Here is a 122147-nt window from a genome sequence, read left to right on the forward strand (position 1 = left end):
GCAAGCCTGAAAGAATGAGTTTTTGGTCTTTAGAACACAAAACGAGCACCGTTTGCATCGATATTGAAAAAGTTGTTTCGCAAGCCTGAAAGAATGAGTTTTTGGTCTTTAGAACACAAAACGAGCACCGTTTGCATCGATATTGAAAAAGTTGTTTCGCAAGCCTGAAAGAATGAGTTTTTGGTCTGTAGAACACAAAACGAGCACCGTTTGCATCGATATTGAAAAAGTTGTTTCGCAAGCCTGAAAGAATGAGTTTTTGGTCTTTAGAACACAAAACGAGCACCGTTTGCATCGATATTGAAAAAGTTGTTTCGCAAGCCTGAAAGAATGAGTTTTTGGTCTGTAGAACACAAAACGAGCACCGTTTGCATCGATATTGAAAAAGTTGTTTCGCAAGCCTGAAAGAATGAGTTTTTGGTCTGTAGAACACAAAACGAGCACCGTTTGCATCGATATTGAAAAAGTTGTTTCGCAAGCCTGAAAGAATGAGTTTTTGGTCCTGCGAACACAAAACGAGCACCGTTTGCATCGATATTGAAAAAGTTGTTTCGCAAGCCTGAAAGAATGAGTTTTTGGTCTTTAGAACACAAAACGAGCACCGTTTGCATCGATATTGAAAAAGTTGTTTCGCAAGCCTGAAAGAATGAGTTTTTGGTCCTGAGAACACAAAACGAGCACCGTTTGCATCGATATTGAAAAAGTTGTTTCGCAAGCCTGAAAGAATGAGTTTTTGGTCTGTAGAACACAAAACGAGCACCGTTTGCATCGATATTGAAAAAGCTGTTTCGCAAGCCAGAAAGAATGAGTTTTTGGTCTTTAGAACACAAAACGAGCACCGTTTGCATCGATATTGAAAAAGTTGTTTCGCAAGCCTGAAAGAATGAGTTTTTGGTCTGTAGAACACAAAACGAGCACCGTTTGCATCGATATTGAAAAAGTTGTTTCGCAAGCCTGAAAGAATGAGTTTTTGGTCTGTAGAACACAAAACGAGCACCGTTTGCATCGATATTGAAAAAGTTGTTTCGCAAGCCTGAAAGAATGAGTTTTTGGTCTGTAGAACACAAAACGAGCACCGTTTGCATCGATATTGAAAAAGTTGTTTCGCAAGCCTGAAAGAATGAGTTTTTGGTCTGTAGAACACAAAACGAGCACCGTTTGCATCGATATTGAAAAAGTTGTTTCGCAAGCCTGAAAGAATGAGTTTTTGGTCTGTAGAACACAAAACGAGCACCGTTTGCATCGATATTGAAAAAGTTGTTTCGCAAGCCTGAAAGAATGAGTTTTTGGTCTTTAGAACACAAAACGAGCACCGTTTGCATCGATATTGAAAAAGTTGTTTCGCAAGCCTGAAAGAATGAGTTTTTGGTCTTTAGAACACAAAACGAGCACCGTTTGCATCGATATTGAAAAAGTTGTTTCGCAAGCCTGAAAGAATGAGTTTTTGGTCTTTGGAACACAAAACGAGCACCGTTTGCATCGATATTGAAAAAGTTGTTTCGCAAGCCTGAAAGAATGAGTTTTTGGTCTTTAGAACACAAAACGAGCACCGTTTGCATCGATATTGAAAAAGTTGTTTCGCAAGCCTGAAAGAATGAGTTTTGGTCTTTAGAACACAAAACGAGCACCGTTTGCATCGATATTGAAAAAGTTGTTTCGCAAGCCTGAAAGAATGAGTTTTTGGTCTTTAGAACACAAAACGAGCACCGTTTGCATCGATATTGAAAAAGTTGTTTCGCAAGCCTGAAAGAATGAGTTTTTGGTCTTTAGAACACAAAACGAGCACCGTTTGCATCGATATTGAAAAAGTTGTTTCGCAAGCCTGAAAGAATGAGTTTTTGGTCTTTAGAACACAAAACGAGCACCGTTTGCATCGATATTGAAAAAGTTGTTTCGCAAGCCTGAAAGAATGAGTTTTTGGTCTTTAGAACACAAAACGAGCACCGTTTGCATCGATATTGAAAAAGTTGTTTCGCAAGCCTGAAAGAATGAGTTTTTGGTCCTGCGAACACAAAACGAGCACCGTTTGCATCGATATTGAAAAAGTTGTTTCGCAAGCCTGAAAGAATGAGTTTTTGGTCTTTAGAACACAAAACGAGCACCGTTTGCATCGATATTGAAAAAGTTGTTTCGCAAGCCTGAAAGAATGAGTTTTTGGTCCGTAGAACACAAAACGAGCACCGTTTGCATCGATATTGAAAAAGTTGTTTCGCAAGCCTGAAAGAATGAGTTTTTGGTCTGTAGAACACAAAACGAGCACCGTTTGCATCGATATTGAAAAAGTTGTTTCGCAAGCCTGAAAGAATGAGTTTTTGGTCTGTAGAACACAAAACGAGCACCGTTTGCATCGATATTGAAAAAGTTGTTTCGCAAGCCTGAAAGAATGAGTTTTTGGTCCCGCGAACACAAAACGAGCACCGTTTGCATCGATATTGAAAAAGTTGTTTCGCAAGCCTGAAAGAATGAGTTTTTGGTCTTTAGAACACAAAACGAGCACCGTTTGCATCGATATTGAAAAAGTTGTTTCGCAAGCCTGAAAGAATGAGTTTTTGGTCTTTGGAACACAAAACGAGCACCGTTTGCATCGATATTGAAAAAGTTGTTTCGCAAGCCTGAAAGAATGAGTTTTTGGTCTGTAGAACACAAAACGAGCACCGTTTGCATCGATATTGAAAAAGCTGTTTCGCAAGCCTGAAAGAATGAGTTTTTGGTCTTTAGAACACAAAACGAGCACCGTTTGCATCGATATTGAAAAAGTTGTTTCGCAAGCCTGAAAGAATGAGTTTTTGGTCTGTAGAACACAAAACGAGCACCGTTTGCATCGATATTGAAAAAGTTGTTTCGCAAGCCTGAAAGAATGAGTTTTTGGTCTGTAGAACACAAAACGAGCACCGTTTGCATCGATATTGAAAAAGTTGTTTCGCAAGCCTGAAAGAATGAGTTTTTGGTCCCTCGAACACAAAACGAGCACCGTTTGCATCGATATTGAAAAAGTTGTTTCGCAAGCCTGAAAGAATGAGTTTTTGGTCTTTAGAACACAAAACGAGCACCGTTTGCATCGATATTGAAAAAGTTGTTTCGCAAGCCTGAAAGAATGAGTTTTTGGTCCCTCGAACACAAAACGAGCACCGTTTGCATCGATATTGAAAAAGTTGTTTCGCAAGCCTGAAAGAATGAGTTTTTGGTCTGTAGAACACAAAACGAGCACCGTTTGCATCGATATTGAAAAAGTTGTTTCGCAAGCCTGAAAGAATGAGTTTTTGGTCCTGTAGAACACAAAACGAGCACCGTTTGCATCGATATTGAAAAAGTTGTTTCGCAAGCCTGAAAGAATGAGTTTTTGGTCTGTAGAACACAAAACGAGCACCGTTTGCATCGATATTGAAAAAGTTGTTTCGCAAGCCTGAAAGAATGAGTTTTTGGTCTGTAGAACACAAAACGAGCACCGTTTGCATCGATATTGAAAAAGTTGTTTCGCAAGCCTGAAAGAATGAGTTTTTGGTCCTGTAGAACACAAACGAGCACCGTTTGCATCGATATTGAAAAAGTTGTTTCGCAAGCCTGAAAGAATGAGTTTTTGGTCTTTAGAACACAAAACGAGCACCGTTTGCATCGATATTGAAAAAGTTGTTTCGCAAGCCTGAAAGAATGAGTTTTTGGTCCCGCGAACACAAAACGAGCACCGTTTGCATCGATATTGAAAAAGTTGTTTCGCAAGCCTGAAAGAATGAGTTTTTGGTCTGTAGAACACAAAACGAGCACTGTTTGCATCGATATTGAAAAAGCTGTTTCGCAAGCCTGAAAGAATGAGTTTTTGGTCTTTAGAACACAAAACGAGCACCGTTTGCATCGATATTGAAAAAGTTGTTTCGCAAGCCTGAAAGAATGAGTTTTTGGTCTGTAGAACACAAAACGAGCACCGTTTGCATCGATATTGAAAAAGTTGTTTCGCAAGCCTGAAAGAATGAGTTTTTGGTCTGTAGAACACAAAACGAGCACCGTTTGCATCGATATTGAAAAAGTTGTTTCGCAAGCCTGAAAGAATGAGTTTTTGGTCCTGTAGAACACAAAACGAGCACCGTTTGCATCGATATTGAAAAAGTTGTTTCGCAAGCCTGAAAGAATGAGTTTTTGGTCTTTAGAACACAAAACGAGCACCGTTTGCATCGATATTGAAAAAGTTGTTTCGCAAGCCTGAAAGAATGAGTTTTTGGTCCGTAGAACACAAAACGAGCACCGTTTGCATCGATATTGAAAAAGTTGTTTCGCAAGCCTGAAAGAATGAGTTTTTGGTCTTTAGAACACAAAACGAGCACCGTTTGCATCGATATTGAAAAAGCTGTTTCGCAAGCCTGAAAGAATGAGTTTTTGGTCTTTAGAACACAAAACGAGCACCGTTTGCATCGATATTGAAAAAGTTGTTTCGCAAGCCTGAAAGAATGAGTTTTTGGTCTGTAGAACACAAAACGAGCACCGTTTGCATCGATATTGAAAAAGTTGTTTCGCAAGCCTGAAAGAATGAGTTTTTGGTCCCGCGAACACAAAACGAGCACCGTTTGCATCGATATTGAAAAAGTTGTTTCGCAAGCCTGAAAGAATGAGTTTTTGGTCTTTAGAACACAAAACGAGCACCGTTTGCATCGATATTGAAAAAGTTGTTTCGCAAGCCTGAAAGAATGAGTTTTTGGTCCGTAGAACACAAAACGAGCACCGTTTGCATCGATATTGAAAAAGTTGTTTCGCAAGCCTGAAAGAATGAGTTTTTGGTCTTTAGAACACAAAACGAGCACCGTTTGCATCGATATTGAAAAAGTTGTTTCGCAAGCCTGAAAGAATGAGTTTTTGGTCTTTAGAACACAAAACGAGCACCGTTTGCATCGATATTGAAAAAGTTGTTTCGCAAGCCTGAAAGAATGAGTTTTTGGTCCCGCGAACACAAAACGAGCACCGTTTGCATCGATATTGAAAAAGTTGTTTCGCAAGCCTGAAAGAATGAGTTTTTGGTCTGTAGAACACAAAACGAGCACCGTTTGCATCGATATTGAAAAAGTTGTTTCGCAAGCCTGAAAGAATGAGTTTTTGGTCCCGCGAACACAAAACGAGCACCGTTTGCATCGATATTGAAAAAGTTGTTTCGCAAGCCTGAAAGAATGAGTTTTTGGTCTGTAGAACACAAAACGAGCACCGTTTGCATCGATATTGAAAAAGTTGTTTCGCAAGCCTGAAAGAATGAGTTTTTGGTCTGTAGAACACAAAACGAGCACCGTTTGCATCGATATTGAAAAAGTTGTTTCGCAAGCCTGAAAGAATGAGTTTTTGGTCCTGCGAACACAAACGAGCACCGTTTGCATCGATATTGAAAAAGTTGTTTCGCAAGCCTGAAAGAATGAGTTTTTGGTCTTTAGAACACAAAACGAGCACCGTTTGCATCGATATTGAAAAAGTTGTTTCGCAAGCCTGAAAGAATGAGTTTTTGGTCGTGGAACACAAAACGAGCACCGTTTGCATCGATATTGAAAAAGTTGTTTCGCAAGCCTGAAAGAATGAGTTTTTGGTCTGTAGAACACAAAACGAGCACCGTTTGCATCGATATTGAAAAAGTTGTTTCGCAAGCCTGAAAGAATGAGTTTTTGGTCTTTAGAACACAAAACGAGCACCGTTTGCATCGATATTGAAAAAGTTGTTTCGCAAGCCTGAAAGAATGAGTTTTTGGTCTGTAGAACACAAAACGAGCACCGTTTGCATCGATATTGAAAAAGTTGTTTCGCAAGCCTGAAAGAATGAGTTTTTGGTCTGTAGAACACAAAACGAGCACCGTTTGCATCGATATTGAAAAAGTTGTTTCGCAAGCCTGAAAGAATGAGTTTTTGGTCCCGCGAACACAAAACGAGCACCGTTTGCATCGATATTGAAAAAGCTGTTTCGCAAGCCTGAAAGAATGAGTTTTTGGTCTTTAGAACACAAAACGAGCACCGTTTGCATCGATATTGAAAAAGTTGTTTCGCAAGCCTGAAAGAATGAGTTTTTGGTCCCGCGAACACAAAACGAGCACCGTTTGCATCGATATTGAAAAAGTTGTTTCGCAAGCCTGAAAGAATGAGTTTTTGGTCTTTAGAACACAAAACGAGCACCGTTTGCATCGATATTGAAAAAGCTGTTTCGCAAGCCTGAAAGAATGAGTTTTTGGTCTTTAGAACACAAAACGAGCACCGTTTGCATCGATATTGAAAAAGTTGTTTCGCAAGCCTGAAAGAATGAGTTTTTGGTCTGTAGAACACAAAACGAGCACCGTTTGCATCGATATTGAAAAAGCTGTTTCGCAAGCCTGAAAGAATGAGTTTTTGGTCCTGTAGAACACAAAACGAGCACCGTTTGCATCGATATTGAAAAAGTTGTTTCGCAAGCCTGAAAGAATGAGTTTTTGGTCTTTAGAACACAAAACGAGCACCGTTTGCATCGATATTGAAAAAGTTGTTTCGCAAGCCTGAAAGAATGAGTTTTTGGTCTTTAGAACACAAAACGAGCACCGTTTGCATCGATATTGAAAAAGTTGTTTCGCAAGCCTGAAAGAATGAGTTTTTGGTCTGTAGAACACAAAACGAGCACCGTTTGCATCGATATTGAAAAAGTTGTTTCGCAAGCCTGAAAGAATGAGTTTTTGGTCTGTAGAACACAAAACGAGCACCGTTTGCATCGATATTGAAAAAGTTGTTTCGCAAGCCTGAAAGAATGAGTTTTTGGTCTGTAGAACACAAAACGAGCACCGTTTGCATCGATATTGAAAAAGTTGTTTCGCAAGCCTGAAAGAATGAGTTTTTGGTCTTTAGAACACAAAACGAGCACCGTTTGCATCGATATTGAAAAAGTTGTTTCGCAAGCCTGAAAGAATGAGTTTTTGGTCTTTAGAACACAAAACGAGCACCGTTTGCATCGATATTGAAAAAGTTGTTTCGCAAGCCTGAAAGAATGAGTTTTTGGTCTTTGGAACACAAAACGAGCACCGTTTGCATCGATATTGAAAAAGTTGTTTCGCAAGCCTGAAAGAATGAGTTTTTGGTCTTTAGAACACAAAACGAGCACCGTTTGCATCGATATTGAAAAAGTTGTTTCGCAAGCCTGAAAGAATGAGTTTTTGGTCTTTAGAACACAAAACGAGCACCGTTTGCATCGATATTGAAAAAGTTGTTTCGCAAGCCTGAAAGAATGAGTTTTTGGTCTTTAGAACACAAAACGAGCACCGTTTGCATCGATATTGAAAAAGTTGTTTCGCAAGCCTGAAAGAATGAGTTTTTGGTCTTTAGAACACAAAACGAGCACCGTTTGCATCGATATTGAAAAAGTTGTTTCGCAAGCCTGAAAGAATGAGTTTTTGGTCTTTAGAACACAAAACGAGCACCGTTTGCATCGATATTGAAAAAGTTGTTTCGCAAGCCTGAAAGAATGAGTTTTTGGTCTTTAGAACACAAAACGAGCACCGTTTGCATCGATATTGAAAAAGTTGTTTCGCAAGCCTGAAAGAATGAGTTTTTGGTCTGTAGAACACAAAACGAGCACCGTTTGCATTGATATTGAAAAAGTTGTTTCGCAAGCCTGAAAGAATGAGTTTTTGGTCTTTAGAACACAAAACGAGCACCGTTTGCATCGATATTGAAAAAGTTGTTTCGCAAGCCTGAAAGAATGAGTTTTTGGTCCCGCGAACACAAAACGAGCACCGTTTGCATTGATATTGAAAAAGTTGTTTCGCAAGCCTGAAAGAATGAGTTTTTGGTCTGTAGAACACAAAACGAGCACCGTTTGCATCGATATTGAAAAAGTTGTTTCGCAAGCCTGAAAGAATGAGTTTTTGGTCTGTAGAACACAAAACGAGCACCGTTTGCATCGATATTGAAAAAGTTGTTTCGCAAGCCTGAAAGAATGAGTTTTTGGTCCCGCGAACACAAACGAGCACCGTTTGCATCGATATTGAAAAAGTTGTTTCGCAAGCCTGAAAGAATGAGTTTTTGGTCTTTAGAACACAAAACGAGCACCGTTTGCATCGATATTGAAAAAGTTGTTTCGCAAGCCTGAAAGAATGAGTTTTTGGTCTTTGGAACACAAAAGGAGCACCGTTTGCATCGATATTGAAAAAGTTGTTTCGCAAGCCTGAAAGAATGAGTTTTTGGTCTGTAGAACACAAAACGAGCACCGTTTGCATCGATATTGAAAAAGCCGTTTCGCAAGCCTGAAAGAATGAGTTTTTGGTCTTTAGAACACAAAACGAGCACCGTTTGCATCGATATTGAAAAAGTTGTTTCGCAAGCCTGAAAGAATGAGTTTTTGGTCTGTAGAACACAAAACGAGCACCGTTTGCATCGATATTGAAAAAGTTGTTTCGCAAGCCTGAAAGAATGAGTTTTTGGTCTGTAGAACACAAAACGAGCACCGTTTGCATCGATATTGAAAAAGTTGTTTCGCAAGCCTGAAAGAATGAGTTTTTGGTCCCGCGAACACAAAACGAGCACCGTTTGCATCGATATTGAAAAAGTTGTTTCACAAGCCTGAAAGAATGAGTTTTTGGTCTGTAGAACACAAAACGAGCACCGTTTGCATCGATATTGAAAAAGTTGTTTCGCAAGCCTGAAAGAATGAGTTTTTGGTCCCGCGAACACAAAACGAGCACCGTTTGCATCGATATTGAAAAAGTTGTTTCGCAAGCCTGAAAGAATGAGTTTTTGGTCTTTAGAACACAAAACGAGCACCGTTTGCATCGATATTGAAAAAGTTGTTTCGCAAGCCTGAAAGAATGAGTTTTTGGTCTTTGGAACACAAAACGAGCACCGTTTGCATCGATATTGAAAAAGTTGTTTCGCAAGCCTGAAAGAATGAGTTTTTGGTCTGTAGAACACAAAACGAGCACCGTTTGCATCAATATTGAAAAGTTGTTTCGCAAGCCTGAAAGAATGAGTTTTTGGTCTGTAGAACACAAAACGAGCACCGTTTGCATCGATATTGAAAAAGTTGTTTCGCAAGCCTGAAAGAATGAGTTTTTGGTCCCGCGAACACAAAACGAGCACCGTTTGCATTGATATTGAAAAAGTTGTTTTGCAAGCCTGAAAGAATGAGTTTTTGGTCTGTAGAACACAAAACGAGCACCGTTTGCATCGATATTGAAAACGTTGTTTCGCAAGCCTGAAAGAATGAGTTTTTGGTCCCGCGAACACAAAACGAGCACCGTTTGCATCGATATTGAAAAAGTTGTTTCGCAAGCCTGAAAGAATGAGTTTTTGGTCCCGCGAACACAAACGAGCACCGTTTGCATCGATATTGAAAAAGTTGTTTCGCAAGCCTGAAAGAATGAGTTTTTGGTCTTTAGAACACAAAACGAGCACCGTTTGCATCGATATTGAAAAAGTTGTTTCGCAAGCCTGAAAGAATGAGTTTTTGGTCTTTGGAACACAAAAGGAGCACCGTTTGCATCGATATTGAAAAAGTTGTTTCGCAAGCCTGAAAGAATGAGTTTTTGGTCTGTAGAACACAAAACGAGCACTGTTTGCATCGATATTGAAAAAGCCGTTTCGCAAGCCTGAAAGAATGAGTTTTTGGTCTTTAGAACACAAAACGAGCACCGTTTGCATCGATATTGAAAAAGTTGTTTCGCAAGCCTGAAAGAATGAGTTTTTGGTCTGTAGAACACAAAACGAGCACCGTTTGCATCGATATTGAAAAAGTTGTTTCGCAAGCCTGAAAGAATGAGTTTTTGGTCTGTAGAACACAAAACGAGCACCGTTTGCATCGATATTGAAAAAGTTGTTTCGCAAGCCTGAAAGAATGAGTTTTTGGTCCCGCGAACACAAAACGAGCACCGTTTGCATCGATATTGAAAAAGTTGTTTCGCAAGCCTGAAAGAATGAGTTTTTGGTCTTTAGAACACAAAACGAGCACCGTTTGCATCGATATTGAAAAAGTTGTTTCGCAAGCCTGAAAGAATGAGTTTTTGGTCCCGCGAACACAAAACGAGCACCGTTTGCATCGATATTGAAAAAGTTGTTTCGCAAGCCTGAAAGAATGAGTTTTTGGTCTTTAGAACACAAAACGAGCACCGTTTGCATCGATATTGAAAAAGTTGTTTCGCAAGCCTGAAAGAATGAGTTTTTGGTCTTTGGAACACAAAACGAGCACCGTTTGCATCGATATTGAAAAAGTTGTTTCGCAAGCCTGAAAGAATGAATTTTTGGTCTGTAGAACACAAAACGAGCACCGTTTGCATCGATATTGAAAAAGTTGTTTCGCAAGCCTGAAAGAATGAGTTTTTGGTCCCGCGAACACAAAACGAGCACCGTTTGCATCGATATTGAAAAAGTTGTTTTGCAAGCCTGAAAGAATGAGTTTTTGGTCTGTAGAACACAAAACGAGCACCGTTTGCATCGATATTGAAAAAGTTGTTTCGCAAGCCTGAAAGAATGAGTTTTTGGTCCCGCGAACACAAAACGAGCACCGTTTGCATCGATATTGAAAAAGTTGTTTCGCAAGCCTGAAAGAATGAGTTTTTGGTCTTTAGAACACAAAACGAGCACCGTTTGCATCGATATTGAAAAAGTTGTTTCGCAAGCCTGAAAGAATGAGTTTTTGGTCTTTGGAACACAAAACGAGCACCGTTTGCATCGATATTGAAAAAGTTGTTTCGCAAGCCTGAAAGAATGAGTTTTTGGTCTGTGGAACACAAAACGAGCACCGTTTGCATCGATATTGAAAAAGTTGTTTCGCAAGCCTGAAAGAATGAGTTTTTGGTCCCGCGAACACAAAACGAGCACCGTTTGCGTCGATATTGAAAGAGCTGTTTCGCAATCCTGAGAGAATTAGTTTTTGGTCCCGCGAACACAAAACGAGCACCGTTTGCGTCGATATTGAAAAACCTGTTTCGCAAGACTGAAAGAGTGAGTTCTTGCTCTGTAGAACACAAAACGAGCACCGTTTGCGTCGATATTGAAAAACCTGTTTCGCAAGCTTGAAAGAGTGAGTTCTTGCTCTGTAGAACACAAAACGAGCACCGTTCGCGTCGATATTGAAAAACCTGTTTTGCACGCCTGAAAGAGTGAGTTTTTGGTCTTTAGAACACAAAATGAGTACCGTTTGCGTCGATATTGAAAAAGTTGTTTCGCAAGCCTGAAAGAATGAGTTTTTGGTCTTTAGAACACAAAACGAGTACCGTTTGCGTCGATATTGAAAAAGCTGTTTCGCAAGCCTGAAAGAATGAGTTTTTGGTCTGTAGAACACAAAACGAGCACCGTTTGCGTTGATATTGAAAAACCTGTTTCGCAAGCTTGAAAGATTGAGTTCTTGCTCTGTAGAACACAAAACGAGCACCGTTCGCGTCGATATTGAAAAAGCTGTTTCGCAAGCCTAAGAGAATGAGTTTTTGGTCCCGCGAACACAAAACGAGCACCGTTTGCGTCGATATTGAAAAAGCTGTTTCGCAAGCCTGAAAGAGTGAGTTTTTGGTCGCACGAACACAAAACGAGCACCGTTTGCGTCGATATTGAAAAAGCTGTTTCGTAATCCTGAGAGAATTAGTTTTTGGTCCCGCGAACACAAAACGAGCACCGTTTGCGTCGATATTGAAAAACCTGTTTCGCAAGCTTGAAAGAGTGAGTTCTTGCTCTGTAGAACACAAAACGAGCACCATTTGCGTCGATATTGAAAAAGCTGTTTCGCAAGCCTGAAAGAGTGAGTTTTTGGTCGCACGAACACAAAACGAGCACCGTTTGCGTCAATATTGAAAAAGCTGTTTCGCAATCTTGAAAGAATTAGTTTTTGGTCCCGCGAACACAAAACGAGCACCGTTTGCGTCGATATTGAAAAAGTTGTTTCGCAAGCCTGAAAGAATGAGTTTTTGGTCCCGCGAACACAAAACGAGCACCGTTTGCGTCGATATTGAAAAAGCTGTTTCGCAAGCCTGAAAGAATGAGTTTTTGGTCCCGCGAACACAAAACGAGCACCGTTTGCGTCGATATTGAAAAAGCTGTTTCGCAAGCCTGAAAGAATGAGTTTTTGGTCGCACGAACACAAAACGAGCACCGTTTGCGTCGATATTGAAAAAGCTGTTTCGCAATCTTGAAAGAATTAGTTTTTGGTCCCGCGAACACAAAACGAGCACCGTTTGCGTCGATATTGAAAAAGCTGTTTCGCAAGCCTGAGAGAATGAGTTTTTGGTCCCGCGAACACAAAACGAGCACCGTTTGCGTCGATATTGAAAAAGCTGTTTCGCAAGCCTGAAAGAATGAGTTTTTGGTCCCGCGAACACAAAACGAGCACCGTTTGCGTCGATATTGAAAAAGCTGTTTCGCAAGCCTGAAAGAGTGAGTTTTTGGTCGCACGAACACAAAACGAGCACTGTTTGCGTCGATATTGAAAAAGCTGTTTCGCAATCTTGAAAGAATTAGTTTTTGGTCCCGCGAACACAAAACGAGCACCGTTTGCGTCGATATTGAAAAACCTGTTTCGCAAGCTTGAAAGAGTGAGTTCTTGCTCTGTAGAACTCAAAACGAGCACCGTTTGCGTCGATATTGAAAAACCTGTTTTGCAAGCCTGAAAGAGGGAGTTCTTGCTCTGTAGAACACAAAACGAGCACCGTTCGCATTGATATTTAAAAAGCTGTTTTTCAAGCCTCTAAAACTGACAATTTGCTCCCGCAAACACAAAACGAGCACCGTTTGCATCGATATTGAAAAACCTGTTTCGCAAGCCTGAAAGAGTGACTTTTTGCTCTGTAGAACACAAAATGAGCACCGTAATGAAAATGCTGTATCGCAAGACTGAAAGATAGAGGATTTGCTCCCGCAAACACAGAACGAGCACTTTTAGCTTAGATATTGAAAATGCTGTATCGCAAGACGGAATAAGTGAGGATATGCTCCCACGAATACAGAATGCATTGTTAGCTTCGATATTGAAAAACCTGTAGCGCAAGACTGAAAGAGTGAGGATTTATTGAAAAAGCTGTATCAGCAAGATTGAAAGATAGAGGATTTGCTCCCGCAAACACAGAACGAGCAATCTCAGCATCAGTACTGAAAATGCTGTATCGCAAGATTGAAAGAATAGGGATTTGCTCCTACGAACATAGAACGAGCAATGTTGGCATCAGTATTGAAAAAGCTGTATCGCAAGACTGACAGAGAGAGGATTTGCAGCCACGAACACAGAACGAGGACTGATAGCTTCGATATTGAAAAAGCTATATCGCAAGACTGAAAGAACAAGAATTTGCTCCTAGAACAGAGACCGAGAAATGTTAGCATCAGTATTGAAAATGCTGTATTGCAAGACTGAAAGAGAGAGGATTTGCTCGTAAGAACACAGAACGAGCCCTGTTAGCATCGATAATAAAAAAGCTGTATTGCAAGACTGTAAGAATGAGGATTTTGTCACGCGAACACAGAACGAGCATTGTTAGAATCAGTATTGAAAAAGCTGTATCGCAAGACTGGAAGAGTGAGGTTTTGCTCCTGCGAATGATGAAACAAGCACAGTTAGCTTCGATATTGAAAAAGCTGTATCGCAAGACTGAAAGAGTGAGGATTTGCTTGCTCCCTCAAACTCAGAACGAACACTGTTAGCACCGCTACTGAAAAAGCTGTATTGCAAGACTGAAAGAGCAAGGATTTGCTCCGAAGAACACAGAATGAGCAATGTTATCATCAGTATTGAAAAAGCTGTATCGCAAGACTGGAAGAGTGAGGTTTTGCTCCTGCGAATGATGAAACAAGCACAGTTAGCTTCGATATTGAAAAAGCTGTATCGCATGACTGAAAAATAGAGGATTTGCTCGCGCAAACACAGAACGAGCAATGTTAGCATCAGTATTGAAATAGATGTTTTGCAAGACTGAAAGAGAGAGGATTTGGTCACGCGAACACAGAACGATCAATGTTAGCATCAGTATTGAAATAGATGTTTTGCAAGACTGAATGAAAGAGAATTTGGTCACGCGAACACAGAACAAGCACTGTTAGCGTCGATATTGACAAAGCTATATCGCAAGACTGAAAGAGTGAGGATTTGCTCCCACGAACACAGAACGAGCACTGTTAGCTTCGATATTGAAAAAGCTGTATCACAAGACTGAAAGAGAGAGGATTTGTTCCCGCGAACACAGAACGAGCACTGTTAGCATCGATATTAAAAAAGCTGTATCGCAAGACTGAAAGAGTGAGAATTTGCTCCCGCAAACTCAGAACGAGCACTGTTAGCTTCGATATTGAAAAAGATGTATCACAAGACTGAAAGAGAGAGGATTTGTTCACGCGAACACAGAACGAGCACTGTTAGAACAGCTACTGAAAAAGCTGTATTGCAAGACTGAAAGAGCAAGGATTTGCTCCTAAGAACACAGAATGAGCAATGTTAACATCAGTATTGAAAAAGCTGTATCGCAAGACTGAAAGAGTGAGGATTTGCTCCTGCGAACGATGAAACGAGCACAGTTTGCTTTGATATTGAAAAAGAAGTATCGCAAGACTGAAAGATAGAGGATTTGCTCCTTCAAACACAGAACAAGCAAAGTTAGCATCAGTATTGAAAAAGATGTATCGCAAGACTGAAAGAGAGATTACTGTGAAGCCAGGAAAAATCTGCCGTACACAAGACACATTTTTCACACGTGCACAAGACCCATCAGAAACAATAGCAACAGATCTAAAAACAAAGGATGTGAATTTGTAGACCTCTGTGCTTCACTAATATGTAATATAATTGTCTGTGGAATATGTAATGATCAGGTAAGAGCAAGACTGCTCAGAGAGGCAGGTCTCACGCTGACAAAAGAGAACACAAAAGCTGCATATTTTTGAACAAAGTGATGAAGATGATGAAGACATGCTTATTGGAACAAACAAATGATAGATTATTGAGTAGAGAGAAAGACAATGACAGGTGGTCTGAAGAACTGACAAGAAAGTTCACTGCAAATTACTAGCATACTTAGGCCACAAGATGGAGCCATTGGGTAAAACATCAATGACATGCCAGTACAAGGACCAATACACAAGATTGACTTTGAAGTAATACAGAAGGATGCTCCAGCTGTTTTAGGAAGAGAGATGTGTACAAAGTTAAAGATGGTGAAAATAATCTACAGATTTGAAGAAAGTCAGGTCATTCCAAAAGAATATGAACATCTCTTCAACGGACTCTGATGTTTTCCAGGGGAATACACCATGAAACTTGACTTGGGTGTTAAACCAGAGATTAATGCACCAAGAAGGATCCCAGTTGCTATCAGGGACAGAGTCATAGAGCAGTTTCACAAGATGGTACAAGCAAACGTTATCACAAAGCAATCAGAGCCAACACAGCAGGTAAACAGAATGGTGACTAATCACACCAACAACAACGAGGATTTGTATGGATGCCAGAGATCTGAACGCAGCGATAAAAAGAGCATTATCTGTATCTCACTGTAGAGGAAGTGGTGACACAAATGCCTAGAGCCAAGTATTTCTCTGTGTTGGATGCAAACCAAGGATTTTATCAAATAAAACTAGATGAAGATGGCTTCAAAATATCCACCATCAACACCTATTGGCAGGTAATTCCTTAAGCACCTTCCCTTTGGCACCTCATCTGCAACTGATGTGTTTCAGAGAGCTGTGGCCCAGATGAATGAGGGGTTTGACGGTGCGGTCAGCATCATTGATGATCCGCTAGTTTAGAGTGACCCATTCGAGCAACATGATCAGAGACTACTAAACCTACTACAAAGATCTGATGAAAACGACCCAAGATTAATCAAAAGCAAGTGAAATTCAGAGTAACAGAGGTCAAATACATAGGCCATACACTCAGTGTAGACAGACTGAGGCCCAATAAGTTTCAAGCCATTGTACAAATTCTGTCACCAGAAGACAGACCAGCATTAATATGGTTCATGGGAATGGTTCAGTATCTGGCTAAATTCATTCCGAACCTCTCTGAAGTTTCTGCACCACTACTGAAACTGCTGCAAGGAAAAACCGAATATCATTGAGAGGAACCACAGCAACGAAGCTTTGAAATGTTAAAAAAGCTTGTCACCGGACCTCCTACTCTGAAATATTATGAAGTCACTGAAGCTGTGACACTGTCAGTTGATGCCAGCTCTGAGGGCATCGAAGCTTTGGTGTTACAAGATGGGCAACCCGTGGCATACTGCTCTAGAGCTGTATCCCAACATCGGTGTGCACAGTTAATGAAGGAGCTGCAGGCCATTGTGTATGGATGCAAACAAATCCACTAGTAGGCATATGGAGACATCTAGGTTGAAAGTGACCACAAATCATTGGAAAGCTTCTTCAAGAAGCCACTACATCAAGAATCTATGTGGCTGCAAATAATGCTGCTGTGCCTCCAAACATACAGTGTGTGTGTCATTGACAAGCTTCACATAGCAGATGTTCTGAGCCATGCTTTTCTTCATGCACACAAAGAGCATTTCATTAAGAAAGAACTGCAGGCCAATTAGGTCACACCACAGTTACCTATTTATGATGAAAAGCTCAAACTCTTCAAGGATGCCACTGCACTAGACCCTACTATGATCATCATGCTAAGCATCTGCCTGAGTTCCATGCTGTGGAAAATGTTGGTGTGTAGGCTGGAAATACAGTGCCTTGCGAAAGTACTCGGCCCCTTGAACTGGTCAATCTCTTGCCACATTTCAGGCACTGTAAATATTTAGTTTGGAAACTTAATATTTAGATGCTAAATAAATATTTACTTTGGAACTGTGACATTTATAAATGTATGAATGACAATGTAAAAATATGACTGAAAAATGAATCCCCACTTTTTTCTCGTATAACCCAAAATATTGCTGTTAAATTTTAACTGTGTAACTTTACAAATGGCAACCCATAAGAAGTAGCCTTATATGTACAGGTTCTTCTCAAAATATTAGCATATTGTGATAAAGTTCATTATTTTCCATAATGTCATAATGAAAATTTAACATTAATATATTTTAGATTCATTGCACACTAACTGAAATATTTCAGGTCTTTTATTGTCTTAATACGGATGATTTTGGCATACAGCTCATGAAAACCCAAAATTCCTATCTCACAAAATTAGCATATCATTAAAAGGGTCTCTAAACGAGCTATGAACCCAATCATCTGAATCAGCGAGTTAACTCTAAACACCTGCAAAAGATTCCTGAGGCCTTTAAAACTCCCAGCCTGGTTCATCACTCAAAACCCCAATCATGGGTAAGACTGCCGACCGGACTGCTGTCAAGAAGGCCACTATTGACACCCTCAAGCAAGAGGGTAAGACACAGAAAGAAATTTCTGAACAAATAGGCTGTTCCGAGTGTGCTGTATCAAGGCACCTCAGTGGGAAGTCTGTGGGAAGGAAAAATGTGGCAGAAAACGCTGCACAACGAGAAGAGGTGACCGGACCCTGAGAAAGATTGTGGAGAAGGGCCGATTCCAGACCTTGACGGACCTGCGGAAGCAGTGGACTGAGTCTGGAGTAGAAACATCCAGAGCCACCGTGCACAGGCGTGTGCAGGAAATGGGTTACAGGTGCCGCATTCCCCAGGTCAAGCCACTTTTGAACCAGAAACATCAGCTGAAGCGCCTGACCTGGGCTACAGAGAAGCAGCACTGGACTGTTGCTCAGTGGTCCAAAGTACTTTTTTCGGATGAAAGCAAATTCTGCATGTCATTCGGAAATCAAGGTGCCAGAGTCTGGAGGAAGACTGGGGAGAAGGAAATGCCAAAATGCTTGAAGTCCAGTGTCAAGTACCCACAGTCAGTGATGGTCTGGGGTGCCGTGTCAGCTGCTGGTGTTGGTCCACTGTGTTTTATCAAGGGCAGGGTCAATGCAGCTAGCTATCAGGAGATTTTGGAGCACGTCATGCTTCCATCTGCTGAAAAGCTTTATGGAGATGAAGATTTCATTTTTCAGCACGACCTGGCACCTGCTCACAGTGCCAAAACCACTGGTAAATGGTTTACTGACCATGGTATCACTGTGCTCAATTGGCCTGCCAACTCTCCTGACCTGAACCCCATAGAGAATCTGTGGGATATTGAGAAGAGAACGTTGAGAGACTCAAGACTCTGGATGAGCTAAAGGCCGCTATCGAAGCATCCCGGGCCTCCATAAGACCTCAGCAGTGCCACAGGCTGATTGCCTCCATGCCACGCCGCATTGAAGCAGTCATTTCTGCAAAAGGATTCCCGACCAAGTATTGAGTGCATAACTGTACATGATTATTTGAAGGTTGACGTTTTTTGTATTAAAAACACTTTTCTTTTATTGGTCGGATGAAATATGCTAATTTTGTGAGATAGGAATTTTGGGTTTTCATGAGCTGTATGCCAAAATCATCCATATTAAGACAATAAAAGACCTGAAATATTTCAGTTAGTGTGCAATGAATCTAAAATATATGAATGTTAAATTTTCATCATGACATTATGGAAAATAATGAACTTTATCACAATATGCTAATATTTTGAGAAGGACCTGCATTCTTTTGAATCCTTTTTAGATGTTTTATTTAACATTTTTTCCTTCATTTTTATGGTTAAATGATGTGAAATAAATGCATTTAAGAGAACTATTTGAATTTATTTTTAGTTTGTTTGACTAATAGGAGTGACCACTACATGAACATACTGACAAAATAAAGTTTTATATACATAATATATATCAGACATTTAGTGGATAGATTCTGGATTAATGTACTGAAAAAGCTTTTTTTCTTTTTCGTCCTATGCATGTTGGCATTTCAGTTTGAATGTTTGTGGCTATTATATTTTGTTTTTTACATTTTGTCTCTTTTGGAGTCTTCCTGCAAACATTCCATATTTGTCACATTTGGCCTGTTCCAGTTTCTATTCGTTTGAAAACTCAGATATGATATGAAAACTCAATAAAACAAGCTGCCTCTCAGTCCGATCAGTCCAGGTTCTTCCAGGCCCCATAGCAATGCTTTAAATTGGTTGCTGGTTATTTTGGCCTGATAATGAAGCAGGTCATTAATTTCAGCCTCGCTTCCATTTTTTAATTAAAACTCACCTCCAAACTCTGGCTGAGCTCCCCTACATTATGTCAAAGTTAACGCCTGACCCACATACACCATTCTGAACCAAGTAGGGGTCTCTACCGACGAAGTGGGCGTTTCTCAATCAGGGCATTCTCAACAACCAATCCTGATTGGACGAATGAAATCAAGTGCAGCACATGATTTGATGAACATGTGACTATGGGCGTAACACAAACGCAACATATGATTGGACAAGCCTTTGTGTGCCTAACTCAACTGCAACATATGATTGGGCGATAACACGAAGTGATTTGTTTTTAATTGACATTTGCCATTGGAGTTTATTTTCTACTTATAATCTTCGATAACCCCCTTTTTTATATCGAATCTGTTTGAATGACATAAAATAAGAATATGAACAAAAAGGTCTCTCTACGGACTTGTTCTATTTTTTTCCTAATTTCAGTAGTTTATTCCCTGGCATCGGACTTTTATTTATTTGTTTATTTTCATAAAGTTGATCTTTTAACAATCAACGGTATTTATTTTTCTGAGATATTGTGAGGGCTAAAAGTACATATTGGGACAAAATGATTGATACCCTGCTATTATTTTATAAAAGAATATCCGTTTTGGGTATGAAAATAATGTGAAACTCACAAAAGTAGTTTGAAACAAATCATAATGAAGACATAAAAATGTATAATTTAAAAAATAATAATTGAGAGTAGCTTGGAGACAAAGGATGGTACCCATGACTTCATATTTTCTCATTCAACCTTTTGAAGCAGTCACCTCTGATAAGTGATTATTGTCATTTTCAACTCAAATTCAAAAATACTTTATTAATCACTAAGGGTAATTAAATGTTCTTGTAGCTTATATAATGCAGGTTTCTTCAAGAGCTGCTGTAGATGCTGATTGCTGTGGGCAGGGAGGATCTCCTGTAGGTCTCTCTTACAGCAGATCTGAAGAAGCCTGACTGAAGAGGATGCTCAGGGTTCTTCATAATGTTCTTCATTTTATGAAGAATCCTTCTTTGCACAATGATCTCCAGAGGTTCTAGAGGAGTCCCCAGAACAGAGCCAGCCTTCTTTATTAGCTTGTTGAGCTTTTTTAAGTCCCTGGCTCTGATGCTGCAGATGATGAAAGAAGAGATCACACTCTCCACAACAGACTTATAGAAGATATGCAGCATCTTGCTGCAAACATTAGATTTCAGCAACTGGAGCAGGTATTTTGGCACACATCTTATTAATAAACAGCTCCGGCTTTCTCAGGTTTGACAGATCACTTCTTCCCACTCCATGTTTCAGTTAAAACACGAATAAGTTTAGTTTTAGCTTTTGGTTCTGGAAGTGAATCTTCTCATGTTCAACAACATATCAGTTCTTTATTGGAAAGCTTCATTTGAACAAAGAGCCGGTGTAACTTGCCAGAAGATCCAGTGTTGTCTCACTTGTCCATATGATGATGTCTCAGCTCAGGAACCGCACCGTCAGCATGAATATGAATGAAAAAGCCTCCCCACCTAACTACACACACACACACACACACACCTCTGATTTTAACAGTCTATGATCTAATGTAAACAGGATGTGAATCGGTCTACATTTCTAGATTAGTGTGTAGTTGTCAAATATAAATATATTTACAAACAATCTGCATTTTCTTTAAAAGCTGTAAATCTATGTAAAACTATTTACTGCAGAAAAATGCATTCCTATGAACCTCTTGTAAATTTTGATAATTGCATAAACTATGTAAAAAACTTGAATCTGTTTTAAAAAAAATGTTTTTCACACATATGTACTTAGCTTTATGTCAAGGTAAAGGCAGATTATCTTTCAAATATATCTTCTAAGAGTAATAATGACCATGCAGAACTGCCTCTTAATGTGCCAAGAATAAACATAGTGATAAAGCTATTTGCTCTACACAGAAAAATAGTATATTATTCACAAACTCTAGAAATCACCACATTTCAACTCACTGACAGCCCACATCAAAGGCAGCAATAAGAGACAACATGAGGATAAAGATGTTCTTTATTTTACATTAAAAAAAAATGTGCAGGCATCACTTGGTGGTGGTATAGTTCTTAAGTATTGAACTTTTGGGATTCTGTCCCACATATCTTAAGTCTTCATAGTATCCATTATAAAATAAAAATCCAGCCTCAGCAATTAAAAGATCAAATAAAAACAGGAAAAACCTAAACCAAACTCGAAACATTCCAAAACAAAGGGACTTAAAAAAAAAAGGGATGCCAAACACAGGCTGCTAGGTTGAACTATTAGGAACAAACCTGGGGTCAGGTGCACAAAGCATCTTTCAAAGCTGCCCCACTGGAAGAATGACTCCAGGAGCCTTTTATATGGTGCAGGTGGGCCTCATCATCCACTGATTGGCTTGGTCAACTCCTGCTTGGTCCAATGGAGTTCCCTCTCTGCAGCCACCGGTCAGCCAATCAGCCAAGTGTGTTCCCACATCTGAATCTGCATAAAAACAGACTGCAAAACCTCTAAAGGCCAGGGCTGTAACAAAATTACAGTAGGAATCTGGAAAACTAACCATGCATCCATGGCGCAGAAGTGGCTGCAGTACCCCGGAGTACTGGGTTCCGAATAAAAGCCTCTCAGCTGTCCTCATTTCCCATTGCCCCAGTAAACAACACCACAATCTTTAAATGTGGTTCCACAACTTAAGCAGTTATATATGAGGTATGGTTTCCAGTACTCAGCTTGAAATTCTTTAGAGAATTTCTTCCAGTCAACGACACCTTCAATTGAAAAAAGAAATTAAAATCACCAAACGCAACATTTTACAAAGTAGCACTTGGATATGGACGAGGCTTTTCCCTTTCCTAATGTATTCAACATGCAGTGCAAAAGACCTTTGTGACAGAAATTTTCAATTAACGCCTGATGTTTAAAATGTAACTATAAATGAAGTAATTTGTGGATCCATGTAAAACAGTTTAACTTTTTAATGTTGTGCAGCTAAGGCCAACGACTCATTTATTGTTTTATTATGTCTACAAAACCTCTCAAGTTATTAAAATTAAAATCAATTAAAATTAAAATCAACACATCTCCAAAATATATGACTAAATTTACAAAACTATGTTTAGTTAATACAAGAAATATATATATTCAGTATTAATCCATCTGCAAAACGCAACACATCAGCCAAATTCATGTAGCTACAAACTTTCTACATATAGGTGTATTTTTGCTATGGTGACATGATAGTAATATGCCTCAACACAATACATTAAGACGTTTATGGTCCATGTCTCCCCAATGTGTCCCTGTACATTTGACCTACAAATTTGTACATGTAGGCTTCATTATACAAATTGACAACATTAAAAATATAATTTTGAAAATGAACTTAATGACTGATAATTGCGTTAACTTCATTCTGCGCTTCTCCGTTCAACTTCATACAGGTTAGTTCTGGTTAGGTTTGTATATACTGTATACCTCCGTGAAAAACAGAGGACATAAAGCCAACCAATCACTGTTCGTGATCACGATACAGGTTGAGAAACCCCCACTTCGGTGGAGAAACGCCCACTTTTAGTCTGCAGAGAGTCTCTTCTGAACCGCCGGCTTCTATCTGCACTCTGAATGGATGGCGAGATTCACCCGGGAGCGCGCACACGTGGACACGCTTTTTCCGTGCTTCTGCTCGGAAGGTGCTCGCGCACATGGAACCCGCGCGCTTCGACGCGCGCTCCTGACAGAGAACAAAGTGGTGAGTGCCCGTCACTGGAATGCGTGGTCCCGCTGCAGTCAGGCACAGGTTGGAGTGGAAGAGGTTCTGCGGCTTTGAGTCTGATCCGCAGAAGAGATGCGCCGGATTCTGCTGCAAATTGCGCCTCTGCGCATTTTTTCTCTTCCTCAGAAGGAAGACCCCGAATAGGTTCATGACCTAAACCATTTTAATTAGTGGGGGAAGAAGTTCCACTGTTTCTGCGCGGTTTGGCCCCTCCTCAGAGACCGGACTCTGCTGCGTCACTTTACAGTCCAATTCATTCCTTGACTGCCTTGGATTTTTTATTATCACCCAGGATGTGTACAGGCGGAACATTATAGCGGAACGTTGGCCGTTGGTTTCTTTGTGCTTAAAGAAAAGAGGCAGTGATGTATACAGGACGCAAGAGGAGAAAACCTGTCCAGAGAGCGTGAGTTATTCTGTGATTCTGGTCTTTAGGCTAAATATGCGCAGAACAGTTGAAATGCACCTGCTGAGCAGAAATGTGTTTCAGAAAGCACCCAGATATAAGCAGTGATTGTTCTCCATTATAACCAAAGTTTGTGATTTTGTTTTTTGTCAATAGCCTTATTTTAAAGCCCACGACAGATGCTTAATACAGTATGTGGTTTTAATAGGAGTAAAAACGCTCTCCATATTTTCGTTGTAAAGTGAGATGAATCAGATCTCTCCAGGCCTGCAGCGGAGGCCTCAGCTTGCAATCAGATCTTCGTAAAGAGGAATAATAAATAAATTAATAAAAACATGGGCCTAAGATACCTAAACGTTTTCCTCGTTTTATTAATATTGTACTGGCTAGTTTGCAACGTTTGGCTTTGACAGCAGGACCTGCACGGCGCCATTTTCTTTCTGAACGACCTTCAGAGGATCAGCAACAGCGCTCCGCCAGCTCCCATCCACCAGGGCTCATTGGGAGCTTCTTTAATCTGAACCTATTTGACACAAATTTTGACGACATTTAATTTGCAAAAATGATTCAATAAAAACATAAATAACGGTACTGTGAAGTCTGAAATAATACACTTCTTTAATTCTTCTTTTTTAGTTTTAAGAATGTTGTTTATTATCGACTGCTGCTTTTTGGTTAAATCCAAATCCAAAATATTATGAAGTGAAATTGCATAAAGGCAGCTTAACTGTGCGAGACTCAGCTGATTTAAAATATATTACGATTTTGTCACAATCATATAATTTAATAGAAAAAGTAATGAAAATCAAACTTCATTATTTCTAACTGTGACAATGACATTTTGGTTTGTGTTTTGTACTGAAATCAACGTATTTGCTGCAGGATTTATAGCACTGCTGTTATCTAACAAACAGCAGCTTTATTTCTTTTACAGGACATGTTAATTCAACTCCCATTTTTAAGATGTGTATGAAAATCTATTCACAAATACCGATAATGCTAATAACAAAATACTGGTTCATATAGTCTTATTTAAAATCTGATTTAAACATTGCCATGTCTGTCCTTTATACTTAAAATAAGATCAATAATTTTCAACCATGTTTTACAGAATGTGATGATTTTACTTAGAATACAAATAAATGTTAGAGAAGAAAACGGGAGGACATTGACACACACAGCTATGCTCAGTTATTGAATTACAAATGCTTCATTAATATATAAAAATAACACTAACAACAACAATAATAATAGTAATAAAATTAGTAATGGCAGTCAATAAAACGTTTATGTCAGAGATCCTCTTATAAATGGACATTCTGTAATCTTTACATTATAGGACCTACAGTGATGTAAAAAAATGTTTTTATAGATATCTTCTGTTTTAGATTTTTTGTGTGCCACTTAAATGTTTTAGGCCATCACAAAAAAAATACTACTGACTCAAGATAACCTGGGTAAAGACAAAAATCTGTTTCATTCTTTTTATTTTTTAAGGAAAAGATCTATCCAAACCAACCTATGTGAAAAATTCCTAAACCTAATAAGTAGTTTTTCCACCCTTAGCAGCAACAACTAAAATCATAAGTTTACAATAACTGGCAATGAGTTTTTAACGTCACCACTGAGAAATGTTTTAATTCAGCCATGTTGCAGGGTTTTCGAGTGTGAACGACATCCTTAAGGTCATACTACAGTATCTGCATTGGAGTCCAGACAACGGTCATTTTTGGTGTTAAGTGAAGCAATTCTTCTCTCTTTTACTACGTTGGTAAATGGTAGAGAGCAAACGTAATGAAAATCATTACACTACCACCACCATGCTTGACTGTCATTATGATGGTCTGTTTCTGAAATGCTGTGTTAGTTTCAGCACTAATGTAACATGATACACATCTTATACGTTTGTTTCATCAGTCCACACAATATTTTCCCAAAAGTAATTTTTCCCAAAATGTTCATTGGTAAATGTGAGACACAAAATAGTCTAAGTTGGTAAAGTGAACTGATATATATATATATATATATATATATATATATATATATATATATATAAATAATTAAAATAGAGAAAAACCTGAAAATCATATGCATATGCATATGTAGCCACCCTGTTTGCTGTGAAGCCCCTTTAAAAATTCTAGTTCAGCCAGTTACCTTTAAAAGTCGCATATCAGTGAAATGAAGTCCAACTGTGTGCATTCTAGGTGTCACATGTTCTTTCAGTATAAACACACCTTTTCTGAAAGGCCCAAGAGGCTGAAACACCACTTAGCATGAGGCATCACACCATAAAGTCCATGGAACTCTCTAAACCAGTGGTGGAGCCAGAAAAGTGTCATGGCTGGGGCCAGACTGAGACCACTGCTCACCGAGGGATGGCTGAAAACTGACTGACGCTGGAGCCAGTTCGGAGTCAATCTACACAGAAAACACAACACCAATAGAAACCTGATCGAGCACAACATCCCCTTAGGGATGTGGCCAACAAAGTTGTTGAGAAGTACAGGTCCTTCTCAAAAAATTAGCATATTGTGATAAAGTTCATTATTTTCTATGATGTAATGATGAAAATTTAATATTCATATATTTTAGATTTATTGCACACTAACTGAAATATTTCAGGTCTTTTATTGTTTTAATACGGATGATTTTGGCATACAGCTCATGAAAACCCAAAATTCCTATCTCACAAAATTAGCATATCATTAAAAGGGTCTCTAAACGAGCTATGAACCTAATCATCTGAATCAACGAGTTAACTCTAAACACCTGCAAAAGATTCCTGAGGCCTTTAAAACTCCCAGCTTGGTTCATCACTCAAAACCCCAATCATGGGTAAGACTGCCGACCTGACTGCTGTCCAGAAGGCCACTATTGACACCCTCAAGCAAGAGGGTAAGACACAGAAAGAAATTTCTGAACGAATAGGCTGTTCCCAGAGTGCTGTATCAAGGCACCTCAGTGGGAAGGAAAAGGTGTGGCAGAAAACGCTGCACAACGAGAAGAGGTGACCGGACCCTGAGGAAGATTGTGGAGAAGGGCCGATTCCAGACCTTGGGGGACCTGCAGAAGCAGTGGACTGACTCTGGAGTAGAAACATCCAGAGCCACCGTGTACAGGCGTGTGCAGGAAATGGGCCACAGGTGCCGCATTCCCCAGACCTGGGCTACAGAGAAGCAGCACTGGACTGTTGCTCAGTGGTTCAAAGTACTTTTTTCGGATGAAAGCAAATTCTGCATGTCATTCAGAAATCAAGGTGCCAGAGTCTGGAGGAAGACTGGGGAGAAGGAAATGCCAAAATGCCAGAAGTCCAGTGTCAAGTACCCACAGTCAGTGATGGTCTGGGGTGCCGTGTCAGCTGCTGGTGTTGGTCCACTGTGTTTTATCAAGGGCAGGGTCAATGCAGCTAGCTATCAGGAGATTTTGGAGCACTTCATGCTTCCATCTGCTGAAAAGCTTTATGGAGATGAAGATTTCATTTTTCAGCACGACCTGGCACCTGCTCACAGTGCCAAAACCACTGGTAAATGGTTTACTGGCCATGGTATCACTGTGCTCAATTGGCCTGCCAACTCTCCTGACCTGAACCCCATAGAGAATCTGTGAGATATTGTGAAGAGAACGTTGAGAGACTCAAGACCCAACACTCTGGATGAGCTAAAGTCCGCTATCGAAGCATCCAGGGCCTCCATAAGACCTCAGCAGTGCCACAGGCTGATTTCCTCCATGCCACGCCGCATTGAAGCAGTCATTTCTGCAAAAGGATTTCCAACCAAGTATTGAGTGCATAACTGTACATGATTATTTGAAGGTTGACATTTTTTGTATTAAAAACACTTTTCTTTTATTGGTCGGATGAAATATGCTAATTTTGTGAAATAGGAATTTTGGGTTTTCATGAGCTGTATGCCAAAATCATCCGTATTAAGACAATAAAAGACCTGAAATATTTCAGTTAGTGTGCAATGAATCTAAAATATATGAATGTTAAATTTTAATCATTACATTATAGAAAATAATGAACTTTATCACAATATGCTAATTTTTTGAGAAGGACCTGTACAAGTCAGGGTTAGGGTTATAGAAAAATATTAAAATTATTAATGTTCTCCTGGAGCACCATCAAATCTTTCATCTTTAAATGGAGGGCAGATAGTCCACACCAAACCTGCCAAGGGAGGGCTCCTCACCAGAACTCACAGAGCGGGCAAGGAGGGCATTAATCAGAGAGGCAGCACAGAGACCAAAGGTAACCCTAACGGAGTTGCAGAGTTCCAAAGCAGAGACTAGAGTATCTGTCAATAGGACCAAAATAGGCTGTACACTCCATGGAGCTGGGCTTTGTGGATCGGAGCCTAAAAAAAAGCCATTACTTAGTGTTAAAAAAAAGAAGACACAGTTTGAGTTTGCCAAAAGCCATGTGGGCGACTCCACAAATGTGTGGAGGAAGGTGCTCTGGTCAGATCAGACAAAAATTTTACTTTTCAGCCACCAAGGAAAACACTATGTCTGGTGCAAACCCAACACCATCATACTGTGGGGACGTTTTTCAGCAGCATTGGCTGGGAAACCGGTCCAAGTCGAGGGAGAGATGGATGGTGCTAAATACAGGGATAGTCTGGAGCAAAACCTGTGAGTCTGCCTGTGATCTGACACTGGAACAGAGGTTCACCTTACAGCAGGATAATGAACCGAAGCATACTGCTAAAGCAACACTCGACTGGTTAAAGGGGACACATTTAAATGTGTTGGAATGGCCTATTCAAAGCCCATACCTCAATCCAATTGAGAATCTGTGATTAGACTTGAGGATGGATGTTGACAGGCCAAAAACCATCCAGCATGAAGGAGCCAGAGCAGTTTTGCATTGAGGAATGGGCAAAAATCCCAGTGGCAAGATCTGGCAAGTTCATAGAGACTTATCCAGAGAGACATACAACTGTAATTGACACAAAATGTGGCTCTACAAAGTATTGACTTTAGGGCGGGGGTGAACAGTTATGCACTCTGACGTTTTCTGTTATTTTGTCCTATTTGTTGTTTGCTTCAAAATAAAAAAATAATACATCTTCAAAGTTGTAAGCATGTTCTATAAATTAAATGGTGCAAACCCTCAAACAATCAATTTTAAATTCAGGTATTAGGCAAAAAAAACATGACAAATGCAAAGACGGGGTGAATACGTTTGTAAGTCAGTGTAGCTGCAGCAGAGATACTACTCAATGTGTTCAATTTAAGAAATTATTTATTTGAGATTATAGATTTCTAAAATAATAGAGATTGCACCACACTTAGTTACACAGCAGCTACAGTTACATTATTTGGCTACTTTGCTTTATTTCAATGAAGCTAGTCCAAGATAATCAACATAAAACAAGAGCAGAGATGTAGCATGTTCTACATCCAACTAGCACAAATAACCTGACAAAGAGGGAGATGTTCCTTCCAAATAGCATTAAGATCAGCTTTGTTCCTTATCAGCACAATAGACAAGGTACGATTAAATCTGCAGGTATTTTGATGAAATATCTAAATTGGGTCAAAATAATGTTCTTTACTAGTTTATTCAAATTTCAGTTATTCTATTCTGTTAACAGTTAGATCTGATTATTGTGTGAAATAATCCTATTGTTTATCAGTAAAAAGAGAAGGTGAACAGCTTCATCTAATCATTTCCTTTGAAACTGGGAAACAATGTTGCCATTTTATCCAGTGGCAAATATATTTCTATGTAAAAGGAGGAAAGTTAAGAGAAATTATCTCAGAGAAAAACTAAGCAAAGACATTTTGTTCACATTTAAATCCACATGAATTAAAAGTTGAAAACTTTGGCTGTTTCGTCCTCAAAGGGAGCATCAGTTGGAAGACACTACAAAACGCCAAAATAATAACGTTAAAAAATACTGTTATTTTAACAATTGGATTGGTCTTAGGATTGTTTTGAGACAAAATCGGAATAAACTTAGTTAAGTCTTTAGTTGTCACCCTAGTGGTGACAATTAAAAATGTCAAAGTTGTAAAAATATTATGGCTTACATAAAAATTGCATGGAAAGATCCTTTAGCAGGATTTTAATGTGTCAAGACCTGACCTCTTAACAAACCCTACAGAGCAAGAAGAAGACAACATCTGAACCACATGGGCTGCAGAGATGTATTGCTTTGAACTTCAATGGTTTCACAAAAAAAAAACGTTTCATTTATCTGCACAGAAATAATTTGTTAGTTTCATGAGTGGTTTACATGTTTTTCTGTAAACCTGGGTGGTTAGAAAAGGTTTTGAGTATATGTACCGAGAATGAGAAGGCTCACACAGTGTTCAAAGCCTGTGTTTACAGACATAGAAGAACAAAGAAATACGTTTTCTCTCCAGGGCCTGCAACAACAACATGGGATCTGGACAGAACTTTGTTCCTGTGTGGTGTCCGACAACTAATGTGTGAGAAATGTAAAGCAGGCGCGGTTACTACACTGTTGTATGCTTTTTTTCGAAGGGCCCAAAGAGGACTTCCCAGGAGTTCTGCTTTTGACTTTCTGGTAAACTATGAAATGTTCTGGCCAGAGAGAACTTTGTTCTTGTTCTTGCCATCTCAAGTAAAATACCTAATTTCTCTGTTTTTCTGAAGTGTGAATGCCCCCAAAATTTCGTTTTGCCGTAAAACTGATAAGACATAACTTCATGTTAATTTTAAGAAGAAGGTTCAGAAGAACCTAAGTTAATCATTGACATATGATCAGTTAGTATCTTTCTGATTTCAAATTTCCATATGAGGATTTTAAAAAATGACACAAAGTTTTTGAATGTATTCATCTTGACCTCTGTGGAAACATACAGGAGATTCAACAAACTGATCACTAAATATAACATAGCTTGTTAGCAGAATTGTAAGTTTACTTTTGTAAGGATGTTTATTATTGATTAATTAATATTTATCAATAATTATAATTAGAAATCATAATTCAGGAAAATAATTTCTTAACCAAAAATCATTACTTACAAATAGAAATCAGAGATGTTCTCTGGTGTGGTGGTTATGGGCTCAAAGTTCTTAATAATTACAATTAATTATTCATCACTAATAATTGATCAATTATTAACCATAACCACTAAATGTCATCGTTTATTCAACCGCTTATCACGTTCTTGGTTTGGATCGGACCAAAGTGCAGATAAGAGTTTGGCAGCCGCATGATGAGAGGGAGACTTTTCTTTAATTAAAGGTCTCCAAAACGTAACATAATCCAACAAGTACAAACATCAGTCGAGCCAAAAACTTACATGTGTACATAGTTCTGTAACGTAGCAAAACTGAGCATAAACAAGGGTAGTGAACGAGGAATAGTGACAGAGGAACCAGCGGGAAACAAAAAACACAGACCAACTAATATACAGGGAGAAAACAAAGGGAGGTAATCACAGGAACTAAGAAAAGGCGTGGCAAGGAGACATGGAGGTAAAAGGGACAGGTGGAACTAATTAACAATAAAGGAAACCATAGACCTAAGAACGGTTAATACAAAAACACAAACCAAGTCCAAGGATGTCATACCATGACATAACCCCCCCCCCCCCCCCCTCAAGGTCGGATCCCAGATGACCACTAGAAAACACAATGTCCAAAACACAAAAATACTCCAATCAGGGTGGGCGGAGGGGGGCCTCGGAAGGAGGGCCAGAAACAAAAAACAGAGTTCAGGCGGGCCACCAGGAGGTCGTCCCCAACAGGCACAGAATTCAGGCGGGCGACCAGGAGGTCGTCCCCAGCAGGCACAGAGTACAGGCGGGCGACCAGGAGGTCATCCCCAGCAGGCACAGAGTTCAGGCGGGCGACCGGACCGGCACCACAGAGTTCTGAGCGGTCGGTGGTGAAGCCGTGGAGACCTGCGGCGATGTACCCAGCGAAGAGGTGGTCGGTGGCGAAGCCGTGGAGACCTGCGGCGATGTAGCCAGTGAACAGGCCGACGATCCGGAGGCCGGCGGCGACAGAGATGCAGGCGTCTAGGAGACCGGCGGCGACAGAGATGTAGGCATCTAGGAGGCCCACAAAGCGAGGAGTAAGGCGGTCTGCGACGAGGAAGCAGGTGCCTCGGAGGTCTGCGGCAAAGCCAGAACCGCAGCGAAGACTTGGGCCCAGGCAGGGCCCGTAGAGGCCTGGGCCTGGCGTCAGTCTGGCCAGGAGCACAGTAGGTCAGCTCGGGAGCACAGTCAATGGGTCCTGGAGCCCAGATCTGAGGCGGTCCGTCCTCGGACCCCTCAGGAAACTCAGGAACTAGGATGAGAGGCGGTCCGTCCTTGGACCCTTCAGGAAACTCAAGAACTAGGATGAGAGGCGGTCCGTCCTCGGACCCCTCAGGAAACTCAGGAACTAGGATGAGAGGCGGTCCATCCTCGGACCCCTCAGGAAACTCAGGAACTAGGATGAGAGGCGGTCCGTCCTCGGACCCCTCAGGAAACTCAAGAACTAGGATGAGAGGCGGTCCGTCCTCGGACCCCTCAGGAAACTCAGGAACTAGGATGAGAGGCGGTCCGTCCTTGGACCCTTCAGGAAACTCAAGAACTAGGATGAGAGGCGGTCCGTCCTTGGACCCTTCAGGAAACTCAAGAACTAGGATGAGAGGCGGTCCGTCCTCGGACCCCTCAGGAAACTCAGGAACTAGGATGAGAGGCGGTCCGTCCTTGGACCCTTCAGGAAACTCAAGAACTAGGATGAGAGGCGGTCCGTCCTCGGACCCCTCAGGAAACTCAAGAACTAGGATGAGAGGCGGTCCATCCTCGGACCCCTCAGGAAACTCAGGAACTAGGATGAGAGGCGGCTCTCCATTGAACCCCTCTCTGGACTCAGGGTCCTGTAGCTTGGCAGCAGGCTGTGAGTCCAGAGGCCTGGCAGCAGGCTTTGAGACCAGAGGCCTGGCAGCAGGCTGTGAGTCCAGAGGCCTGGCAGCAGGCTGTGAGTCCAGAGGTTTGGCTGCATGCTTTGACTAACGAAGCTTGACAGTCGACGGCTGTGGCTCATAATCCTTGGAGCTAGCTCTGTGCTGCTCTAACGGCCACAAGAAGAGGGTTGAAAGGACCTCCAGCAGAAAGAGGAGCTGGAGCGTCGAGCCATCCCTCCGCAATGAATTAGGCCTGTAGAACAGAGTGCACCAGATTCAGATCCTCTGGATGATCCATTAGATGAAGCACAAAATCACAGCAACGTCCCTTCATGAAATCCTCTTTCATTTTCTCCTGCCTGGCTTGAACCCAATTCAGGGCTGGAGGCTGCACCGGCGACTGGTGACTTGCAGAGGGCGCTGGGTGACCACCCACCAACTCCGGGGAAAGCAGCTGCGAGGAGGCCATGGCGGATGGACCCTCCGTAGAAGGGTTGGAGGCGCCCATCCGAACCTCCCCAATGGCGACTATTCCGCGGCGACGATGTCGTCCAGGGCGGGAGCCGAACCAGCGGGGAATTCGGCCGCAGCAGGTGTCATCGTTTATTCAACCGCTTATCACGTTCTTGGTTTGGATCGGACCAAAGTGCAGGTAAGAGCTTGGCAGCCGCATGATGAGAAGAAGACTTTTCTTTAATTAAAGGTCTCCAAAACGTAGCATAATCCAACAAGTACAAACATGAGTCGAGCCAAAAACTTACATGTGTACATAGTTCTGTAGCGTAGCAAAACTGAGCATAAACAAGGGTAGTGAACGAGGAATAGTGACGGAGGAACCAGCGGGGAACAAAGAACACAGACCAACTAATATACAGGGGCAAAACAAAGGCAAGTAATCACAGGAACTAAGAACAGGTGTGGCAAGGAGACATGGAGGCAAAAGGGACAGGTGGAACTAATTAACAATAAAGGAAACCATAGACCTAAGAACGGTTAATACAAAAACACAAACCAAGTCCAAGGATGTCATACCATGACACCGCTTCACCGAAGGTGGAGGAACTTTGACCTTATTTTGACGGATAAATCACTCTTGCACAAAATAAACACAAACGCTTCTCTTTATTATATATGAAGATTTATTGAAGCCAAATAATTCTGATATACCATTAGTCTGGTCCAAAAACCTTCACCTAACTAACTAGCACTATTCTACACAAAGGGGAAAAAAATGACTACCTAACAATAATGATAAAATAAAATATATGTGCATTGTGTGTCTATGGAGATCAAACCAGCAGTTTTATGGACAAAATGTGCAATTTGGATTAAATGGAGAGAGAAGCCCTCCTGGTGTGTTGATGTCTTGATAGCAGCGATCAGCAGCTAGATGGTGGGGCCACGCCCCTTTAGCCGCTAGCAAATCTCGAACTAAGAGTTATAAAACTCTGAGGGGGAGTGATCACCTCAAGAAAAAAAACGGTAAACTTCTCATCCGTCCAGGAGGGGAAAATATGAAGAACTGTAAATATGAATATGAACTGTTTAGTCGACTGAATCAACAAGGAGGAAACGCATCTCCTTGGAAATAAAACCTCTGTGGGTTTTCCACCGGTGCCGGGTGTCGGCGTGGTCTTCGATCGGCAAATGAATCTTCTGACCTTCTTGCATCAGACAGATTTCCAGCTTTCAAGCTCTTCCGGGAATGACCGTGTGGAGAAAAAGTTCACCTGCGAGCTTTTGTCTCTCCAGAAATGCGCCTCCGATGCATGTGAGACACGCTGGAAATGGCAACGAAAGTTTGTTTTCCGTGGGTTTTATAATCCCGGGTGACATCAGACCTGTGATGTCTGTTGAGCTGTGCATGTTCAATGGTGCGACCAAAATGGATGACTCCAACACTTTTCATTGGGAACTAGTTCAGAGTTGAGTTTGCACAGATTAGAACACAATAGATTCATGTTCATGGTTCAAATCAATGAACGGATTTGGACTGATTTAGATTCTATATTAAGGCTGATGACTGTTCATACAGGTCCTTCTCAAAATATTAGCATATTGTGATAAAGTTCATTATTTTCTATAATGTAATGATGAAAATTTTACATTCATATATTTTAGATTCATTGCACACTAACTGAAATATTTCAGGTCTTTTATTGTCTTAATACAGATGATTTTGGCATACAGCTCATGAAAACCCAAAATTCCTATCTCACAAAATTAGCATATTTCATCCGACCAATAAAAGAAAAGTGTTTTTAATACAAAAAATGTCAACCTTCAAATAATCATGTACAGTTATGCACTCAATACTTCATTTCTGCAAAAGGATTCCCGACCGACTGCTTCAATGCGGCGTGGCATGGAGGCAATCAACCTGTGGCACTGCTGAGGTCTTATGGAGGCCCAGGATGCTTCGATAGTGGCCTTTAGCTCATCCAGAGTGTTGGGTCTTGAGTCTCTCAACGTTCTCTTCACAATATCCCACAGATTCTCTATGGGGTTCAGGTCAGGAGAGTTGGCAGGCCAATTGAGCACAGTGATACCATGGTCAGTAAACCATTTACCAGTGGTTTTGGCACTGTGAGCAGGTGCCAGGTCGTGCTGAAAAATGAAATCTTAATTTCCATAAAGCTTTTCAGCAGATGGAAGCATGAAGTGCTCCAAAATCTCCTGATAGCTAGCTGCATTGACCCTGCCCTTGATAAAACACAGTGGACCAACACCAGCAGCTGACACGGCACCCCAGACCATCACTGACTGTGGGTACTTGACACTGGACTTCTGGCATTTTGGCATTTCCTTCTCCCCAGTCTTCCTCCAGACTCTGGCACCTTGATTTCCGAATGACATGCAGAATTTTCTTTCATCCGAAAAAAGTACTTTGGACCACTGAGCAACAGTCCAGTGCTGCTTCTCTGTAGCCCAGGTCTGGGGAATGCGGCACCTGTAGCCCATTTCCTGCACACGCCTGTGCACGGTGGCTCTGGATGTTTCTACTCCAGACTCAGTCCACTGCTTCCGCAGGTCCCCCAAGGTCTGGAATCGACCCTTCTCCACAATCTTCCTCAGGGTATGGTCACCTCTTCTCGTTGTGCAGCGTTTTCTGCCACACTTTTTCCTTCCAACAGACTTCCCACTGAGGTGCCTTGATACAGCACTCTGGGAACAGCCTATTCGTTCAGAAATTTCTTTCTGTGTCTTACCCTCTTGCTTGAGGGTGTCAATAGTGGCCTTCTGGACAGCAGTCAGGTCGGCAGTCTTACCCATGATTGGGGTTTTGAGTGATGAACCAGGCTGGGAGTTTTAAAGGCCTCAGGAATCTTTTGCAGGTGTTTAGAGTTAACTCGTTGATTCAGATGATTAGGTTCATAGCTCGTTTAGAGACCCTTTTAATGATATGCTAATTTTGTGAAATAGGAATTTTGGGTTTTCATGAGCTGTATGCCAAAATCATCTGTATTAAGACAATAAAAGACCTGAAATATTTCAGTTAGTGTGCAATGAATCTAAAATATATGAATGTTAAATTTTCATCATGACATTATGGAAAATAATTAACTTTATCACAATATGCTAATTTTTTGAGAAGGACCTGTATTTGTCTTGTTTTCTTTGAAAGGACATTTGCTGTGGTTTATGAATAAACTAATTTGAATCACTCAACATATTACATTTGTCATCGCATCATCCTGTTTGCTGTCTGGTTCCCGTTAGCTTTTGCCTTATTTATTTCTCCCCTGCAGTGCTGGAAACAGTCTCTTATTTATGGCAAAACCTACCTTCTCTGTGGGTCAGTGGGTAGAGTGATTGTCTTGCTATGAGAAAGTTGTGGGTTTGATTCCAGCTCCCCCTGCCAAATGGGAAGCCTTTGGGCAAGGCTGTTTACCTCAGGGTGAGTGTGTGAACATTGTGAGTGTGGCTGGGTGAACGTGGCTCGCAGTGTTAAAGGAAATTAAGTGTTAGGTATGGCATGAAAAGTTCAGTCCATTTCGGTCACAAAGCAGAAACATTTGTGTCTGGACTGAGAAAAGGTCCGTCTGGACAAATTTTTAAAACACTTATCTTTAAGTAATGATTTAATATCCAGATTAGGAATGAGCTACATCGACTTTATATTTCTTTATGATAATTAGTTTTATTAATTGCGATAATGCTAAGTGACAATAAGCGAAAGTATTTAATAATTCATCTCTCCTTTTCACAATACATCTGGCAACACATACAGTCTGAGCAATAAAAACATATAGCAATAAAAAACTTACTCATCAAATATGGCGCTTCAGTATACATTTAGCAGTGAAGTTATTCTGCTAATCAATGATTGCATTTAATCATATTTTGAAATTTGATTAAATATTATGTTGATAATGTTCCTGGAACCAGATGGAAAAAACCGTTTTGATACAGCAAAAGTAAAAATCCCTATCATCCTGTCAGGTTTGCAAGGATCAGTTAGATTTTATCACCAGCACAATAAATCCCAGTTCATATTACAATACATTTATTCTGCAGACAATCAAAAAACATATGACAATTGCCCATCCCTGATGCAGATTTATTTAAGCTTTTCTCACTAAACACCTACTGAAGGTAGTTCCCTGCCTACTCCACCAGGCCTATGTGTGTAATGGCCAAAGAGGAAATGTTTTCTGCTTTTTAACTTGTACCGCACAATCACTCCATGTATAAAATGATTGTGTCTTCAAGAGGAAATCCTTCCTAAACTGCTCCAAACAGAACTGGTTTAGTATTGTTCCATAAGGATAAAACGTAAGTTGAAATGAGAGCAGAAAAACACAGTCTTGTCAAGTTCAAAGTTCACAAAAATTGTGAACAGCACAGATGAACGAGCTCATTTGAACACTTCCATGCATTACATAAAAAAACCCTCACTGAGCCTGGGAGGCTGTAAGCTGCGACTGAAACATGTAAACAGACTTTCGCCTGTCCTCTCTCCTTGCAGGGATGGTGACTCATGCATGTAACCATGAATGAACATTGAGTCATCATGGCAGCTGCACCAAATGTCCTCCCATCTTGTCATTGCCTGTATGAACCTCCATTATTCATGCAGTCAGATCTCTGATCCAAGCAGCAGAAAGTCCTGCTTTCTGCAGAACTCAGAGCACATGATAATCAGCTAATAAAACCATTCTTGTCTTTTCTGAATCGGCTACAGGAGCCTTTATCTTGGATCATTACTAAACAGGTTAAAAAAGACTAAAACCCCATTAAACATCAGTTTCTGAAATACATCCTCCTTGTGACTACAACAAATAGAACTCTTAATTATGCTACAATATAACAGTGCTGCACATCACAAAATGCACATGCTGCATTTTACAAATTGATCATTATTACAGGTTCACTGTATTAAAATCACAAGAAACTGCCTGGACTGCAATGAGTGAAGACCGCTAGAACCACAAAATATAAAATAAGGAAATACAGCACATTTTATAAAATGTCAATGTCTTTATGACCGAATGGTGTGGAACACTAACCATATTTTGACAGACAAATCATTCTTGTACAAAATAAACACAAATACTGTCTCTTTATCTTTATGTGAAAACTTATTAAACCAATATACACTCTTACAATCAAACTATTCTGGTCCAACAAGTTTCACCTAATTAAGCATGCACTATTCTACAAAAGGGTTAAATTAATATCCAAAAATAAAATGCTTACTGAGAATAGATGACAATAACATGCAGGTTCATGTTATTTTTGTTCGCAATGAACTAAACAGAAAGAAATTAATGAGTATTTCAATATTTATTGCAAGTCATGAATATTATGACATTCACCAACAATGTCAATTGTTATACCTGAAGAAATAAAGCAGGCACTACCTGGCTTAATGATAGAGCAGGCAAGTCATATACACTATAGAGGCTGTAGTCCTGTGCAACTGCTCTGGTTTTGTTTGCTGCATGGCTTTCCCTTCGTCCTGAAACGCTGCTGATGAATGAAGACCGCTAGAACCACAAAATATATAAAAAAAAAGGAAATACAGCATATTTTATAAAATGCCAACCTCTGCAAAATCTATGAAATGTCAGCATCACTTACTGTATGATGCACAGTGTGTGGGTCTTGGGATGAAGGTTGTAAAATATGCAGTCTGCTACTGCGTCAGGAGGAAAAAATAACATCTTGATTTGTTCCTGTACTTTTAATGAGGGGCAGACCATCAAGTGAAGTTTAACATTTAAGAAGTTTCATTTAACAAGTTTCACATTCTGTGAAGGCAACAAGTACTACAAGTATTAGCTGAATTAGTTTACAAATGAGTCACACCACCCTCCTTTTGGACTACAAGTGTGCGGCAGGCTGAGTTGACTGAGTCTTCATCGGTGCAGACAGAGTGTCTGCATTAAGTAACACTTTTATTGAGTCATTACTACAACTGGTGGATCTTTGGTGTATTTGTGGCATTTTCGATTGCCACCAGATACCTTCACAGTTCATGGCAGTACTGGTTTAGCTAGTAATCACATTATGCATTCTATAGTATCAGATGTGTAAAACGGGAGTGCTGGAGTATTATTCACTTGAATTGGTGTATGTGTAACACAAGGCAGATACTCAATAGTGAGATGGAAGTATGCACTTTTTAAAAACTGCAGTTTTACCAGATGATGGACACATCCATAACCATGTTGCCTGACACTGTTTTCATTTCTGTTGTTTAGGGTGAAGCAGCCCCCTGCTGAGGGGACCAAGTCAAATCCATCCAAACGGCACCGGGACCGGCTGAACGGTGAACTGGAGCGACTGGCCAGCCTGCTGCCATTTTCTGAGGAGGTTACTGCTAGTCTAGACAAACTCTCCATCCTACGTCTGAGCGTCAGCTACCTACGAGCCAAGAACTTCTTCTCTGGTGATCTTACATAGCAGATTGGGGTTCTTCTGTCCTGCAACAATGTCTTTAGTAGGAAACAGAACTGCACTTTGGTGTAGACTTTGTTGATTAAGCAATTTTGTGTTATATCTTGTGTCTGAGCAGGTAAAGGTCCTTCTCAAAATATTAGCATATTGTGATAAAGTTCATTATTTTCCATAATGTCATGATGAAAATTTAACATTCATATATTTTAGATTCATTGCACACTAACTGAAATATTTCAGGTCTTTTATTGTCTTAATACGGATGATTTTGACATACAGCTCATGAAAACCCCAAATTCCTATCTCACAAAATTAGCATATCATTAAAAGGGTCTCTAAACGAGCTATGAACCTAATCATCTGAATCAACGAGTTAACTCTAAACACCTGCAAAAGATTCCTGAGGCCTTTAAAACTCCCAGCCTGGTTCATCACTCAAAACCCCAATCATGGGTAAGACTGCCGACCTGACTGCTGTCCAGAAGGCCCTTATTGACACCCTCAAGCAAGAGGGTAAGACACAGAAAGAAACCTCTGAACGAATAGGCTGTTCCCAGAGTGCTGTATCAAGGCACCTCAGTGGGAAGTCTGTGGGATGGAAAAAGTCTGGCAGAAAACGCTGCACATCGAGAAGAGGTGACCGGACCCTGAGGAAGATTGTGGAGAAGGGCCGATTCCAGACCTTGGGGGACCTCCGGAAGCAGTGGACTGAGTCTGGAGTAGAAACATCCAGAGCCACCGTGCACAGGCGTGTGCAGGAAATGGGCTACAGGTGCCGCATTCCCCAGGTCAAGCCACTTTTGAACCAGAAACAGCAGCAGAAGCGCCGGACCTGGGCTACAGAGAAGCAGTACAGGACTGTTGCTCAGTGGTCCAAAGTACTTTTTTCGAATGAAAGCAAATTCTGCATGTCATTCGGAAATCAAGGTGCCAGAGTCTGGAGGAAGACTGGGGAGAAGGAAATGCCAAAATGCCAGAAGTCCAGTGTCAAGTACCCACAGTCAGTGATGGTGTGGGGTGCCGTGTCAGCTGCTGGTGTTGGTCCACTGTGTTTTATCAAGGGCAGGGTCAATGCAGCTAGCTATCAGGAGATTTTGGAGCACTTCATGCTTCCATCTGCTGAAAAGCTTTATGGAGGTGAATATTTCATTTTTCAGCACGACCTGGCACCTGCTCACAGTGCCAAAACCACTGGTAAATGGTTTACTGACCATGGTATCACTGTCTCAATTGGCCTGCCAACACTCCTGACCTGAACCCCATAGAGAATCTGTGGGATATTGTGAAGAGAACGTTGAGAGACTCAAGACCCAACACTCTGGATGAGCTAAAGGCCGCTATCGAAGCATCCTGGGCCTCCATAAGACCTCAGCAGTGCCAAAGGCTGATTGCCTCCATGCCACGCCGCATGGAAGCAGTCATTTCTGCCAAAGGATTCCCGACCAAGTATTGAGTGCATAACTGTACATGATTATTTGAAGGTTGACGTTTTTTGTATTAAAAACACTTTTCTTTTATTGGTCGGATGAAATATGCTAATTTTGTGAGATAGGAATTTTGGGTTTTCATGAGCTGTATGCCACAATCATCCGTATTAAGACAATAAAAGACCTGAAATATTTCAGTTAGTGTGCAATGAACCTAAAATATATGAATGTTAAATTTTCATCATTACATTATGGAAAATAATGAACTTTATCACAATATGCTAATATTTTGAGAAGGACCTGTATTATGAAAATATACCTCATACCAGAGCTTTATGGAGGCTACAATGTCAATGTTCAAATGGGTTTAAAAACACTTTGAATCTGTGAGTGGTGGTTTGCTTTACCATCACCCACCACCTTATTGAAATGGTGTCTTCCATCAACATCTCATTTATTGAGATGAGGAGTTTTAGGTAGGCTTCTTGTCCGTCAGAATACAACAGTGAAGCACCAGGATGAGCTGCTTTCGAACGGATGGATGGTTTTCTCCACTTTACTGTGACAAGTGAAGACATTGTAATTTTATGTGGTGATCCCTCACTGAAAATACTGCAATGCGGCCACTGGATGCCCCGGGAGCTTGAATAATTCAGAGAGACCCTAGAGTTTAAAGAACTTATGAAATGAAGGCAGAGTCATGTTTATTAAAGGAAACTGCTTTTTGAAATGGCTGTTTGGACTGAGGCAGACAGGATGCAGCTGCACTAATGGGAGTGGGGTTTCTTCTTTGCTGTATGGCTGCTACCTCTATGCCCTGAAAACATACAGCAATGTTAGCACTTGTGTCTGCAGGGTTTTCATCCTTTGACAGATTAATGTTAAATCATTTTACAGCTATTTTACTTTGTAATGTGCCAACTACTCTGATGTCACATAGAATCATTGACACTAGAATCTAGAACTAATTGGTCAAAGCATAGCCTTTAGAAAAAAGCTCTTTCCAACTACATTAGTCTACTTCCTGCAGTCTCTAAGTAATTAACAAGTTCAGGGCATTTAGATTAGGACAGTAGATCTGCAGTGCAGAGCCAAGGACCATGTGTCCAATGCTCCAGGCTTTCTGACTGACCTACTGTAATTTGTTGTATGTAAACAGCACTAGTGCTGCATTTCAGCTGTGTCCAGAAGTGGACAGTCTGATCAGCAAAGGCTTAGCAGGAATGCACTGTTGGAATGGTGCCAGTGCTTTCATGCATGGTTCTGTTTGAATGTTTACAGAAGCTGTTAAACAACAATAGAAGTCAACATTTGTTAAGTTTTTTAACATAGCCAAACCAAAGGTTTATGATGTTTGTTGTGTTTGCATTCAAATGTGTTGCCAGAGGTGAACAGAGCTTTGGCAGTTAATCTGGCAGATATAATTAACCCGCCAAGCGGCCATGTTTGGTAGAGTCCGGAGCTACAGAGGCAGAAAAGATCTCCCCAGGCCAGCTGTGAGGCTGCCCCCTCCCGACTCCCCCGACATACGAAATTACCATCGCTCTATTGCAGTACAGTTAGAGAGGACTAAGGCAGGAAAGTGATTGAAGTAGGGATCCAGCAATTACCAGTTTTATTGATTACTATGAAATCATTTCTGACTGTTAAAATGAAATTACCATTAAAACCATAAGTGATAACCTGGATAATAAGAATGTTATTTTATTGTCTACGAAACAGCATCACAGAGACTCAGTAAAGCTGACTGTCAACTACCGAAGAGCACATAGTGTTAATATAGCCTAGTGCCTAATGCTGAGTAAGGTAACCTTTAGGCGAATCTTAATGATCTTATTGTCTGATTTATCTGTTTTCACTGGTACTGATTTCATGGACTACAAATACTGTATCCAAGGGCCTATATGATAAAAGCATCAATGATGCAGATTAATTTTGTGCTCCTGCTAACCTTCACAATAAGATCCTAAATCAGGGATCCCCATTTAAAGTAGCAGGAGGTTCACTACCTCCCTCTTCCAAACACTTAGGGGTCCAAACATTTTAAATCAAGAGACAAAAATATTTTCTTTCATCTTTTTTTCTTAACATTTAATTAACACTAGAGTTTACTATTTATATGCCCATGAAATCATATGAAAAACAGAAAAGAGCAATCCAATTTAAGTACCAATAATAAACACACTTCACAGTCTAGCTGGGTCAGTACATGTTAGTAGAACAGTTCTGCTCTCCTTGTTGTGCTTGTGGGAGGCATGACAATCTGCTTAACCTTTTCCTCAAGTTGTTGTCCTTCTTTTCCATCTTAAATTGTTTCTACCACAGCTTCCATGCACTCTGTGATCATTTCCCAGTCATTGAAAGGCTGTTTGTGTTTTCCCAAAATCCACTAAATTCACAGTAAACACTCGTATGCTCACTGTTGTGCTGTAAAACACCGAATGTTTCTGTCCATTCATCTTTAAATGTGTGATTTTCATAGTCCACGTTACGTATTTTTGATGAAGCCATTTTCTTTTACTCACTCATCTGTGCACCACCAAGTCATTGTAGTATCAGCAAGCTGAGCTCCCAAGCTAGTAACTTAGCAACCCGCGTTGAAGGACCCGCAGCTTCTTCTTTGTCATATTCTGGCAATAGGCATACAACAATGTGGTGCATTACTGCCACCAGATGGCTTGGAGTGTGGACCAGAATGTCGCTGACCTACATAGCTGTCCATTGCGCCTGTCAGAGGCGGCAGTCGGTAGGAATAAAATGTTTTATATCTACATAGTAAATTTGAAAATGCGTTGCGGTTAGGATAGCAGAAGCTGCCCTGATTGAAGCAGCTCATTGCCTGACTTGCATTACGGGCAGCCTAGGGTCAGATGCTCCACAGGGCCATACCATATTAACACGAGATGCGGCGCAAGTGAAGTTAGACCCTGTTGGACAACATGCAGTAATGTATAAATGTTTAAAATCAAGTTGGGTCTGGATTGGACGGTACTTAGGTCCGGATCCGGACCCTGGACGCTTATCCGTGATCTCTGGCCCAAAGCATATGAGCTCCGTGACTAATCTCCAGATTTATGTGAATGTGAAGAAGCCCATGGCTGTGGTCTGCGGCAGGACATGTACATGTCGGTGCCTCTGTGGAAGCTGCATATGCCAGCTGGTCTTGGAGACAGTTGTTGGTTGGCACAGTCTGGGCTTCGGTTTAAAAGAAAAACATCATGTAAGTGTGATGACAAATGGAATGTAAGGTTTTGATTAATATCACAACATCACATGCACCATATGTGATGAGCGGATGAAGCGACGACACTCTGTTACCACTGATAAGATGGAAGTGGAAAAAGAAACCCACTGTGAGCTGCTGCATGCAGTCTAAAGTTAGACCTAAAGTGAGAGCATGTGGTGTATATTATTCTATTTAAACAACTCAAAGGACATGCAGTCACCAGTTTAAAAAAAAAAACTGACGAAAGATTTGGCTTATAAAACGCTTAAGAAAGAAATTTAGCTGCAGAGGGGATGTTTGTTGCTTAATAAAGTTGGGTCACCACCATTTTGATCAGGTAAGTGACTGGTACTACGCAGCTGCACAGGCGTCACAACATTGACATAACCAGAGTTTATAAAAACCCACTGAAGCAAACACTTTGCTGCCAATACCAGCCGTAATATCTTGCCGGTACTGCGCTCAGAGGCAATCTCGCGATTGAATTCATTTTTTCTCCACACTGGTCATTCCTGGAAGAGTTGACAAAGCTGAAAATCGGTCTGATATAAGAAGATCAGAAGGTTCATATCCCTATCGAAATTGCAAACTAGGCGAAGGTGAAAATCCACAGAGGTTTCCCAACGAGACGGATATCCTCCTTGTTGTTTCAGTCGACTGAAACAGTTCATCATATTTTCCCTATTTTGGACCAATGAGGAGAGGGTGACCGTGTAGAGTGTTTGCAGATGTGCGACACCTACCACTCACAACTTCATCCATTCATAAAAGGAAGCCCACTCGCCTGCACCCCTTCTCCCAGAGGATTCACCACCAAGTAAACCAATTTTGTTTTCTATTTTGGGGCATTTTTGGTCTGTAGTCTGGGGAGGGTGAGGTATATAGGTTAAGGTGACCTAGGATCACCACTAGTTAATCCAATGTATCAACTGGTTGCATGTGATATACAGGTCCTTCTCAAGAAATTAGCATATTGTGATAAAGTTCATTATTTTCTATAATGTAATGATGAAAATTTTAGATTCATATATTTTAGATTCATTGCACACTAACTGAAATATTTCAGGTCTTTCATTGTCTTAAAACGCAAAATTCCTATCTCACAAAATTAGCATATTTCATCCGACCAATAAAAGAAAAGTGTTTTTAATACAAAAAACGTCAACCTTCAAATAATCATGTACAGTTATGCACTCAATACTTGGTCGGGAATCCTTTTGCAGAAATGACTGCTTCAATGCGGCGTGGCATGGAGGCAATCAGCCTGTGGCACTGCTGAGGTCTTATGGAGGCCCAAGATGTTTCCATAGCGGCCTTTAGCTCATCCAGAGTGTTGGGTCTTGAGTCTCTCAACGTTCTCTTCACAATATCCCACAGATTCTCTATGGGGTTCAGGTCAGGAGAGTTGGCAGGCCAATTGAGCACAGTGATACCATGGTCAGTACACCATTTACCAGTGGTTTTGGCACTGTGAGCAGGTGCCAGGTCGTGCTGAAAAATGAAATCTTCATCTCCATAAAGCTTTTCAGCAGATGGAAGCATGAAGTGCTCCAAAATCTCCTGATAGCTAGCTGCATTGACCCTGCCCTTGATAAAACACAGTGGACCAACACCAGCAGCTGACACGGCACCCCAGACCATCACTGACTGTGGGTACTTGACACTGGACTTCTGGCATTTTGGCATTTCCTTCTCCCCAGTCTTCCTCCAGACTCTGGCACCTTGATTTCCGAATGACATGCAGAATTTTCTTTCATCCGAAAAAAGTACTTTGGACCACTGAGCAACAGTCCAGTGCTGCTTCTCTGTAGCCCAGGTCTGGGGAATGCGGCACCTGTAGCCCATTTCCTGCACACGCCTGTGCACGGTGGTTCTGGATGTTTCTTCTCCAGACTCAGTCCACTGCTTCCGCAGGTCCCCCAAGGTCTGGAATCGGCCCTTCTCCACAATCTTCCTCAGGGTCCGGTCACCTCTTCTCATTGTGCAGCGTTTTCTGCCAGACTTTTTCCTTCCCACAGACTTCCCACTGAGGTGCCTTGATACAGCACTCTGGGAACAACCTATTCGTTCAGAAATTTCTTTCTGTGTCTTACCCTCTTGCTTGAGGGTGTCAATAGTGACCTTCTGGACAGCAGTCAGGTCGGCAGTCTTACCCATGATTGGGGTTTTGAGTGATGAACCAGGCTGGGAATTTTAAAGGCCTCAGGAATCTTTTGCGGGTGTTTAGAGTTAACTCGTTGATTCAGATGATTAGGTTCATAGCTCATTTAGAGACCCTTTTAATGATATGCTAATTTTGTGAGATAGGAATTTGGGGTTTTCATGAGCTGTATGCCAAAATCATCCGTATTAAGACAATAAAAGACCTGAAATATTTCAGTTAGTGTGCAATGAATCTAAAATATATGAATGTTAAATTTTCATCATGACATTATGGAAAATAATGAACTTTATCACAATATGCAAATTTTTTGAGAAGGACCTGTATATGCTTGAATTTTATGCTGAACTGGTCAGCACTGGACTGAGTGCTGTTTAATACTGTTGAACTCTGTAGCGTTGCAAAGTTTTGAATGTTGGGGTATTCACTGTGTTTTGATCAACTGCGTGCTGACTCAGTTGGAGTTAAAGTGGACTTTAAAGTAGACTGAGGCTGTGAACTGAGCCTCGTGTTCATCTCCATTGTTACACCCTTTGTAGCCCTTTGAATTTTTCCACTGGGTTCCCACCTCAGAGTTTTATGACCCTTTGTTTTGAGATTAGCTGACTATCAGCTGGTAGTGGCTAAGTGGCCGGATGCTAGGTACTTCATTACGTCTGAGGTGGCCTGGCTCTGCTATAACAGCTGACAGCCGCTATCGAGAGACATCAATGGACCCAAGAAAGCTTCCATGTTTATTAATTCTGCTCCACTTTCCGAGTCAATCCAAATTGTTGTTTTAATCCCATTTTGTCCATAAACTGCTGGTTTGATCTTCATCTACTCTCAGTAAGCATTTTATTTGTGGTTATTCAATAACCACTTTCGTAAAATAGTGCATACTTAATTAGGTGAAACTTCTTGGACCAGAATAGTGGATTGTAAAACAGTTTATAACACAGTGACATTTAGCATGGTTTTGGTTAATAAATATCAATTATTAATGACAATTAACTAAATGGCACTAGTGGCCTTTATTTTTGACAGTAGGTAGACAGGAAAGAGGGGTAGAGAGCGGGGGAGACACTCGGCAAATGTCGCGCCTGACTTATTATTTTGAATGATCATTTTTGAGAAATATTTATAAGCAATAATTATAAACTCTTTCTATTATATGTTGTTACTATGAATCTGAATATATTATTTAATATTAATACTTTAATATTTTATCAAATAATATTTCGGTCTGTTAAGGGTTGTCCTGTGAATACCAGCCCAGTAAGGCGGTGGTATCAGGACAAGATCAAAAAGAGTGAGCCAAGCTCTGACATTATTGAACAGCAAAACTCTGCACACACATGGAATGAATTCACACAATTTCTTAAAATACAAGAATTTATTAACAAAAATAAGTCAACTCAAGACAAACATATGCTAAAACAATCCAACTAAACTACCAAGCAGAAATAAGGAATAAGGAAGATTAATGTACTAGGTACAATATAAACAAGTTGATTAAAAATGGTTGAAACCATGACCGAAAAATGATGCAACATTACCATGCAATGTTTATTTTTGAGAACCAAGGATTATCTTGAAGGACCTGGAAGTGAAGTTAAGTTAGTCTTAGAACTAACTTAGGCAATAATCAGCATACCTTTATACAGCCATTCACAATGCAAGATCATATAAAATATTTTAATAAAATAATGTTTTAAAGAATGATCTGCTGAAGAAAACCAACCTTCTGGATGACTAATTCTCAACAGTGTCTCATTAGCTGCCTTTATTTATTGAAATAATATTTAAAAAAATATTATTAAGGAAATAGTAAAATATTTAGGGAGGTATTTTGGAAAAGAACCAAATCTTTCTGGAGAAATGGGCTTAAGTATGCAAGCACGTGTTCTTAGCTGTCAGCAGTTAAAGCTAACAAAAGAAGCTGATAGCTTAGCACCAGAATCAAACACACACCTTTAAAATACTGTTGATAAAAGGGTTAAAATGCATAAGCGCGCGGACAGCGTGTTATGATCAATCTTCTGTGTTTAAAATCACCCTTTAAATAAAGTTTGTCTTAACTTTAAAAACACACACACAGAACACAAAACTGAGCACGTGTGCTGCAGATAGCCTGCTAGCAATAAGATAGATGAAAAACGTTTAGATCATTTCATCCTAAATCTCTCTGCCCAAACCCCTAACCTCGTTTGAATCGTGTTGAGGAGGAGTTGTCCGGGCGACGACGACGTTTGAAGGAAGCTCTGTGAACAAAGGTTTAGCTTCAGCTAACCTCTGTAGCTGTGATTGAAAGACGGCTCGCTCTGTCCGCCAATCAACTGCACAGTTACTGTAACCACGGTGATGCGGTGCCGGTATCCTTCCTTCAGACTGGAAAAACCGCTCCACTCGGCTTCGTAGAGACATCATCTCTGCCGGGAATTCTCTGGAACACAGTTTGCTTCTGCAGGCCTCAGAGAGAAAGTCAAGCAACGCTTGTACCTCAATTCCCATTTATGAATGAATCTACCGGATACACAGACAGTATTTCATTTGTACTTAACTTTGATCGATGATCGTATGACACCCTTGGATCCAGTTGAAGAGTTATGTCTGTTTGCCAGCAAAGAGACATTAGCACGCTGGGTCTCTCTGTCCAGATCTGATGGTCAGACCATTGGAAAGGTGGGGGTTTTATACGGCCAGTGGCATCATGGGTTAAAAGCAATTTATTTTGAAAGTTCCAGAAAAGTTTCATGTTGTCCCAACAAACATTTATTGTCAATGTTATGCTTCAAAGTTGTTTCTTCTGTAAGGTAGAACAATCCAGTTTAGATCCGCAAAGATCAGAATATTTAACTTTAAGTATCAAATGCTGGTTCAGTGCATTTAATACACTGAATATTTGAATAATATTTTGATGATCAAACTAGAAAAAAAGTAATCACAAAATAATTTGTGAGTTAAAAAGATTTAGATCTAGGCAAAGAGAACAAAAGAGATTGGAAACTTGTACAATTTTTTTGTTTACATTATGGCAATAAAAAGTGTGCAAATTGGTGTCTCTTGGCAAATTTTATAATCCCATGTGCTATTTGGGACGATGGGATGAGGTAAAACGAGCCGAGCCACAAAAGGTCGAAGCAAAATGGAGCTAGTAACATGACTTTTATGGCCTGATCTTCAAAGATTCTAAATATGGAGTGTTAAATTGCTTGTGCAAAAACACAATTGCACGTGCAATAAATGGGCATGTTTTGCGTTTTTATTTCTGCGTGCCAGTTACCACCTGCCTTTCAAATGTGTTAAATATAGGCGCAAAAACCCACAATCTGTTTCAGGTTTGATAAATCGCATGGTGGTAAGTAATTACATTTGCATATCCTTCTTCCATATCAAGATTCATGGGTCTTTATTGTCATTAAGTCACCATAATGAAATTTTGCTGAGACACCTACTCAAAAAATACACATTTAGTGCACAGACATAAACACTTACAAAATTTACAAAAAAATGCAGCTTGTGCTGAAACAGTCTGAGATGGGCTGGTAGTTTGTTTGACTGTCAGCAGGGATGTTTAGTGTCTGCCTGCAGGGGGAACGAAACTATTCTAGTCTATTTGTTTTTGATGTAATGCTCCTGAATTGTTTTCCTGACGGAAGTGGGACAAACAGTGCATTGACTGGGTGGGAGTGGTTTGTAGCAACGTGTCCGGCCATTTTCTGGACTCATGCAGCATAAACCGAGTCCAGATCCGGTAAAAAACATCCCACAATCCCATGTGCTGTTCTCACCACCAGTCCTAGGTTCTTTCTCTCCTGTGCTGTACAGCTCCCATTCCACACTGTCATACTGGGGCACAGGATGCTTTTCATATACAGTATTTGCACATCTGGATCATAATCATATGTTTTACATATTCATGACAGCAAACATGCTAAAAAGTTGGTGCCCCCTGTCCCGCTGATTTTTACACAAGCAATTCGATTTGCATTTGGTTTGTAGATCAGCTTTGTATATGCAGTCCAGTTGGCATGTGTTTTTTACATGCAAACCTTTTGAAGATCAGGTCCTAAGTCAATTACAGCTTATGTTTTCTAAATTTTGGGTCAGCTGTGCCAAAGCTTCTTATATATGGGTATATAATCAGTTTATAATTCTTTGACATTTTAGTGAGATAGATTTTTAATGCAAGCAACTGTTTGTATTTGGCTAGATGCCTGAACCTTCTTTATTGACAGTTCAATTCAATTCAATTCAGTTTTATTTATATAGCGCCAATTTACAACACATGTTGTCTCAAGGCACTTCACAACAGTCAGGTACATACACTCCAAGTAATCCTAACAATTGAACAGTGCAGTCGGAGTTGGCTTTTTATTCAAATTGGATAAAAAGTTTTTCTATCTAAGGAAACCCAGGAGATCCAAGCAAGTGTTTGTGTGGCATTCAGATGGCAACATAGAAGTCCAAAGGACTGAAATAAATGTACATTACTCTAACCTAGGTTCTGCAGTTTAGTGAAGGCAAAAAAAACAAAAACATTACTCCAATCTTTATATCAGGTTTCTTTTTAACTTAGCCATGGTTCAGGTAGCCATTTGGAGCATGATGAAGTCTATAGGTTGTGAACTGACTAATTATTTGGTGTTGCACGGTTAATGCTACCATGTTCAGTATTGTGTGTAGTAATTCATTGTAAATATTGGGAGACCTGCTGGGAGGGCAAACATATAATGAAAACATCTAACAAACTGTGGTCAGCGAGCAGAATTGTGCAGGTCATGGTTAAGTGAACACGAGCATGACTGAGAAACAACACATTCGGGTATGACATTCATGTTTCCTGGATGACTTTTATTAGGGTAGCTAGTCAAAAATTAGATTTTTTTCGTGATGGTTGGTTGGACTGGTTGCCATTTGAATAACCAAAACTTTAGTCTCGAGTCATTTTTGGTAGATGTGGTGTCCCTTTTTTTATTTGAACAACTCTGAAATTGAGCTGTAAAATCTCTGGCCAAAAAGACAGATACAGTTTGGATCATGCAGTGGTTATACAATAAGCTTTAAAAATGGCCCTAAAAAGCAGTGTATATATGTAAATGCGTTCCCACATTTAGCCTTGGAGCACCCCTGTGAGAACGGGAGAGCAAGCTAGTGTTTGTTGATAACAAAATATCATTCCAAACAAAATGCCCAGAGAGATATGACTCAATAATCAAGCCATGCCAGGATAAGTCATATTAAGCCAGTCAAGGACCATTCATACTTGGAAAAAATTCTATTCAAATGCTGTCATATTCAGAGGTTACCAAAGAAGGAATTTTAATATCCATCCTGAACATTAGCATGCAGGTTTTGGATCAAGTAAAAATTAGGCTGTTGCACTTGGAGGACTCAGAAGGGAATGAGGTCGGTATGCAGTCTCTACTTTTTCACACACTCCTGCAGTTCTTGCAAATAATGCATTATTTGCAACTGCAAGAACAAGCTAATGCTAAGCAGGTACTAGAGAAATAATCCATTAGAGATGAAACATGAAAATGACTTGTCATGGCTATTACAATTGGATTTTGCTGGTAATCCTCTAAAACCTAATGGACTGCTATAAGATCATTTTCGAGCTCTGCAGATAGTTTGGCAATAACCATATCCCCCAGCTCAAGACGAAACCTCTTCACTATCTAAACAAGATGAGTGAGAGCAAAATGTAGTCATGTGGATACTGGACAGTGGTGACCTCTACTCCAGCTTCCCCCAACCAAATACCGTGTGGTCCCTGGGTGAGATAATGAACATTTTGGGGTTAGAGTGTGTTTATGGATGAATAAGTGTGACTCATAGTGTAAAATCGCATTGAGTGGTTAGTAAGACTAGTAAATCTCTATATAGGTTTGGTTCCTTTATCATTTCTTCCACTGTTTGAGGCTGGATACATACCTCCCAGCCTGTTCAATCATGACGGTGTTGAAGTACCTCTTTAAAGAGGCCTTCTGCGCGTTCGTTTATTCACCGTAACCTGGAGGAATTCACAACACCTTAGAATAAATCACACGGAGACAGCTGTATGTTATTCAAAGTACCTGGACCAGGGGAAGCTCTCATGTGATCAGGCCACACACCAAGACGACTTCGGAGCTTCCCACTGGGCACATTGTTTTTATTAAAACACACATGAAAATGGGCAGCGCCCTGTTTACAGTTTTTTTCTCACATGTAGTCACGTACACACTTTTCCGGCTTTACCATAATTAGACAGTCATTGTCCACCAGCTGCACCCCGTATCTACTGATATGAGAAGGGAGTAAGTCAGTCTCTACTTTTTCACACACTCTTGCAGTTCTTCAGTAATTTTCCACTTCACCTCCTTGTGAGAAATACTTTTGCAGACCACACAATACACAATGTCTTTATACTAACACATGTTATACATTTTATTTCCCACACTGGTTATGAACATAATAATAATAATGATGCACACACATAATATATCTCCACAACGGCTATGTGATATAAAGTCATCTACAACTGCCCACAAGGGTCTGATTCTTTGTGTGCTACCTAGGGTTTATGACTGTGATATGTGCACCGACTGCGACCGTAATACCCCCTTGTGATTTGCCTCGCTGTTAAAGAAAACAGGGAGGCAAATCACAAGCAGAAGAAGAAAAACAACTACACTAGTTCATTTTAAAACTAGAGTGTGGAGATCTGCCGTTTGAACATTTGGATAATTTACTTTTCAGAGAAAACAAGGACCCAAACACTGCATTGTTTTCCCTCGTGAGAAATCCTTTTAATCTTTTGAATTTTGTGAAGTGAAGAGTTGGCAAGGAAACACTTTAAGGGCCCCTGTAAGGCTGTAGTGAAAACTGTATATCTCTGAGTAGATAATTTTTGTAAAAATTAATTTTTTACGTATTTGTTAAAACTGTCACTATGTTGACACTAGAGACAATATGAGACAGATTATCTGTGAAAAAAATCAAGCTCCTCTGGCTACTCCCATTTGTCCCAACCCCATTTGCAGAAATACACCGCACCCTGTCAGAAACAACCAATCAGAGCCAGGAGGAATGTCTGAGCAGTGTCAATCACATTCATGTACGCGCTGCTCACACCCCTCCTCCGCACAGCGCATACCGTCATTCAAGCTCAAGATTGCTAGTGTTGCAGCTGTGCTAATGGCGGAGAAACAAGCTAACACTAAAAGAAAACTGACTATTTCTTGAGAGGCACCTGCTCAGAAAACAACAAAAGTAAACAGAAGAAGACCATTGACGAAAAACAGGCTGCGTGTTCACGGCAGGCTCTGCTGTGGGGGGTTGTAGAGTAGCAGAGAGAAGTAGGAGGGACCTGTAAGGTGTGCTTGTTCAAATTTCCAGGCTAAGGCCAAGTTTTCTCAGAACTCCCTACTATAGCTTTTACAGAACCAACATTTTACTTTGATATTATTTCAATAGTATTTACAGTCTATATTTCATTTCATACATACTGATTTACTTCATATAGTGACAAATATTAAGAACTTAAAACCACCGAGTTATTTGGTTTTCTTATAACTGATTTCAAAATCTAGACACTAACTTGAGCACATAAAATGATCTAAATTTGTCAGGAGAAAACCAGTGTTGCTTTCGTATTAAAAGGCGAAGCATCTGTAAAATTCTCTGGGACCACAGTGGAGATGCAGTTTGCTTTGTGATTGTTCCCTTCTGGGTGTTAAAAGTAAAGTAAAAATGAATTTTGAAGGAATTTGCACAGGCGTGCTTTGAGATATAACCTTGATCTAATCGTCAGGATTACTATGCTGCTGAGCAGTCATTGCCATCCAACTCTTCCTCTTCACAGACTTCACATGCTGGCCTAATGCTGTCAGCAGCATGTTTCATACTTCATCTGATCTGACAGTTTGTATAAACAGGCTGCTGCCAAAGCAAACACTATACATCTAATCTCTCCATTTCAGTTTCTAGTTCTAGGATGATTGATCTGAAAGATAGTTACGTACTTAGCTGTGACCTGTTAGTGTGTACATCTGTCTGTCTCAGTGTGTGTGTAGCTGCTGACCTGTGACAATCCTCTGGAGGAATTCCAGGATGACATGTAGGGACTGAGCTGGAAATTTAAGCAGCACAGGCTTAGAATGTTCCAGTTAATCCTGTTGTAGTTAGTGTGGAGGGACAAATTGAAAGTGGTTAAATATTTGATAGTATTTGAAGTGTGCAGAGGGTTTTCTAGATCTTTGGAAACTGTGACATATGCAGATGAGCCTTTAGTTGATTTATGTGCTGATCACCACTCTGGTTCTTGTCAAATCTCCTCTCAATTACTGTAAAGGGCTTCAAAATGACTTAATTATCAGATATCTCCATAAAGTTCAATTTGTTTAGAATTCTGCTTCCCGCACCATCTCCAGAACTGCCTCCACACAGCAAATAACACCTCTTCTTAAAATCCTTTATTTTTCTAGACATGTGTGCACCTTCCTGCACTCTAAGGTCCACTTCTGTTTACTGCCTATCCACTCCTCCATTATCGGTCTCACATCTTTCAGTCAGTCCGGCTACCAGCTCTAGAAAGCTCTCCCTACGGACCTTCTCACATATTCATCTTTGGCCACATTCAAGACTTGTCTCAAAACCTACCTGCTTAGGCTGGCTTACCCCAAATGATTCCTACATTTTCTCCACCACCCCAACACCTTCCAGTCATTGTGTGTATTTTTAATTTTGTAGTTTTTTGGTGGAATGTGGTTTTGTGTTTTTAATAATAATCAATGTTGCTTGTAATTGTTGCTCCTACTGTCAGGTGACCTTGAGCCTCCTTTAAACATAACATATCATAAATTATTGGTTTCAGTGTGTCAAAAGGTTTGGTTAGCTGACAGATCAGCCCAGAGTCTGAAGTATTCACCCCAGGTCCCTTCCCAGACAGATTTCTAATGGTGTTGAGATGCTACACTACCACCAAAAGGGGTCTATAGGATCTACTGCCATCTTCTTTGTATCAGACTTTCCAGAACTTTCTACTATCTTTGTCTTTTTAAATTATCAATAGTTTGATTCAGATTCCTTAAAAAACAATAATGGTGATGGAGATTGTTCATTACTTTTATCAGCAAGTATTGGTGAGTTTGTGTGTCTGCCATCTACAGAAAAAATTTTCAACAAGAAATCACATCAAAACCAGATGTGGACAGATAGGTTTTTTTGCGGTCCTTGTTTATTTGTCAGTCAGGTCCCCATGGTAATCGTCTGCTAACATATATGTCCTGACACCAGTGTATACACAGCACATGCCTAGAAAAAGGCAGCATTTCCATCAGTATAGCGAAGCTCTAAAGCAAGTCCACAACACCACAGCAGAAATGAAAACATGACATTTACCAATATATTTTTTCCATTTAAGTTGTGTGCAGGCTTTTAGCTCATTAAAGTTACATTATTTCCATATCTAAAATTACTACCTGTAAATATATAGGGGTTGGACAATGAAACTGAAACACCTGGTTTTAGATCACAATAATTTATTAGTATGGGGTAGGGCCTCCTTTTGCAGCCAATACAGCGTCCATTCGTCTTGGAAATGACATGTACAAGTCCTGCACAGTGGTCAAAGGGATTTTAAGCCAGTCTTCTTACAGGATACTGGCCAGGTCACTACGTGATACTGGTGGAGGAAAACGTTTCCTGACTCGCTCCTCCAAAACACCCCAAAGTGGCTCAATAATATTTAGATCTGGTGACTGTGCAGGCCATGGGAGATGTTCAACTTCACTTTCATGTTCATCAAACCAATCTTTCACCAGTCTTGCTGTGTGTATTGGTGCATTGTCATCCTGATACACGGCACCGCCTTCAGGATACAATGTTTGAACCATTGGATGCACATGGTCCTCATGAATGGTTCGGTAGTCCTTGGCAGTGACGCACCCATCTAGCACAAGTATTGGGCCAAGGAAATGCCATGATATGGCAGGCCAAACCATCACTGATCCACCCCCATGCTTCACTCTGGGCATGCAACAGTCTGGGTGGTACGCTTCTTTGGGGCTTCTCCACACCGTAACTCTCCCTGATGTGGGGAAAACAGTAAAGGTGGACTCATCAGAGAACAATACATGTTTCACATAGTCCACTGCCCAAGATATGCGCTCCTTGCACCATTGAAACCGACATTTGGCATTGGCATGAGTGACCAAAGGTTTGGCTATAGCAGCCCGGCCGTGTATATTGACAAAGGTGGAACTCTCGACGGACAGTTGTGGTGGAAACAGGAGAGTTGAAGTGCACATTTAATTCTGCCGTGATTTGGGCAGCCGTGGTTTTATGTTTTTTGGATACAATCCGGGTTAGCACCCGAACATCCCTTTCAGACAGCTTCCTCTTGTGTCCACAGTTAATCCTGTTGGATGTGGTTCGTCCTTCTTGGTGGTATGCTGACATTACCCTGGATACTGTGGCTCTTGATATTTTGAGCAAAACTCTGCTCTTACCCTGCTAATTGAACCTTCACACTCTGCTCTTACTGGTGCAATGTGCAATCAATGAAGACTGGCTAACAGACTGGTCCAATTTAGCCATGAAACCTCCCACACTAAAATGACAGGTGTTTCAGTTTCATTGTCCAACCCCTGTATTTATAGAATGGTGAGCACAAAAACAGCCAAGTAAGTAACTCAAAGTTGAAGAACATTTATGAGTTGCACCAAACCTGGGCATCAATGCATAACTCAATCATCACCATCCAATGGGGCGCTTCCCACTGCCAGCAAGACTGCCAGCCCCCTCCAGAAAATCACGACATGTAGTAATTTATTAAACGCCTGTATATGTTCACACGTTGCCAATTTATGGCATGCACTTCAAAAAACGCTCGTTGGCACACCTCCCAACCCCACCCAAGACCAAATTCCTTGGGCAAGTACAAAAAATTTGTGTTTGTATATACCTCAATTTTTTAACCAAAAAAATGAGATATATATAAAAAATGAACTGCAAAAAACAAACAGCTTAAGTCTCAAGGCCTTTGGTTCCTTTAAATCAGGACTGGACACATTTCTGTTTCCATCAGCTTTTGACCAAATATTTTGACCCATGTAGTGTTTGCCTGTTTTTGAAGCATTAGATTCAAGTTTATATTTAAATTTTAAAATAAAAAGTAAAATTTTTGCTAGCCTTTTTAATCAAAATTTTTACATTTGTCTTTTTTGTCTGCTATTAAGTATTTTAGTGTCTGTCTTGTTTTTTTTTTTTTCTCTTCCTTGACATCCTGTATAGCACTTTGAATTGCCTTGTAGATTAATGTGCTGCATAAATACTCATTGCCTTGCCTTGTGCAGGGAGCATGACATTAACTCAAAGGGAAAGGGTGAAATTGAAAAACAAAGGCGTGGGCTCTTTTTATGATGTGTGAAACAAATTAATATCTGAAAGCATTACTTCCAGAAGCAATTTATACTATTAGACAAAACTATACTGTGGGACCATGATGCAACATACCAGATTTCAGAAAACACCCCATTTATTTATTATGATGTTAACCTATTCATGGCCCTGCTATAAGTTAAACCAAATGTCTCTCTGAAATATAGTCAGGGGTGTTCAAGCTAAGCTATCATGTGCAAAACACTAGCCTGGTAGGACTTCCAACACAAAGTCCACATGCTTCCTGTGATCTGCTCTGACACTTTCAACATTGCCATATCTCTCAAATGGACTGCTTGTTAATCCTGTGTTTCTAAAACAAAAGATGTGGCCCAGAATCAGTCATCCAGTTATGTCTCACTTCAACCTCAGGGTCAGGGGTCTTCACGGGTCATAACTCGGTGGTCTGGGGGGGATCAGAAATCAGTGATCAATCAGTGCTGCAACTTTTTTCATCCCTCCATCCAGTCACTTGAGCAGAGAGATAATTTGCCATTAGCTATAAATTATTGCATTGAACAATATTCTATTAACCTGATGAATGTGTAAAAAGAGTGTCTAGTCTAACCAAAGTCATATAAGAGGGCAAAATGTTGTGCTTTAGAAAAGCTTTAACTCTAAAGGGACAGCCATGACACAAATCAGCCAGTGTTTCCAGCAATGTTCCAGTTTTCTGATTCTAACAAAAATAAAGTAAAAAACAATCCCTGGGTTATGAATGACCCCAGCCACCGCATTTATTCAGAATCAAATCAAACATTTGTTAGAAAAGTCTTACATTTCCACTCAGTTCAACACAATAGTCATATGATAAGCTAACTATTCAATATCTTAAAGACAGGCAGAAAATATTGAATCAAATAAAGTCCATATTATTCATAAAACAGGTTTAAAACATATGTAGTAAACTAAAATGCTTCTAAAAAAAATGCCAGCCAACAAAAAACATTAAAACAAAAAAAAAAAACAAAAGAAGAAAGAGAAGCTTGAAGATTGCTGCTAAAAAGACATGATGTGCCTAAGTAACTTATCAGAGAACACATAAAGATCTATAGTAGTGATGTCCCAATCAGGATGTTTCATCAATTGTTTTTTTATATAAACCACATCCTGTCTTTCCATAATTTCTCAGAGAGGATGAGTCATTTTAAATTCAATTCAATTCAATTCAGTTTATTTATATAGCGCCAATTCACAACACATGTTGTCTCAAAGCACTTCACAAAAGTCAGGTACATACATTCCAATTAATCCTAACCATTGAACAGTGCAGTCAGAGTTGTTAGTTATTTAAATTGGATAAAAAGTTTTTCTGTCTAAGGAAACCCAGCAGATTTCACCCAGTCAGTGACTTGCAGCATTCACTCCTCCCAGATGAGCATGTAGAGACAGTGGACAATCACTGGCGTTGACTTTGCAGCAATCCCTCATACTGAGCAGGCATGTAGCGACAGCGGAGAGGAAAAACTCCCTTTTAACAGGAAGAAACCTCCAGCAGAACCAGGCTCAGTGTGAGCGGCCATCTGCCACGACCGACTGGGGGTTTGAGAGAACAGAGCAGAGACACAAAGAGAACAAAGAAGCACTGATCCAGGAGTACGTTCTATGGGAAGGAAAAGTAAATGTTAATGGGTGTAGCTCCTTTAGTCGTTTCACCTAGAAAGAAAGAACAGATACACTCTGAGCCAGTTTTCAAGGTTAGAGTCTGAAAGAGAGCACATACAGTTAGTTACAGTTAAGCTCAGTCAATCGCCATGTCTAGGAGAGAGAGAGGGTTAAACACTAAAAGACAGGGCCATGTGGATCATCAGTAGAGGGTGAGCATTAAGTTGTTGCCAGCAGAAGCTTGGACGATGCCCCTCTCCAGAAAGGTGTCACAGGTAGACACAGAGCCAGGACAGGTGTAGCTTCTAGGAACAGAAAAAAGAGAGAACAAAGTTAAAAGCTGAAATAACAGCAAATAATGCAAAATTGGAGAGTAGTGTGAGAATGTAGCAAAGAGGGTGAAAGTGGTCATTATGTCCTCCAGCAGCCTAAGCCTATAGCAGCATAACTACACAGAAAGTTTCAGTTCAGATTATTTAGTTAAACGGCGCTCATTTACAACAATGTCATCTCAAGGCACCCCACAAAGGGTCCCACTGATGGTCATTGTTATATTAAAAACCACAAGGATTAGGATACCTCCCTCTGTCAGACTGATTATAACCATTGGAAAAGAGAAGGGGTCATACAGGTAGCAGAAATGGAGGGTGTGTTTGCACCTCAACCATAAATGAGCCGGTTTTGGCTAAACCTGACTCCCCCTTACTCCAATCAACAGGGAGGGAGGAAGGCTCCCTCCCTGATAACCTAAGCCACTCTAACTATAAGCTTTATCAAGAAAGAAAGTTTTAAGCCTAGCCTTAAAGTAGACAGGGTGTCTGCCTCACGGACCAAAACCGGGAGCTGGTTCCACAGGAGAGGAGCCTGATAACTAAAGGATCTGCCTCCCATTCTACTTCTAGAGACTCTAGGATCCACCAGTAAACCTGCATTCTGAGAACGAAGTGCTCTGTTAGGAACATATGGAACAATCAGATCTCTGATGTATGATGGAGCTAGATCATTAAGGTCTTTATATGTGAGGAGGAGAATTTTTCAGTCTATTCTGGATTTAACAGGGAGCCAATGAAGGGAAGCTAAAATAGGAGAAATATGATCTCTCTTTTTAATTTTCATCAGAACTCTTGCTGCAGCATTTTGAATCAGCTGAAGGCTTTTAAAGTACACTTTAATGACACAAAGATCCTTTTGAGTCACGGCATCCAAATTTAAAATGGTCTGGGCCTGCGCCTGCTCCTGCCTTGCTTACCTTTGGGTTCCCTCGGATGGCACTGGGTTGTCTAGCCTGGATATGGGTCTGGGTCTGTACGGGTCCTGACTGAAGTCGGTTCTGGACCTGTCCTTTGTGGTGGCTGTTGGCAGCCGGCAGTCACAGCTCTGTTTCTATGTTCTGTATGATAATTAGTTGTAATTTTATGACTATTTTAATGTGTTTTTGCATTATAGTGAAGCTCCAGGACCTGCAGCACTGCCACATAACTGGCCGCTGGGGTTTGGGGGGGCTGTTGTGGGGATTTTGCTGCCTTATCCCTTAGGTACATGGCATGGATGAGTGGGGTCTGTATTCTTCGTGGAAATGCCTCATGAATGTCTGCAGTCTTGGGACTGCTGGGCACTGTACATCGGTGCTGCTCTGTGGCCAAACTGGGCAGCGCTGCTGGCCTCATTGGGTCGCTCCCCATGGCGTGGTGGTCTGGCTGAGGGAGCAGCCTTTGATGGGGTATGTGGAGATGACGCCTTAACACCAAGACAGAAAAAGCTGGGGAACATGCTGGGAAAAAAAGGAGAAACCTACAAGGATGAGAACAGCTAGAGCAAGCAGCCAATGAGCAGGAAGGAGATGGGACGGGGTACAGTAGGGTGGGCAGTGGGGTTCAGTTGGAGGCTGATGCAATGTGTGGGTGGGTGGAGCTTAACTGAGCTTCCAGTGGAGTCTAAATAAAGTTATGCCTGAAGGAGCTGCCCCTTATTTCCAGCAACACATCAGAGATAACTTATTTTTCCATTCATCACACTGCATGCTTTATAAGAGGTTCTGTAAACACACTCAAAGCATTTATTCACTTAATACATGGATATCTATATGTATTAAACTACACAGGAATAGGCATTTGTTATTGAATGAGCTTAAACTGTCAAGTTCAACTTTTCCATAACTAGGTTGTAGGTATTCCAATTCAATCACACAAACAAATGGCTGTCTGAGCAGAGTTCTCCTGCATTGTGATTTATTATTACCACATGATCATCTGAGGGAAACACCTGTGACATGTAGATGCTAGAGAAATGAATCACTGGAGCATGATCTGTGTATAACCTTTTTATTTCTCTACTGCAGTGCCTCCTTTTCTTTCTTTTTGACTTGTTTCTCTAGCAGTCGTGTAAACTCAGAGTCCATATAGTCTCAAGCAGAATGTTTTTTCTGCTGTTCAGAGGAAAGTAAAATGACAAGAAACTAAAGGCTGAGATTTAGACTTTCAGATTATGTTCATTAAAAGCTTTATACACTGGGGAAGAGGTGTGGTTTCTGCTAGATGTTATGCATAGAACATTGTGACAGTCACTGCAGAGCTTTGCAAACAGAATCACCATGTTGGCCTGTGTGTCTGTCCTTTAAGTGGCCCTGACCAGTCAGAATGGAGCCACAGCCACCAGAGGAAACAATGAGGACAAGACAACAGGAGCTACAGAAAAAAAGATCTCTGAAGGAGAGCTTCTGCTGCAGGTCAGTACATCTCCAGACCTCACAGAGGTTTACATTATAGATCTGTTCCTTTGTATGATTCTGTACATCTGTGTTTACAGTTGATGAATTGTTAGCTTTTTGTTGGATGCTGTGAAAATTGCTGTGCTACTCTGAAATGCCCAAAATCTATGTATGCCTCTGATGTTCCACTGTGGCCCTGCCTGTTTTGCTTGGATAAATAATTACATTACAGTTTATTTAAACAGATCTGCAACACAAAGACAGAATAAACTACACCTAACATTATTGGACGTCAGGTGTCTTCAACTGAAATGGAACGTTTTATTGTTTTAAATATTTCATCCAATTTGAACTGAGCTGAGAGATACAGTTTTATGAGGCAAACAGCCTCATAAAACTGGACGCTTTTCTGTGTTAGTTTGCAAACGAGTGTTTTTTAAAACAGCTCCTGGAGCAAATAAAACATTTTTATGTGGCAGCATAGCAGAAAGTTCAGTGTAATTGTCAAGTGGAAGGAAAATAAGTCAACAATTCTTACAACCTCCTTTCACTACAATTACTGCTGCAAGACTTTCAGGGTTTGTCTCTACCAGCTTGGCACTTAAAGACTTTGCCCACTGGATGAGGAGTGACCATCCACATCAATTTTTCCATCACATTTTCTTTAAGCTTTCTACAGATTCTAAATCTTGTATCTCTCCCTGTATGCTTGTTGTTGTTTCCAGTTTTTTGTCACAATCTCTAACAGATTTTCCTAACAGAGCTCCACTGTCCCTTATGATGAAAAGCATCTCCACGGCATGATGCTGCCACCACCTTATTCTACATTCAGGGTGGTGTGTTCATGGGGATGTGAAATTAGTTTTCTGCCACACAGCATTTTTGCATGTGGGCCCAAAAGTTCAGTTTTGGTCTCATCTGGCCAGAGCACCTTCTTCCACATGTTGGCTGAGTCACCTACATGGTTTGTGGTAAACTACAAACAGGATTTTTTGTGGCTTTCTGTTAACAATTCTTCTCTCCACTCTCCCATAAAGGCCAGATTCTCAGACTGCATGAGTAACAGTTGTCTAATTGCCTCACCTGAGATGAGGATTTTAGCAGCTCCTCCAGAGATACCATGGCCCTGGGACTGGTTTTCTGATTAATACTCTCCTTGCCTGGCCTGTCATGTCTTGGCAGGTTTGTAGTTGTGCCACACTCTTCAGTTTCAGGTGAAGGGTTGAAGGGAGCTCTGTGAGATGTTCAAAGCTTAGGATATTATTTTAGAACATAACCCTGCTTTAAACTTTCTACTTGACCTGTCTGCTGTATTCCTTGGTCTTCATGATGCTGTTTGTTCTCTACTGTTCTCTAACAAACTTCTGAGGCCTTCAGAGAATACCTGCACTGATACTGGGATCATTTTACACACAAGTGGACTTTAATTTCTAATTAGATGACTTATTCTGTTAAACTGATAAATTATTTTCACGTAAGGGTCTTTTCTTGGAGGGATTTTTCCTTGCTTCTTCACAAGAAAGCAGAAATGTGTTCAGAGTAGCTCTAAATAAGTTTGGAAAATGTAGGTAAATATGTAAATAATTGTACTGTACTGGCAGAAGGAAACAATGAGCCACAACAATATTAAATTTGCCTTTAGCATTAATAAAGTATTTTTGAATTGAATTGGAATTGTATTGAAATGAACTGAACTGAACCTTAAGCTGTACAGACTATGGACTCGTAACAAGATTCCTCCTGGATATAATCATAGAGAGCAACAGGTCAGCATGGATTATAACTTCTACATCCAAACTGTCCCGTACAACATATACAGCAGCAGTGGTATAACTACTTCTGTAACTAACAATAATTTTATAACCACAACCATTATGCACAGCTGCTTATGGAATTTAACTATAGTTACTTTATATAAAAATAATTTCACAGCATTAAGAAGCATCATAAACAAACTCACATTGGAGGCCTTCTGGTCTTGACTTGTGTCCAGCTCCCACTTACCATAAGCAGCTTTCCGGATCCCAGTTTGCTACTGCATATAGAAAGCGAGAAACCAATTAGTATTAAGGACCCACTGCTCAGCCATTTAGTTTCCTCTGACACAGTTTCCATGAACCATTGTGTTGCCCGTTGCAGCGAGTGTGATATTGTAATGCCAAAGTATAACCCCTAATCAAAAGAACTGGGTTGTTATGGAAAATCCTTGTTTAAAGATGAATGTGAAGCCAATTTACATGTCGTCTCAAGGCACTTTACAAAGAGAATACAGTTAAATCATACACATTTCAAGTCAGTTACATACTGTACATTCCAATTAATCCTAACTATCAAACAGTGCAATTAGATTCAGTTTATTATTCAAATTGGTTAAAAAGTTTTTCTATCCAAGGAAATCCAGCAGATTTCATCGAGTCAGTGACTTGCAGCATTCACTCCTCCTGAATGAGCATGTAGAGACAGTGGACAGTCGCTTGCATTGACTTTGCAGCAATCCCTCATACTGAGCATGCATGTAGCGACAGTGGAAAGGTGTCATGTTGTGTTGTGGGTTTTGTTGTTGGTTGGGTTGTGTTGTGGCGTTTGGATTTTGCTGACCCTTCTGGACCACCATAGTTCTCCACTTCAAAGCTAATAATTATAAAATGTCTCTATGTTCATGGACTCTTCAGTGCAAGTGTGTTGGGGCCATCCATTTTGGTTGCATATTTTGACACACGCAGCTCAACAGACGTCTCAGCTCTGACGTCACCAAAAGTGTAAAACCCAGAGGAGATGAAGTTTCGGTGCCATTTCCCGTCTGTCACTGGAAAGCGCATAGGAGGCACATATCTGGAGAAACAAAGCTCGCAGGCGAACTTTTGCTCCACAAGGCCATTCCCGGAAGAGCTGGAAATCTGTCTGATACGAGAAGATCAGAGGATTTATTTGCCGATTGAAGACCACGCCACACGCGGCACAGATGAAAACCTACAGAGGTTCTATTTTCCAAGGAGATGAGTTTTCCTCCTTGTGTATGCCGTCGACTAAAGGTTCTTCGTCTTTTCTCCTCCTGGACGGACGAGATGTTACTGTTTTGTTTTCATAATTTTGGACGCGTGATCCCCGCCTCCCCTCCTTTTTAGTCAGACCTGATCCATCCTCAACTGGTGGAGAGAAGAAATCAAGCTCAAAGTAATTTCGATCTTTTTATATTAAACCGGATAGGTGCATTTAGAGGACTGGGCAGGATGAGGCATAGTGAAGGTGATTTATAATCACCAGTAGTTAATCTAAGGTATTAACTTGTTGCATGCAATACTGATGGAAGTATTTTATGCTGAGCTGTGTTTTGATTTGTCCAGCTGATCTCAAATCAGCCAGGAGTTAGAAGTCGGACTTCTAAAAGTTTTTCATTCAAAGCAACAGCGGTCTGTACCTCGTGGTCTGACCCCTCCTTGTTCCAGTTTTATTGCTGGAGTTTTTCCACTGAGTTCCCACCTCAGAGTTTATGACTCTTTGTTAAAGATTTGGGGCATTCAGCTGGATGTGGCTAAAGGGGCGTATATATAAATGCGCATATATGTTTTTCTTTTATTATCATTGTTAGGTAGTCATTTTTATTCCCTTTGTATAGAACAGTACTTGTTAGTTAGGTGAAGGTTTTGGACCAGAATAATGGTATATCAAGATTATTTGGCTTCAATAAATCTTCATATATATAATTAAGTGAAGCTTTTGTGTTTATTTCATGCAAGAGTGATTTATCTATCAAAACAAGGTCGAAGATCCCCCACCTTCGGTGAAGCGGTTGAATAAACAGTGACAGTTTGTGGTTTTGGTTAATAATTAATAATTATTAAAGAGCTTTGAGCCCATAATCACAACACCAGAGGACATCTCTTATTTCAATTCGTAAGTGATGATTTTTGGTTAAGAAATTAATATTTTCCAAATTATGATTTTAAATTATAATTCTTGATGAATATTAATTAATAACTAATCATAATCCTTACATAAATGGCATCCCTGGGTGGGCCTTAAAATGACAGATACCACTATTGCACAAAGTAACACATTTGTGATATCCTGGAAACTCTGTTGTGAGATTTGGTAAAATTTCGCAGTTGTAAGCTGGAGGATGTATCTTGACTAATATTGGCTCAATTCTACTGCAGAGAAGTAATAATATACTCCTAATAGTAATAATAGTTTTTCTAAGGTGCTTTTGTTGACGCAAGGTGGACGTTTTGTGTAGTTTATGGTGAAATTCAACGTAAATTGCTAGCTTGTCAAAGCAACCCCTGCTGGCTCAGAGCTGTAGCGCAGTCAGCTTGTTGCCAGAGCAACCAAACAATTCTGGCACAGTATGAGGCATCCTACTATCTGCCGTTGGTATAACTACAGCTGTAATTAACACTCTCCCAGTCAGGGAGGAAGCAACACCATGGTCTGATGGCCATTAAGTGAATTGCAGTTGCATCAGGATTTTCTCTGCTGCACACAGGCGTTTAGTGGCACCTTGTGATCACTAGTTAGAATTACAGTTGCTGCCATAGAATTTAACTAATTTGATTAGTTTTATTAACACAGGCAGATGATCCCATCACCGATGATCAAAGGACATAGCTTGAGCTAAAATCAGGTTATTGATCATTCATTGCCACTTCTGCTCTGAAATTTATGCATTTTTACTGGGTTTTATTGTGTGAGTGAAGTGTGTTTTAACAAGACTCGCATAACTAACTTTAGTTGTCTAACTTGGTAGGTCCTGCAAGAAAGTAAATAACCCATAGTATGCATCACTAATATTCATTTGAAGCTAAGAATAGCGTTGAATGTTTTAGTTTATTTATCCCACCTTTAAATTTTTATTTTAAAATTTGAGTTTTGTTTCAAAAGATTTTTGTGTGTGTTTTGCTTGAACAATTCCATTAAAGCATAGACTTGGGTAAGCCACAGTTTGAACGGTCAAACCTGTGTGCCCATTTTAAGAAAACCTATACACCTGTAAGATATATATATAATAATATTTCTTCGAATATTATTTCAATAACTAAAGGCAGCTAATTAGACACCGTTGAGAAATGGTCATCCAGAAGGTTGGTTTTATTCAGCAGATCATTATTTAAAACATTATTTTATTAAAATAATATTTTATCTGATCTTGCATTGTGAAGGGTTGTCTAAACGTTTGCTGATTCACTTCCAGATTCTTCAAGATAATCCTTGGTTCTCAAACATAAACATTGCATGGTAATGTTGCATCACTCTTTTTGGTCATGATTTCCAATCATCTTTAATAAACTTGTTTATATTGTACATAGCCCATTAGTCTTCGTTATTCTTTAATTCTGCTTGGTAGTTTAGTTGGATTGTTTTAGCATAGTAAAGAGTTTGTTGATTGAAATATGTTTGACTTTGAGTTGACTTATTTTTGTTAATAAATTCTTGTATTTTAAGAAATTGTGTGAATTCATTCCATATATGTGCAGAGTTTATGCTGTTCAATAATGTCAGAGCTCGTCTCACACCTTTCTATTTTGTCCTAACACCATCGCCTTACTGGGCTGGTATTCACAGGACAACCCTTAACAGACCGAAATATTATTTGATAAATATTAAAATATTAATATTAAATAATATTCTCAGATTCATAATTACAACATAATCAATAATCATAATCCTTACAAATGTCACCGAGTAGAGTGAGCTCACTGCCACCAAGATCTTTTCGATTTTGGTGCAGTCATTTCATCAATTTTCCAGTCCAGTTCCTTCCAATGTACATCAGCCTGGCATTCCAGGGGAAGAGAGGAAACAGGCTACAAAATATTCTCCAACTGGAGCAGGGAAGTTTAGTTTTACCATTTCTCACACTGGTAAAAAGCAGAATTGAAACCTCATTTAGAGAAACAGCATTCCAATCAAGTTCTGGCTGGACCAGAGGTGGCGCTAGACTTTTTTGGTGTCTGTCATTTTGACTGACAGGGTAAAAGAAATCCTCGTCACTTGATTTTTTTTTAAATGTTAATAATTAAACATTCAATAGCATTTATTTTCATTCATTTTAATTAATATTCAGTCTGAACAAGCTGAACATAGACTCAGCCCAATGAATTCATGAAACCTTTTCTCCACAGGGACAAAAAACACTGATTGACTGTGTGACTGTGGTCCCAGTAACTACATATAAACAATGAAATTAAACAATTGCACTTAAAATATGAAATAAAATATCCTCAGACATATTTGTTTCTCATTTTTGGCTTTTTTACCCATATCACAAAACATTTTTCCTTCCTCCCTCATCAGCCAGAAGAACTCCTGCTCCCACTGAACTGTGTACTTCTGCCTAACCTTGCTGCTTCTTGCTCGCTCCATAGTGTCCGAGGGCTGATTACTTGTTTGTTCTTCATCTTCCACTGCATCAGTCCCTTTTTTCCCCTCTTTTATCAACACCACGGTTGTTATTGGACCAACAAGGTCGTGCATCTAGTGAGAAAACAGCTAATTAATATGCCAACTCGCCACCAACTGGTCAGACGTGTGAATTGCAATTTGTCTAAATGACAGATGGCCTTAAGATTTGTTTAAAAAAACGGCCAAAAATGAAAAATGGTCGGTTAATGCGACCTCTGAGCTGGACTTTGTAAGGTTCTCTGGCTGAATCTGTTTGCCTTAACATCAGTCATTGGAACTCAGTCTGTAGGAAACCTCTCAGCTGTATAATTTTTCTACCTGCCTTTCATCTGCACTGTTGAATTGTTAGTATTAATTGGAATGTATGTACCTGACTGTTGTGAAGTGCCTTGAGACAACATGTGTTGTGAATTGGCGCTATATAAATAAACTGAATTGAATTGAATCTGTAAGGGATAGCAAAACAAAACACGCATGAACGCCTTTACCAACGCTTGAACCAAAACACTCCCACAAAGTCTGATGGCCTCTTTATTGACGTTTTAAGCCAAACATTGTATGCCACCTTTACTCTTCTGCTCCAGATTAAATCCTATGAGCTGGGAGGTCAGTGGAACTGCAGTGGACTGTGGTACAAGAGGATGTGGCCTCAGTTATCCCAGAGTAGCTAGTTCTCCTGGTGAAGTGAAGGCCAAAGGACTGAAAAACTGAGCTCCTCTCTGTGGCCGTGTGAAATTTACCATGTTGTATTTGCACTGATAGAAGTGTGGCAGAAAACTAGAATAAGCGTAGTTTATTTGAAAGAGTAACTTGGCATCTGCAGCATTAATTACTTTACCCTGCAGGTTGTGATTCGGCACTTGTGTATGTGCACATGCTCTGGTTGTAAGAAATGCGAGTAAGCACATATTGGTTTAGTCAGGTGGAAACATCGGAGAGTCTGTTTTCTTTGAGAAGAAAAAGTAAGTGTGCTCCATTTCACTTAAGATGACCCCTCATCCCCCTTCTCAGTCTCATTGTTGGGGAATTATAATTTATCATTCATGCAGAAGGCTTGTAGATGTATGTCATTCTAAGTTCAGTTTTTAATAATAGCGTCATAAGGACAAAATATGCAGGTTGTAGTTCTAAAATTAAAAGAAAATAAAAGCATTCAGGACATCAAGATCATACATCCCTGATAATTAAAAAGTATTTCTCATATTAAAACTCAGATGTTGTACTGCTTCAAACTCAGCCCTCACACTGAAAAAAAATCTTGCTTCTCCCTCTGCTTTTACATTTACATTTTCTACATGAGACAACAATCTCTTCTGATCTCAATATGTCTCCACTAAGGAGTGCTTACAATCTTCCTGTGAAAGAATGTGCTACATTGGCATGAACCCAAACTGGAACTTTTCAGCCACAGCTTCAAAAAGAAGTTTTTTTGCACAGAAAAAGTACTGCATATTACCAAAAGGACACCATATCAACAGGGACACATGGTTAAGATGGATTTCAATAGTCTGTGTGACAGTGAGACTAAGCTAAAATGTAAATCAACAAGAATAACTTCATTGGAGGTAAGATGAAATTTTGAAATAACCTGTGGAGTCATATAAAGAGGGCTGTGGACATAAGAATCACTCACAATCTGAGAGGTATGGAGAATATTTGCAAGACAGTGACTGAAAATAATATAAAAAATAAAAGGGGGATGCTGACAGACCTCTGCCAAGTCTGCCAGTCTCTTAGTGCTAAGACTCAATCAAAAGTAGCTTAAGCCAAGTTTTGTTCCTGCAACACAGTTTTGCAACAACCAGTGTTATTTATTACCTCTGCAAAGGGGGCCATGTTTTTGTCTGTCTGTCTGTCTGTCTGTCTGTCTGTCTGTCTGTCTGTCTGTCTGTCTGTCTGTCTGTAGCTGACAAGCAGTGGTTGGGTGATTTTCTAATTTTTTATGTTTTCCCTGGAACAGATTTGTTTGTTTCAGCTGAATTGTACAGGATAAATGACAGATTACTTGGGGAGAAGGTGTTTAAATTATTTGTGAAGCTCTCAGATTTTACATGATAAAACACTGCCATTTTAACTGGGGTGTACAACTTGAGAGTTGAAGCTTGGTTCATCAGACCATAACACATTCTTCGCAAATATCTGGAAGATTTTGGCCTGGATTAGATGCTTTTTTTTAAAAGAAAAGGTCCATGTCTTTCAAACCTTTTTCAGAGATATGGATATAACAGGAGGCTGTTGTCACTAGTAGTTAGCAAAATTCCTCCAGCTCTTTAAGTGTTGCTGCTTCGACAAGTTCCCTTCTTGTTCTTTGAAGAGATATACCAGTTTTGTAATGTCCGATATATTATCCAATTACTGATAATTATTTTTACTTTACCATGGCATTTAATTAATAAATATATTTTGTGCTAGTCTGATAGCTTTGTACAGTGAGATTATGTTAAACGTTTAGAACATATCTGCAAACTATAACTTTATCTAAAGGAGCCTATGTCAGGACAATCCATTGGGACAGCTGCTCTTTATTTCTGGTTGATGAGATTCCCAGTAACTGACTGGTCTGAGGTCCAGGAGACTAAATACAGAAATGAAAGCAAAGGTTTCAGTTTCAGGTTGTACAGACTTATATAACCAGATTTTTTCAGATTTTTCATGATATTTGTGATGTTTCTATTTTTTGTTTTTTGCTCTTAGATTTTTTTGTTGTCTTTTTTGTTGAATTGTTCAGGTATGTTAACTGTGAACATTTTCTTGGAAGTTATTTATTTTAATTTGTTTTAGGCTAATTTAATGTCAAACATGAATGAGTCATTTACTTGACTATTTACCCCAATTGTGTTGGAATAATTGTAAACATGTCTTTAGGCAAAACATTTTTTATGCCATTTTAAAATTATTAAAGTTATATTTTAAATTTGTATATTATTAAAACCTAAGAGGTCATGTACTACATATTTTTCTTTTTGTTTAAAAGAGGAAAAAAATCATTGCTACTTGCTCACCTTTCATGTGATTGACTCTGATTGGATAACCCTGGAGAATAGAAAACAATCTGCTTTTATAGGAAACACCATCTATTTGCTGCTATGATGGTGAATAATATGTCTCTTTCTCAGGTTGTAGTCTAGCTTGTCAGTAGATTTTCTGATCATACATATGTGTGTGTGTGGATTTAGACACGACGATGATGTTCTATTATGGCCTGATATGAAAAGGTTTACAAATGGTATCCTGTCTCCTCAACATCGTAGTCTCATCATCAGCTAGCTAGTGAAAACAGGATTTCTGATATGTTGATCTTATTCCACTAGTGTCAGATAAAAGCAGACTGTGTGGGTCTTTCTTTGTCTTCCAGGCTCTCAATGGGTTTGTCCTAGTCATCACCAGCGATGGGACCATTTTCTACTCCTCTCACACCATCCAGGACTACTTGGGCTTCCATCAGGTACTCTCCACCTTGAATCTGCTTAGTTCTTGTTTTGCTTAGTGATGAATGTCAGAACCAAAGCATGAGACACAGGAAAAACCTCATAATGCCTTTTTATATGGTAAGAAAAGTCTTGTATACCTCAGGAAAGTCTAGGAATTACTCTACAGGAAGGAGTTGAAGGTTTCATCAGATCAGCAGTCAGACAAAAAACATTCACTTACAGATGATTATATGCAGAAACATATGAAAAGACTATTATAGCATACAGCATATTTGCCACCAATCATCGATGCAACATTGGAGCCTGATGCTTCCATCCAGATGAGGAGTTTGTGTGCAACATGTGAGTGAGATAAGCTTGTAGGTCTTGGATGTTCTTTTGGATGTCCACAATCACTGCATAAGTCATTATCAATGTGTAGCTAAGCCTTCATAATAGAGTCACTTTAACTTCATAATAGACCTCAATAACAGAGTCACATTACAGCAGTGTTCTACAGAGAAGGGAGCTGTTTAAAGCATTGTGTGTGTCAGTCTAATGATCCTTCACGGATGAAGAAAACGCAGCCCCAAGCTAAGCTCACGCAAATGTCACATTATTGTTTATCTGTCTTGCATTTCAATGGTGCAGGAAGATTGTCTGCCTTATTTAGGTTAGATAACACTCAAGAATCTCATTTTTACTCCTCTAAAACTGTACCACCCACCATTGGATCACCTGCTAAGCCAGGTGTTTTAGGTCACATCAAAAAATTGTGTGGCTTGACCGCCTCAACTCAGGGACACCTTAAATATCACATGTATGTGTCACTGCTTTGGAATCAATGCAAGTGCTAATCAAATGCTAACCATAGCAGTAACAGAATAATAACTTTATTTAATGTAATGCTATGCCCCCACCCAATATATATGATTCGTGTGCTTACAATTTATTTGTCATCTTTAGATCATCAGTGTTTGGAAACTGACTCAGTTTTTGTTGTAATGTAAAACAAAAATCCCAGACCTACTTCTTTTAAGCTTATGTATAATTTTCTACTTGTGTAACGTGCTCAGTAATTCCTCCACGTATTTATTTATTTGTTAGACAGATGTCATGCACCAGAGCGTGTATGAGCTGGTCCATACAGAAGATCTTCAGGAACTTAGAAGAAACCTGCACTGGGCTTTGAATCCTCCCCAGGCTGCAGCATCTGGCATTTCCCAGAACACCCCCCAAGGTGACCACTTTCCTCTCATCATGGGTTTATGACGTTCAGAGCTTTAATGAGGCTGAAAACTGTACAATAAAACCAAGCTTGATCGTCTACTCTTTCAATATCTTTTCCTAAGGCATTTGGGTATTTATTTTTTGTACGATTTGATTATAAAGTTGGCCCATCTAGAACCCACTGGTGGCCGTTGTTTTACTACAAGGATTGGTGGTACCTCTCTCTGTCAGACTGATTATAACCATTGGAAAAGCACAGGTAGCAGAAATGGAGGAACAAATGATACATGAGTTTACTCTGGTGTGTGCAGTTGGTTCCCAGCTTTTAACCTCAATGAGAACAAACAGCCAAACATCAGTATAAGATGGTTAAGTACACAGCATTAAGCCATGAGGCCAGCCTCAGTTCCGATCACATGACTCTGTAATCTCCACTGTGGCTTATGAGCCGAAGTGGTCCTAGATTTGTATTTAGTTTGTAAGATGCTTATGTGTGTGTGTGTGCGTGCGTGTGTGTGTGTGTGTGTGTGTGTTTGTCCTTTGGTGGGGAGCTTTGAATTTTGGCTAAGACCAAGAGTCCTAACACATCTACAGCTTCTCTGAGAAGCGCCTGGTTACTAAGCTTCAAGCATATTCAGAGAGATGCACCTAAGACAGAACACTGTACAGATCAACATGAATCATTACATGAAGTCCACCACCTCAGAAGATAAGAAAATTAAAGACACTGAGTGAAACTGAATTTGGGAATTCTTTGGTCATAAAATAGTGACAATGACTGGTTTGTGTTTTTGTTGCCATAGAGATTGAACCTGACAGCAGCTGTTCTTTGGTCACCTACAACCCTGAGCAACTTCCACCAGAGAACTCCTCCTTCCTGGAGAGGATCTTTGTGTGTCGCTTCCGCTGCCTCTTAGATAACTCCTCCGGCTTCCTGGTAAGCTTGCATGGACCAACCTGCAGACCATAGCCCTTTGTTGTTGCTTGAGTAAAGGCTTGTACATCTTCAATGGAAGATGTACAGTCTCAAAATATATCAAAAGGTACCTTTCTTGCATTGAAAAAGGAATTAAAATCCTACTAATGTACATATAAAATTTTTTCAAGTTACTTAAAAAGTAAAAAAAAATATTTTTTTAAAGCAAAGTCCTCCAACTTAATGCATCACTTTGTTCAGACTTCTTCTATTTGTCCTAAAATCCCAACATCAAAGGACAATTTGTTGGTATTTTAGACTCAGACACAATATTGTCACTCAGTGGGTGAGAATTTATCGACTATATGGAAATGCAGATTAATAAATAAAGAGAAAGACTGTATAGTATAATGTATAGGTAAGAGGCTTTAAAGAAAGGCACATATGTTAATCCTGCTAGAGAAAAAAATATAATGTTGGATTTTTCCTTACAGGTAAATAATGTAAGTATGGACCTGTTCCTCTGTAGGCTCTGACCATCCAGGGCAGACTCAAGTTTCTGCATGGACAAAACCAGTGGCAAGAAAACGGAGGAAAGGCCATGCCCCAGCTGGCCCTTTTTGCTATCGCAACTCCTCTGCAGCCTCCATCCATCCTGGAGATCAGGACCAAAAATATGATTTTCAGGACCAAACACAAGCTGGATTTTACTCCCCTGGCCTGTGATGCTAAGTAATGACACATTTTAATGCCCTCAGTAGTTTTATGTCTGTTAGCTGCTTCATTTCTACTAGTGCTAAATATTGCAACATACAGAAAGATGATTGAAAGTCCTGGAGGATTGGAATTATATTGTTAAATTTCCTAGGAACAAAGTTTTGTTGATTGAGTCAGTTTTTGTCTTTCAGAGGAAAGATTGTTCTGGGGTACACTGAGGCTGAACTACGAGTACGAGGATCAGGATATCAGTTCATCCACGCAGCAGATATGTTGTACTGTGCAGAGAACCACGTCAGAAGTAAGTACATATTAACAAGAGGTCAACCAGTATGAGAATTTCTATTAATAATGCCGATGTTCAAAATTCAGGGTGGCTATGGGTGTTTTGCTGTTCTCGTATTTTTATTTCACACCAAACCCTTGCCATGTTCTTGTATCTTTTACACTGCAGTAGTAGGGTGTAGTGAGCTGGTTAAAACAGAAGCTTTTCAGGTCGCCCCACATTTGTGCATTTTTTCAGCTTCCATTAAAGTTTATCACAGAGAAAAAAACACCCTGTCAGAGAGTGATGGAGCATATTTACATATAGCTTTGGCACATTTTTGTACTACACAGACTACACAAGCAGACAACATGCTTATAGTCATAACATCATGTTTCTCAGCCATCATTCATAGTGGGCCAAGAATGTAGCAACAACAGATTGTGTACTAACAGTCCCAAATGCAACAGTAGTGTGTGTGCCTGGCGGAGAAGAAGATCAATCAAACATAGTCGTTAAAGGTGACAAATGACTCAGTTTAGAGGCAAACGTCCAACCTCTGGGCCCCATTTCAGGAAGCGGGGTTAACAAGCTCCACATAGAGGCACATACCCTGAGTAGACCTACTCCACACTATCAAAGCCAGGGTTTTCAGTTTCAGAACAAGGGGTAAAACTTGGGTTACTCAACTCTTAGTCATAGTCGCCCAGAGTTAACCATGAATGTGAGTACATAAGAAGCCTTATCATTGCAAGGCAGATAACAATGATTTGCAAATCCTGTTCAACCTATATGCAACTGAATACATTACAAAGACGAGATATTTAATGTTCAAACTGATAAACTTTATTGTTTTTTTCTTTGCCAAAATTCACTCTTTTTGAATTTGATGCTTGCAACATGTTCCAAAAAAGATGGGACAAGGGCAAAAAATTACTTGGAACATTGAAGTGCTCAAAAACACTTTTTTGGGACATTCCACAGGTGACACTGCATTAAAGGGTGGTTTTCAGCAGTTAAAGCCACAAAAAATTGCCATGAAAGTTGAGGTTAACAACTGCTAACAATTTTTGCACAGCATCAAAACTGTCAGGAATTGAGTGGCTTTGTTTGTCAGTGTTTCCACCATAACCCCTTTATCTCCCATGTCTAGGGGAGGCTTTCACGTGTAAAGGAAATTGCTGTGAGCCATACAAATACAGATCAAGTAAGTCACCACTGGATGGGGTGACTACCTTTCTGTAATCAGATGCTTACATTTTAACAATTGGTTGATGCAAGTTTCTACAAAAGTATTTGATTTAAAAGAATTGAAGATTCACATTCTTTGTAATCTTTTAAGCCTTTTTCCATTAAAACATATGATTATGCATGAAATATAAAACAAAGAAAACATTCAGCCCATATTAGATTTACAAGAAATCATTGTGATTTATATCGCATTGAGATTTCAATGTACTGTAAAGGGTGCAGCAGTGGTGGCATAGGGGGTTAAGTGTGCAACCCATGTACAGATGCCTTAATCCTCAGGCTGTAACTCCGGTTTGAGTCCCAGTCTGTTGACGTTAACTGTATGCCCTTCAACCCCCTCTCTCCACACTATTTCCTGTCTACGTACTTTTAAAAATTATTAAAAATAAAGGCTGCTAGTCCCTAAAAACAAACATTTAGGGCCTGATTGTCAAAAGGTTTACATGTGGTTATGTACACGTGGGCAAAGCTGATCTACAAACCAGGTTCTAATAATTTTGAGTGTCAGCGGAACAGTGGGCGCAAATCTTTAAGTGTGTTGGCCTTCATAAATATGCAAAACATGATAATGACCCAAATACACAAATTTATGGGAGAGGATATACAAATTTAATCCCTTACTACCTGCAATGAGATTTATCAAACCTGAAATGGATTGCTGGTGCTGTTTTTGCATCTATTGTTAATGCATCCCTACCATGAAGCACTTTTCTGTAAAAGTTACAGGACTACTGCACCATATTGAGGGGAGGATGGATGGGACCATCTATCAGGAGATATTAGTCAACGACCTCCTTCCCTCAGTAAGGGCATTGAAGATGGGTCATGGCTGGGTCTTCCAGCTTAACGAATGACCCGAAGCACACAGCCATGGCAACTAAGGAGTCGCTCAGTAAGAAGCGTCTAAAGGTCCTGGAGTGGCCTAGCCAGTCTCCAGACCTGAAACCATTCAAAAATCTTTGGAGGGAGCTGAAAGTCCATATTGCCCAGCGACAGCCCAGAAACTTGAAGGATCTGGAGAAGATCTGTATGGAGGAGTGGTCCGAAATCCCTGCTGCAGTGTGTGCAAACCCCGTCAAGAACTACAGGAAACATCTGATATCTGTCACAGTGGGGTTTTGGGGTGGACCGAAGAGCAGACATGAGCTCGGAAGCAGCATCTTAAATAAATCCTTACTTTATTTGCAGGATCAAAAACGTAACAAAAATTACTGCAAGTACAACACAGAACTGGAGTCCAAAAACTTACGAAGCTGAAAACACAGCAGGAACATGGCATGAACGAGGGTAGCGAGCGTGAGCGAAGGAACCAGCTGAAAACAAAGAGCACAGATCAACTAATATACAGGGAGACGTGAGAGGAGAACAAAGGACAGATAATCAAAAAGACACAGAACAGGTGTGGCAAGGAGACAGGGAGGCTGAAGGGACAGGTGGAACGGATTAACCAATAAAGAGAAACATAGACCTAAGCAGAACAATAGACTAAGATAAAATAACCAAAACATAAAAAATCTAGAATAACCAAGAGGTAAAGGAAACAGAGGAACTGGAAGGAACAGAAGAATAACAAGAACCTAAGGCCTAAGAAAAAGGAGAATATAAAGAAACCCTGACTACAAAACTAAACACTGATAGAACAAACTGAGAATGAAGCAGAAGAAATGAGGACTAGAATAAAAGTAAACAGTAACTAAAGCTAACCTATAAAAGGAGGGACTGGAGAATAAAGATAAATTAGAGGAAACAGAGCTAAGAGGGACAATGAATGTAAAGGGGACAAAAACTGAATAATTAACAACTAAAAGAGGAAAACTAATGACGAGAGGAGAACACACTGGGAGGCAAAAGGAAACCAGAACTGTCAGAACACAGAAAGCAATAAACATGAATACAAACCCTCAAACAAGAAACATCTAGCAAAACAAAACACAAAACCACAAACAAAGTCCAAAATGTCACATCCTGACAGTATCTGTAATTGCAAAAAACAGGTTTCTGTGCCAAATATTAAGTTTTGTTTTTCTGATGTATCAAATACTTATGTAATGAAATAAAATGCAAATCAACTACAAAAAGAAAATTATACATCGAACAAGCTCCTTCTACTGCTGTTTCAATATTTTACTCACAGAATAATATAAGAAAGTTTTGTCTATGATAGCATCTGATTTGATTCAAATAATAAACTCATCCCTTGTGTCAGGTGCTTTCACCCATGCCCTAAAAACAGCAATTATCAATCCACTGTTAAATATAAAAAAGAATAATCTGGACAAGTTGCTACTGCAGAATTACAGGCCCATCTCAAATCTCCCATTTCTCAATAAGGGTACAGAAAAAGATGGGTTTTAATAGTTAAATACCTTTCTAACATTGACCAGCCGCTTTGACGTCTTTCAGAAAGTTTCAGTGCTCACCACAGCATTTTTTCTCCTGTCGAACTAATCGCCCAGAATGGAGTTGGGGCATCTGACGCTGATGTGCATAAGATGGAGTTGCAGATGGAGATACGTCGTTTGGAGCTGTGGGAGAAAGAGCTGCAGCACCAATTTGAGCTGTATAAATAAGAATTTCAGGCAGCTGGGAGACGCGGCATGGTGCCTCTTTCTTCTGGTCCGAACAGCAGTCCTGTGTCGACAGTGTTTGAAGTAAATAAATGCATTCTATTGATGCCACCGTTTAGTCAGACGTAGATAAGTATTTGGTTTTGTTTGAACGTGTGGCGACATCACTGAGCTGGCCTAGGGGTGTTTGGCTGTTGCTTTTGTAATATGTATTTACCAGTAAGGCACAGGAAGCCAGGATGCGTTGCTGTCCCCTGGTGACAGTTTCTAATATGATAAAGTGAAGAGCGTGGTGGAAAAAGCTTATAAGCTGGTGCCTGAGGTGTGCTGTTTGTTCAATTGCATAAAGTGTTTCTCGAGTGCGAACTGTTCACCGGTGAAGAACAGGATGTGCGCCCACTGAGTGAAATAACTGATTGTGCGTGTGGATACTTCCTACAAGACTCGTTGTTGGTGAGGAAATAATTATCACATGCTGACAGTGTGGGAGATCCTGTGTTTCAAATAGTTGGGCCTATTAAGTTTCGCTCCACAGTGTTAAAAGTGACCCATGATGAGTGTAGCTGCTCTGGTGTTGGGAAAACATATGACCGGGTTTTGAGAAGGTTTTTCTGGCCTATTCTGTCTTAAATAGGATGCTTCTGCTTATATTAAGGTGTGACATGTCTGTCAGCCTATTACCAAGCCCAACCAGATTTTTAAACTGTTCCCACTGGGTCCAATTATTGTAGCATCTAAGCCATTTGAGCATTTAACAATTGATTACGTGGGCCCGTTGCCTTGTTTCCAAGATTGGATCATCATATCTGCTCATTGTGATGTGTCAAACTACACGGTATCCAGCCGCTTATTCTTTACACACTATAACTGCTAGGTCAGTTGTATGGGCGTTAACTCAGTTCTTTTCAGTGTTTGGCATCCCGAAAGTGATTCAGTCCTACCAAGGCACAACTTTTTCAACACATTTGTTCAGTCAGGTCCTGAAACAACTATGTGGCGTATCATATCATCCAGAGAGTGAGTCCCTCCTGCATGCTTATTGTATAGAGTTGGATGGTGACTGTGAGTAAGGCTTGCCTTGGCTGATGCTGTCCGCCAGAGGGGTTGCCCAGGAGAACACAGGGTTTAGGACAAATGAATTAGTTTTTTAGTTGGTTGTGGTGGCAGACCAGGCTGAAAGAGCCTGTTCCACTGGAAAACTTGGTGGATTGCGAATGGTTTTAGGAGACACCTGTATGCAGGCTGGAAGCTTGTTAAAGAGAGACTGACTGTAGCATAGAAAAAAATTAAAACATGATGCACACATTTCTGTCTGGTGATCAAGTGTAGGCTTTGTGTCCAGTCACGACTTCCCCTTTTCAGGCTAAATTCACTGGCCCATATGCAGTTCTAGAGCGGATTTCTAATAAGAATTATTTAATCTCGATGCCAGAGAAGAGAAAGAAAACAGAGTTGTGTCATGTAAATATATTATTTTTATGAGATGGATTTATTTGAGTCAGGGTGTAATGAGGTTACACCTGCGTGTACAGTAAACAGCTTTGCAGGGGTGAGAAAGAGGTCCAGCACCACAGAGCGCACTGTCTCCTGTGGGGGACGACACTGACACAGATGGCATGGACAGCACGCTTATACATGGACGTCTTAAACATTAATTGCAAAGGTTGGACACTTTGTTGGCTCACTTGCCTGCATGTCATGCTAAACAGTTAGCGGAGTTGATAAATCACTTACCTTGTCTATTTTTGGACATGCCAGTACGTACGTATTTGGTAGAACACGATGTGGATGTGGGAGACGCTAAGACAATAAAACAACGTTTTTTACAGGGTGTATCTGGAGATGCGCAAGTAATACGGTGATGTTGTTTGGGCTGAAAAATGCACCGGCAGCATTTTAATGATTGATGAACAGAATGGTTAGTGACATGCCTAGTTTTGTGGTCTATTTGGATGACATAGTGGTGTATTCTGACACCACTATGTCATCCATTGGAGCGCATCCAGGACCTTTTCGCTCGTTTGGAGGGAGCGAGGTTAACACTCAACCTCGCAAAGTGTGAGTTTGATAGGGCAACTGTCACCTATTTAGGTCGTGTAGTTGGCCATGGTGAGGTCCAACCTGTTACGGCTAAGGTGCAGGCGGTTGAGCAGTTTTCGGTTCCAGCTACTAAGTAGGAGCTTATGCATTTTCTTGGGCTGGTGTGGTTTTATAGATGCTTTTGTCAAAACTTCTCTTCTGTCATGGTGCCTTTGACCATTTTGCTGCGTAAAGATGTTACATTTGAATGGTCTACCCTTTGTCAACAGGCGTTTGAGCAGGTGAAAAGGCTCCTTTGTGCTGCTCCTGTGTTGGCTGCACCACTTCTTCAACATCCTTTCCAGCTTCATGTGGACGCAAGCCACATGGGTGCTGGATCTGTTCTTACGCAGACTGATGGTGTAGGTATTGGTAGGTCTGTGAACTATTTTTCAAAGAAATTTGAACTACTCTGTGGTTGAGAAGGAGGCCTTTGCTTTAATTCTTGCTTTGAAACATTTCGATGTTTATTTAAGTGGTGGCGCTAACATTGTGGTCTATACGGATCATAACCCTCTGACGTTTCTGTCTTCCCTAAAATGCCCAAATCAGCACCTGATTCAAAAGTTGTTGTTTCTTCAGTCCTACAATCTGGACATTCGTTATACTGTATTAAAGGACACGATAGTGTCGTAGTAGACGCTTTGTCACGTGCTCCGTCATTGTAGCCTGTTTGCCTTTGTGCCTGTCCCCCCCCCCCCCCCCCCCCCCCCCATTATCATTTTTTTGTTTGTTTGTTCTTCCTGTTCTTTAAACAGCTTCTGTGTGTACCAGTTGCCAGGCTGGAGAGTGATCTGAGGAGGAGAGGACCTGTAGACACGAAACGTTTGATGGTCTGAGTATTTATTTGTGAAAAGAGAAATATGCAGAGGTTTATAAAGTACTTACAAAAATGAATAAGTAAAATTAAAAATACCTTAATAGAAAATTATTTTGGTAAAAGTGAAAGTCACTGATAAGAAAAGTATTTAAGTAAAAGTCAGAAAATTGTTCACAATAATTGGGAAGGTAAAAGTGAAAGTGAAGCGCCCCTAGACTTATGTTTGATAAATAAACATCACTAAAGTGCTTAAGATGGTTACTGGTGTCATGTCCCTCCATTCTTTTGTTACTGTCCTCTGAGCCGGGACATAACAGTTACCATAACAGCAGATGACAGACAACTCTACATTACAGTGTCACCAGGTTATTATGAACTTATTCAAATGTTGGGTAAATGCATAGGACAAATCAATGTGTGGATGTTCTATAATTTAGTAGGGATGGACTAAGACCTGAATTTTCAGAGGCACATAAAGACAATTACTGAATCAGGCTTCTGTCACCTGAAGATAATTTCCAGGATTAGAGGAGTAATGTCCCAGCAGAATGTCGAAAAACTCATCCATGCATCTATCTTTACTTGAACTGAATGTGAATTGATTACTGCAACAGTGTATTCACAGGTCTGCCTAAAAAGTTGATCAGACATCTGCAGTTGATCCAGAATGCTGCTGCCTGCGTCCTCACTAGAACTAAGAAAGTAGAGAACATCACCCAGTTCTAAAGTTCATTCACCACCATCCTGTATCTCATAGAATATACTTTAAAATACTTATGTTTGTTTATAAGTCAGTTAATGGCTTATCACCAAAATACATTAAAGATATGTTGCTGTTGTATCATCCTTCCAAACCACTCAGGTTTCCTGGTTCAAGTCTACTCTGCATCCCCAGAACTAGAAACAAACATGGAGAAGCAGCATTCAGTCCTTATGCTCCACTAATCTGGAACAAACTTCCAGAAAACTGCAAAAACATTGAAACCCTGAGTTCAAACTCCATTTGTTTAGAGTTGCTTTTGATTTTTCTATTTAAACTATTACCTGAAATTTCTTTAATTTCAACCTGTTGTCCAATTTTTCTTTACTTTTCTTTACTTCCCTTTATCATGCCTTTGCGATGTACTTTTTGTGTTTTGTATTTTTTTTTAATCATGTAAAACACTTTGAATTGTCTTGTTGCTGAAATGTGCTATTAAAATAAACTTGCCTTTACCTTGCTTTGCCTAAATCTTAAAAACTTATCATCAGGGTATACAGTAGAATTAGTCACATGTCCAACATCTGCCTTTGGTATAGACAGAAGCATATTGCTCTTTCACCCTTTGCCCTATTCCAAAAGTTGGGACAGTCTGGTCCTATGTGTTTAGACAGCTTTCCTAAGTAATCCTGCTGGATTAGAGAACAGATTAAGTGAAGCCGGCTAGACGAAAGGAAACGGGCCATAAATTCACAACATTGGCAAAGCATCAGAAAGGATACACACAGCAGCAACAACAACAAGACAAATACACAGGGGTGTTTTTGACACATGTCTGCAGTGCAATAGTCTGTGCTGAACGCGTTTATTTAGATTTTTACATTTGAACTCATTATGTGCTGTGTGTTTAGTGATAAAAACAGGGGAGAGTGGACTGACTGTGTTCAGGCTCCTCACCAAAGACAATCGCTGGAAATGGGTCCAGGCCAACGCCCGGCTGGTGTACAAGAACAGCAAACCGGACTACATCATTGCCACCCAGAGGCCACTTCTGTATGTTTCTGACTCTAAATGTTGCTAGTTGTACACAGAAGGTGCATTCAAGCAATAAAAAACCAAAGTTAAATAGTTTTATTCTGACTGCCACTCACAGCTTTAAAATGTATGGGTATTACTTAAACGCATTGGTTGAAAATTATTACAATAGAGTTATCCCTAGTATTTAGTCTTGTTTTCTGTTTTCACAGGGATGAAGAGGGAGGAGAACATCTGCGTAAGCGCTCCATGCATCTCCCCTTTACCTTTGCCACAGGTGAGGCCTTACTCTACCAGTCCAACCACCCCATCGCAGGCTTCATTGATGGAAGCCAGGAGAAAAACAGCAGTAAGTCCAAGAAGAGCCGGACTGAAAGGCTGCTTAGGGATGGCTTGGATCCTGGCTCCCTTCTTGGGGCTCTCATGAGTCAGGATCAGTCTGTGTATGTTTGCCAACCAGCTCTTGAACCCAAAACATCCTTTCACTGCAGTTTATTTAGAGAGCAGAAAGACATTTCTGTCTCCGAACCTTCCAGGCAGAGCAGGAGCTGGGACGAGCCTCATAATGGCGTTTTGGAGTCAGGCATTTCAGAACCCAGCACCAGCTTTGACCCACTGCTAGCTACCCTGGATTCCCTTACCTTGGAAGGCCAAGGTGTGGTGGATGAGGAGGATGGGGGTTGTTCAAACAATGAGCTGTTTGGTGCACTGGAAGGGCTGGGGCTTAGCGCTGAGGACCTGGAGCTGCTGCTGCTAGATGAGCGAATGATTAGTGTGGAGATGGATTCTGGGCATGTGCCTACTTTGGATGACCTCCTGACAAATGATGAAATCCTCTCATATATCTACAACTGTATTGAAGAAAAGGCTGTCTCCACCGAGGATAGGCGACAGGCACTTCCTAGCACAACAGTGACCTCTACAGCATCTGAAAATAATCCCAGATCCGATACCGATGTGCAGATGCATTTTCCTCACTGTAAGCCTATTCTGGTGGGGCAGGCTCCTATTGTGCAACTGTCACAGCAGATGCAGCAGCATCTCAACATGCGAACCTACCATGATTGGAGCCAGCATAATGACCATTTGACTAATGGAGAGCTGCTGGGGCATAATCCATCCCTCCACAATGGACACCGGACATCTCAGAACATTCTTGTCAGTGCAGGAATACATCTCCGACAGATAAACACTCAGCAGATGGTTTTCAGCAACAAGGCCTCAGACATAGATGACCAGGTTTTTCAGCAGCAAATGCACCAACAATTTCAACATCAGCAGCAGTCGATGACGCAGAAGCAGCTCTCTGAGCACTGCCATGCCCAAACGAGATCAACCACTTTTAATAGAATGTGTGACGTCTTCAGCTCCAGTGGGTCCACAGACAAATCCCAGTGGCAGGATTTTGGTTTCACTGGGAGTCTTGGTAGCAACACCTGTCCTGACAACAGCCAGAAACCTAATGCGAACACTTCTTTGGACTTGTGCACAAACTACAGAATGCCAGAAATTACCAATGTCCATGGAAGCGTTTTTTTTGGGAAGGTTGAACAGCAGGATGGGAGTGAGTTTGCAGTTCCATTTCTCCGACAGCAGCAACAGCAAGAGAGGGCTGATCCCTTTGGTCAGGTTATCTCCAGTTTATCTCATTGCTCTCTTCCCAACACGTCCCTGGAGCAGATTCTGGGAGTTGGAAAGCCCTGCCATCAGCTGGACCATAATGACATAGTGAGCTCCAAGATCAGCCACGACCCCAGTAATAGTAAGGTGAGGCTGTTGATATATTGTCAGAATATTAAAATATAGGCCAGCTAAACAGTTAAAAAGGTCACTATCGTGCTTAAACCATGAGATCATTTTCTCTTTTTTTCTTTATGATTAGCATACTTTCAGTAAAACGTCTTATGTTTGATCAATCTAGTACAAATGATTTAGACATTTCAAAAAATGTTGGTCTCCACTTTAGAGTGAATAGTAGAGATGTCCAAGATCCAAGTCATTTTAAAATTGTCATAATGTGTGGATGAGCAGGACTAAAATGCAGGCAGGAAAACAGAAACCGCATGGTGAGTTGACAAGATTTAATAATAATTGACAAACACTTACATACACAGGCAGGGCAACAGGCAAAAACATTGAAACAAGGAACTAGGACGATACGTAGCAGCAAATGCAGACAGTCCAGTCGAGAACAATAAAAACCAGAGAACTTGAATAGTGAGGGAAGTAGAGTGTGAACAAATGAACTGTGAGTTGAGCTACTCAGGACAATGTGAGACAGCTGAGGACCAGGGAACCTAAACAATACAGAGGGAGAATGACTAGTTAACCTAATAAACACGGAGAACAGGGAGGTGACCAGAACACAAGTAAACAATGACTAGAATAAAGACCATAAGAAGAAACCATATCTATCAGGATATAACTAAACACATCTAACACCAGAAACCAGGAACAAACAAAATTAACCAGAAGGAATCTAAATAAACCTGAACAGAAAAGCACCTGGCTAAGCAGCAAGTAAAACACAAAAACCTAACAGAGACATATACTGACAAGAATAGCCATCAGCCAATACCAAGTCAGTCACTTCATTGAAATGAATAGAATCAGTCCAATGTATGCACGCATAAACCCAGTAGTGTTTGCGTTTTCATTTGTGTTCTGATCATTTCTGGGTTGTTATTACTTTTGCTAAAGTCTTGTGATCTTTCAGTTAATTCCTTATGTTGAGTTTCTTATTATTTGTATTCTAATCCCTGTGCACTTTTATTTATACCCTTACGTTAGTGTTTTCTTTTTCCTTTCGGTTTGTTGATCCTTTTGTGTTCAGTTCAGCTCTCTGTGTTCTCTGTTTTAATTAGTTTATTTTCCTCTACTCAGCACTCTGCCATAGCTGTCCGGAATCCCTCCAATTAGACTCACCTGGTCTCTATGGCTATGTTCACACTGCAGGTCATAATGCTCAATTTAGTTTTTTTTTGCTGAAATCTGATTTTACTAATTAAATGTGACCGCCAATAGACTTCAGTCTAAATAGTTGACGACCCCAAAGTGACCCACATGCGCATAAGGAGAATGTAAACATCACACAGCAGCACACTGTTTTTGGAAGTAATAATGGATGCCGGCATCTAGGTGTGTTATTATTGAGCGATGGGAGCTAACAATATTAGGACAACATCATAACAAGACAAAGACAGGTAAAAAACAGAGGGCGCAATTATTAACAATGGCCATTTGAGGAGCAGTGACTGCTACTTCCATAGAAAAGTTTGTGTGGATGTGTAGTCAGAGCCAGGAAAATGACGTAAAAGTCAGATGAAATGCGACATGACCACACTGAATGTGGATCGGATTTATCACCACATAGGGAAATGGCAAAATTCGGTTTTTTCTGAGTTTAAAAGTTCAGAATTGGGTCATTCTGCCTGCCATGAAAAAGTTGGATATGGGTCGCATATGTGCAAACAATTCTCATTGGGGGAGCAGTGTAAACGTAGCCAATATCACTCTTTACCGCTCCTCAGTATTTAAGCTCCTTGGTTTACCTTTGTTCTCTGAATATTTCTTCCGTTACCCTCATCATGGTAATGGTACCATCTCCATGTTCTGCTTATTTGTAAGTTTCCTTTCTTTTATGAAATCCTAATTGCCAAACTTTGCACTCCACAACATTCTTTCTCACCTGTCTGATGTGATCATGTTCACTAATGTTCTATAACAAATCTCTGAAACTTTCGCAGCATAGCGGTATTAGGGCCACTGGATGCACTAGCATTTTTTTCAGGGGTAACAGAATGAATGAGGCTGAATACATGTGCATGGCAAAAAGATTAGATTGTTATTTGTAAAAAATAAAATATTAAAAATAGTGGTGCACTGACTGATCGGCCTGATTTCCTTTATTTTGGGTGATTGGCCATTACATGCATGTGAAACCGATCTTATCTACCCCCCGCAAAGGTCTGAAAATCACCTACTGTCCCCTTTTGCTCTGCCATGAGAGAGGCCTGACTGACACACCCGCCCACCAGGTCCGTCCACCAGGTGCGCCGTTCACAACTGTTGACAACATAAGATTGGAATATTGAAGGTGTGTTGTGACCTCATGACACCTGACAGTGTCAGTTATGAGGAAAATTGGTTTCGGCCAAAGTCAGAATAGGTGGGTCAGGCTTTTCAAAGATCAGTGCACCCTTATTGAAAAACCATTTATCCTTCACTTTCAAATTCACAGTTATGTGCTGCTTTGTGTTGGGCTACCACATAAAATCCAATTAATATACATTAAGGTTTGTGGTTGTAATGTGCAAGATGTGAAAAAGTCAGAGGGGTATGGAATACTTTTGCAAAAGCATTTTAAGGTTTTTTTTTCTCATATTCTACAAAAAACAAAACAGTGAACAGAGCTTAGGCCATGAAGATGACTATACATGAAGGCTAAATGCTGATTCGTTTTCAGAAAGATTGGATTGACAGTAGATTGACTTTGAACCAGTTGATAAGAACATGTGAAATGCAGAGACAATGGCTCTGCTGAACAATTGTCATTTTCAACATAGAAAAATGAAACTAAAAGTCCAACACCAGTATCAAAAGAATGGATCAACAGGGAAGAGTTCCAAGGAGCTCGCCTGAGCAAGACACGAAGAACAGCGGCATGAAATCCAGGACACGGTCACCAGAGGAATCCAATCTGTGAAAGCCAGGAACACAGACTCGGGTAAGAGCAGGCTCATGAAGCATGGGAGAACTGCAGACAGCGGTCAGGTTACCACGCTGGCAGAGACAATGATCTGATGCCTCCCTCCTGATTCTGCTCCTTAAGAAGCCCTATTGATTGGGCTCAACAAGTGATACTTGCGGAGCTGCACCTGCCAATCACACCCTGGAGGGAGACAGAAAAACAGCACAAGCACAATCACCTGCATTATAGTCTCCAGCATAGTTAAGGTTCCTGCCCGATGGATCAGGAGTAACCATTTATAAAGCACAAAACCAAATCACTAAAAGCTAATCTTACTGAGTGTGGCTGTGTTTTAACAAAATAAATATAAAAGGTAAACATAATGTATTTGTATTTGTACTTAGTTATCAAAGTGAACAAATTATTCAAACCAAACAGTAAAATTTTGTTTAACCTTCAGTTTAATGTCTGATGTCTGTTTAACTCATGCAGATAAAGAAAAGCTGCATCCTGAGCAGTTCCCGTCCTGGAAGCTGTGTCCTGTCCAATAGGAATGGAGCAGTGCCCCCTGCTGTCAATATGGCCAATTCTGAGACTTCACCTCGAGCCCCCGACCCACAATCCAGCAGCTTCTACCTCTGACCAAGTGATCATCATGTAGCAGGACACTGTGAAGAAACAGAAACAGAGCAGCCTTATGCATAAAAGGAACACACATCTTTAATAATTTTCTGGGGGAGGGGCCATGGTGTTATACAGTAATTTAACTCTTATTATCACCAGTTCATTGTTTAAAGTCATGCAGTGAAGAGTCTACATTATGTTGATGAGTTTAAATGAGTTATGTGAAGGTGTTCACATTTCATTAACATGATTAAGAAGCTGAATATCTGCCATTTTAACCCGTTGCCATGGCAACAAGTCAAAACGGACAGCGGGAAAACTGTTTGACTTCTGTGTGTCGTCTCCATTGATAGTATTATGTATTTATTTTCACCTGTGAAGGCACAAAATTTAGATTTGGACTATTCAGGAGATGATGGTTGAAGATCAAGAATGTATGATGTACTGACATCTAAGAAGACAAATTTTAAAGTAAAACCTCCTAAATAAGCCTCAGCTGTCCCCAAAATGTTGTTTCTACAAAAAAAATATCTAGTACAGAACAAGAAGCACGTTGGAGCCTGTGATTGGTTCGTTCTTGCTGAATGTACAGACATTGATTTATTGTTCTTCCAGGTAAATATGTGTAAATCCTTATGCTGCAGCACAATGATCTCACTCTGGAAATTTCAGGAAAATGCTCTTATTCAGTGGGGAAAACACAACTGTTAAAAAATTATTACTTTTAACATAATAATGGATGGCACGATTACTGGTAGTAATAACAGTCTCTTCAGAATAAACTGAGCTAAAACCACCACACACAATGAGCAGGATGGCAAGAGAGATGGAAAATATCCAAAGGTCACTGTTAGAGCACTGCTGTAGAGAGTGACGGCATGGGGTCACCTCATCTCCATAACAACCATTAGACACCATCAACAAGCCGTGTTGTTTGGGACACATGCCAGAAAAACATTTTCTCTGTCTTACCATCACAAGCATAAATATGTACAGTTTTGTAAACTCTACTGGGACTTTAACTGGGACGGTGTTCTTTGGTCAGTGGTGAAAATTAAGTGTTGTCCTAAAAGAGCTAGATATAGGGGATTCATATCAGTTACTGCTAGTTTTTTATGTATTTGTAGGGTAACAAATACATTAACGCTGCTGTTGCTGGAAACCCGTATCTGGCAATTCAAATAAGCTTCTACAGGTATTTCCTGTTCTGCTTTGAATCCAAACACACCACTCAATTGAGTGATTTCATTCCTTTGATAAGCCCTTCCATCACACGGCGAGAATGTTATCTTTCAGCAGTAAAGATATTCTCTAAATGTTTGAAATTTAGAAATATGGATCAAGAAGTTGGATGGAAATAATGAGCACTTTATTTTGAGCAGTCACTAAATGCAGGTGTGTTTCTTGTATATTTGAAGTTTCTGGTGGAAAGCAGATAAATTATTCTTGTTTTCAGGTCCATTGTAAAGGATGGTTTCTTTTTATCACAAGCTTAAAAACTTTGATAGCACTAATTGTTTTTTTTTTTTCTTTTTCTGCTTAATGTGTTTTCTTTCTTGTGTTTCTTTGTTACTGCAAACACCCCCTGTCCCTTTAATTCTCTCCACTGCTGGAGGGTTAATGAACCTGATTACAGGAAATGTTCATGTTCCATTCATTCTTCTACAGCAGGCATATGGTTGTCTGTGAGGTTAATGTGTAAGAAGAGCAGAAAATACATGGCATAGTTCTTGCTCTCCACAAACACTCACTAAATCCAGACACATCTCCTAAAAATATGTGTGTCTTTTTAGAAGAAAGTCATCAGAATGTGAAGACATGAAGGAGGACATAAAAACACACTAGATGTCTGACTCTAAATCTCTGCTCAAGTGTCTCACTTTTCTTCTTCAGAGGTTGAATCAGACTAAATGTTTCATGTTTTTGATCACTTAGAATGACCAAATATACTCTGTTTGCTAAATTCCAGAAATATTATTTTTTAATCTTTCCTCAGTTTAAATAACCTTTTAAACTGTTTGACTTTGGTCAGATATTTTGTTTGTCCCTCAGCAAGCTTCTTTCAACAATTTGCTGGAGTTTGGGCCCATTCATCCTGGCAGAACTGGTATAACTGGGTGAGGCTTGTAGGCCGGCACGCCTACACAGACCTTTGTAGCCCTGCCTGACTTTGGTCAGAGATTTTGTTTGTCCCTCAGCAAGCTTCTTTCAACAATTTGCTGGAGTTTGGGCCCATTCATCCTGGCAGAACTGGTATAACTGGGTGAGGCTTGTAGGCCGGCACACCTACACAGACCTTTGTAGCCCTGCCTACAAGTTCAATGGGACTGAGATTAGGGCTTTCTGAATTCCACTCCAGAACATTAAATATGTTGTCCTTAAGCCACTTTATAACCAGTTTAGCAGTAGGCCTATGCGGGGGGTCATAGTTCAATTTGAAGACCTATTTTTGCCCAACCTTTAACTTCCTGCCTAAAATTTCATGTCAATGTTTCCACATAATGTTCTTTTCTCATGATGCCATTGTGTGAAATGCACCAGTTCATCTTGTAGCAAAAGACCCCTACAACATGATACTGCCACTCCCATACTTTAAAGTTGGGAAGATGTTCTCTGGCTTTCAAATTGTCCTGTTCATCCTCAAAATGTTACATTGGTCATTAAGGATAAGTACTTCAAAATTTGTTTCTTTAGACCAGACATATCTCAAAACATTAAGGTGTTTGCCCGAGTGGATCTGCAGACCGTATACTGGCTTTTTGTTTTGCTGTTGGAGTGATGGTGTCATCCTCTGAGTGACCTTTCAACCTATGTTGGTACAGGACACATTTCACTGTGGATAATAACCCTCCAGCTTCAGCCACCATCTTCACAAGGTCTTTTTATTTTTATTGATGTGCAAATTTCACACCAGAACACATCAGTTCTGGGACACAGAACATGTTTCCTTCTTGAACAGTATGGTGGCTGGACATTCCCATGCTGCTTATACTTCCATATATTTGTTTGAAGACAAGAACATGAAACCTTCAGGCATTTGAAGATTGTATCGAAACATAAACTAGACTTGTGGACATCCACAATTCTATCCCCTCTACATTGGCTGATTTCTTTTGTTTTTTCCATTGATGTCACACAAGAAAGCAGAGTTTTGAGGTGTGGTGAAATACATCCACAACTTAAATGTTGTGAATTAAACTATGAGACACTTAGAACGCTATGACACATTCATATGGATTCCCCAGGTTGTTTAAAGGCAAAGTCAGTTTAGTGTAAAGTTTTATGTGAAGTTCTGACTTCGAAGAAAGGTAAAGGTTTCGCATTATTGTGGCATTTTACACTTAGAAATATTTTTGGTAATGCTAACCGACCCAAAACAAAAAGGTTTTAATATCAGACAGTGAGGAGAAATGTATTTGTCTTTTTAAACAGTGTATGTCAGTATTAGGTATGACCTGTAGATTACTGCTGGAGGAAAACAGTTTTGAAAGTGTCTTGTGCATAAGAAAATGACTGATGCTGAGGAGAATTATTCAAATTAGGGAAATATGCTGAAAAGAGATTTCCACTTAGTTATTCAGATATTGACATGTATTAACAGCATTATTATTGTTTCTAATAAGATGGTATACAAATGTGGATGTTAATAAGTCAGTTTGCTATATTTAATATACTGCTGTGAAATTCTAACAATGTGAAAAAGATGTGTATATTAAGCAGTTACTGGTATGTACATAAGTTTATGTTGAGTCTAATTTCAAGCATGATTTGAATATATCAAACTTTGACTCATTGTTTGTTTTGTATTTGTAAAATTGTCCTGATGAAACAGTGGTTGTGTGACAGCCTGAGATCAGTGCCATACAACAGAGCTTTTGTGAGAAGGCTGTGTTGTTGTAGAGTAAATCTTTTGTAGCCACAGGAACTTTAACATAAAAACCAGACAGGGATGCTGTGGATCATTACTGTGACCACTTTGTTCTGTTTTTCCTTTTTCCTGTTGAATTAAAACAATTTCTGCAGCAGCCATGGGACTGCTCACTCATAAATCATACCTCACCATCTCTGAATGTTCCTGTTTGTTGTTCACATGACGGGAAGCTGCAAGAATCTCCATTCGTTGTTAGAGACTCTGCTGTGGATCCCTGATATGAAAGGGTGCTGTGTGTACCATTCGAGCTTCAATAAACCATTTCCACATTAACTGAATGAAGTCTCTTCTATATGTATGACAGGAACAGCTTTTTCCACGCTCCTAACCCTATAGGTTCTTCATGTTTTCATCCTCCCAACACACCTAGTTTGACTGAAACAGTCAATAATAGATGTTTTTAGATATTCATATACAGTGGAGAGAGTGAGTCAACATGTAGGGTTATCAGAACATGGCGGTCCACCTGAATTGACCAGGTAAGCAAGGACAAGCATTATTCAGAAATGCCTGGTAGAGACAAACCTCAAAGGACTTCCAACTGCTGAAAAAGGTGGTTCTACAAAGAATTTTCTTACCAGGGCTCAGGACAATCCTTGTCAAACCTTTCAGAAATGTATTTATGAATAAATTATAAACAGTGTATTATTCTCCCATTTTACAAAATATACACTTCTCTGTGCTGGTCTGGCATGAAATTCCAATAAAATACAAAGATGACATCTGTAGTTGTAACATGACAAAATGTAAAGAATTTAAGAACTGAATACATTTGGGAGCCACTGTGTTGTCTATTCCCAGCCATGGCCATAAACAGCCATCTCCTCATCCACATCTCTTTTTGGTGTCTAAATCTGATAAGTTTAATGTCAGTGCTTGCCTTGCATTAATTGTTCAACTGTTTCCAATACAAAGCTCTTAACGTTTGATGTGAATCCTTAAAAATTTCTGAAAGCACATTTACACAAAACAATTAAGCTGCAAACTGCGGTCACCTGTGGAGAACTTGAGAACATGACCATAGCCAGCTCTAAAGAATGTATGTTAACCGGATTCTAAAATCTCCACTACACTACTATGTTTCATATCTTCATTTAAAATTGATGGGAATTCTTCTGCCCGTAGAGGTTCTGATAAGATGGGTGAATGAGACTACAAAATGCTTCCATTAAACCAAAACAACTACATTATTTGCATTGTGAAAAGCTCACCTGAGCAATTTTTAAATTCCCCTTGTAGTGTTTTGTCTTGAGTCACTTCTCTCTAGCTGTTGCAGCAGTGTCTGCTCCAATTCAATGTAATGTTCTGTGATCAGCATCTGTCGCAGGCATTTTACGCTCCACTGACACTGTGTAAACGCAAACACTGCTTCCCCCTATTGGAACTTTGCAACAGAAGATACTATATAAAGAAGATGCTCCAGACAGTAAAATGGGAACAAAAATCCTTCAGTTCATTGGAGCCAAACATATGAAATCATAAAAGCATGAAAAAATAACTGGCTACTATTATCAGCAGAAGGTTAAACATAGTTACATAGTATATCAGTATTTCAATATTTAAGTTGGAAAGAGAAGATGGAACTCAGAAACATTGCTAGAACATTCAGAAGAAGTGACCTTTAGCATAACGTGGAGAACATTTTAGTTCAGTGACTTATTAATATACTTTCTTTATGGATTATTTACGGATTAACATGATGCTTCCTGGGTGCCCTGTTCGAACTGCAGATTCCGTCATATACAGTGGATCTCAAAGGTCTGCCCACCCTTGTTAAAATTCCAGCTTTTTATGATGTAAACGATAAAAATATAGAAAAGGTACAGAAACCTATCTGGAAAAATGTACACATTCTAAAACTAATAGTTTGTTAAAGATAATTTTGATTAAATTTCAACATTCTTTGGTAGAAGGCAAATAGTGTGTCATATTTTGATATGACAATAGTCACCCTCTGTGAAAAATAAAATATTTCTTCACCTTCAGGTTTCTATCAGAAATCTCAAGGGTTTTGATCAAAACTAACTGCTGTTTGGAAGTAGTCGTCTTGCAATCAGAAGGTTGTGGGTTCAATTCCAGCTTCCTCCTGCCATATGTCGATGTGTCCCTGGGCAAGGCACTTAACCTCAAGTTGCCTACCGATCTGCGTATCGGTGTATGAATGTGTGAGCGTTAGTGAGTGCGATTGGGTGAATGTCGCTCTAGTGTAAAGCGCTTTGAGCGGTCCATATGACTGGAAAAGCACCATATAAGTTCAGTCCATTTACCATGGTTCACTGATGGTTTTTGTTTGGCTTTCTATTTGAGATACTCATTGACATTTTTGTTCCAAACAAATGTTTCAAAATTGTGGCCCAACAGTTCAAGTTTAGCTTCATCAGACATCACTGTCATTGTTTTTCTAGCTGCTTTGACCCACATGCAGAAATACAATCAGGAAAACAGGACACGTTTTAACAAGTTTATTAAGAAATGTTTTGTTTGTTGGAGAAACATGAACTTGCTGCTGTTTGAGGAAGGGATCAATGGTAAGTGACAGGTAATATTCTGGGTTGTTGATCTTGATATATTTTCGCTTACAGAGGGTGATTAGGAGATCCGTCAGGGGGTAGGAGAAGAGAGATGATGGAAAACTCCGGGAGCGTGTCGGGTAAGTGAAAGGTCCAGGTAATTTTGTTTTACTTGCACGTGAGGTGGAGGTGGCACCAGGTAGATGATCGGGTGATGACGTGTTTGATGTGGGAGACGTGGAACGTTGGATGAATGCGGAGACTCAAAGGAAGCTTCAGACGGACAGCTGAAGGACTGATAACTGCCTCAATCTCATTTGGGCCAATGAACCTGGGGGCGGGTTTCTTGGACATTGATTTTAGAGGAACGTCACGTGACAAAAATTGTGAAGTCCGGTGTCGAAGTCGAGGGCTACATGTGACCAGGGCCGCTTAGAAACACAAAGGGGTTGCAATAGTCCTGCGGGTGGTTGGTTAGAGGATTTATTTCTAGCACAAGGTATGTACAGGCTTGTACATACTCTTTGACGTCCCTATGAAGGGACGGCCACCAAAACCTTCTGGAGATGAGGGCAATGGTTCGACTAGAGCCAGGATGGGCCGTGAACTTGGATGAATGGAACCAGTGGATCATGCAGGACCGGACAGTTGATGGGACGTAAGTCCGATTTGGGGGTCCAGTCCCGGGATCTGGTTCATCTCTGAGGGCCTGGGATACCAAATTCTCCACATCCAACGTGAGAGCTCCAACAACACAACTTTGCGGTAGGATGGGAGCAGGCTCCTTGTCAGAGTCGTCCGGGGAGAACTGTCGGGCTTGATATTCTTGGAACCAGGTCTGTATGAGATCGAGAGGTTAAAATGTGAAAAGAAAAGGGACCAACGAGACTGGCGAGGGCTAATGCATTTGGCTGCTTGAAGGTAGTCTAGGTTTTTATGATCTGTTCATACCACAACTGGGTGTTCAGCGCCCTCCAGCCAATGATGCCACTCCTCCAGGGCCAGTTTTATTGCCAGGAGTTCTCGGCCTCCCACATCATAATTTCTCTCAGCTGGATTGAATCTGCGGGAGAAAAAGGCACAAGGGATTTGCCATCAGAGTCAGAAACTTTGGATAGCACAGCCCCTGCTCCAATATCAGATGCATCAACTTCTAGTGTGAATTGTTTTGACTGGTTTGGATGAATGAGAATGGGGGCTTGAGAAAAACTGTCCTTGAGCTCATAAAAAGCAGCATCTGCCTGTGGAGTCCACTCAAATGGGTGTTTTGTGGAAGTCAGAGCGGTTAATGGGGCTGCAGTTTGACTGTAGTTTCTGATGAATCTTCTATAAAAATTGGCAAAGCCCAAAAACCATTGAAGCTGTTTACGTGAGTCAGGAGTGGGCCATTTGAGTACAGCCTTAATCTTGTCTGGATCTCAATGAACCTGAACACCCACTAGGATGAATCCAAGGAAGGTAACAGAAGTCTTGTGAAACACGCACTTTTCAGCTTTTACATATAGATGGTTCTCTAGGAGGCATTGAAGGACCAAGCGGACGTGTTGTTGATGCTCTGAGAGGTTTCTTGAGTAAATGAGGATGTCATCTAAATACACAAAAACGAAACGATCAATGAAGTCCCTCAGGACATCATTCACTAGGGCCTGAAATACAGCCGGGACATTCCAAAGGCCAAAAGCCATAACCAGATACTCAAAATGTCCTAAAGGGGTCTTAAAAGCTGTTTTCCATTCATCCCCCTGGCGGATTCGGACGAGATGATGATGCCTGTAGCTAGGGACTCAGTGACATATCTTTCGAGGGTCTGTCGTTCAGGGCGTGAGACATTATAGAGTCTATTGGAGGGCAGAGGTGCCCAGAGAGAAGGTCAATGGCGCAGTCGGATGGCCTGTGAGGGGGTAAGGACAGAGCCTTAGTTTTACTGAAGATCTGTTTTAGATCCATGTACTGCTCGGGAACTGAAGTTAAGTCAGGATACTCTGCTGTTCCAGGATCAGGTTCTGGTTGTTTGGGTAGAACGGCTGAATGTAAATAGGATGAGAGGCAGTTAGTGGACCAGGAACTAATTTGACAGTTGGACCAGTTAAGGAGTGGATTGTGCTTCTGGAGCCAGGGAAACCTAACATTAGGGGATTCTGAGAAACAAGAAACACGAAGAAGGATATCAGTTCACGATGATTTCCAGAGATTATTAATTCTATAGACTTGGTCTTGTGTGTGATGTGTGGAAGGTTCTCACTGTTAATGGCAGAAACCAGGTGAAGGATAGGAAGGAGTTCTGTGTTGATCTGAGCCTGTTCCACCAAGCGTTGGTCGATTAAGTTTTGCTCACTTCCTGAGTCAATGAGAGCTGATAAATGGAGTGAGTCTTGGGAGAACAAGATGGTAGCTGGTCTGGTGAGTCTGTTATTGGTAGGGGTGAAATGGTGGTCCATCAGGTTCCCCTGTACAACTGGCAGACCCTCTCTTTTGGTCGCACTGGGCATGAGACAATGAAGTGTCCATGTGTGCCACAGTATAAACGCTGCTTGGATTCCATTCTTTGTTGACGTTCCTCTGGGGAGAGCCGAGTCCAACCAATTTACATGGGTTCTGGAGAAGGTGTAAGTGGTTCAGGGCGAGGTGCTGCAGCTGAGCTCAGAGGTGCCTGTGATCTCACAGCAAACCTTTCAAAACGTGACTTTCTTCTATCTCTCAATCTATCATCAACTCGAGTAGTTAAAGCTATAAATTCATTTAGTCTTGGGTTCATCTTGCAAAACTAACTCATCCTTCAAAGATTTGTCAAGAGACTGTAAAAACGCGACTTTAAGAGCACAGGTATCCCAACCTGAAGCAGCTGCTAGTGTACGAAACTCTATAGAAAACTCTGAAATTGGTTTGTTTCTTTGTTTTAATGCCCACAGAAAGCAGGCTGTATTGGTCTGATCTAATTTGGTGTCAAAAATCTGCTTGAATTCACTTGTAAAATCATTATAAATGCAGCCGAAGCGGTTATGATCGGTAAAGCGTGCCTCAGCCCATCTTAATGCCTTTCCCTTTCCAGAAAGAAAGAAATAATAATAGAGATTTTAACATCATCATGGGGAAAATATTGTGGAGAGCGATTAAACACTAGGGAGCACAGTAGGAGGAAACCTCCACAACTACCAACCTCACCGGAAAACTTCTCCAGATTGGGGGAAATGATGTCACGGGAATGAAGAAGTTGCTGTGAGACGGTGGACTCAACTGCACCCTGTGGTGCAGCGGGGTTTAGACTGTTCAGAGCATGCTGGAGTAAAGAGGACATCTGTTCAATCTGTTGGTTTGTGTGGCGTTGTTGTTCCAGGAGGGATCGAAGTGAGTTTCCGCGGGACTGGATCTGGAGGCTATGATCTGAAAGAGTCCTCCTGAGTGTATCTGCTGGGTCAGATTGGCCTGAGTGTTCTGTCATCGTTTTTCTTGCTGCTTTGACCCACATGCAGAAATACAATCAGGAAAACAGGAAAGGTTTTAACAAGTTTATTAAGAAATATTTGCTGGAGAAACAGGAACTCGTCACTGTATGGAGAAGGGATCAATGGTAAGTGACAGGTAATATTCTGGGTTGTTGATCTTGATATATTTTGCTTACAGAGGGTGATTAGGAGATCCGTCAGGGGGGAGGAGAAGTGAGATGATGGAAAACTCCTGGAGCGTGTCGGGTAAGTGAAAGGTCCAGGTAATTCTGTTTTACTTGCACTTGAGGTGGAGGTGGCGCCAGGTGGATGATTGTTGAGGGGAGCACAGTGGAGGGTGAGCCAGGTTCGTTCACAGGAAGCCTGAGGAGACTTCAAACCCGAATGCAGCCAACTAAGAAGATAATCCGTGAAGTTCTCTTGCGGAGAGAGAGTCTGGATCTTCTACATACGCAGACTGGATAAGAAGCTCGGAACTGGAGGTAACCTGGGAAGGAGGACACGAGAAGGTAAGTACTCAGAAAATAATCACAAGGAGACTTGTCTTGGCCAGCTAGAGTTACCACTACAGGTTAACACTCAGGCGCCGGAGTGTTGGCAACGTTAAGCTCCTCTCCTGATGAGGCTGATGGAGAACACCTGTGGGCTCAGCTCCTACTGTGCGTCTGGTGCCATCTAAAGGTTGGATAGGGTTAGTAGCAGGTAAAACAGGTGAACAGAAAGAAACTCCCAGAACTCCGAGAATCATACATTCCCAACAAGGTTTTTGGAGCTGTTCTCCAGGCCTGGATGTTTACTTTGGAAGAAACACCTTCCCTCTTGCACTCCTTAGACTACATGGGGAATACAGGGGATTGCCGTCACACATAGAACATACTTGTTGGAAATTCCTACATCCCCTGTAGTGTTGCTGTGAGCCTGTTAGAGAATTTAAGTACACCCTTTCATCAAACTTTTTGACAGGTGGGTGGGACTTCCGGTGAGGGTGGGATTTCCGGTTGGCGCCATGTAGGCGCCATGTGGGTGCCATGTGGGCAGGAGGTCACGTGGTCAAGCAGGTGGTGTGTCCACCGTGGATGCTGATTGGTTGTCGTCATTAAGGGCGATACCTTAAATGAGTCAATTAAAACACAGGACACAAGACAAATATGGTATAATCGGAAACTGTTTGGCATCAGCACCAATTAAAAATAGAGGGGGTGTGTTTGTAAGCATCGTTAAACCTTGAATAACCCAATGAAAACAATAGGGCGTGCTTTAGTGTTTACTTTAAATACAGAGATAAAACTCTGCATTTTATATGCAGCATTCGTTGGAAAAAAGAACACCCGTTCAACAATGGCTAGAGTTAAGAGAGTTTATCGTCAAGCGGAGGAGAAACGCAACGCGTGCCAAGATGATGATGATGAACAAGCAACTGCATCATATACTTCCTCAACGGAGATACCTATCGGAATTCCCATCATGACATACTCTACCGATGATGAGGATCCAACATCAACTTCAACAACCATGGTTGAAAATCAGACCTCGGGTCGGCCAAGAGGTATGTCAGTTCTGTGCGAAACCCCAGTGACCGTCTACCAGTATTCATCCCGTGAATTGAATGCTCCTAAGAAATCAACATACTACATCTGCAGGGTACAAAGACCCCCGTTCGACACTGCAGGAAGAATGGTCTTTGGAGCCATATGGCCTGGTTGGCAGCTGGGGTTATATTTTCATGTATGAAATAGGAGAGCTTTGCCTGTATCAATTGGATCAAGATGAGGTATTTAATGGATCACTGGCTCTGTGTACTCTCACCCACAGCGACTGGGCTGTGTTAAGGCTTGCAATCCCGCACCTTAATGATAGCCCTGAAACAGTCTCAAGGCAGGAGAGGGAGGAAGAAGAAGAAGAAAATGAACTGTCTCCTCAACCTGTAAAACGGGCGAGAATGTTTCATATACCATCCGATGTTGAAATAGCTGAGAGAGAACCTCTCTTTAGCGCAGTGTGGGGGTCAAAAGCCACAGCAAATGGCCACTGGTCTTTTCGGGCAAGCAGACGCAGGAACAACCGGACGAGTCCCTCAGATCTGTTTGTGTTGGAGGCTTTCAATCAGGACTGCGGCGTATTCAAGACAATGCTGGCTCTGCCGTTTGAAGCTTGGGCAGAGAAGATGAGTGAAATTGGACATCGTCTTTCTGACCTTTTCCACAAGTCACGAAGTTGGATCGATGTCATGTCAGTGAAAAAAACCCTGACATTTCCTGTTTTACGTTTAGAACGAACCCTCTTCTGAGGACACGCCCCTTCCTATGATATATATACAGGGGGATAACTGCAAGCTCACAGACACTGATAATCGTATCATGAGAATGAGTGGACCGACACCATACAGGGATTTCTACAACCACCGAGCAGAGAGCCACTTCTCTCCTGAGCACGATGAAAGCTTCAACATTGGACCATATCATCCGCCTTCCCCTGACCTCTTCTCACCCTCCTCCTCAACATCCTCATTCTCAGAGAACCACTTCAGTCCTGCATCACCTACAGGATACAACATTAAATATCTACCGCTTTCTCCAGACCTCTGCTCACCATCACCGCTATTCATGGCTGAGTCTGTAGATGCGAATGTCCTGCCTGAAGACATGAAGGTGGTCGTGGAGGAGGAGGTAGCCACCGGCTACTCACCCTCTACCGAAGCCCCTACACAAACCCTGGAACCGATGGAGGACCCTCAGCCTTCAGCAGAGGATGAGAGTAAACAGGAGGACGAAATTGACGGTTGGTTCTCAACCACCCTCATCAATATGGTGAAAACAGCGATACTTCATTTATTCAACATAACCTCTTTGAACTATCTCAGAGAAACCTGCTATGGATGTATAACGAACCACCCGAGCCAGCGTCAACACCATTGCCTGGAGGTATTGGGGGAGGATTATTACCAAGTCAACTTTCAACGCATCGTACGACGACTCGTAACCCCCAAACTCGTTCCTGCTATTCAGAATCTTCTGGTACTTCGACGCAAACAAGCGGATGACTTCAGACTGAAGACGATTGCCAAGACGGTTTTATATGAACTGAAATCGGTACAAGGCATCCACAGTGCAATAGCGCACGTTTATGATCGCATGGTCGATGAGAAACATCTCAAACAACTTAACTCTGCTATGGACTGACAAACTGATCTCACATGTTTGATGACTTGTATCATTTTTTTTTTTTTTTTTTTTTTTAGTATTCCAGTACTTTAATTAATCTGCATTATATGATTTTTCTTCTTTTTTCTTTTTACTATTAAATACAATTAAAATAGGAACATAGTAACCTTTCCCAAAAGTGTTGTTTAAAAGCTAGTAGTGTTTGAATTCATCTGCATTAATCTGTATTTTATCTAATTTTGTTTTTTGGTTGTTTTGTTTTTAATATTAAATACAAAAATAAAAAAATAAGGATAAATCTACCCTCTTGTGTGTTTTTTCTCATTATTTAACAAGTAATCGGCAGAGTGAGCATAAGGCAGAGATGGCAGGAAGACGGCTGATGAAGAAAGTATATTATAGCCCTTCAAATCCGGGAAGTTTTGGGGGTGTAGATAGGCTGAGGAGGGTTATGCAAGATGAAACGGGAAAGAAGGTTGCGGTTGAAAAAGTTTAAAATTTTTTATCAGGAGAAGATACCTATACTCTACATAAACCTGCAAGAATAAAGTTCCAGAGAAACAGAGTTTTTGTCACCAGACCATTGAGGCAGTTCCAGGCTGATCTCTGTGACATGCAAGCTCTGGCCATGGAAAATGATGGTTATAATTATTTATTAACAGTCATTGACATCTTTTCAAAAAGGGCGTATGTACGAGTTTTGAAGAGGAAAACAGCCGCTGAGGTGGTAAAGGCATTTGAATCAGTTTTTACAGAAAGTCAGATCCCCAAAAAACTTCAGACTGATGCCGGTAAAGAATTTTTTAACAAGAAATTTAAGGTTTTAATGGAGAAACACGGTATTGAACATTTTGCCACAGCGAGTGAAGCAAAAGCTTCAGTGGTCGAGAGATTTAACCGCACATTAAAAACAAGGATGTGGAGATATTTTACAGCTAACAATACCCGGCGGTACGTCGATGTACTGCAAAACCTAGCTAGAAGCTACAACCATTCCTACCACTCCAGCATTAAAATGAGCCCTATGGAAGTGACCCCAGAAAATGCCTTTCAAGTGTTTCAGAATCTGTATGATGTCAAGTCCAACAGATATTGCAAGGACTCAGTCACAACGTTTAAACAAGGGGATCTTGTCAGAATATCCAAGGTCCGTGGAGTGTTTGACAAAAAATACGAACAGAGTTTTACGGATGAAGTGTTTACAGTGTATGAGCGGATACCCCGTTCTCCTCCTGTATACAAACTCAAAGATTTGGATGGAGAACCTATCGAGGGTTCCTTTTACGCTGAGGAACTTCAAAAAGTAAAAATATTTAACGACAAGATGTATCAAGTGGAAAAAATATTAAAACAACGTACTGTCAAGGGAGCCAAACAGGTTTTTGTAAGCTGGAAAAACTGGCCTGAGAAATTCAACAGTTGGATCAAGTTTGATGAACTTCGAAACGTATAAAAAAGGTTTGCACTAAACCTCACAGTTGACACAGCATCATGAACCATCAGGTAGAGGATGATGGCTTTTACGTTACTCTTCCATCTAATGCTAGCATGGAAGTGTTTAAAAATAATACCAGTTCAAGTTTCCGTGTAAATTTAGCTCAACATATTGATTTAGAAGGCCAATGGATGGTTGCATTAGCGGAGATTTCATACCCTTATACATGGCATAATTTACCGGATTATGATGCCTACTTTGAATAGAGGAAGGTTGGTGATGTGGAGATCAATACGCAAAGGATCAGAAGTGGCTACTATAACAGCGTTATTCAACTCGAGACAGAGATGGATATGTTTTTCAAAAAATTGAAATCGGGTTTACACATTAAATTCAGCAAAGTTCAAAAGAGATTTGCATTTCAAGCAAACAGTCCGTATGAAATACGCTTCTTCAGCACTCTAGCTTATATGATGGGTGTGAAACCAGGGGAATGGATTCATGTTTCTGAACCAAAACTGGCTCCTTTTCCGGTGGATATAAAGGCTGGTTTCTATCACCTATACTGTTACAGCGACGTGGTCAGCCCACAAATAGTAGGCGACACTTTTGCACCTTTACTGCGGACCGTCAAAGTACAAGGCAAATTCAGTGTTATGATTACTCAGACGTAGACGGTAGAGCCGTGAGTAAAATGAGTGGTTCTACACACACCGACGGTCAAGAAGGTTCAGGAATTATGGTTTTATCCAAAAGACCCAGAACAAGACCCCCTGGTGATCGTTTAAGGACGGTTAAAAAACAACGACAAACACGAAAAAGGAGATCAGTCGCAGCTGACAAACGAAGAGGAAGGAAGTCATCTGCAAGTTTTGATATATTTAAATAATGGCTCTTTTACATAACAAATCATCAGAGTGCACGCTGGCAGAATTGGACTGATTTTCTGCCCCGATGACGCAGCTATCGATCGAAGATAAAATTTACACCGAGATCCAGCCTTTATCAGCAATCACTGATGGAGGCCCGATCGAGTTTTTCATTCCGGGAGACGGAGAAAAGTATCTGGATCTCCACGATACGCTGTTGCATCTCAGAGTGAAAATTACTAACGAGAATCAGAATCAGAATCAGAATCAGAAAAGCTTTATTGCCAAGTATGTTTTTGGACATACAAGGAATTTGTTTTGGAACAAACCTGCCAGATGATGCACCTGTAGGGCTCATCAACTACCCGTTAAACACCATCTTCAGTCAGTGTGACGTCACTCTCGGAGATCGAATGATTTCACTATCCAGCGCTACACATCCATATAGAGCCATGATTGAGACATTGTTAAACTTTTCTGAGGATTCTTTAAAAACCCAGTTTAGCTCTGGTCTTTTTTATAAAGACACTGCAGGTGCTCTGAACTCTATTGTTACAACTAACGGCCCTAACCAAGGTCTTAACAGCAGAGCAGGCTTTTCGGCAAATTCCAGGGAGGTACATCTCCTAGGCCCCCTGCATGCAGACATATTTTTCTGTGAGAGACTTCTTTTAAACTCTGTTGACCTCAAAATTAAACTTACAAGAGCCAACGATGCCTTTTGTCTCATGGCAGCAAGAGACTCCACTTACAAACTCAGGATATTAGGAGCATCTCTTTTTATCAAAAACGTTACTGTCTCTCCAGCTGTACGACTGGGGCACGCTTCAGCTTTAATGAAGGCAAATGCTCTGTATCCACTTTCACTTGTGCATGTAAAAACATATTCCATCCCTGAAAATTCAAGGGTATGCAACCAAGAGAATCTTTTCTTAGGCGTCTTTCCCAAGTATGTGGTGATTGCGTTACTGGATCATGACGCTTTTACAGGAACACGCAATCTCAGTCCGTTTGACTTTAATCATTTTGATATGGAATATTTAGCTTTGTGTAAGGATGGCAGACAAATTCCTGCTAAAGCCTTCCAGCCCAATTTTAACCAAGGTCATTCAGTGAGAGAGTATTACAACTTGTTTACGGCTACAGGACGACATCTAAAAGATCTTCCACTGAGTATAACACGTCAGGAATTTAATCAAGGATACTCTCTATTCACATTTAATCTTAACCCGGGCGAGGACACAGATGCTCTATCTCCAGTTTCCAGTGGAAATTTAAGATTGGAAATGCGCTTCAGAAACCCGTTGCCTCATACCACCACACTGATCATCTACGCTTGTTATGACTCTATTTTAGAGATTGATTCAAAGAGGCGTGTGCTGGTGGATTATTATTAATCTAATCAGACATTAATAATCATGAAATTGAGAGGCTGATGCGTCATCTGCTGGGAGATTTGTTTTGTGGTGTATGGCCGTGCGACCAGCTGCCGCTGCTAGCTGACAAATTCCCAGGGCCGGCCTACTTTATTGTGAACACACATCCTTCACACATGCCGGGAGAACACTGGCTAGCTCTGACATTGGATGAGAATGGTCAATCCAGCTTTTTTGACTCTTATGGATTCTCTCCGGATTTCGAGTTCTACCCGTCAAGCATCGTAACATTTTTAGAAGACAGATCCTCAAAAATATTGTATCATAATAATCAGCTTCAAAACACTCTGTCCACTGTGTGCGGTCACCATTGCATTTTTTATCTATGTCATAGAGCGTGCGGATTATCAATGCAGCAAGTGTTGTCGAAATACACCGGAGATGTGATTAAGAATGATTTAATGGTATCTAACTAAGTCCAACTCTCACTTCTTTCGGATAATTTCTTCAAAATGTACGGTTGTGTTTAGGAAGGCTTTTCAGTACTTCCGTAAGAACCTGATCCTTAGGGGCCTCGTCCTGCCCTGGGCCTTGTTTTTCTTGGGACCGCTCATGTACAGGAACCTCTGTGTCACGCTGCACCGTTAAACTGACCCGCTGTTTTTCTTCTTTGACACCTTGCTTAAGTAAAGTCAGATACCTCTGGAGAAGAGCATCGTATCTCTTGATTTTTTCATTAGAAGTCAAACCCAGCTCGTTTAATATCGCTCTCATTTCAGCATCCAAATTCTCCTCCGCCGTCTGTCTGATGGACGTGTCTGACTGGGTCAGACGCTTGAATTGATGAGGTGAAATGAGAAACATCTTCTGCGATGTTCTGAGAGACATTATCTCCTGATGATTCCACCCACTAGACCACCGATCAAGGGTGCAAGAGCCGTTAAGATGGGGAGAATAAAACCACCTTGTTGCTTTTTGAGAGCCAACTGTTTAGTTTTTCAATGATAATACGCATGATGTCTGTATAGAATGCGGCTAAATCTGGAACGTTACTTGGACAGGGCGGCGGTATGGTAAAAGGTCTCCTTATTTCATGGTTATTAAAATGTTCACGTTCAACCACGGCTGGACGGTTTCGTCCTATTTGATCAGAACTAACTGCTACGTCCGTATTGAAATGACCCCCGTGCTGATCTGCGGTGTGTGACGTAGAAGGATTCTGATGAGTGTCAGGTTGATCATTTTGCTCAATGCTGAGTGGATACAGTGCTCTATTTAAATCTTCAAGAGCCTGATTGATTACGTTTAAAAAGTCACCGTGCTGATCTTCATTTATTACATTTTCACTGTTAGCAGGAGATGCATTTAAAATGATGTTATCTGCTACTTCTGCATTAACGGGAATTTCGTTAAGTTCATTAACTAAATTTCTTATTTCATCCAGGGCAAGTCTGATTCGGTTATCCATTTCTATGAACATAAGAAAAAATAAAATAAAATAAAACTAACCTACAGAAAAAAAAAACTAAAGAAACACAGTGATCAGTTCAGTTTAAAATCACCTTGATGTCACCAAAATGCTTCTTTAACAGAATCTGACATGCTGCCAGAAATGTTAACGATGAGGCCTTATTACGAAGGCTGTAGAGACTGTCTTCCTGCGTTGTCCGTTTCTGTAGCCAATCTGTTCTACCATCAACGTTACCTCTGTAAGGAGAATGAACAAAAACATAAATAAATAAAAATATGTATATATATATTGAAATAATCACATTAAAGCTGAAAAAAAAAAAGGAATTCAAATTAATTCAGTATGTATGTATGAATTAAAACGTACCGTTCATTAATCCACTCACTAGCGTTGCTCTGCTTTGTAGCGCAGAGAGTCGCTGTCTTTTGGCCGGGGTAAATATTCTGTAAAAAACAGAAGACAATAAAAGTTATCTTACGCTGCGCAGCACAGCGTTCATAAATAAAACGAAAATAGTTTTTAAAATACACAAGCTTTTTTTTAAATCTTACTCCGATTCTTTGCGGTAAAACCTCCAGATTTCGCTTCTTGTTGAACTGAAACGGTGCCTCTCTGCTGAAAGCTGTCTTCATCTTTAAAAGCGACCTTCTGGTGGGCGGATTCAATGTGGCATCTTTGGATGTATCTGTAAACAGGTTTATATGACATTTTATTGAACTATGCTTAAAATACATATATATATATATATATATATATATATATATATATATATATATATATATATTTTTATTTATTTTATTTCCTTACCTTGCTGCTGCTCGACAGCTGTGTCTTCCACAGAGCTCTCAGTCGAATCTGTAAACAGTTTTATCTGAGGTTTAAAATACATTCACTCTCAAAGAAAAATAGTTAGTTCTTAGGACTTACTTTCTGGTGGTGCTGGTAACTTATCCGGTGTGTCTTCAGGGGAAATGATGATAATTGACGGAGGAGTATTCAAAGAATCAGTTTTAATTTCTGTGTTAGAAGAAAGTTCAGATGTTGTTGGGGTTTTTTCTTGTTTGGAAATAATTCGCCTTCTCAATTTTGACTGTCGATTCCAGCCGCTGAACCCTCCAACTTGATCATTTGGGTTTACCTCTCTCATCAAATCTATAAATTCAAACATTGTCAAGGGTTAACTATAATGTATATATATATATATATATATATATATATATATATATATATATATATATATATTATTGCATTTAACATTTACTTACCATAATCTGATTGTGTCAAGATGAAATCATCAAGGTCATCAGCGGTGGGTTCTATGACAAAGAAACAAATATATATATATATATATATATATATATATATATATATATATATATATATATATATATAAACAATATATATATAAACAAAATTAAAGAACATTCACATGCATTTAATGATTTCTTAAAGATGAATACTTACTTACTTACTTACTTTTAAAGATGTCATTGTACTTTTGTGAATTATTATCAGAAGTAGATTCCACAATTTCCGGGTTTCCTGAAATATTTACCGACATTTTTTCTTGTCAGTACTGGTATTTTCAATGTAACAAGTGTTATGGTTCAAAGACATTCAGCATTTGAAGACCCTGACACTGAGGTTAGCCAATGAAACAGAGCCCCCGGACAACATTTACTCACAGTATTTATACCAGAACATGACAGTGTTATCTCAACTGCAAAGACTCTATGTTTTAAGACCAAAACCCTTCTTGAGTTCAAAGGTGATATGGTTATCTAAGGAACAGACCTAACTGCCCTTCCTGACATTGCCCCTAACAGTTGGATATCGAATAACTGTAACCCCCCTGAATAACCTTTTACTCTAAGATGAAAAAGTAAATGTTTTAGAAAAGCTACAGGTAACTAAAATTATCATTCCTTTTTCCTAAAATGGAGTCTCTCATGATTCAAAAACAAACACATCATTGCTAGAGTCAATTTATAACTTGGAAACAGTATACTGAAGCAGTGTTATCTCAACTCTATGTTTTAAGACCAAAGCCCTTCTTGAGTTCAAAGGTGATATGGTTATCTAAGGAACAGACCTAACTGCCCTTCCTGACATCGCCCCTAACAGTTGGATATAGAATAACTGTAACCCCCCTGAATAACCTTTTTCTCTAAGATGAAAAAGTAAATGTTTTAGAAAAGCTTCAGGTAACTAAAATTATCATTCCTTTTTTCCTAAAATGGAGTCTCTCATGATTCAAAAACAAACACATCATTGCTAGAGTCAATTTATAACTTGGAAACAGTATACTGAAGTTCTTTTTTTTTTTCTGTTAATCTCATATTCGTCTTACCTCTTTCAGCTGCTTTTCCAGTATGTTGACGCAGAAGCTGAAGGTTTTTCTCGTTCCATCGATGTAGTGAAGCACAATCTTTTATTTACTTTTTAGGTCTTTTCTAGTTTGAACTGATTTAGACTGGCTCATATATTCAACAAAATAGGTCCTGCTGTAAAAGCAAAATGAACTTACAATTTCTGTCAGGTTACACAATTCATTTTATTAGGATTTCATGTGATAGGTCAACATTAAGTTGATTATACCTTTAAAATATAAAAGGATGCATGTCTTTTTTGTTTTTAGATGTATTAACACCTGAAAAAAACATACAGATTATTAATAACACCCTTAAACACACCCCTGTGTGTTTTAATTGGCTCATTTAAGGCCTTCCCCGTAACACCCTTAAACACACCCCTGTGTTTTAATTGACTCATTTAAGGTATCGCCCCTAATGACGACAAGCAATCAGCATCCACGGTTACGCCCCCTTGGACACACCACCCGCTTGACCACGTGACCTCCTGCCCACATGGCACCCACATGGCGCCAACCGGAAATCCCACCCTCACCGGAAGTCCCACCTACCTGTCAAAACGTTTGATGAAAGGGTGTACTTAAATTCTCTCCTGTTGACAGCCTCTTTGACCATTATCTATCTTATTAAAGTTTTTTAAAGTCACATTGGTTCTGTATGTTGTTTAATAATTGGTGACTGTATTCATTTTGCTATGTTATTTAAATCATGCTGTGAAATGTTTTTGGTGACGATTAGCACCTGCTAATTGCAAAAAGTGAGACCAATTCATTCATTCATGGGAGTCCGAAAATCTGCATTAACACCAGTAGAAGTCACAACAATCTTTATTTTAAAGTTGGTAGATGGATCTGAAATGTTATTAAAAATTCTTAAGTTAGCAACCATGCCATTAAGGCTGGTTAACACATACCAAGGCTAGCATTAGAAGCACTGTTTAAGTTTCTGTTTAATGTCTGAGTTTTGTCCAGTTATGAATTATTGTGAGATTTTGTATACTAAATACCTAAATCAATATGTTTTGTATTCAAATGAACAATCTCTACTTGATTTAGCATCTACTTGACAGCATAAACACATAATTTATCATATCATGCAATGAATCATTTAAATAAACAGACAGTTTGAGGTTTAAAACCTACTAAATAAAAAAGTATTTTACTCAAGAAAAAAGGCTTTACTATCTGACTAAACTGATTCACATATAACAATGTACATATCAAGAATCACAAATTTGTTTTGTGTGATTACAACTGATTTATACTTATTACAAAAATGTATATTAATGCCATTATTAGTGGTCTTAGGTGCCCCCTTTGGTAATACAGGCCCTAAGCAGCTGCTAGCAATCTGAACTCAACAATGCTTTTGTTCATGCAGGTGGTTTCCCTCATACTGTTTACCTTTGCTTAAGAAATGATTTTCTGAAAGTATAATCGCCCATGACATAAGCAACAAAAAACAAAATTCCCTTTAAGACTCAATGGCATTACTGGCTTTGAAATATCAGATATTGCAGCAAAAGGATTATGTTAATATAAATAAGTCAACTCCTAATTTTTTAAGTTTTCACATACATCGAAATACTGGGTGAGGAGGAGTAGCAACCATCTTTCAGTCCGATATATTTATTAGTCCCACACCAATTAATAGCTACAACTCAGGCACTACAACCACTTCTGTTGGTTGTCTTGTACTGTCCACCAGGCCATTATTCTCAATATTTAGATCAGTTATCAGACTTCTTATCTGATTTACTGTTGAATATAGATAGGGTCATTATAGTGAAGAATTTTAACATTCATGTTGACACTGAAAGTGATAGCTAAATATAGCCTTTAATGCTCTCTTAGACTCAATTGGCTTTGCTCAAAACATTAAGGCTCACCTTTGTCTTCATTCTCTGGGCTTTGTGCTGACATATGGCATTGAGGTTAATTTAACCAAGTACTCCACACCTGAAAGAAAATTACATTATAGTAGATGATTATAGTAGATGACTTGAAAAATTGCAGACCTATATCCAATCTTCCATTCTTATCTAAAATTCTTGAGAAAATAGTTGCTAATCAAATGTGTGAGCATTTACACAGCAATGACCTGTTTGAAGAGTTTGAGTCAGGCTTCAGAGCTCATTATAGCATTGAAACAGCTCTGCTGAAAGTCACTAATGATATTCTTAAGGCCTCAGATAATGGACTTGTGTTTGTACTGGTTCTGTTAGATCTCAGTACTGCATTTGATACAGTCGATCACAATATTCTCTTGGAAAGGCTGGAATATTCTAGGGATCAGGGGAACAGCACTAGGCTGGTTTAAATCTTATTTGTCTGACAGATTCCAGTTTATTCATGTAAATGATAAATCATCTTCAAACTCCAGGGTTAATTGTGGATTACCACAGGGTTCAGTACTTGGGGCCAATTCTCTTCACTACATATATGTTTCCAATAGGTAAAATGATCAGGCAGCATGGGATAAATTTTCACTGTTATGCTGATGATACTCAGCTTTACTTATCCATAAATCCTGATGAGCCCAACCAGCTAGCTAGACTACAAGCATGTCTTGGCATTAAAACTTGGATGACTTTAAATTTTCTGCTTCTAAAGTCAGACAAGACAGAAGTTGTCGTCTTTGGAAAAGAAATTGCTTAGTCGATCAAATAATGTGGACGGCATTAAAGGGATCTCTGGTCATAAAGTTAAAAACCTTGGTGTTATTTTTGATCAGGATATGCCATTTAAATCCCATATTAAACAAGTTTCTTGGATTTCCTTCTTTCACATCCGGAACATTGCCAAAATTGGAAAAATCCAATCCAGGAGTGACGCTGAAAAACTAGTCCATGCATTTGTTACTTCAAGGCTGGACTATTGTATTTCTTCACTATCAGGATGTCCACAAAATGCAGTTAAAAGCCTTCAGCTGATCCAAAATGCTCCAGCAAGAGTTCTGATGAAAATTAGAAAGAGAGATCATATTTCTCCTATTTTAGCTTCTCTTCTTAGGCTCCCTGTTAAATCCAGAATACAATTTAAAATTCTCCTTCTCACATATAAAGCCCTTAATGATCTAGCTCCATCATACATCAGAAATCTGATTGTTCCATATATTCCTAACAGAGCACTTCGTTCTCAGACTGTAGGTTTACTGGTAGTTCATAGAGTCTCTAGAAGTAGAATGGGAGGCAGATCCTTTAGTTATCAGGCTCCTCTCCTGTGGAACGAGCTCCCAGTTTTAGTCCGTGAGGCAGACACACTGTCTACTTTTAAGGCTAGGCTTAATACTTTCCTTTTTGAGAAAGCTTATAGTTAGAGTGGCTTAGGTTACCCTGAGGTACACTCACCGGGCTCTTTATTAGGTACACCTAATACGCAAATTTCTAATCAGCCAATCACATGGCAGCAACAGCATTTAGGCATGTAGACATGGTCAAGACAATCTGCTGCAGTTCAAACCGAGCATCAGAATGAGGAAGAAAGGTGATTTAAGTCACTTTGAACGTGGCATGGTTGTTGGTGCCAGACGGGCTGGTCTGAGCATTTCAGAAACTCCTGATCTACTGGGATTTTCACACACTACCATCTCCAGTGAGCGGCAGTTCTGTGGGTGCAAAGGCCTTGTTGATGCCAGAGGTCAGAGGAGAATGGCCAGACTGGTTCGAGCTGATAGAAAGGCAACAGTGACTCAACCACTCATTACAACCTAGGCATGCAGAAGAGCATCTCTGAACGCACAATACGTCGAACCTTGAGACGGATGGGCTACAGCAGCAGAAGACCACACCGAGTGCCACTCCTGTCAGCTAAGAACAGGAAACTGAGGCTACAATTCGCACAGGCTCACCAAAATTGGACAATAGAAGATTTGAAAGGGTAGCCAGGTGTAGCTTCTAGGAAGAGAAAAGAGGGAGAACATAAAGTTAAAAACTGAAATAACAGCAAATAATGCAGAATTAGAGAGTAGTGTGAGAATGTAGTGAAGAGGGTGAAAGTTGTCATTATGTCCTCCAGCAGCCTAAGCCTATAGCAGCATAACTACAGAGATAGCTCACGATAACCTAAGCCACTCTAACTATAAGCTTTATCAAAAAGGAAAGTGTTAAGCCTAGCCTTAAAAGTAGACAGTTTTTCCATCTAGAGCCCACTGATGGCAATTGTTATATTAAAAACCACAATGATTGGGATACCTCTCTCTGTCAGATTGCCCATAGCCATTGGAAAAGAGAGGGGGTCATACAGGTAGCAGAAATGGAGGGTGTGTTTGCACCTCAACCATAACTGAGCCGGTTTAGGCTAAACCCGACTCCCCCTTACTCCATCCAACAGGGAGGGAGGAAGGCTCCCTCCCTGATAACCTAAGCCACTCTAACTATAAGCTTTATCAAAAAGGAAAGTTTTAAGCCTAGCCTTAAAAGTAGACAGGGTGTCTGAATCACGGACTAAAACTGGGAGCTGGTTCCACAGGAGAGGAGCCTGATAACTAAAAGATCTGCCTCCCATTCTACTTCTAGAGACTCTAGGAACCACCAGTAAACCTGCAGTGTGAGAACAAAGTGCTCTGTTAGGAATGTATGGAACAATCAAATCTCTGATGTATGATGGAGCTAGATCATTAAGGGCTTTATATGTGAGGAGGAGAATTTTAAATTCTATTCTGGATTTAACAGGGAGCCAATGAAGGGAAGCTAAAGTAGGGGAAATATGATCTCTCTTTTTATTTTTCATCAGAACTCTTGCTGCAGCATTTTGAATCAGCTGAAGGCTTTTAACTGCATTTTGTGGACATCCTGATAGTAGCGAATTAGAATAGTCCAGCCTTGAAGTAACAAATGCATGGACTAGTTTTTCAGCGTCACTCCTGGAAGGATATTTCTAATTGTGGCAATGTTCCGGAGGTGAAAGAAGGAAATCCTAGAAACCTGTTTAATATAGGATTTAAATGACATGTCCTTGTCAAAAATAACACCAAGGTTTTTTACTTTATTACTGGAGGTCAATTTAATGCCATCCAGGTTAAGTGATTGACTAAGCAGTTTCATTTTTAAAGACTCCGGTCCAAAGACGACAACTTCTGTCTTGTCTGAATTTAGAAGCAAAAAATTTGAAGTCATCCAAGTTTTTATATTTTCAAAACATGCTTGTAGTCTATTTAACTAGAAATAATAATAATAATCATAAGGAAACCATTCTAAGAAAATAAACAGGAAAGCAAAGCTAAGGGAACTAGGAGAGCAAACTGGGGAGCAGAAGATAACCCAAAACAGAAAACCACAACTAACATGAATACAAGACACAAGTAAGAAATATCTACCTATAAAGGTAAACAAAAACACAAAACCACAAAGTCCAAAACGTCACATCCTGACACAGATCACAGTATGCTTTAATTGCAACAAACTCTAGTAGTGCAATATACAGTATAAAGCTTGCTCATTCCCAGGCTAGATAAGATATTATAGACATTCTTTAGTCAATGTTTAGAATTAATAGATTGGGTAGGTCAGTCAAATTAATATGGAATCGGGCTCACATAGGAGTTGAAGGTAACGAGCTTGCGGACAGGTATGCTAAAGAAGCTACAAAGAAAACAGAGATTACTCTTTTTGTTCCTTACAGCAAGGCTGAGGTAAAAAGTATTGTGAAGGAAGAAGTGAAAGGGAAATGGAAGGAAGAGTGGAATAAAGAGCAGAAAGGGAGATTTTATTTTGCTCAATCCAACAAACACTGGGTAAAATGAGGGTGACATCAAGAACCAAAAGGGATGAGGACATAATATCTAGGCTTAGATTTGGTCGTACAGGTCTGAATAAAAGTTTAAGAGGAACTGATAACACTCTACTGGACTTTGTAATTGTGGCCGCTCTCAAGAGATTGTTGAGCATGCAATTATAGTTTGTACCAGGTATAGTTGGGAAAGACATATTCTTCAAGATAAGTGTCTTGATCAAAAAATACAGTTTAACTTAACTGAGTTACTTTGTCTAAAGTCTGGTCATTGTTTAGTTAGAGCGTTTCTTCAGTTTCTCTCTCTTTATTCAAGACTGAACATTTCCTCCAAGCTCCCGTACTCACTCACCTTTCTCCCTCAGTGGATCGACCAGCAGAACCTGGACTCCTCAACGACCCCGCAGTCATTTCTTGTTTGTCAATGAACCTGTTAAACCTGAACTCTTCCTCCGTAATTGTTGCCTGCACTAGAATCATCTGGTTATGTGCCATGCCAGAAGTTTGTTTCCCATAGGAAATTAGATGGGCAACTCTGAAAAGATTAGAAAACAATGTAATGCTTATGTAACAATGTACATTTATTTTACTTTTTTGGCATCACAGCCATCAAACCCTTATTATAATTGCTAAGTAAACTGCTGCATGTTTCTACTGGTATTTTGACAATTAATGTCCATGGTGAGCTCTTTGAGAAAGAAAGGCCTCCTTGCCATCGCCCTAATGTTTAGCTTCCTCCACAGATTCTCTATCAGATTCAAGTCAGTCTCTCTCTGGGCCACTGCAAAAAGTCAATATTACTTCAGTCAGCAGAACACAATCTGGTGCTGCACGGTGGCGTAGTTGGTAGCACTTTTGCTACCAGCAAAAGTGCTGCAAGGCAAAAGTAGGAGTTTGCATGTTCTCCCTGTGCATGCGTAGATTCTCACAGGGTACTCCGGCTTCCTCCCACAGTCCAAAGACATGCCTGTTGGGTTAATTGGTCTCTCTAAATTGTCCTTAGGTGTGTAAATGAGTGTGTGCTTGGTTGTATGTATGTTGCTGTGCGATGGAGTGGCGACCTGTCCAGGGTGTACCCTGCCCATAGACTGCTGGAGATAGGCACCAGCTTCTCCGCGACCCAATATGGATGAAGCAGTATAGAAAATAGTTTTAGGCTCTAAATGTACATGTTTTCCTGACATATGTAGGCCTATATTGTGTTAAACAATTGTTTTTTATCAAATTACCAATGGCACAACTATTGGTATCAAAAACAATTCCAAACAAAGTAAGCATATTTTGATTTGTACTTTTGTTGGCCAAAGCTTCAAGAAATGTCTAATTAGTAATCAGTGATTTCCTGTTCTCCTGATGCATAAATATAGAGCAGAATATAACAGAAAACTGTTTGTTTTAGCCACTGGCCAATAGACTGGAAGAGAAACCAAACTTTTTTTGCCACCACAAATAGTGAGCAAGGTGGTAAGGGAGGGCAAAAATCTCCAAACTTCATTAATGGAGAACTGCAGCAAAGATGGACGTCTTGGGGTCATCAAGTCTTCATTACAACCATTTAACAAACACTTGAGATGAACAACAAAGTAGGAGTATGTGGGAAATCACCCCATGCCCATTGTTGGCCAGATCTGTGATGCTATTTCTGTTCCAAACCTTGTTAGAGGGCATGACATGATGAACTATTTGTAGACTAAGTGGTGTCCTAATGGCAAAAGGAAGTTGAACAAAGTTTTAAAAGTTATGCCACTTGTCATTTTAAGATTCGTTGACAATCATTTCTACCCACGGGCTTTAACATGGAACCAATGTCAATAAGATTATGCTGCTACAATAAAAGACTGATTTGTTTTAAGGTTTTTTACACATCTTTACCAGAGATATCAACAAACTAATTATTGGTGCCTATTCTGACAACATTGACCCAAATGCACGCAATGCAGATTTTTATTGCTGTTATGTAAAGGTTGATGAGATGATGCAAGAGGAAATCCATGCCGAGCTATGTTTTCGCTATTGTTATATGGCTCATGAATGCACCTCTGACTGGTATATTTAATGCAGAGGAGCAGCAAACTCGGGCTAAAGGAGTACGTTACACATACACGATCCAACAGTTTCTCTGCTGTATCAGTATGAGTTCCCACAGTGCTATTTCCGGGTTGATCTGATAAGATCTCATTATATGCATCATTTAAACAGCAGACAATTATGTGAGCCCCTAATCCCTCTGTCATAATCTTTCTGTGTTAGATTTTGGGTTTTGGTTCTTTAGTGGTTTCTCTGCACTTTCCTGTCCGTATTCTTCAAGTTACTGTTCATACTTGATTAGGTTCATGATTTATTCTTGTGTTTAGACTACTTTCTGGATTCCTGTGTTAGAAGTGTTAGTTTTTTTCCCTTATAGACCTGGTTCCCCTTGTTAATGTTATTTAGTCTCATTGTTTACTTGCTTCTGTTTGCTTAGATGTATCCTGTTACCTCCCTGCACTGCCTACGCATTAGTCAATCTCCCTCAGTTAGCTCCTATCCTTTATTTTTCATATTGACAATCTTGAAGACAGAAGTGCAATAGAACTATGTGACACTCTTAGAAATGTTGGTTTGACTCAACATGTTAAACAGCAAATGCACAAACGGGAGATATTTTGGACTTGATCATCACTAAGGGTCTAAACATTTCCAAGGTATTTGTAACTGATGTTACCCTATCTGACCACTTTTCTGTTATTTTTGAAAGCATCATCTCCAATGACTCAGTTAGCCAAAGAGTCTTTATAAGAAAACACATCTTTAAGGATGGTGCTGCCGAAACCTTTAACCAGATTTACTCTTCTACCTCCACTTTGCCCTGTAACACTGTAGATGAGCTGGTAGACAACTTTCATTCTAAAATCTCATACATGATGACTGATTCAGTTGCTCCAATTTAAGTGCAGGTCGTTTCTGGGAAGAAAAAGTCTCCATGGAGAAGTGCTCCACCAGTCAGAAGTGAAAAAAGGGAGTGTCGAAAAGATGAACGCAGATGGCAAAAGATTAAACTCCAGGTTCCCATTACATCTATATAGAGAGAATCCACAGATATAACTTATAACTGAAAAATGCGAGAGAATCTTACTTCTCTGAGATCATCAGCAAAAACATTAACACTGCTCGTGCCTTATTTAACATGGTCGACCGGTTAACTAACCCTCCTGTAACTGTAACATCTGAACTCCACTCTACCAGGGCCTGCAACAAATTTGCTAACTTCTTCACTGAAAAAACCCAAAAGATCACAGGGGCAGTCAGCATATCCACATTAACTCCAGCACCAAAGTTGTCTCCAACTAGAACTGATTTTGACAAAATTTCCCAATTTCACCAAATAAACTACAAAAACTTATACTGCTATTGAAAAAGAGCAACTTGGACAAGCTGCTACTGCAAAACTACAGGCCTATCTCAAACCTCCTTTTCATCAGCAAGATTATTGAAAAGCTGTGTTTCAGCAGTTAAACAACTTCCTAACACTGACCAGCTGCCTTGATGTCTTCCAGTCAGGCTTCGGTGCTCACCACAGTACAGAGACTCCTCTTGTCAAGGTGTTCAATGACATCCGTATAAATGCAGACTGTGGAAGAACCACAGTGCTGGTATTATTGGATCTTAGTGTAGCATTCAACAGTTTATCACTCCATTTTATTAGACTGCATGGAAAACTGGGTCGGCCTTTCTGGAACAGCACTCGATTGGTTTAAATCCCACTTGAAGGACAGGGACTTTTTTGTGTCAGTAGGTAACTTTACATCAGACAGACATCACACAGCTTCAGTTAATGAAGCTAGAAACCACCAATCAGGCCTGAAACCTGGGTGTAGTGATGGACTCAGACCTGAACCTTCAGAGGCACATAAAGACAATAACAAGGTCAGCCTTCTATCACTTCAAAAACATCTCTAGGATTAAAGGACTAATGTCTCAGCAAGACCTTGAAAAATGAATTAATGCGTTCATCTTTAGTAGAATTGATTACTGCAACGGTGTGTTCACAGGTCTGTCGAAAAAGTCGATCAGACAGCTGCAGTTGATCCAGAACGCTGCTGCCCACGTCCTCACTAAAACTAAGAAAGTGAAGCACATCACCCCAGTTCTAAAGTCCTTACACTGGCTCCCTGTATCTCAAAGAATAGACTTAAAAATACTTCTCTTAGTCTATAAATCACTGAATGGCTTAGCACCAAAATATATTAGAGACGTGTTGTCAGTGTATCAACCACCCAGACCTTTGAGTTTTTCAGTGGCAGGAACAGGAGCTAAAGCGTCGCACTGACCCTCAGTGGCGAGAACAAGAGCTGAAGCATGCTGTTGACCCTCACTGGCGAGGACAGGAGCTGAAGCGTTGCTCTGACCCTCAGTGGTGAGGACAGAAGCTAAGGAGTCGACAAGGCCCTAAGTGGCGAGGATTTATATGGGCAAGACACAGGTGAAAACAGAGAACTGATTGGCATTAAACAGGTGGACCAGATGATGCTGATTACAGGCTGTGTCACAAGTGAACACAAAACATAGCTGGAACTAAAACAGGAATACAAGGATATAATCAAACCTAAGAAACTTGGCTATAACAGAACATAAACTTAAATGCACTCAAATCAGAATACAAGAATCATAAGAAACTAAACCTAAGTAATGAACTAAAGCCACACGTGGAATATGATCAGAAACAAGATCCAAAATACAACTTGAAGAACATGATCAGAAAAGGCTCCAAAACCAAAACCCAAACCCCCTCAAATCATGACAGACTCACCATGCAACACCCATTCTCCTGCTTGCACTTTGGTCCTGCTTCACCTCCACACAATATGACCCTCTGCATATACCAGCTACTAACAGATTTAAACTAAACCTCTGGTTAGAATCGAGGATGTCCAAATTACAGCAGTGTATCATCAGCATAACTACACACAACCATACACATCCCAATGAAACACTTCACCTGTGTGTGAGTTAGAGAACATGTGCTCCAATCTGGTGGTGAAGCTGAAGGCAAAACACACTGAGTGAATGGATTACAGGGAAATCACTTAATATCTCTACTTGCATTGCCAAAACATTCCCCCACAAACCTGTACACAACATTTTTACATGATGAAAAGTGAAATACAAACAGCATCTGTAATGTCAACTATTATCATTTTGTTATGGGGGTTAGACAAGTCAGCATGTGGACATCCATAAATTTAGTCTCTTCCACAGTTTGATCTTCAGGGGAAGAGTTTTAGGATTACAGGAAACACGATCTGCTGCAAACAAGGTTGTTTTCCAGCAAAACCCTGATGTGATCCAGTATGGACTGATTTTGATATACTACCCGGTCCTCCTAAAACACTGCCTATTGTTGGGTCATAAGAAGCTTTATGAATTTCCTTTTTTTTGTCTACTGTATTACTTAAATCAGAGAATCGCAGATACTGAGGTGTGTAGAAAAAAAAGTTATTGTGTTTTTAATGGAATCTATCAGTTAATATTATCTTAAAGGAGCTAAACCTATCCTCTGAACCTTATGCCCCTTTCCCAGAAAAAATCCCAGAAGAGAGTCTCTGATGGATGCATGTCCAGAACACTTTCCAGCACAGTGAAAACTGCAAGATAAACATAAATGGATTCTCATACAGTGTTTGATAAACAAGGTTCTAAACATAACTGAATGCATTAACTGTAATTTATTTCTAAGATTATTGACCAGTTTACTTTGGTGGTGATAGTAGAGTGTGCACTGGTTAAATGCCTGTATGATGCCCAAGTCAATGATCAGGCCAGATGATGTTTTACGGTTTATTTAATAAATAGATTCTGTCAGGATCTGTTCCATGTCTGTTTGTTTGGTGCTGTTTACTGTGCTTAGCCTCTAGATGGCGTGGAACCTGGAGAAGAGGTGACAGGTGTTCTCTATCCCCCTGATTACCTGCTGAGGAGTATTTAAGGAGGAGGCTGCCAGCAACTCACTGCAAGAGTGTTGCCCTTAGTGGTACAGTGCAAGCCACATTACCTTTCTCTTGACCTTGCCTTGTACTTTTGGTAATTTTGTATTTGTTACCTTGCAGGTTTACCTGAACTTGACTTTGCCTTCTGCATTGAACGCTGCCTGGATTACCGTCTTCTAGAAAGAAGCTATCCAGCTCCATGAACAAAGACTCAAGCCTCTTATTACTTTGTTGGATCACACCGGCTGGCAGCCTCCTGATTCCTTCGTTCCTTGGATCTTCTTCTACGAACCCTGTCCACCCTCCTCCATCCACTGCACCAACTTCAGAAACTCTTTGACCTACTAAACATCGTGGCACACCAGTATTCAACATCTCCTGTCTCATGGGTAAACAACCCCTTGGTCTCTCCACCCCCTCTGGCGGATATCTCCATCAATGCAGTAAGGCAGAATTATTATTTAAGAATTTAGATCCAGAGTTATCCCTTGCTTACCGTTCTGTTTATTTTACAGTTAGTATCCCAGTTCCAGTTCCCTGCACATTTGATTACACTGTAAATAAACTCATTACCGTTAAACTCAGTCTCCTGAATTGCTTTCTGCATGTGGGTCAAATCTGATCGAAACATTTTTACACAATCTTTAGATGCTCTGAATATCTAGAGTGAAAGTGATTTACAACATGTTTTGTTCTTAATATTATTGTGTTATTATTATCTATGTTTTAATTGTAGAAGGCAAATATCTATAACTGCTTCATCCAGGACCCAAGGTGACTGTTGAAAAGGGTACTGTAGGGCTTACTGAGCAACTTTAAAATTGTTTGTTAAATCTAACATTATCCATCCAAAACTTGTAAACTTACTTTTTTCTTTCTCTTGACTTGGTTGTAGTACTGACTTTGTAGGATGGACATCCTTATGCCCTTTAAAGTTGCCCAATAAACCAGTATTTAACATTTAATTTCCCTTTGGAATTAATAAAGGATTTTTTAATTGAATTGAATTGTATCAATTGTTCCCTCCTGAGATGCAGTGGTATCTCTCCCGTCTGAACTTGTAATGCAGCCACCGGTGTAAATTTAGCAGTCACAACACAGTCTCAAAGCTTGATACTGTATTATATCTATTTTTTTAAGAATTGAAGATGCTGCTGATTGATATACCAGACATAATCTCGATAATGCAGAACAAATCTTACAAGAGCACCCCACTTTTAACCCCTCAGACATCTCTTATATTAATTACTTTTTACATTTATCAATGACTGCCCAATTATTATACCTATATATATATATATATATATATATATATATATATATATATATATATATATATATATATATATCATTATTATTATTATATTATACCATTATTATTATATTATACCATTATTATAATATGAACTCAGGTAAGCTTTTTCTCAAACCAAATCCTTAGGTACTTGAAGGAGTCTACTACTTCCAGTTGCTCCCCATACATTTAATATTAACTTCAATTGACCTTATCCTTTATTTAAATACAACTGTGGTTTCTGTGGTTGTACCTCCAATACAACCACAGAAAAGCTGAATTCCAATTTCAAGGCTCAGGATTCTGCCTTCATTATTGCCTCCTTTTTTAACAATTAAATCCACCTTCCTTCCTCTTTTCCATATA

General features: G+C 40.1%; 1 protein-coding gene across 1 annotated transcript; it reads left to right on the plus strand.

Moving 5' to 3' along the window:
- Positions 1-22774: 22774 nt before the first annotated feature.
- On the plus strand, positions 22775-92428 carry LOC124871134 (aryl hydrocarbon receptor-like). The gene is made up of 11 exons (XM_047370169.1): positions 22775-23204; positions 38788-38975; positions 61430-61536; positions 71276-71365; positions 72438-72570; positions 73364-73497; positions 74006-74208; positions 74385-74494; positions 82787-82928; positions 83123-84677; positions 88093-92428. Exons 1-11 carry the CDS (start codon positions 23164-23166, stop codon positions 88240-88242), a joined length of 2853 nt encoding a protein of 950 aa, XP_047226125.1. The 5' UTR covers positions 22775-23163; the 3' UTR covers positions 88243-92428.
- Positions 92429-122147: the final 29719 nt, after the last annotated feature.

Source organism: Girardinichthys multiradiatus, chromosome 7, assembly GCF_021462225.1.
Source record: "Girardinichthys multiradiatus isolate DD_20200921_A chromosome 7, DD_fGirMul_XY1, whole genome shotgun sequence".
NCBI lineage: Eukaryota > Metazoa > Chordata > Actinopteri > Cyprinodontiformes > Goodeidae > Girardinichthys > Girardinichthys multiradiatus.

Coding starts and splice junctions, on each gene's coding strand:
- LOC124871134 (XM_047370169.1), top strand. CDS start 23,164: ATGTATACAGGACGCAAGAGGAGAAAACCTGTCCAGAGAGC. Junction 73,498..74,005: donor ATAACTCCTCCGGCTTCCTG/GTAAGCTTGCAT, acceptor GTTCCTCTGTAG/GCTCTGACCATCCAGGGCAG. Junction 74,209..74,384: donor CCCCTGGCCTGTGATGCTAA/GTAATGACACAT, acceptor TTTGTCTTTCAG/AGGAAAGATTGTTCTGGGGT.